This window comes from Amblyomma americanum, chromosome 5 (genome assembly GCF_052857255.1).
Source record: "Amblyomma americanum isolate KBUSLIRL-KWMA chromosome 5, ASM5285725v1, whole genome shotgun sequence".
Taxonomy (NCBI): domain Eukaryota; kingdom Metazoa; phylum Arthropoda; class Arachnida; order Ixodida; family Ixodidae; genus Amblyomma; species Amblyomma americanum.
The window spans coordinates 9,673,222-9,817,400 of record NC_135501.1 but is presented as its reverse complement, the minus strand read 5'-3'; the positions used below and the strand labels follow the sequence as shown (position 1 = coordinate 9,817,400).

At 47.4% G+C, this 144,179-nt stretch overlaps 3 protein-coding genes, 1 long non-coding RNA gene and 1 pseudogene across 6 annotated transcripts; all 5 read right to left on the bottom strand.

Moving 5' to 3' along the window:
* Positions 1-1,977: 1,977 nt before the first annotated feature.
* On the bottom strand, positions 1,978-3,181 carry LOC144133700 (uncharacterized). The gene is made up of 3 exons (XM_077666845.1): positions 2,993-3,181; positions 2,718-2,909; positions 1,978-2,089 (listed from the first exon to the last, which is right to left on the bottom strand). The coding sequence occupies exons 1-3, from the start codon at positions 3,179-3,181 to the stop codon at positions 2,048-2,050; spliced, it is 423 nt and encodes a 140-aa protein (XP_077522971.1). The 3' UTR covers positions 1,978-2,047.
* Positions 3,182-7,390: 4,209 nt separating this feature from the next.
* Positions 7,391-7,984, bottom strand: LOC144133699 (uncharacterized). The gene has a single exon (XM_077666844.1). It carries the CDS (start codon positions 7,982-7,984, stop codon positions 7,391-7,393), a length of 594 nt encoding a protein of 197 aa, XP_077522970.1.
* Positions 7,985-31,694: 23,710 nt separating this feature from the next.
* LOC144132284 (uncharacterized) lies at positions 31,695-47,486 on the bottom strand. Of its 2 annotated transcripts, XR_013314754.1 has the most exons (3): positions 34,323-47,486; positions 33,574-33,665; positions 31,695-33,090 (listed from the first exon to the last, which is right to left on the bottom strand). It is a non-coding gene; the product is annotated as an uncharacterized LOC144132284 (long non-coding RNA). The 2 variants fall into 2 exon arrangements; XR_013314753.1 differs by lacking the exon at positions 34,323-47,486 and having other exon boundaries at positions 33,574-34,308.
* Positions 47,487-49,057: 1,571 nt separating this feature from the next.
* On the bottom strand, positions 49,058-139,647 carry Enoph (enolase-phosphatase E1). 2 transcript variants are annotated; one of them, XM_077664597.1, is made up of 7 exons: positions 139,416-139,647; positions 139,060-139,161; positions 86,958-87,151; positions 84,921-85,056; positions 81,932-82,058; positions 58,834-58,892; positions 50,085-50,556 (listed from the first exon to the last, which is right to left on the bottom strand). In XM_077664597.1, the coding sequence occupies exons 1-7, from the start codon at positions 139,479-139,481 to the stop codon at positions 50,377-50,379; spliced, it is 864 nt and encodes a 287-aa protein (XP_077520723.1). In that variant the 5' UTR covers positions 139,482-139,647; the 3' UTR covers positions 50,085-50,376. The 2 variants fall into 2 exon arrangements, with proteins under 2 accessions (XP_077520724.1, XP_077520723.1); XM_077664598.1 differs by lacking the exon at positions 58,834-58,892 and having other exon boundaries at positions 49,058-50,556; positions 139,416-139,643.
* LOC144133415 (uncharacterized) lies at positions 59,989-67,338 on the bottom strand (annotated as a pseudogene).
* Positions 139,648-144,179: the final 4,532 nt, after the last annotated feature.

Below are 144,179 nucleotides of genomic sequence, written 5' to 3'. Positions count from 1 at the left end.
TGTGGTGTTGCCCAAACAGAGTTACGGAACCGAAAAGAGCATGATAAATTTGAATTTTCACGTGAGTGGGAAGGAGCCATCGACATCGTGTTAGAACACCTGCTACTGAAGAGAGCTTTCTGTAAATATTTTCCACATGTCGATCCCACCTGAGATGCGACGAGAAAGTAACTTCAAGGATTTTGTGGCTGTCTACAATTTGAATTTCTTGACCTGCGTATTTAGGAGCGCGTTGTAGTTCGACTGGCTTGTTCCTTGCACGGAAAATCATTACCTTTGTCTTTGTAGGGTTTATTTGTAGGCAATTAGAAGAGGACCAGTTCTCTAGTTTCGTAAGGATTACGTTGCACTCTTCAATTAACTTGTTTATGTCGTAACCAGAGAAGAGTAAACTGCTATCATCGGCGTATATAATAGATTTCGCTTTGTCATAAATGTGACCAATGTCATTTATATAGATGTTAAAAAGCATCGGGCCCAGAATGCTGCTTTGAGGCACACCATTTCGTACCGCCAAAAAAGAAGACTGATGGGTGTGGATACAGACAGATTGTTTTCGATTTTGCAGGTATGATTTCATGAGGTCTAAAGGTGTTCCACGAACTCCGTTTTGAGAAAGTTTATGAGTTAAAATTTGATGGTTTAGGGAATGGAAAGCCTTACTAAAATCAATGAAGAGTCCGACAGTGAGAATACCTGCTTCAGTGTTTTGCAGGATACATTCCTTAAGTGATAACAAAGCCGTTTCCGTCGACTTTCCCCTTCGGAAGCCAAATTGAGCATCAGACAGGATTTGTTTTGCATTAAAAAAGCTCACTACACGGGAAAAGATTACTTTTTCCAAGCCCTTTGAAAAGACTGCAATCACAGATATTGGTCTATAATTGGACACTACATCTTTACCTCCCCCTTTAAATACAACTGTCGCTCTTGCTTTCTTCATTTATTCCGGGTAAACTCCCGTTTCAATTAACAAATTGAATATGTATGCAAGCACAGGTGCAATATATGATAGCACATATTTGACTGGTTTTATCTGAATATTGTCAACATCTAAGGCTTTGCTATTAATCAAATTCATATAGGTCTCATTGGTGGGCTCAAGGAAAAGGCTTTCGAATGGGCTACAAGATGAAGGAACTTCAGGTAGATGCATCATAGGTAAATGGGTGGTTAAAAAATTGCTGTTTAAATGGCCAGCAAGAGCCTGACCGGATAATTCAGAGCCCTTATAGATTATTCGTTGAGCTGGCGCATTTTTCGTATTGCGACGTAACAAGTTATCTACAACTTTCCACACAGTGTCTGAATTTTTCATTCTAACATCAGAGAACAGTTTTTGATGATACACAGTCTTAGCACGCTTAAGCTCAGCATTTAGATTATTTCTTGTTTTTTTTAATAAGAAATTCAAGAGAGCTATTATTTAAAAAGGCATGGTACTTGTTTTTGCTCTTTATCATTCTTCTGAGCTCTGGCGTGATCCATGGTTCTCTTATTCGTTTAGACTGCTTAATGTTCTTTATATATTTCTACAAAAACCTTGATAAACGCTGAATATGCATTATTTGAGTCCTATATAGAATAACTAGGACTCCCGCCCAAAACCATTTCAGCCTATCTGGGTACCTCCAAACTTTTTTATTTGCGTGTAACTCCAGCTCCTCTTCATCTTTGTTATTGTAGCCGCTATTGTTTCTCAAGTACCATCTTGATATTAGCAGTTCCTAATTCAAGCCTTCTGCAGGGTTTGAAGGACCTATTTAATTGGAAATGAGAACACGTGCACAGGGTGGAAAGCGTGTGATCTGCCAGGAAACACTGAGGCGGCCCCGAGAAGGGCCTTTATTAAGGTTGACCGCCGTTTTGTGCCTCTTCACTTGGCAGCGACGACACAGCGTGTGCGGACCCCATGGTTTTGCAGCAGCTGTCGAAGCAATCCTCGGGCACGACCTTCGACATCTGATATTTTTATTTAAAAAACACATGGACCAAAGTCGTGCTGTATGCAGTGCGATCTCCATGTGGTTCCACTGACGGCGAACAATCATCCACCTACCCCGGCTCTTTGGACAGATTCAGGAAACGACTGAAAAGAACAAAAGTAACGAGCAAACAAGTTAGAACGCAAAGAAACGAAGGCGCTCTGCGCTAATGCTGTAGCGAGGTCTAATATGTAAAATTTCACGGCTGGCGTCGATTTCTACAAAGCGCGGGTAGTCGCTACGGAAATAAACAAAGGCGCACTGGAGCTGGGTAAGTCTGCAGCTACAAGCACGAGTTTTCTTTGTCTCTACCGCCGATTTCCACACCGCGCGATCGTCATAACTTTTCTTGGACTAGCTGTTGAAGCTGACAGCGATCATAAAAATTAAGGCCGCCGACTGTAGTGACAGAGGCTTGCCATTGAAAGGAACAAAGCCGTGCACTTTGTCAACCAGGCAACGAGGCCTAGCGCGAGTTTCAGAGCCGACTTGGACAAAGCGCGAGACGGCGCGCGCTTCTAACGCTTGCCGACGCAAAGAAACAAAGGCGCGCTGCGCTGGGATAATGCTGTAGCGAGGTCTAATATGTAAATTTTCACGGCTGCCGTCATTTTCGACAAAGCGCGAGAAGTCTCTAAGGAATTAAACAAAGCTGCACTGCACTGGGTGAATGCTGGAAACTTAGGCCAGGCGCGATTTCCACAATGCGCGAGTCGGAACTTCTGGACTTACCGTTACAGCTGATAGCGATCCTAAAGGGCAGATTGTAGTGGCAGAATTATCGTGGCCACTTTTACCCTGGACTTGCCACTGCAAAGGAACAAAGGCGCACTGGGGTCGATGCCCATGGCGTCTCGCCACGTGGTATCGGTCCGCGGCAAATAAGGACAGCATCGGCTCGCCAGAAGCATCTAGGAAACGATGCTGCAAAAAAACTTACGTTACAAGCGCCGCAATTTGGCGAGTTCTGCACGAGAAAACTTGCGAAAACGTTGTTCAACCCTTACCTCGTGATTGAGAACGTGCACGCCCGACAAGCGCTTCATCGTGGCTGTCAGACGGCGGTTCAGATGGCGACGCCGGCGGTCCTCAAACCGCACCTTATGTGGGTCGTCGTAATGGAGTTGCAAAATTTTGAACATCAGCACGACGTGCTCCTGCAGCAGGAAAACGAGGTCCTGGAATGCGCAAGGCATGTAGGTAAGCGGTACAGCACTTCATGAAGCGAAATTTGACATAAAATGCGTACATTTATGTCGCTGGCGATTTCTCGTGGGTCAGCGCCTTTTGGGGGTCGTCGCAATGTCGTGGAAGCAAGAACTGTACAGAAATTTCAGCTGGCTGCGCCGACGAGCGCACCACGCAAAAAAAAAAAAGCCATACCTGGACAGCTCCCGAAACGCGCGCGTCACCCCCTACGCTCACGAAGAGAATGCCCGCAGACCACGCACGCCCAGCGGCCGGCCGGCCGGCCCTAGCGATTCCCTAGGCACTCTAGGGACAGGCCGAGAGAGGCGCGGCGACCCCACATCCGGTTGAGAACGAGGGCGAAGCGAAATAACGTCACGAAGACACGCATCCCACCGACCAATCGGCGTTTCCAGCCCACCGACCCGCAAACGCTTCTAGCGTGGCGGCTCAGCCACAGGGTTGCGGCGCCGCCACGCTGAAGGCTCGAAATGCTACCGTAATGTAGCTATCCCTAAGTATACTCAGGTTAAGAGCTTCACTCAAGGTGATTTTTTACAGACTGCAACATCTCCGGTTCCTGAATAAAATACAGAAAAGTTGTCTATAGTCCGCTGTCACAATGATTCAATCACATGGGTTATTCCATGCGAAACGTCTCAGGCCCCAAAAGCGACCATCACCGATTTTCTTGAAAAAAATTCAATTGTAGATCACGTGAATACCGTTTTTCTAAAGTATTTTCGAGGGAAAAAATTTTCTCATGTAAGTGGCTTTCTAAGTTTTCACGAACACGCGAAAGTTTCTTGCAGGTAAATATATTCAAATCAGGTGCGAAAGCACATAAAATAACAAATTATATTGTATATTATCGCGTATGAATCGTTCTTTGATGCAACTTCATTAGTTCACTCATATAAGACTTTGCTGCTTTTTCTCGGTACAATAAAGAAGCAAAAAATGTTGGGTGAGGAAGTGGTTGGTGTGCATGCATATTAAATTTTCTGGCACGTCTTCTATGGACTCTTTTCAAAACTTTGGAGGTCAGCTTCTTGGCATACCAAAATTCCTTCACCCTTGCCGCCAAACCAGCGTTGGGGTAAAAAAAAAAGGTGCAGTGCTGCAGACACACTGGGGGTTTACATGAGTCCGACAAAAGTCGGGTTAAGTCGGCTGTCGGGCAGAAAACCGGTTGTCGGGCTCATGTATATGCTAGAGGGTCGAGCTAAGTGATCGTCGAGTCGAGCTGGGGCAGCCCGGCTGCAGGGGGTGGGTTGACTCGTCCCGACGTTAGCCCGACCCGGTTGAAAGGACCATGTATACGCTGCCTCATCGGCTTAGCGCCTCCTCTCCTGCCTCCTCTCTGGTCTGGCGGCGCTGCGCAAGCCTGGGCGCTCCTGCTTCTCTTCGAGCATCCGCGCGTGGTTTGCTTGCTCGACGCTAGGGGTAGCGGCGATCTCTGCCCGACAGAAAATGGGTTCATATAAACGCTGTCGCGTCGGGTGGTCAGCCCGACATCTGGCGCGGCCCTACTCGACCCGCCGCTGTCGGTCTCATGTAAACAGGGCTATAGCCTGAACAATGCCGCGTTCCTTTCCTTTACACGACACGCTGTCGGAACAAAAGGATTAGCACCAGCTTTGCCTAGGCCACTCCTTTTGTTGAAGGGGGTGAAAAACAGCTACATGTGACGTTTAGGATGGGCCGCCATGGTGAAGGGTCCTTTGCAATGCAGAAAAGCTTAGTTTCAGAGTTTTGCAAAAGGACAACTATTTTAAATATGTAATGTGCTATTTCCGCTTATTTATCTGCTTCCACAACTTGCTAAAGAGCGAACGTCACCAAGGGACCGAAGTGTGCATGTGCCTGTATTACTCAGTGATGACGCTGCCGCACAAGGTTCTTGACCACAAGTGAGAAACGTCCTTCCTTTAAACACGCAAGAATATCTTCCAGCAGATTCATCATCTGATGGAGTGATAAATGAGACATTGGTGGGTACAGCAAGCAGCAATTCTAGTAACCAACTTACTTCGGCCGCCACGGATGTACGGCCTCAAGAGACTGCAGTGGTTCGTGCGACCCAAAGCAGAGCTAAGGAAGAAGATAGTAGATCTCATAGCAGCCAATAATAAGCTAAAACAACACCACAAAGAATCTAAGAACAGTGTCAAAAAACTACAGAAGCAGAATCGCAAGCTGCAGTAAGAGGCAGCTAATTTCTCACGAAATACGAAGTTTTTAAATTAAGACCAAGTTCGCGCCCTTTCTCGGAACAACAATCGTGGCAATTCATGGTCAGCTCAAACAGTAAAGCAAGACCTAAAAATTAAATTTGCTTGTGGAACCACTGGGTGTGAAACGCTCAGAAAGATTGCCTACCCTCTCCCATCAAGCAGAGCTTTAGCAAGAAGAATTCAGAGCCTGAAGTTTATGCCAGGTATCCTGCATGAAGTGATCGACGTAATGAGGTTGAAAACAGATTGAATGGAGGACGCGGAAAAAGACTGTGTTCTCTTTCTAGATGAAATGGAGATAGCACCCAGATTTGAACTCGACCGTGGAGAAGACGTGCTTTTCGGAGGAACGACCTCGCCATCGAAGCCTGAAGAGGCACCCAACCATGCTTTGGTGTTTATGCTAGGTGGGGTAAACCAAAGATGGAAGCAAGTGATAGCCTATGAATTTACTGGTAGGCACGTGGACGGCTCTGTACTCAAGACATATATCATGGAAATAGTCCAGATATGCAGCCGGATTTCTCAAACGAGTACGGGTAGTCACCTGTGACATGGGTGCAGCAAATCGCGCTATGTGGAGAGAATTTGGCTTTTCGAGTCACCGCTATTCGACAACTTCGGGCTCAATACCCCAACCAACCTTAGACGGGAAGGAACTTTTTTTAGATCTCTGACCAAGCACATATCCTTAAGAACCTGAAAGGACAGCTTTTAACTCATTTCAACAGAAAAAAAAGACAGACGCCGACCAAAGGTTTTTGTCCAAAGAGACGTTTCGGCTTCCATACGGAAGCCACGGAAGCCTTGTTAACTAAATTTTTATTGTAGAAGCGCGACGCTTAAATAGGCTTCAATAATCGTCCCAGGCATCTTGCATAGGTTGGCGGGAGATTGCCGATGTTACGATTAAGTCTTTTTTCGGTGGTCTGAATCACCAAGGACTCGAGATACTGGCGTGAAAGCCAGTTCTTTTCTTTGGCGATGATAGAAGCCATTTCCCGGCAGATATCATGACCTACCGATACGGCATTCTCCACAAGTGCGTTGGAAGTGACTTTCTTGTTCTTCACGTCCGACATGTGTTATTTCAGACGCCTTTCAAAATTCCCACTCTCACCGATGTAAACATAGTCGCACTTGGCGCAGGGGATTCTGTACAAAACACCCGGAAATTTTCTTTCTTTAGTTTGTCCTTGACATTCACGAGCTCGAGCCGTAACTTGCGGGCGGGAACGTGGGAAACGTGCACGTCGTATGTGCGCAGGACACGTCCCAGTGATCCACTTATGCCCGGTACATAAGGTATGGCGACACGTGCTTTGCAATGGCTGCCGACGGGTTCCGCTGACCGCACCGAGCGACGTTCAACGGAGTCCAAAAAATTCCTAGGGTAGCCGCAGTTCATCAACTCACGACGCATTTGTATCAAGTCCGAGGCACTATCTTTAGGTCTTGAGTAGAGTTTTCGGGATCGTTGAATTAGCGAAGCCGGAACTGCACGTTTGTGGCATGCCGGGTTAACAGAGTTAAAATGCAGGTATCTGCCCGTGTGGGTGGGCTTCCTGAAGACTTGAAACAAAAGGCGGCGGCCATCTCTCTCTATTGACACGTCCAAAAAAGGCAGGTGGTTGGCAACCTCCTCCTCAACAGTAAACGTAATGACCTCAGCGATGCTGTTGATGTGCTCTGTGAAGGCGGTGAGTGCATCCTTTTTTATGGTGCAAAAGCAATCATCAATATATCGCAGGAATATCTTAGGCCGAGGTTGGAAAGGCGCCAGCGCTTGGTTTTCTATAGCTTCCAAGGTCAGGTTAGCAGCCGTGACCGAAATGGCCGCGCCCATTGCTGTTCCATGCACCTGTTTGGAGAAGGTGCCTCGGAAGACGAAATACGTGTTTTTTAGGCAAAATTTCAAGAGCCTCAACAGGTCCGGTGCCTCCTGTGTTGTCGGGTCCTGTGTTATTCTGCGCAAAGTTTTTAATTATGTTTCTCGTCTGAGTGAAGGGCAGCGCCGCATACATCCACCGCTAGACCCACAGGGACGCTTGTGAACAGAGACTTGACGTCGAAGGACACCATTAAGTCATCGTCATCCACGAAAATGTCACGCACCTTTTCGATGAACTCGTACGAGTTCCGTATAAACGTCGATCCTTTCCCGGCTAGCGGCGCGAAGACGCGGTGAAGGTAGCCTGAGAGCTCGTACAAGGGGGAACGGGTGAAGTCCACTATCGGTCGCATAGGGACGCCCTCCTTGTGGATATTTGGCAAGCCATACAACGCAGGCGCGGACCCATTGTGGCAGAGGAGCCTGAAGTATAGTGACTTATGGTGAGGCGGTACGAAGTAGAACACGTCGACAAATAGTTTCTGCAGCTCTCGTTCTAATTTAGATGTAGGGTCTTTCTTGAGAGCGACGTAAGTGCTCCTGTCCTGCAGAGGATCCAGCATCTTTTTGTCGTAGTCTGTCCTGTTTATCATGACAGTGGCACTACCCTTGTCGGCGGGGAGGACAACAATATCCTGGTTCCTCCGCAGGCTGTTGACAGCACTGCGTTCCTCAGCACGCATGTGAATGGGCTATCGGCTTGGAAGTTTAGCAAGAATGCTCACTGCCCCTGTTCGTGCCTCATCACGGCGACTGTGGTCCACTTTGCCAATTGCACGTTCGACAGCACATATTTTTCTTTTGTCCAGTGCAGGTACCGCGTTGAAGTTTAGTCCAAGCTCAAGCACGGCTAGCTGGGGTTGAGTTGGCTTGTAGGTAAAAAGATTGTATACGGTCGAACGGGTGCCGCCAGGGAAATTGGCACGGTTGACTTCCTTGTGGCGAGGCATCAGTCTGATGAGCTTGTTTCTGTGGGCCACCTCTCGTTGGCGGGACTGTAGGCTGGCTTTGTAGTTGGCATGCAGTTGAATGCTCGCGAACTCATTCGGGCATATGTACTCAAGGCTTCGATGAGCAAAGAAGAGTTGATTTTGAAGGTACCTGGTTGTGTGTTTGCAGTCTAAAATCCTGGCTTGTAGAAGTTGCCGTTCTGCTCTTGCTATGATACTGCGTCCAAATGCGGAGTCGACGGGTCGCAGCAAGCGGAGCGATCTGGGAATCAAATTCTTTGCTTTGTAGGCGAGGTTGAAAGCCAAATGATCCTTGAACGAAGATAACCGGAAGACCATGGAAACGTACTGGCGGAACAAGGTGATGGTTCGGGCTAGTGGGTATGCGTTATGATGGCGGATTTGAGTTATAACTGATTGGCCATACGACCGACGTAACTGAATGAAATCTAAGGTCTGACGAAATCTTGTCTGGTCGGGTAGTAAGTAACTCATTTCAACATAAAAAAGGCAGACGCCGACCAAAGGTTTTTGTCAAAACAGACGTTTCGGCTTCCATACGGAAGCCTTGTTCACTAAATTTTTATTGTAGAACCGCGACGCTTAAATAGGCTTCAACAATCGTCCCAGGCATCTTGCAGAGGTTGGCGGGAGATTGCCGATATTACGATTGTCTTTTTTCGGTGGTCTGAATCACCAAAGACTCGAGATACTGGCGTGAAAGCCAGTTCTTTTCTTTGGCGATGATAAAAGCCATTTCCCAGCAGATATCATGACCTGCCAATACGGCATGCTCCGCAAGTGCGTTGGAAGTGACTTTCTTGTTCTTCACGTCCGACATGTGTTATTTCAGACGCCTTTCAAAATTCCCACTCTCGCCGATGTAAACATAGTCGCACTTGGCGCAGGGGATTCTGTACAAAACACCCGGAAATTTTCTTTCTTTAGTTTGTCCTTGACATACACGAGCTCGTGCCGTAACTTGAGGGCGGGAACGTGGGAAACGTGCACGTCGTATGTGCGCAGGACATGTCCCAGTGCTTCACTTATGCCCGGTACATAAGGTTTGGCGACACGTGCTTTGCAATGGCTGCCGACTTGCGAGCTTTTAAGCTCTAAAGTTTTCACACTCGGTAATGATACAGTAAGCAAGTACGGACTGACTTCTTCGAAGGTTAAACTAGAGCATGCACAGGCCGTCTTAGACTATGACGCTGCCAATGAACTTAAGGCAGCACCAAATTTATCAGAAATCCTGATTAGTGGTGGACAATTCACCAAGATGAAAGTCGGAGTCGCTGTCCAGCTCTTTCGCGGAGCCCCGCCATCTATTCGGTTCCTAATAAAAGAAGTTATTGAACCAGAGGCCGAAACAACAGCGTGGTTTATGGACCTCGTTTTTAGGTGGTACGCCCTTATGTCATCGCGTCATTCCACCAAGGCGCTAAGCCTCAGAAACATGACTAAATATTGCCGCGAATATTTGCAGTGATTGTTCGTTTTTCAAATCTGTCGCCACACCACTTATCGCTTTCTTTGCGACGCAAGACGCGACTAGATTTATCTCGATTGATCGCAGCCAGGCAGAGCTGATTCTACGTTGTTCCGGAATGTTCTAGTAACTTTGCACGCTTTATTTCGAAAGTTCGCTATCAGCTTTAAATTAAGCACGGCCGAAAGCGGCGGGCATTCTGTTCGACGACCGCCGAGCACGCTTGTCGCTGCGCCGCCGCCGAGTGATTCAGTCCATTTTGGGTGAAAGTCAGCCCAATAAACAGTTTTCTTTTAGAAGACCCTTCAGTTCGTCTTCATCGCTGCCTCGACTGCCGTCACCACTACGTGACAATATCATACCGCCTTGGACACACTGCGCATGGCAATAGACACGATCAGAGAACTGAAAATGGGCAGTGGATCGCAGTGGAAGCCATCGCAAGCAGGGGTCCTAATTGCAACAACGGCTGTCCTTCGCCTTCAAGAAGCGCTTCTTGGCAGTGAAAGGTATGAATTCTTTCTGACGAGCAGGCTGTTTGCAAGAATGCCTATAAAACCTTTTTTCTGTGGTGCGGCTCATGAAGCCAGTGCCCACTGCGTACGACTTGAAGTCTGCACTTCGATTTATCAGCGTCAGCCACTTTCTTCATATTCCCAGGTCGACAAGTTACGAACTTGCTGACCGTGAATACCTTGTCGATCTGCTTGCACACGCCAAGAAGGTATGTAGGTAGGTAGGAAAAACTTTATTGAAAATGCCGGCAACCGACGGTTTGACGCGTCGTGACGTTGGCCAAGCGTCGACCCGGGGTTATGCCCTCCTCTGCACTACCCCCGTTCGGCCCGTTTGTGGTGTGTCGTGAGGCTTGTGCTTTTCGAGCGCACCCCGGGCCTGCTGGACAGCCCATAGTTGAATGTCCTTGTCTGCAGACTGCACTGCACTTTGAAGTTCGGGCGGGTATATCCTGGAGGTAGCCTCGGTCGGGAACCTGGCACAGTCCCACATGATGTGCCATTGGTCCGCCGGACCAGCTGCACAAACATTGCACACATCGCTCGGATAGAGTTCTGGGTGAAGTACGTGTAGCACTGCCGGGGCAATGAGTGACCCGGTCTGTATCTGTCTTAGGATGACGGCCTCGTCCCGACTGAGTTCCGGGTGGGGAGGCGGCATTGTCCGTCGAGCTAGGCGGTAACACATAACTTCGCCATAACTGGTTACGCGGTCCTTGGTTTCGAACCACCACACGGAACGGTCACTCTCGGGGGCGCGGAGGGTAAGCGCTCGCGCCGCCGAATGGGCCGTCTCGTTGTGGTTCGGCGAGGATGCACACTCGCCCGCGTGCGCCGGGAACCACTTGATACGGATGGTGCTGCGGCGGTCTTGGGGCTGGAGCTTGCCGATGATGGCGGCCGCCGGCGCGCTCACTCGCCCCTTGGCAAAGTTGCGCACGGCGTTCCTCGAGTCACTGAGCACGGTGTGACACTCGGCCTCGGAGATCGCCAGAGCGATGGCAACCTCCTCGGCGTCTGTGGCGTCCGTGCACCGCACGCTCGCTGCCGTTGTCGTGGTGCCGGTAGCCGCCGCAACGACCACTGCCGCGGAGCCTTCTCGTTTGTATTCCGCTGCGTCCACGTACCGGGCGTGCGGGTCTTGGGCGTGTTTCTCGATGAGGGCCTGGGCCCGTGCCTGCCGCCGTTCTTGGTTGTATTCGGGGTGCATGTTCTTCGGGATGGGGTCCACATGGATGTGAGCCCGCGCCTCCTCGCTGATCTCGCATGGTTGCCGGCTGGGGGTTCGGGGGTTGTAACCCAGGGATGTCAGTATACTGCGCCCCGTCTTGGTGGTAGAGAGGCGCTCCATTTGCGCAGTGAGCTGCGCCTCGGCTATTTCTTCTAGGGTGTTATGGACGCCGAGCTGCAGGAGCCGAGCCGTACTCGTGGTCTCCGTTAAGCCCAGCGCCGTCTTGTAAGCCCGTCTGATCAGCGTGTTGATCTTGTTCCTGTCAGTGACCTGCCAGTTGAGGTAGGCCGCAACGTAGGCGATGTGACTGATCACGAACGACTGGACGAGGCGCACGAGACTGTCTTCACGCATGCCCGCCCGTCGTGTCGAGACTCGGTGTATGAGCCGGATGGCGTCCATTGCCTTGGTGGTAAGTTTGTTGATGGTCTCGTCGTTGCGGCCGCTCTTGTTTAGCAGCAGGCCCAGGACTCTGATCTTGGGAACTTCGGGGATGCGTTGCCCCGATGCGGTCATGATCTTGATGTGATCGCACTCCCGAGGGGGAGCGCGTTTCCGTCCCGGTCGTAATGGTGTGAGGACGAACAGCTCGGATTTGGCGGGCGAGCACACTAGGCCGGTGCCGTCAAGGTGCTGCTCGATGGCGGTAACCGCGGCTTGTAGCTGTTGCTCGATGCTGGCGTCAGTGCCGCCGGCCGCCCACAGGGTAATGTCGTCGGCGTAGATCGTATGCCGGACGCCGGTCCCCGCTACTGCCCTCGCTACCCCGATCATAACGAGGTTGAAGAGCAACGGCGAGATGACCGAACCCTGCGGGGTACCCGTGCTACCGAGCTTGCGTTCGGGGAGTCTGAGGTCTCCGGCGTGCAGTTCCACCGTGCGGTTGGTCAAGAAGTCTTGGATGTAATTGTAGCTCGTTACCCCCATGTTGAGTCGTGATACTTGTGCTAATATGGCTGAGTGTTTGACTTTGTCGAATGCGCTTTGTAGATCGAGCCCCAGAATTACTTTGCTGTCTTGTGTCTTGCTGTCGATGATTTCTTGTTTTAGTTGTAGCATGGCGTCTTGTGTGCTGAGTCTGTGTCGCAAGCCGATCATCGTGTCCGGATAGAGGCCTTCCTTCTCCAGGTATTCCTGCCACCGGTTGGCCACCACGTGCTCCAGCACCTTGCCCACGCAGGATGTAAGCGAGATGGGACGCAGGTTGCCGATGTCCGGTGGTTTGCCCGGTTTCGGGATCAGGATTGTTCTTGCCGTTTTCCACTGTCCGGGGAGCTTGCCCGAACGCCAGCATTCGTTGAAGTAACGGGTTAGTGCCTCGATCGATGCATTGTCGAGGTTTCGTAGCATCTTGTTGGTAACGAGATCGGGGCCGGCTGCTGAGCGGGTGTTGAGCTCGTGCAGCGCTACTCGTACCTCTGACACGGTAATGTCTCGGTCGAGCCACGCGTTGGGCAGCCCCCCGTACGGCGGGTGGATTTCCGTTGGCGTGTCCGGCAGATACTTGGCTTCCAGGCTCTTGATAACGGCGTCTTTTCCTTGTTGTGTGGTGGTGTGCAGGAGGCGGGCGAGGCGGTCGCGCTGGTGTGACTTGGTCTTGGTTTCGTTTAGGAGGTGCCGAAATAGATTCCAGGTGCAACCGCGATGCAGTTGCCTGTCAGCTCGGTTGCAGATTTCGTTCCATTGCTGACGGCACAGGACCTTGCAGTGGTGTTCAATGGCCCTGTTTAAGTCGGCTACCTTCTTTCTCAATTTGCGATTCCACCGTTGGCGCTTCCAGCGCGCCTGTATCGAACGTTTGGCCTCGAACAGATGGGCCAGGCGGCTATCCATGGCGATGACGTCCTCGTCCGTTTCGATGGTTTTGGTGGCCGAGTGCACAGCATCGCAAAGCTCTTCCGTCCAGGTTTCGATGTCTGTGATGTCTTGTGCTGTGGTGGGACGTCCCTTACGGAAGCCGTCCCAGTCCGTCCACTTGTGCATAATGGTGTTGCCCCGGAATTGGTTCGGTATCGTAATTTCGAGGATGTAGTGGTCGCTGCCCAGGTCGACGCCGGTGTTGTGCCACGTTACTTTGCCCGTGTGGTCGTTCTTGATGAACGTAAGGTCTGGTGTGGTGTCTCGTGCTACGGAGTTGCCGATGCGGGTGGGATGAGCGGGGTCCGTGATCAGGGCACAGTTGTGGTCCAGGATATCTTGTAATAGGTCCCGTCCCTTGGCCGTATCCCTCACGTAACCCCACGCTCGATGGGCGGCGTTGAAGTCCCCTCCGATCAGCAACGTGTTGTCTTTGGCTTGGGTGCTGGCTGTGTGTAGTAGGGTCTTGAATTTCTGTGTTTGGTGCTTGGGGTTACTGTAGATGTTGGCGATGAACAGGCTGCCTTTCCGTTGTTTGTTTGGGATGATTTCGGTGAAGGTATATTCCACCCTGCTGCGGCCGTGTTTGAGTTGGTGCTCGATGAACGTGAGCCCTTTGCGGACGAACGTGCAGACGCCCCGTCCCTCCGCCGGGCTAACATGAGCGCGATACCCAGGGAGGGTGGGGGTCACCGTCGCCGTTTCTTGCAGCAGGATGATGTCGGGTTTCTTGGTTACTGTGGTGATGTGTTGTTGCAGCACTGCTCTCTTGCTGTTGTAACTGTTGCAGTTCCACTGCCAGACCGTAAGGCCCGGTAGCGATCCTATTGTGGCTTGGGGCTGGGACATGATTGTGTCGGAGTTGGGGCTTGCGTCTCTTCTTGAAGGTATGGGTGGTTGGAGAATTGCGCCACAAAGGTGGGGCTGCGTACTATGGGCTTAAGGGTCTGTTCAATGAAGGCGAAACGCTCTTGTATGGTGCAGAAGGACGTGGTGATCAGCTCCTCCAGCCGCGCCAGGCGTTGGTCGGTGACGGCAGCCGTGCTGGCGTAGGTGTTGGCGAACGCTTCGATTTTTGCTTCGAGCTGAGTTTCCAATTGGGTCAGGTCCTTGTACTGTCGTGGTGAGGTGCGTGCTCGTTTCTTGGGGGTTGGGTCAGTGGCCTGCTCCGGCTGGGGCTCGTCTTGGGTTGTATCCATTGATTGTGTTGCCTTGGTGTGATGGCGTGTCGGTTTTCTGCTCGGTGATAACGGCGGGTGTACATGTCTCGCATGACTGAGCTGGGACAGTGGCTGGCTGGGCTCGCTGTGCTTGGAGTTCTTTCTTGGCCTCGGCTAGTTCTTGGGCGAGCCGGCGCGTGGTTTCTACCAGCGTCGCGTTGGTTGCGCGGAGTTGTTCGAGTTCCTTGTAGTAGGGGCTGGTAATCCACGCCTGCCAGCTGCTCGGCGTGGTTCGGCCACTAGTGGCGCTGCTGGAGCTAGCGCTGCTGCTTTTAACTCCGCCCTTTGCGGCGTCGGCCCAGCTGACTCTGTCACGGGAGCGCGATCGCTGAACGCCGAAGCTGTTCCCGTCAGATGAGTCACGGCCGCGGGATGCGCTGCGCGAGGCATGACGGGAAGCGTGGCGTGAGGCATGGCGCGACGCGCTGCGGGATCCACTACGGGACGCACTGCGCGAGCGGGAGCGTCCGAGGCGTGGAAACGAGCTTGATTCGAGTGCTTGCTTTTGCTCTTCTTCGGCGTTACGGCGTTCCCATTGCCGTCGCCGTACGACGTATGGAACCTTGTATTTGGCTCTGCAGAGGCGGTCCCCGGTGGGGTGTTCTTCGCCGCAGAGCTTGCACTTGGGGACACACTTGTGGCCCTCTCTTGGATTAGAAACACCGCAGGCAGGGCAAACGCGAACGTCCGGTGTGGGACACACGTCGCGCCTGTGGCCGACCTTGCCGCATACCTTGCAAACTTCTATTTGCTTCCTGTAGAGACTGCACGGGTAGAGCGTGGATCCGTAACGCACATACTTGGGAACCTTGATACCGTTGAACACTACGATTACTGTCGTCGTGTTTCCGATACGCTTCGCCCCCGCGGCGAGGGGGTTGTACTTGGTAACAATCTGCTGCATTATTTCGGCTTCGCTGTCCTCGAGTGCTATGCCCCTGATCACGTCCTTGACTGTGTCGTGGGCGGTCGTTCCGTACGCGCGCACCTCGTATATTTTGCCTCGGACGTTGATAGCTTGAATTCGAGCATACTTCTCCGCTCGTTCCTCGCTCGGAGTGCTGAGTACCATAATGTTCTGCTGGGTATTGGGACACGCCATATCCTCAGCTCGGTCTGCCGTCTCAATTCCCGCTGCCGCCATGATGGCATTAGCCACGCATGCAGCTCCTGCCTTGAAAATATCGAGCCCATCGCGGGGCCGCACGACGATCTTAATTTCTTCTACAGGCATGGCGGGCATGCGAGCCGCCCGAATAACTGCGCTCCTAACGTTCTTGTTGAATTCAGGCTTCTGTCGAGAGCTCGGAGTATCGGCACGAGAAGTCGACTCACCCTGCGTTCCTTGCAGGCGTGTTCGGCTCATGTGCCCGCCGATGCGCAGCCATCCGGGCGAGCATCGGAATTCCTCGGGCGTAATTTCTTCTCCTTCTACTTGCACGCACATTTGAGAAACCTGGGAACCGTGCGTCAAAGCGGCGGCGGAACCCTCCATGTTGTGGCAGAAGAACAGCTGGCTAGGCCTAGCGAGCCCTGGGTTCGCTTCGGCCTAGCGTCTCCTCTTGGCGGTGAACCAGTAAAAGTCCGATGAATCGATGAAAAACGCACCTTGGATGGAAAGTCGGGTATCGGATGATAGCGGATACCTTCACGAACACAGTGGTAATAAAATCTGCGTAATCCAAACTAAGCAGCACTGCCAAAGCGGGCGTTAACGACGGAGCCGATATGAGCACGTCTGCTCACCACGGCGAACGCAGCGCCACCTCCCACGCCAAGAAGGAAGGTACAGGAAACGAAGTCGATGAACTCAATGATTCGGAAATCCTGTTCATTTAAGAGCTCACGTCAACCGAGTGCCGTATCTTGTTTTACCTTGCGGTTTTATTTTGAAAGGAATTTTAAAATTCACAACTTGTGCACAGTGCAAGGCTGCTCTCGTTGGCAACCCTGACGATGATTATGCTTCCCTCTCTGCACTCAATGAATACGTCAGGTATGGACAAAACCTTATATATCCCAGCAGGGATGTAATGAAAAGACTGAAAAACTATGAAGAGCATTTTACAGCCATCAATTCATGGTGTACCGGCACATTTTTCACCATGACGTGAAAAAGGTTCTTTGGTCGCATATCTTGAAGAGATAGACAAGCTCTCTGTGAAGACTTGCCTGGCTCACAAAGAACGAATAAGAAAAAAGTTGACTGCTGCGTATGCCAGAGTGAGGCTCCGAATTCATCTTCGCCAAATTGCGAGCCCTCATTCTCGTGGCCACGGAAGCAAAACTTGTGTTGGAGTCAGCCTTGTGTAACCGAGCCAGAATATGAAGTTCCGCGAAAGTTTAGCTTCGAAGCCTGAATTCTGCATCTATGTATATATGCAGGCACAACTGTTTTGTCAATTACAGTCATCTATTTAACACAGATGTCTACTTTGAAAAAGGCCAATAATGTTCACGTTCCCATTAACAGAAATATTGGTAACTTTATTGTGCTTTCATAACCACTGAATAAATGATTTCATGTTTGCTTGGGTAACAGCTTGTGTTCATCTAAGTATACCGATATGAACAGGCAAGTGCTTATATTTTATTACCGTTGCTGATAATCGCTATTTCTTCAAAACGTGCGAAACCAAGACGCTGTGTCATTAACCGCGTCGGCTCAGTTTCATACCCATCCATTGCACTCGCTTGTATCAGGACATTTATAGCTACAATTTTAAAAAAGAACGCCAAACAACCTTGGACAGAAATCACCTGTTGCGTTTCAGCAATCTATTAAACTTGTTAGTTTGAAATTAACTACGAAAGAAGTAAGCAGAATTAAGTAATTTCAATTGAGGGAAGTGTGCTCTAAAATAAATTTGCAAACTGCCCCCTCCAGCAGTGGTTTGTGTCATTTTTCGAGCGTTCTGTTCGCCCGGAGATAAAATATGCGTAGAAAGGACAGCACCAATGGGTCTCCCAATATCCGCGGCGGTATGCAGAATATGCCTTGGCATAACCGTCATCGATATTTAACTCATCTTAAAAGCGACTCAAAACTTTTTATTGCATGCTCCCCTGCTTAGTAACGGTCCCCTTAATCCTAATCTATCGCAAAACTCGGTAAATAAATGCTTTAAGGAATTTTTTTCCTCTCCTTCTCTAGGAGGATGTCACGGAACTCCCCGAAGAACACTTGGACCGAAAGAATGGGCTAGGCGACAGGTGTACCCACACAAACGCACACTTAATACACCCTACGTGACACACACCCTAGAACACAAAGCTAACAAAACTAACACGAAACACAAAGACTATAAATACACACGACCCGGGCACACTGCTACCAGCGTCTACTACTAGCGTTCTAATATTAGTGGTCGCCGTTCGTGCTCGCGGTTGGTGCGATGCGGCTGCGGCGTTGTATGGATCTAGTAGCCGGCGTCGAGGTGGTGTTCGACGTGCTTGGGCTGGCGTCGCTGGCTGTGTCGTATAAGCTCCCAGTCCAAGCGCCCGGGATGTGATGCCGGTGTTGTTGGCGTTGGGGGCACCACCCTGATGGGTGGCAACAGCGCTGGAGACACCCCTGGCCGTAGCAGGTGGTAGCGTCCTCCACTGACTCCCCGGAACGGGCTCAGGCACGGCAGGAAGTCCACGATGCGAAGTCGTAGGCGCCTCGCATCGATCGCACGCCCGCTCAGGGTGAGAACATCTGCGTCGTCTGCTACGGCGGCCGCCATTCTCGCTCCCTCGGCATGCAGGTTTCGCTCTCGTTGGGGGAGGGCTGCTCGCTTCTCGCTCGCCGCGGGCGCTTAAAATAAGAAAAATAAGGAGTCTTGCGGTGCGCTCCTGTTTTACATGAGAATAGAATACTAAATTTTGTTGGAGAGCCTTCTGCTTTTAAAAACGGTACAAGCAGCCAACATCAAGGCGTCGACGGTAACAAGGAAAGCGGCCGGGTATGCAAGATATGCGCTAATTATGTCAGTGAAGCTTCGCTCGAATCTATCGCTATAGTTCAAAACCTATCTCTCTAATTATGCACTGACCCCGTTGGTGCGTCTAAACAGCACTCAACCCCAACATAAATTTGCGTCGTGAGCTAGCTTACTCGCGTCAAGCTACCATCCTGCGAGAGGAGAGGAAAAAATTCCTGAAAACGTTTATTTACCGAGTTTTGTGATAGATTAGGATGAAGGAAACCGTTACTAAGCAGAGGAGCAGGCAATAAAATATTTTGAGCCGCTTTTAAGATGAGTTAAATCTCGATTACGGTTATGTCAAGGCATATTCTGCATACCACCGCGGGTATTGGCAGACCCATTGGTGCTCTCCTTCCTACGCATGTTTAATCTCCGGGCGAATAGAACACTGGAAAAATGACACAAACCACTGCGTGGAGGGGGGAGTTTGAAAATTTATTTTAGAGCACACCTCCCTCAATTGAAATTACTTAATTCTGCTAACTTATTTCGTTGTTAATTTCTGTCATATATTAAGGAGCCTCAATTAAATTTTAAAGGAAAGAGGTGTGAAGACGACGTGGATTAACCGAAGAATAAAGAAGAGGAAGAAGCATTTGGCGAGGAGGAGAGAGATGATTGGTGGAGAAGAGAAGACGACGACAAGGCTTACGTGGACTAACACCGAGGCTATAAAAGGGCGAGGGAGAGCGAGGCACGGGGGAACAGCGGAGAAGCGGTGGCTCCGGCGGGTCAGGGACACATCGACTGGAAGAGAGCGACGCCGGCTACTGCTCCGGTGAGCTCGCGTTCTACGGCTTCGCATCGTGGACTTCCTGCCGTGCCTGAGCCCGTTCCGGGGAGTCAACGGAGGACGCTACCACCTGCTACGGCCAGGGGTGTCTCCAGCGCTGTTGCCACCCATCCGGGTGGTGCCCCCAACGCCAACAACACCGGCATCCCATTCACGGGCGCTTGGACCGGGAGCTTATACGACGCAGCCAGCGACGCCAGCCCAAGCACGTCGAACGCCGCCTCGACGTCGGCTACTGGATCCATACAACGCCGCAGCCGCATCGAACCAACCGTGAGCACGAACGCCGACCACTAATAGTAGAACGCTAGTAATAGACGCTGGTAACAGTGTGCCCGGGTCGTGTGTATTTATAGTCTTTGTGTTAGTTTTGTGTTCTAGGGTGTGTCACGTAGGGTGCATTAAATGTGCTTTTGTGTGGGTACACCTTTCGCCTAGTCCATTCTTTCAGTCCGAGTGTTCTCCGGGGAGTTCCGTGACAAAGATAAGTGGCGAGCCTGTGCCAGGATTCATTTCCTTTTTCATTTTGCTTTGTCCCGGATGTTTCCGATTTCTCTACGGCAGAAAAGATGGATTTGGCAAAAACATTAAAACTGGCGCTCAAACTGGGGTTAAGCAAGGAAGAGGCGATGCGTCCCTATGAGGAGGAGGGAAAGAGACAGAGGAAAGGGCGCAAGCACGCACAGACGCTCGCGAGGCAGAAGAGCGAGAAGAGAAAAGAGCTCGTGAAGCAGAAGAGCGCGAGGCGAAAAGAGCTCGCGAGGCAGAAGAGCGAGAAGAGAAAAGAGCTCGCGAGGAAGAGGAGCGAGAAGCTAGAAGAGCTCGCGAGGCAGAAGAGCGAGAAGTTAGAAGAGCTCGCGAGGCAGAAAAGCGAGAAGCTAGGAGAGCTCGCGAGGCAGAACAGGAGAAAAGGATAGAACGGGAGAAGTTTATTTTGTGGAAACAGGCGCATGTCGCGGGAGGATATGAGATCACGGGCAATGATCAGCGTTCCTTAGCGGGTACAGAATCTCATAGACCGGCCAGAGTTTGCCCAAGAAAGCTGATGGCTCCTTTCGATGACAAAAGAGATGATCTGGACGCATAACTGCAACGATTCGAGCGGATAGCTTTGGGGCAAGGCTGGGAGCACAGTGAATGGGTCACGGCATTGAGCATGTGTTTAGTCGGAGAGGCGCTGAATGTGTTTGGAAGGGTGTCTGCTGCTGATTCCATGGACTACGAGAAAGTCAAAAAGGCATCTCCTCCAAAGATTCAGGCTTACGGCAGAGCGTTTTCGTGAGAGATTTCGCACCGCGAAACCTGAGGATTCGGAAACCGCTAAGCAGTTTTCCTGTAGGCTGACCAACTATTTTGATAAGTGGCTTGATATGTCAAACACAGAAAAGAGTTTTGAAGGGGTGCGTGACAAGCTGGTCACAGAACAATTTTTAACATGTTGCAGCTCAAAGCTAGCGCTATTCCTGAAATAAGGTTGTGTTCATTGGAAGAGTTCGCCGACACTGCAGACCAATTCCTCGAGGCTCAAGGGCTAAGAAATTTGAGTAAGGCAAAGGAGGAAACCCAAAAGATCCTAGAGACAGATGCGGCAAAACAAAGAGCATATGGCGGGGCATCTAAGGCGCCAGTAAGGTGTTTTCTCTGCGGCAAGGTGGGACACCGTGCAGTTGACTGTCGGACTAGTAGCGCTGCCCAAAAAACACAGGTTGTGTGTCAAGGTTGTAAGAGGAGGGGTCATACTCTGGATGAGTGCCGATACAGAACGCAGGACCGAGCTGCATGCGTTGTCGACTCTAGGGTAGAACTTGTCACGCCACCCGAAGTTCCACAGCTGAAAGGAGAGCAAACGCCGCTGGAAAATGACGCAGTGAGTGGAACACCCAAGCCGAAAGCAGCAATGCCAGTGATGGTTGGGCAAATAGGGGACCGTCCTATATTGGTGCTTAGAGACAGCGGAGCCAACAGTCTTGGTTCGGAGAAGCCTTGTGAAGGACGAGTATCTTACAAGGGAAGCATCGGGCGTCACTCTCGTAGACAGCACAGTAAGGTACCTTCCTGAAGCCAGGATTCTATTGTCCACGCCATATTATACTGGGCAGTTAGTGGCAAAATGCCTAGACCAACCCATCTACGATCTCATCTTGGGAAACATTGCGGGTGGAAGAAGTGTCGAAGACCCCGATCCCGAGTGGAGGATGCTCGACGTTGAAGAACATCCAAAGGAGGAAAGGCCCGCGACAGCTAAGACGGGTGCAGTCAGTTTCTCGTCGGCAGTGGAGACAAGAGCTCAAGCGAGTCCGAGCAACGCAGCGTTCACTCTCTACTCCTGTTGCGATGTGCTTGAGCGTAACACCGGGCGAAATTGCAATTAGGCAAAAAGAAGACCCGAGCTTGTAAGCGTGCTTCGAAATAGTCGGGGAAAAGGTGAAGTCGTACGTCCTTCGAATATCAATTGGTAAATGGTCTTCTGCACAGAGAATGCATATTTAGTTCAGGAAGGCGGGTCCAACAGCTGGTGTTACCGAGAGATATGCGAGACCGTGCTGCGCTTAGGACATGACGCCATTATGGCCGGACAGCAGGGTGTTCAAAAAACGGTGTCTAGGATCACCGAGGAGTTTTTTGCCGGGTGTTCAGAGTGACGTTAAGCGCTTTGTTCGCTCATGTGACGTGTGCCAGCGCAGAGTTCCGAAGGAAAGAGTTGGTCCCGTACCTCTGGGCAAGATGCCAGCCATCGACCTACCGTTTCAGCGAGTGGCGATTGACATTGTGGGGCCTGTATCGTCCTCGAGCGGGACGACAGGAATGAACAGCCAGGGTGTCCGGAGAACAAAGAACGTACTTGTTTATTCAGTGCTGATATTTATCGCCGAAGGTGGAAGGGTTTAGTGCAAACGGAAGGCGAGGGATAAGCACGTGTAAGGAGTGTACAGAGATAGCTTGTGTGCTTTCATCTGATATAATACATCATCTTCCACAACAGCTGTTCACCGCCAAGCTCAACACCGCTGGCTTGTCTGCTGAAAGCGTTGGTCGTAACCCAGACGCTCTGGTGGTCGCATCTGTCGTGTTGTCCTTCGCAGTGGCTGAAGCGCTGACTGCTGAGCTGTCGTCGGTGGAGCCACAGGGGCAGTTGACGCCACACCTTGTGACGATGCCCTGTTGTCGCCGAAATCTTCGTCGTCTGAGGAGTCAACATCCCATTGTTCCTTCGTTGCCAAGAGGTGTCGGCGGTTGCGCCGAAGAACGGTATTGTCCTCTGTGCGCACGTGAAAGGCCCGCGGACCGGCCGAACCAACCACCTTGGCTCTTCGTGACCATGACTTGCCGTTCACACGTACCACGTCGTTGTTGCTCAGGCGTGGTAGAGCTCGCTTGTCACGGCTTATCTCTCGGTGTTCTTTTTACCCGTAGAGCAGGCAGGGGATTGAAGTCCGGCACTGGTGTGCGCAGCGCCTTCCTTGGGGCAACTCGCCTGGAGACCGGCCATCTTCAGTAGGACTTGCCCTGTAATTCAACATGCCCAGCCAAAAACACGCCAGCAGCTTTCGTTTTCATTAGAACACGCTTCACGATTTGTACACCCTTTTCCGCGAGCCCGTTAGACTGAGGATATTCCGGGTTTGATGTCAAATGTTTGAAATCATAAAGCTGCGCAAAAAGAGCGAACTCGTGGCTGCTAAACTGCGGGCCGTTATCTGTGCAAACCTCGGCAGGGATGCCGTACCATGGAAATACTGCACCTATAGCTTATCGATGACCGAACTGGCTGTCGTGTCGGGCAGCAGCTCCACCTCTGGGAAATTGGACATCGAGTCGTAGGCGCACAGATAATGTCTTCCGGTGTGTTGAAAAAGATCGACCCCGACACGGTGCCGTGGTTGAGTAGGCGTTGCCCGAAGAATCAAAGGCTCTGATGGAATTGCTTATAAGCATATGTCTTGCACGTTGGACAACTTTCGGTCAGAGACTGAATGTCAGAGTTTATGCTCGGCCAATAGACCATCTGCCTAGCCCTAGCTTTGCACTTCTCCTGACCAAGATGACCTGCGTGAATCCGCTTTAGTTTATCTTTGCGCGTGCTTGTCGGAATTACTACTTTCAATCCTTTCAGGAGTATACCGTTTATCACGGAAAGTTCGGCAGCCACCGGTTTCAGTGGACCGTCCACAGTCTCTCCCCTCGCTAGCTTCCGCAGCACTACGCCAAGGTGCGGATCGTTATAGCGGTCTCTCGTGCAAGTTCCGCGGCTGTCTGTTCACTCACGAGTGCTGACACAATCGTCACCGTGTGAACTTCGACGTCCTGACCACATCAGCCAGGGCCATCTGTTTGCCGGGAACAAAGGTGAGGGTGTAATCGTATTTGAGCAATCGAAGAAAAAACCGTTGCACTCTGGGCGGCATGTCGGCTATTCCTTTCTTCGATGTTTATCAGCGGACTGTGGTCACTCTCGGATGATTGGGCGGCCATAAACAAAATGGTTGAACTTTTCGCAACCGAACACCAAAACCAAGGCCTCTTTTTCTATCTGTGAATATCTTTGTTCCGATTCGGTCAGAGATCTTGACGAGCACGCCACCGGTTTCCAGCAATCTCCTTGACGTTGTAGGAGCGCCGAGCCAACGCCACTTTAAGAAGCATCTGCAGTCACTTTTGTCTGCAAGCATGGGTCAAATATGGCAAGCACTGGTGCTTCGCTCAACTCTTGACATATAGCTTGCCACTCGTTTTCGTGATTCGGTGTCCAATCGAAAATGGAGTCTTGTTTGAGTAGAGAACGAAGCGTCGACGTGCGCTGTGAAAGTGACGTCAGATACTTGCTGAAGTAGTTAACGACCCCGAGTAATCTCTGGGCCGCCAATTTGTCTTGAGGCTTTGGCATTTTCAGAAGCCCATCTACGAGATCGGGATTGGGCCTAATGCCCTTGTGGCTAATCATGTCTCCCAAGAACAGAACTCCTTGCACGCCGAACCTGCACTTGGATACATTAAACGTTAGGCCCGCTTCTTCAGCTGCTTTAAGTGCACTCCGCAGCCTCTGGTCGTGTTCCGCCGTTGTCGCACCACCGATCAGCCCATCATCCACGTACACGCCTGGGAGGCCATCGAAAACCTCGTTGAGGGCCTTCTGAAACACCTCGCTAGCTGATGCCACGCCAAATGGAAGTCGAAGAAACCGATATCGACCGAAGGGGGTAGCAAATGTGCAGATCTTCGACGATTGCTCGTCTAGTGGGATTTGGTGAAATCCAGCATTTGCGTCGAGATGCGAGAAAAACTTCGCGCCTGCCAAGTCCGCTTCAATGTCCTCTCGGCGAGGCATTTGGTAGTGTTCTCTCTTCAAGCTTTCGTTTATGCCTCTCGGGTACGTCCATGCAAACTCTCAACTTGCCGTCTTTTTTTAGTACAATGACTAGCGGGCTTACCCAGTCTGTCGCACTGCTGACGTTATGGATGATGCCTTAATTCATTTTCCATCCGGTCCAGTTCCGCACGGAGAGGTTCTCGCAGTGACAGGGGAACCCTTCGAGCTGGCTGGACTTCCTTGCGCAGCACGATCTTGTATTCACGTGGGGCTCGTCCTATCCCGTGGGAATTCCTTCACGACCGGTTCAACTTGGCTCGTCGTCACGTTTTCTACAGCGCGCTGGACGATCCTTAGCTTCTCGCTGGTTGCCAAGCCCAAGATAGCACTGTGGTCTTTCTTTACAACAAAAAATTCAGCGCACACCTTATGGACGCCAACCATCACGGGTGTTGAAAACTTGCCGATGTTTGATAACGTTACCCCCGTAGGATCTCAGAACGGCGCCGCTTGGCATCAGGGTAATGGCCTTAAGCTTGCATGCGGAACATAGAGCGGCAAAACGTTCGCCTGCGACCCTGTATCAACCTTGAACCTCACGTTTTGGCCTTCAATGCATGCGTCCACTTGCCAGCCACGTTCTCTGTTAGCGCTGCCGACAGCGACGTCCAGCACCTCGAAGTCGTCGTTTTCATGCAGTACTTCGTAAACGTCGTCTTGTTTGCTGCAACAAGACGCGAAAGTGGTTTCGCCCATTACACGAGTAACAGGTTTTTCCATAGGCTGGGCAGCGTCTCAAAGCATGTCTTCGGTTGCACCGCCTACAATTTGGGTCGCGCATGGACCCTGTCGGAGCACTCTTCCTGGCCGTAACAACGCTCATATCCAGTTCTTCGTTTGCCTTACGCCAGACTTCGTTTTGACGAGCTGAAGTCTCTGCCACCTTGCATAAGGTGACAGCTTTTCCCAAGGTCAGGTTTTTGTCCCTGAGCAGGTTCTCTCGAAGCTTTTTCGAATTCGTTCCAAACACAACTGGGGCGCGCACCATATCGTGTCATTGCCCCGAAATTGCCGTGCTGGGTTTGTCCCTTTAGGGCGCGTACAAACTCTTCGAAAGGTTCCGCCTCACCCTGAAGACGTGAACGGAAGACGTACCTTTCGTGGATTTCGTTTTGTTGCTCCACGCAGTATTCTTCGAATTTGGCAATCACGGTGGCGTAGTCTTCCTTGCTTTTTTTCGTCGGTGAACCCAAAGTTGTTGAAAACGTCCAAAGCGTCCTCTCCCGCCACGCTGAGCAGCAGGGCCGTCTTCGCCGCCTCCGATCTCGGCTTGTCGGCGCATGCCGTGGCTTGAAGAAAAAAAGTTGAACTTCTGACGAAACAGCTTCCAGTTCCTTCCTCCATCAGCGGTCAAACGCAGCGGTTCGGGCGGCCTTAGGTGCTCCATGGCGTCAATCCTGACGTTCAGCTAGCCCCGGAAACTTTCGTTTTAACTGGTCGACTTCATCGATCCACTTCTGACACCATGTATCGTCCTCGAGCGGGACGACAGGAATGAACAGCCAGGGTGTCCGGAGAACAAAGAACGTACTTGTTTATTCAGTGCTGATATTTATAGCCGAAGGTGGAAAGGGGTTAGTGCAAACGGAGGGCGAGGCATAAGCACGTGGTAAGGGAGCGTACAGAGATAGCTTGCGTGCTTTCATCTGATATGATACAGGGCCAATCTCTCCAGTATCCGCCAAAGGCAATAGATATATGTGCTTACTCTGGTTGACGTGGCCACTCGTTATCCCGCGACGCTATTCCACTGAGAACTATTGAGAGTATCCAAGTGACGGAGGGTCTTGTGGAAATGTTTTCGCGTTATGGGTTCTCGAGGGAAGTTTTGAGTGACCGGGACTCGAACTTCACATCGGAACTAATGAAGGAGGTTAACCGCCTTTTGTCAGCAAGGCAGTTACTTACGCCTTACCATCCCATGTGTAACGGGCTTGTAGAGCGGTTCAACGGCACTCTAAAAAATATAAAAAATGTGCCAGGAGAGACCTACTGATTGGAATAGATATCTCCCAGCTCTTTTGTTCGCTTACCGCGAAGTACCACAAACGAGTCTTCGTTTCTCACCTTTCGAGATGTTATATGGGAGAACCGTTAGAAGTCCACTTGCAATACTCAAGGAGCTGTGGACTAATAAAGAGATTGCGTCAGATCTCAAGACAACATACACGCACATTCTTGAGTTGCGGGACAGGTTGAAGGAAACATGCAGGCTTGCACACCAAGGCCTGGAAAAGGCGCATCAACGCCATAAGGGATACTATGAAAAGAGAGCCATTCACAGGAATCTGAATCCGGGCGACAGGGTTCTCGTCCTGCTACCCACGGACCATAATAAGTTACTGATGCAATGAAAGGGCCCTACCTTGTGACGCAGAAGAAAAATGACATGGATTATGAGTTATTGATAAATAACACCGAGAAGGTTTTCCATGCAAACATGTTCAAAAGTACGAAGAGTTCCCATACAGTGCGCCCCCAAAGTAGTATGCTCGGTAGTAGCCGAGGAGACAAATGATCTTGTTGACATGCCCACATGCAGTGGGAAGAAAACTAGGTTGGGATAAGGTGCTAATAAACCCCAATTTGAATGAAGCCCGAAGCTCACAGATAAAGGCCCTACTCCAAAGCAAAGAGGATGTTTTCAGATGTGCCGGGCAAAACGGATGTCATATGTTGCAGACTAGATTTCTCTACAGATAGACCAGTCAGCGTGAAGTAATACCCACTACCTTTAGCAGTTCAAGAATCAATAGAAAAGGAGGCGCGAGATATGTTGGAGCTTAGTGTGATTGAGAGGTCGTGGTCAGCATACAATGTGCCTCTCGTGGTTGTCAAAAAATCCGATGGTACTAACCAACTGTGTGTAGATTTTTGTCGGCTAAATGACATCATAGTACCCGATGCAGAACCCACACCAAGAGCGGACGTGGTGTTCGCTAAGGTGGCTCACAAAAGGTTTTTTCTAAATTTGACTTAGCTAAAGGGTATTGGCAAATACCAATGGAAGATGAGACTGCCTTTTCGTGCTCGGCGGGTTTATTCCAGTTTAAATTCATGCCTTTTGCTTTGAAGACAGCGTCTGCAGTATTCACGAAGCTGATGAGGAAGGTTTTAGATGGGCTCCAAAATGTAGAACACTATATTTATGACATCCTTGTGGCAAGAGATACGTGGGAAGAGCATGTAATTACGCTGGAAAAACTATTTGATAGAATTCAGCAAGCCAGGTATGCCATAAAACCGGCAAAATGTGAGGTGGGCTTTGAAGCCATTTCTTTTCTCGGACACAAGCTGGGGATGGGCCGTATCGCAACGAAAGACGACATCTTGGACAAAATACAGCAGGCCCAGACACCAACGACCAAGAAAGAGGTACAGTCGTTCCTGGGTCTAACGGGATACTACAGGGACTTTATTCCCGATTATGCCCACATAGCCGACCCGCTTGTCGAACTAAGAAGAAAACAAGCAATAAGCTGAATTGGACTGCTGAACATGAAAATGCATTCGGGATGTTAAAAGGGCATATGGCAAGACCGCCCGTTCTGCTTGCTCCGAATATGGATAAAGAGTTTGTGCTTCGCACTGATGCATCAGGCCGAGCTTTAGGAGCCATACTCATGCAAGAAGAGAATCGCGTGCTACATCCGGTATTTTTTGCAAGCAAGAGATTATCGGCTAGTGAACGCAACTACGCCACTGTTGAAAAGGAATGTTTGGCGGTGGTGTGGGCGGTAAAGAAATTCCACATTTATCTTTATGGGAGACATTTCAGGATTCAAACAGATCATCAGCCGCTTGAATACTTAACCAAGGCCAAAATGAACAATAGTAAAGTTATGAGATGGAGTTTGGCCTTGCAAGAATACTCACTTCAGGTGTAATATTTTAAAGGCAGAGATAACGTTGGAGCGGACTTCATGAGTAGAGTCAACTGAACAGCTCTAGGTATCTCTGGGATGTATCTTGTTGTTGCTGTGTTAATGTATCTGGGATTTATCGTTGTTGTTGTTGCTGCTGCTGTTGTTGGTGTTATGTGATCATACAAGGCAGTGTGTTGTGGACACGAACATGTTTATTAAGGACTCTGTACGGACAGCGGCAGCGGTGTGTTAGTGTTCTGAAAACGCAATTTGGTGTGCTGTGTTAGTGGTGTGTGCTGGACATCTGCGGTGTGGTGTGTGCTGGGTCCAGAATCGCCACAGAAGATAGTCGGTTGGCTGGATGGCTTGGAGATGAGGATGACGTGAGCAGTTTTTCATGGAAAAACTCTTGAGAGGGGGCCCTTGTCACATATATTAAGGAGCCCAAATTAAATTTTATAGGAAAGAGGTGTGAAGAAGACAACGTGGATTAACCGAAGAATAAAGAAGAGGAAGAAGAAGCATTCGGGGAGGTGGCGACATTCGGTGAAGTGGAGAGAGATGATTGGTGAAGAGAAGACGACAACAAGGCTTACGTGGACTAACACCGAGGCTATAAAAGGGCAAGGGAGAGAGAGGCACAGGGGGGAACAGCAGAAAAGCGGAGGCTCCGGCGGGTCAAGGACACATAGGCTGGAAGAGAGCGACGCCGGCTACTACTCCGGTGAGCTCGCGTTCTACGGCTTCGCATCGTGGACTTCCTGCCGTGCCTAAGACCGTTCCGGGGAGTCAACGGAGAACGCTACCACCTGCTACGGCCAGGGGTGTTTCCAGCGCTGTTGCCACCCATCAGGGTGGTGCCCCCAACGCCAACAACACCGGCATCACATCCACGGGCGCTTGGACTGGGAGCTTATACGACACAGCCAGCGACGCCTGCCCAAGCACGTCGAACACCGCCTCGATGCCGGCTACTGGATCCATACAACGCCGCAGCCACATTGCACCAACCGTGAGCACGAACGCCGACCACTAATATTAGAGCACTAGTAGTAGACGCTGGTAGCAGTGTGCCCAGGTCGTGTGTATTTATAGTCTTTGTGTTTCGTGTTAGTTTTGTTAGCTTTGTGTTTTAGGGTTTGTGTCACGTAGGGTGTATTAAATGTGCGTTTGTGTGGGTACACCTGTCGCCTAATCCATTCTTTCGGTCAAGTGTTCTCCGGGGAGTTCCGTGACATCCTCCTAGAGAAGGAGAGGAAAAAAATTCCTGAAAACATTTATTTACCGAGTTTTGTGATAGATTAGGATGAAGGAAACCGTAACTAAGCAGAGGAGCATGCAAGAAAAGTTTTCAGCCGCTTTTAAGATGAGTTAAATCTCGATGACGGTTATGTCAAGACATATTCTGCATACCACCGCGGGTATTGGCAGACCCATTGGTGCTCTCCTTCCTACGCATGTTTAATCTCCAGGCGAACAGAACGCTCGAAAAATGGCACAAACCACTGCGTGGAGGGGGGAGTTTGAAAATTTATTTTAGAGCACATTTGCCTCAATTGAAATTACTTAATTCTGCTAACTTCTTTCGTAGTTAATTTCATTACTTAATTCTGCTAACTTCTTTCGTAGTTAATTTCAAACTAACAAGTTTAATAGATTGCTGAAAGGCAACGGGTGATTTCTGTCCAAGCTTGTTTGGCATTCCTTTTTAAAATTTTAGCTATAAATATCCCAATACAAGTGAGTGCAATGGGCAGGTAAGAAACTGAGCAGATGCGGTCAATGACACAGCGTCTTGGTATCGCATGTTTTGAAGAAACAACGGTTATCAGCAACAGTAATAAAACAAACACTTGCCTGCTCATCTCGGTATACCTAGATGAACACAAACTGTTACCCAAGCAAACATAAAATCATTTCCTCAGTGGTTATGAAAACATAATAAAGTTACGGATATTTCTGTCAATGGGAACGTGAACATTATTGGCCTTTTTAGAATAGACATCTGTGTTAAATAGATGACTGTAATTGACAAAACAGTTGTGCCTGCATATATACATAGATGCAGAATTCAGGCTTCGAAGCTAAACTTTTGCGGAACTGCATATTCTGGCTCGGTTACACAAGGCTGACTCCGGCACAAGTTTTGCTTCCGTGGCCACTAGAATGAGGGCTCAAAAATTGGCGAAGATGAATTCGGAGCTTCACTGTGGCATACGCAGCAGTCACCATTTTTCTTATTCACTCTTTGTGAGCCATGCAAGTCTTCACAGAGGGCTTGTCTATCTCTTCAAGATATGCGACCAAAGAACGAAGTGGCGACTTCATGGTGAAAAATGTGCCGGTACAAAATGAATTGACGGCTGTAAAATGCTCTTCATAGTTTTTCAGTCTTTTCATTACATCCCTGCTGGGATATATGAGGTTTTGTCCATACCTGACGTATTCCTTGAGTGCAGAGAGGGAAGCATACTCATCGTCAGGGTTGCCAAGGAGAGCAACCTTGCACTGCGCACAAGTTATGAATTTTAGAATTCCTTTCAAAATAAAACCGCCAAGGTAAAACAAGATACGGCACTCAGTTGACATCAGCTCTTCAATGAACAGGATTTCCGAATCACTGATTTCATCAACTTCATTTTCTTTACCTTCCTTCTTGGCGTGTGCAAGCAGGTTGACAAGGTATTCACGGTCAGCGAGTTCGTAACTTGTCGACCTGGGAGTATAAAGAAAGTGGCTGACGCTATTGAGTCGAAGTGCACGCTTCAAGTCATATGCACTGGGCACTGACTTCATGAGCCGCACCACAGAAAAAAAGGTTTTCTAGGCAGTCTTGCAACAGCCTGCTCGTCAGAAGGAATTCATACCTTTCACTGCCAAGAAGCAGTTCTTGAAGGCGAAGGACAGCCGTTGTTGCAATTAGGACCCCTGCTTGCGATGGCTTCCACTGAGATCCAGTGCCCATTTTCAGTTCTCTGATCGTGTCTATTGCCATACGCAGTGTGTCTAAGGCAGCATCACATTTAGTCATGTTTCTGAGGCTTAGCGCCATGGTGGAATGACGCGATGACATAAGGGCGTACCACCTAGAAATGACGTCCATAAACCACGCTGTTGTTTCGGACTCTAGTTCAATCACTCCTTCTTTTATTAAGAACCGAATAGCTGGCGGGGCTTCGTGGAAGAGCAGGACAGCGACTCCAGCTTTCATCTTGGTGAAGTGTCCAACACTATTGTGGATTTCTGATAAATTTGGTGCTACCTTAAGTTCATTGGCAGCGTCATAGTCCAAGACGGGCTGTACATGCTCTAGTTTCACCTTTAAGGAATGCAATCAGTTCTTGCTTACTGTATAATCACTGAGCGTCAAAACTTTAGAGCTTAGAAGGTGTCCTTTCAGCTTCTTAAAGACATGTGCTGGGTCAGAGATGAAAAAAAGTTCCTTCCCGTCTAAGGTTGGGTGGGGTATTGAGCCCGAAGTTGTCAAATAGCGGTGACTCGAAAAGCCAAATTCTCTCCACATAGCGCGATTTGCTGCACCCATATCACAGGTGACTACCCGTACTCGTTAGAGAAATCCGGCTGCATATCTGGACTATTTCCATGACATATGTCTTGAGTACAGAGCCGTCCACGTGCCTACCAGTAAATTCATAGGCTATCACTTGCTTCCATCTTTGGTTTACCCCACCTAGCATAAACACCAAAGCATGGTTGGCTGCCTCTTCAGGCTTTGATGGCAAGGTCGTTCCTCCCAAAAGCACGTCTTCACCACGGTCGAGTTCAAATCTGGGTGCTATCTCCATTTCATCTAGAAAGAGAAGTCTTTTTCCGCGTCCTCCATTCCCTCTGCTTTCGACCTCATTACATCGATCATTTCATGCAGGATACCTGGTAGAGACTTCAGGCTCTGAATTCTTGCCAATGTTCTACTTGATGGGAGAGGGTAGCCAATCTTTCTGAGTGTTCATACCCAGTGGTTCCACAAGCGAATTTAATTTTTAGGCCTTGCTTTACTGTTCGCGCTGACCATGAATTGCCACGATTGTTGTTCCGAGAAAGGGCACGAATTTGGTCTTGATTTAGAAACTTCGTATTTCGTGAGAAAATAGCTGCCTCTTTCTGCAGCTTGCGATTCTGCTTCTGTAGTTTTTTGACACTGTTCTTAGATTCTTTGTGGTGTTGTTTCAGCTTATTATTGGCTGCTGTGAGATCTACTATCTTCTTCCTTAGCTCTGCTACCTCAGAGTCAATGGGTTGGGTCGCACGAAGCACTGCAGTTTCTTGAGGCCGTAAATCGGTGGTGGTCGAAGTAAGTTGCTCACTAGAATTGCTGCTTGCTGTACCCACCAATGTCCCATATGTAACTCCGTCGGACGATGAATCTGCTGGAAGATATTCTTGCGTGTTTAAGGGAAGGACGTTTCTCACTTCTGGTGAAGAACCTTGTGCGGCAGCGTCATCACTGAGTAATGCAGGCACATGAACACTTCGCTCCCTTGGTGACCTTCGCTCTTTAGCAAGTTCTGGAAGCAGATAAATAAGCAAAAATAGCACATTACATATTTAAAACAGTTGTCCTTTTGCAAAACTGCAAAAGTAAGCTTTTCTGCATTGCAAAGGACCCTAAACCATGGCGGGCCATCCTAAACGTCACGTGCAGCTGTTTTTCACCCTCTTCAACAAAAGAAGTGGCTAGGCAAAGCTGGTGCTAATACCTTTATTCCGACAGCATGTCGTGTAAAGGAAAAAACGCGGCATTGTTCAGGCTATATATGTCTGCAGCATTGCACCTTTTTTTCCCCCAAAGCTGGTTTGGCGGCCAGGGTGAAGGAATTTTGTTGTGCCAAGAAGCTGACCTCCAAAGTTTTGAAAAGGGTCCATAAAAGACGAGCCAAAAAATTTAATATGCATGCACACCAACCGCTTCCTCACTAAACATTTTAAAAAGTAGACAACGAGGCGATAAGCAACATGGCAACAAACACCAAAGTTAACAGGTATCTGACCTCTAAATGGGAACACCGTTGGGACAGCATTGGGCTTGAGCTTCTTCCATCCATCCGCGCGGTTTTGTTCGAAGCTCTTGTCTGAAATGAGCCTGCAGATGAATATTTTTTTAGAATTAGCCCCACATTTCTTGCTCAAGAATGAAAACAATGAACAAAGCATGCAAGAAAACAAAGTAGTCCAAATACATAAGTCAAATTACTCTAATGAGCGCCTCAATCTGCACATAACATATTCTTTCAATCTCATTTACTGACCTAATCCGGCGTTGTTGGACGAAGCATCGGGCTAACAGTCAGCGCACGCTACCCAACGCAGCATACGTGTCAAAAACTAAAAAAAATCTTAAGTAAATTAATCCGTATTGGCTCCTAGGCGACCCAGGTGCACAGTAATTGCAACAGCGTATGTGCCCTCGCTTGTTGTCCTTCGTGCCTTGATTCATGCCGGCCGCGGTTCGCTGACAGCGCCTCGTAAAGGCAATTATTTTATAATGAACAGATGCGGCGAAAGTACGTTTGGTACGCCATCACGAGCGAAAACATTGTGACATGCAATTTCGGATGCAAATAGGCAAGCAACAGGCAATGGCAGGTTCGGCACTGAAGCGTCCCTTTTTTTTACGCCGAGCAAAACGAATAGTGCGGAAATGACATCTGACTAATAAAAATGTGCTACACTTAGCTGGCTAAACGCAAAAGCGGTAAATCGCAACAAAAACAGCACTGAACCAACATGCGGCACTTACACTACAGACACATGAGGAGTTCGTCAGTTGCCACTTGTCACGCTTGATCCGGACCAGCCACAGAAGCCTCCTTTTCGGGTCTCTTGGAAAGTGGAACATCCTCCAACCATTTCTCGAATGGTTGGAGCACTGAGGAACACAACATCCAAGCATTGCACGGCGATGGAAGGCGCGCGAACACAGGCGCGCAGCAGTGACGCCCGCACGACAGTAGAGCGGCGAGGTCGACGTGGGGAACGCAATGGTGGAGGGAGCGCGTGAAAACCGGTTTAGGCGGCGTCGAGCGGTTCAAAGGGTGACTTCACCCTAAGCGGGGGCGCGCGCAATCGAGGCACCCTAATGGTGGTTGATAGGGATATGTGGTACAGAGGGAGATAGATTAGGCTTCAAGTTTAGTAAGGAAAAATCTGCAGTCACGATATTTAATGATGAGGGCGGGGAGCATAGAATACAGGATTTCACGCTAGAAGTAGCGGATGAGTACAAGTATCTTGGGGTGGGGGTAAATAACAGTGCTCAGTATCTGACAGAGCACGAAAAATATGTAATGAATAAAGCTAGTAGGAACGCAGCTGTCATGAAAAATAGGGCACTGTGGAATTACAATAAGTATGAAGTGGAAAGAGGGATCTGGAAAGGGACGATGGTTCCTACCCTGACTTTCGGTAATGCGGTCCTGTGCATGAGATCAGATGTTCAAGCAAGGTTAGAAATCAAATAATGCGGCGTAGGGAGGCTAGCTTTGGGAGCACATGGCAATACACCAAATCAGGGGGTACAGGGTGATATGGGATGGGCGTCGTTCGAGAGCAGAGAAGCTAGCAGTAAGATAGCATTTGAGGAGCGGTTGAGAAGAATGGGGGAAAAGCAGTGGGCTAGGAAAGTTTTCAGATACCTGTACATAAAGAATGTTGGCACGAAATGGAGAAAGCGAACTAGAAAATTGACAAGCAAATATCTGGACAGCAGTAGGGGGCAAATCAGCAATTATCAGTTAAGGAAAAGGTTAAAGAAACAGAGAGAGCTCAGTGGAAAACAGGGATGCTGATGAAATCGGCACTGGGAACATAGAGGATCTTTAAGCAGGAAATTGCCAAAGAAAATGTCTGTGATATTTGTAGGGGAAGCTCTTTGTTGTTTGAGGCCAGAACGGAAGTTTTGCGGACTTAAGACATATAGAGTCAGGTACCATAAGATAGACACGTGCGTTGCGTGCGGAGAGGAGGAGGAAACGGCTGAGCACTGGATACTTTTCTGTAAAGGGTTCACCCTACAGTGGAAAGCAGCGGGGCTGATTTATCCAAGGCATTGCGGTTTAGGGACGGCGAGGAGAAAGTACATTTTAGGCGGGTAGAAATAACCAAGCGAAGGTTATCTGATTGGTGGCTAAGATCAAGACCAGAGTAAAATTCACGGTTAGGTGGCTTGAGCCACCGCCCAATTTACAGGGATCAGCCTTATCCATCCATCCATGAGCAGTTGCTGCCACAGATGGCGCTGTGATCTAAGGGTGGGAACCAGTGTATAGAAGGAATATCCAAGATCAAAGGGACGATGGAACCATAGGAGAAGAAATAGACACAAACGCCAGGGCCAAGTTAATTCAGATATATGTTTCATTAACATGCAAGGTGGCAGGAATAGACTGAAATGGGAGGAAGTAGAAGAACAGTTAAGGCAAGAGGAAATATTCGTATATGATTTAGTGGAAATGCATCTTAGAGACATGGAGCAATCACCCTGTAACCCAGACTACGCATGGAAATATTGCAATAGAACAGAGGACAGCAGAAAGGGAGGTGGAATTGGGGCATTCATTCATAAAAGTAAGAATTTTCAAAGGGTTAAACTGGGATGCAAGGAACATTTATGGCTAAAAGGAAAAGTGGCAGGGGAGCAAACACTCCTTGGCTTTGTATACCAGTGGACAAAAGCTAATGCCAAAGAGGAAAACAGGAAAATGTTGGAATGTATTGCAAGCGACATTGATGAGCTAGGAAGACAGGGCGAGATAATTATATTAGGCGACATGAACGCACATATAGAAAACCTGGATGGGTACACAGATTCGACAGGAAGCATGCTGCAGGACATGTGACAGGCATGATTTAGTTGTATGGAGCAGTACCGAGAAGTGTGAAGGGCTCGTAACATGAGAGGCAGGGAGCCTGCACTCGAAGATAGATGATGCACTAATGTCACAGAGGATGTATAATAGATTAGGGGTAATGAGCATAGATGAACATGGTTCCAGAAGTCTAGGTAGTGACCACAAGTGTATCAAGTTGAGTTTCAGAAGAGAAATCAATGTAGGACTGAAGCGAGATGAACAATCAGAGGGGAATTTTTACTCAGAAAAACAATTGGAAGCAGCAGCCAAACAAATTGAGAAAGTAATTTTTGAGGATAGTGAAACAGAATGGACTTATACCAATTTAACTCGATTACTGGAGCTAGAGGTAGCTAAGGTGCGAGTAAAGCTAAAAGGGAAAAGACGCAAACCCAATAGTTGGTGGGATGAGGAGGCCAAGAGGGCGATAGAGAAACATCAGGAAGCGTCCAGGGAACACAGATATTCCAAGAAGAGGGGGGAACCAGAAGTTGAAGTAGACAGAAAATGGGACACCTTCATAAAGTGTACAAGGGAAGCATCCTATTTTATTAATGAGAAAATTAGAAGAAATGGTGCCCAATGGATGTCAAAAGTAAATAAAAAGGATAGAAAAGCAGCTCAAAAATTCTGGAAGCATCTAAATGCAATGAGTAATAAGACTAGGCTAGAACAAAGGTTTATTGTTACAGATCAAGGTATTCAATTAAAAGGGGATGAAGCGATAAAAGACATATGAACAAGGACGACAAAAAAATTTAAAGAAATGTTCCACATAATTTATCGGAGGAGAATAGACCGGTTACTGCAATAGCTTCACTTGAGCAAAGAGAGTGGGAAAAGGCAGAGAAGAAGGTTCCTAGTGGCATATCAACAGGACCAGATGGTATTCCAATTATGTTAATAAAAAAGCTAGGACCAAAATCCAAGCAAACATTAATACAGGTAGTGAATAAAATGATAGTGGATGGGAAAGTCCCCGATTAATGGCGATTAAGTAGAATGAGCATCATATAAAAGGGAAAGGGGGACAAAGCTGACAAGTAACTATCGTCCCATAACAGTGACATATGTGGTTTACAGGGTGGTGATGCAGATTATAAAGGACAGATTGCAGGCTTGGGTGGAGAACGAGGGGGTGCTAGGGGAGCTACAAAATGGGTTCCGGAAACAAAGGAGGTTGGAGGACAATCTATTCACATTGACGCAATGTATAGAGATTGGTGAAAAGGAACACAGGCCCCTATGGCTAGCATTTCTGGATATTAAGGGAGTCTACGACAACGTTATTCAAGAGTATCTGTGGGACATACTGGGCACATTGGATGTGGAAGATAGACTAATTAATCTTTTAAAAGATATAAAGGTAACAGAGTGCTTATAAAATGGGAAAAAATGGATCGGGGCCTGTAGAGATATAGCGCGGGCTTAGGCAAGGATGTCTTCTGTCTCCTTTGTTGTTCATATTGTACCTGCAATAGTTGGAGGCCAAGCAAGAGAGGAGCGGACTAGGCTTCAACCTTTCTTTTTTCAAGCAAGGAGAATTGATTAAACAGTCATTACCGGGACTAATTTATGCAGATGATATAGTGCTAATGGCTGACAAGGAAGATTTACAGAAGTTGATAGACATATGTGGTATAGAGGGAGATAGATTAGGTTTCAAGTTTAGTAAGGAAAAATCTACAGTCATGATATTTAATGATGAGGGTGGCGAGCACAGAATACAGGAGTTCACGCTAGAAGTAGTGGATGAGTACAAGTATCTTGGAGTGTGGATAAATAACGGTGCTGAGTATCTGACAGAGCATGAAAAATATATAATGAATAAAGCTAGTAGGAATGCAGCTGTCATGAAAAATAGGGCACTGTGGAATTACAATAGGTATGAAGTGGTAAGAGGGATCTGGAAAGGGGTGATGGTCCCTAGCCTGACTTTTTCGGTAAAGCGGTCCTGTGCATGAGACCAGACGTTCAAGCAAGGTTAGAAAAACAACGTGGCGTAGGGAGGCTAGCTTTGGGAGCACATGGCAATACGCCAAATCAGGGGGTACAGGGTGATATGGGATGGGCGTCGTTCGAGAGCTGAGAAGCTGGCAGTAAGATTGCATTTGAGGAGCGATTGAGAAAAATGGGGGAAAACCAGTGGGCTAGGAAAGATTCGAAATGACCAGCGTGGAAACAGACGGGGACACTCAAAAAAAAAACACTGACGACAGGACAGGCGGTGACTAACACCTCTTTATTGTCGAGGAAAACCCAGCACAATATATGCCAAAAACCACGTGACAGCCAGGGGGCCAAAGATTACAACCTAATCCACAGTCATCAAGGGGCGGCCAACACATGTATGAACCAGAAGGAAAAAAATCCACCAAAAATGAAAAAAGAAGTGAAACTTTATGAAGTGAACATATCAAAAAGCACTCTAACCAGCAAAAACCAAGGAAAACACACGTGCCAAACAACATCGTGGCCAAAGGGCAGCGTCAAGAACACTTTAACAGCAACGAGCGAGCATAAAAGGGCCAAAGCAAAGCAAAAGCAGTTACAAATCTAAAAATCAGGTAAAACGTCATACAACCCTACGGATGCCACAAACAACTAAAAACAAACGAATACAACCTAAAATGGAGCAAAAACTTGTCAACGCCAAGAAGGTAAGAGGAAAAAACAGTCTACATGTAAAACACAATTTGGACGATTACCACTCATGAGCCGCACCAAAAACCTGAAGAGAAGAATGCGCATTCTCCTCCTCCTTCGCATTGAAGTCGCCCATTAGTACAGTGTACTGTGATTTTACTGTGTTCATTGCCGATTCCACGTCTTCATAGAAGCTTTCAACGATCTGGTCATCATGGCTGGATGTAGGCGTGTAGTCCTGCACCACCTTCAGCTTGTACCTCTTATTAAGCCTAATTACAATAGCTACCACCCTCTCGTTAATACTACAGAATTCATCTATGTTGCCAGCTATATCCTGATTGATGAGGAACCCCACGCCTAGTTCTTGTCTGTCCGCTAATCCACGATAGCACAGTATGTGCCCACCCTTTAGTACTGTATGCGCCTCACCTGTCCTCCTAACCTCACTAAGCCCTATGACATCCCATTTAATGCCCGCTAGTAATACTTGTTGAGGGGCTAGTTGGTGCATGTTTCCAGAACTGGGTTGTAGCACCGAAAAAGACAACACACAGCAAGTGAGATGACACAGGCGCCTGTCTCGTCTCACTTGCTGCGTGTTGTATTTTTCGGCGCTACAACCCATTTCTGTAATACCCGCTAGTTCCTCGAACAACACTGCCAGGCTAGTTCCACTGGATAAGGTTCTAGTGTTAAAGGGCAACAGAAAGGGGTGTTTGACCTTGGCTTTAAAATGCTTTCACTATGTAGAGTACAGGCCACCGAGCGTGCATGCCGCGTACGACACCTCAAAAGCAAGCGGGAAATTTGCAATACATTTTTAAAAATTCCTGCTTTCACACCTTACGGCGATGCACGGTGCCGGGCTTTCACGCAAAAACCTGGCTCGGTTCATTCTTCATAACTGCAATCGGACTGCCAGTATCTCTACCATGAAACAAACCTTAAGTCTACTGTCACTTGTCTCGCACTGCTATAGTTCTCGCCTTTGCCTTTTTCACAAAATATACTTTCATAACACCCACCTGTGCAATGAACTAATCTCTAATTCGTCCTATCGTTCTGCCCGCACTGACCACTCTCGCAAAGTTGGTATTATTTCTTGCCGCACCGATTCCTGCTACCACAGTTTTATTCCACGCACATCATAGGATTGGAACCGCCTTCCCGGACCGCCGCCATTGAAGAATATCATCATTTTAAAAATGCCCTAACATTGTATAGTTAGGAGCCCAACAACTTGTCTTTTTGATTTTGTTGCATTGCTTGCTTTTGTTTAATGTATTATCCATATAATCACTCCGCTCTGTATGCCAAATGGCCCTGAGGGTATTAATTAATGAAATGAAAGAAGCAGGACGGAGACCAGGCAATAAGCGCCATAGGTTCAACGAATAGCAGGACAGAGTTACTAGTAGAGTTCATGCATAGAAATAATGTACGGATCATGAATACCTTCTTCCGGAAGCGAAAGAACAGGAAGTGGACTATGTGCTCCCCCTGGCATCGTGCATGATGTGGAGGTCCTCGGAAAGGTACATTGTAGCAACCACAGAACGGTAAGGTCTTGAACGCCTAGATTTGAAGAGGAAGCGGAAGAAACTAGTGAAGCGGAAGCCCATTAGAGATTGCGGTAAGAGGGAAAGTAGAGGAATTCAGGATATCACTGCAGAACAGATAATCGGCTCTAAGTGAGGAAGACAATCTTAATGTTCAAACAACAAACAATAATCTCATAGCTATCACTACGGAGTGAGCAGTGGAAGTAGGCGGGAGGGTGGTTCAACAGGATACAGGCAAGCTATCTCAGGAGACGAAAGATCTGATTAAGAAACGCCAAAGCATAAAAGTGTCTAACCCTACAGGCAGAATAGAACTAGCAGAGCTATCGAAATTAAAAAATAAGCACAAGGTGGCCGACACAAGGAAGCTTAATATGGAGAGAATCGAGCATGCTCTAAAGAACGGAGGTAGCCTAAAAGCGGTGAAGAGGAAATTAAGCATAGGCAAAAGCCAGATGTATGCATTAAGACTAAAGGGCAATGTCATTAGCAATATGGATAAAATAATTAAAGTAGCTGAACAGTTCTGTACAAATCTATACAGTGGCCAATGTTAAAGTTAATCAGGAAGTTAATGTGAGATGCAGTACAGTGGAGAGAGAGCTGGGCGAGTCTGTACATGATTGCAGAAAGAAAACCAGTGCAAAGGACGGAGACACGGAACAGGAACACAGGACGACGCTTGACTATTCACTTTTTATTTCAGTAACGGTCACATTTTTACCCTTTAATTTCAAACCACACTTTTGCGCACACAACAAATTTACATGAAGAGGTAGATTGCAGCATTATAGACAACCATCAGGACTGCAATCATTGTGCAACACGTTTACATTAAGGAGTTCAAAAATCTAATTTCTTTATCGAATAGGGTCACCGTCGTGTCACTTACACATAGATATGCTTGTTTAACGATATGGTATGCTTCTAGAATTTTGCCTTGGCTCTGAATTTTACCGCGTCCAAAAATTGTAGTCTTCTTGAAGAGTGGAGTGCACTTGTGCTTCTTGCAATGTTTAGGTAAATTCGCCCCGTCATCTGTGGAAAGCGACCTTTCATGTTCTCTAAGCCAGGTGTTAAGACAGCGGCCAGTCTGCCCGATGTACGTATTCCCGCAGGATAAAGGTATGCAGTACACTATCTGGGTGGCACAGGTGATGTATTTGAACTCATGATTGATCGTGCACTGTGGAATTTTACTCTTCCTATCGTCAATTTTTCTGCACAAACTGGACAGCTTTTGCAGGGCTAAGAAGACTAATGTGACCATTACTGAAATAAAAACAGTCGATAGTACAGCGTCGTCCCGTGTTCCTGTTCTGTCTCCATCCTTTGCGCTGGTTTTCTTTCTGCAGAGATGCAGTAGCACACAGCAATGCAACATCCCTCCAGTAATGAAATAGGAAGTAAAGAAAGCCTTACGAGCAATGCAAAGAGGGGAGCGGCTGGGGAGGATCAGGTAACAGCAGATCTGTCGAAGGACGGAGGGGAGATTGTGCTAGAAAAAGTAGCCACCCTGTATACGCAATGCCATATGACCTCGACCATACCAGAAGTTTGGAAGAACGCTAACATTATCTTAATTCATAAGAAAGGAGACGCCAAGGAATTGAATACAGACCGATCAGCTTATTTTCTGTTGCCTACAAGGTACAAGGTATTGCCTACAAGGTCACTGCCAATAGAACCCGGACAACCTTAAACTTCAATCAACCAAATGATCAGGCAGGCTTTCGTAGAGGATATTCGACAATAGACCATATTCACGCTATCAATCAGGTGATAGAGAAATGCACAGAATATAACCAACCCATATATATATAGCTTTCATTGATTACGAGAAAGTAGGGCGACCAACAGTCCCGCGACTTGTGGGACTGTCCCGCATTGAGGGTTATTGTCCCGCATCAAGCAAGAGATGAGAAAATATTCAGAAATTTCACACTTTATTCACATTTCACACATTTCACACTTTGTTACCATTGTTTGGCAGCGCCTTAATTTCAGCTGCATCTGGCCGCCGTTTGAGTATGTGCTAGCTGCAAGCACTCCAAGCTTCCTAAAGAGTCAGCTAGCCCCACAATCCAGGGCGGCGACGAATGCTTCAGCGCCAGCTGCGCTTGCCATTGTGCCGTTTCTTCCGATTCCGGCCAACGGTTGAATATGCGCATGCTCTGTCACATCTTACCACCGGATGCAGCAGGATGCGCGCCTGGGATTAACACTTAGGAGATGACCCGTTCCCCTGCCGCATCACACGCTGGCTGCGCTCACCGTCAGAAGAGAGAAAGTGTGAGTGAACGACGCAACAGCAAGTAATCAGGGGACCACAACGCTAGCGAGATGGACCAATGGACGGACGCGCTGAGGAGAGGCTCGAAAAGCGCAGCAGCTCGATTTGCTCGGGCAGTCGGCAGTCCACGAGCGCTGTGTGGCGAAGACACCAAACGCAATCGAGGCGAAGGTCCATGTTGCACGCTTCACCACTAATGCGAGCAGTCCCGTCGCTACAGGAAGCCAGCGAGTCTGCGATCCACGAAACACACAGCTTCACTAGAGGCATGACGTCCCTGCACGATACGACCCTCAGATGGAGTCAAGACCCAAGAAAAGGCTATGCACTTACAACAAGAAATGGGAAGCAGCCTACGACTGGATCATGGCCGCCCCAGACGACAGCCGCCAGGCAAAGTGCAAAGTGTGGCGAAGAATCTTAAATTTCTCATGGGGGAGAATCGGACATTAAAAGGCATTCAACGTGAGAAAATCACTTCAAGAACGTTTGAGAAAACAAGATGACTGGAGTATTAACGTCTTTTCTTTTGTTAATAACGCCGACACTAGCAATGCCGACAAGGCTGCAGCCGCTGGGGCAACGTCTGTGTACTACACCGTTAAGCATGGACATTCCTACCGATCAACAGACTGTGGAGCAAAGATGAATCCTGTATTATTCCCGGACTCCGCGATTGCCAGGAAGACTTGCCTTGGAAGAGCCAAGCGCCAGACTATTGCGACGAATGTCGTGGCTCCCGCATCTGTTACTCGATGCATCAGCACGCTTCAAGCACCCGTCATGCCCCATGGGTCACTAGTTACGAGACCTTACTTCTCCGTAGCAACAGATGCTGCGAACCACAGGAGTATCAAGCTCTATCGTCTTGCTGTCAGGTTCTTTACTCCTGAACGTGGGATCGAGAACAAAGTGCTTGATTTTTATGAGGACCACAATGAGACGGCTGCAGCAATTTTTCGGCAACTAAAGACGAGTATACAAGAAGCTGGTCTCGACACTAAGAAGGTATCTGCCTACTGTGCATACAACACAAGCATCAGTTAAGGGAAGCACAACTCTGTGTACACCGTGATCAAGAAAGAAGTCCTCGGGCTGACCAAGGCGACCTGTGTTGCTCACGCACTTCACAACTGTGGTCGGCATGCAGCTGACAAACTCAAGACTGACGTTGAGAGTGTTGTCACTAAGATTTACAACCACTTTTCATCGCCTTCAGAATGGCTGCACAACCTCCGGTTGATGTTTGACTTTGTCTCTACAGAATACTTGACTCTCTTAAGATACGTGCGAACTCGATAGTTGTCTTTTTTCCCAGCTGTGAAGAGGTTGAATGTCTGCTGGCCAGCTGTCACCGGCTATTTTCTCACACTGGGGGAGGATAACTGTCCTTGTATGCTGTGGAAGCATTTCGCTGGCCAGGAACATGGTGTGGAAGTGGAACGAGATGAACAAGCCGAAAACACATCTGAGCTCCACATCTACCTGAAATTTCTGGAGAACGTGATGCAGATTTTATTTTATTTGCGAATGCTGCAGGCCCTTCTCGGGCCCATGCAGGAGTGAATACAAGGCACAAAAAAAATTACAATGGCGGATCGAACAAGGGAGACAGGTATATGCACAAATAAATACACAATACAATTTCATCATTACAGAAGCATCACGGTGAGAATGTTGGATCAAGGTGATTAACATGTAAGAAAGATTCGACTGTGCTGCAGTTCACAACAGTGGATGGTAGTTTATTCCAGTAATGGATAGCTGAACGGAACAAGGAATCTTTGTGAACATTAATGTGGCTTATGGGTTGATGAAGTGCTTTCGTATTGTTAGTCCTTGAGGAGTGGTAGAATGGTTCCTGAAGGTATGTTTCTTTGTTTATGTTGAAGTGTCCGTGATAAAGTAGGACAAGAACTTCAGTCTTGATACTACTCTACGCTGAGCTAGCGCTGTGTAGATCTGCTTTCTTTAGTAGGTTAGAGATGTTGGAGTGCCTGGAATAGTTCGAGTATACAAAGCGTACCGCAACGTTCTGAATTCGTTCTAATCTGCCTATTAAATATTTCTGGTGGGAACTCCAAATAATATCAGCGTACTCTAAGGACAGTCTCACGAGGGCTTTGTATGCATTAAGTTTTACAGCAGGAGGAGCATTGCGTAATCTTCTGAGGAAATACAACTTTCCCTGGGCCTTCTTGCATATGCTACTTACATAAGAACAGAAAGTTGGGCTAGTTGGTGTGGATTCATACTTGACAGCGCAAAAAACGAGGACAAAAGCGAACGAGGAGACACAACACAAGCGCAGACTATCAACTGAACTTTTATTGCGCTTGTGTTGTGTCTCCTCGTTCGCTTTTGTCCTCGTTTTTTGCGCTGTCAAGTATGGATGCTACTTAAATGTTGTTCCCAGCTCAGATTGCTTGATAGCGTCACCCCTGGGTATTTTACAGAATTGGTTTTTACGACTGGGACATTATTTAAAGTGTATGAAAAATCTAGTGGCGTTTTTTTTGTTGGTAAAAACTATGCTATTTGTTTTGACGGCATTAAGTTTCATTCCCCAATTAATGCACCAAGTCTGAATGGATGATAAAGAATCGTTTAGTTTACTCTGATCTTTTACAGAATCTATTACATTATACACTACGCAGTCATCCGCGAAGAGTGGATTTGTACCCCCGGCTCAATGCATGAATGGATATCATTGATATATATTAAGAATAACAAGGGTGCAAGCACTGAACCCTGAGGTACTCCTGAATAAACATCCAAGTTGCCAGATACGGAATTTTTCAGTTTGACAAATTGTTTACGGTTTTTCAGAAAGCAGTCAATCCATGAAATTACTTCATTTTCAATACCTATAGCCTGGAGTTTTGTAAATAAGTCTTGATGAGGAAATAAGTCAAATGCGTTAGAAAAGTCTAAGAAGATGGCACCTAACTGACTCCTTACAATGAAAGCATTTGCGATATTGTAAGTTATCTCTGCCAACTGTGTGGTTGTTGATAATTGGGATCGAAAGCCATGTTGCCGACTGTAGAGTAGATGATTAATTTCTAGGTGATTAATGAGTGCTTTGTAAATAATATGTTCTATCAATTTACAACTAGAGCTTGTTAGCGAGACCGGCCTGTAGTTATTTATTTCGTTTTTGGGACCACCCTTATGAATTAGAACTATTTCAGCACAGCGCCAGTCATCCGGAATTGTTATGGTTTGCATTGACAGAGTGAATATTCTAAATAAATATTTTGAAACCCATGATGCGTACCTACTTGAAAAACTATCTGAGATATCATCCAGCCATGTAGATTTCTTTGTGTCTAGTTTTTGCAGTAAGCAGAAATGCCATCCTCGCTTATGCTTATTTCAGGCATAGGGTGAGTGATGGAGTATGCTTGTAGGCAAGTTCCCGAAGCCTTACGTGAGAAGACAGACTGAAAGAAGGAGTTGAAATTGTAGCAATGGTGTCAGGGTCAGTAATGATACCCCCTGGAGTTTTTATTTTTGAAACTGTGGATTGCTCGCTTGCAAGATAGCGCCAAAACTTGTGTGGGTCATGCTTCATAAAGGACAGCAGCGTCTCAGAGAAGAATTGTGTTTTAGCACGCTGTGCTTTTGGTAGAGGGTGATGAAGTGACTGCCTCGATACCATGAGCGCCGTCAGAACGAAGCTACAACAGCACCGACGACAAATTTTTTGGATTCGAAGCTGGTCAAGCCCTTGCGAACCTCTACGGGCCACAAGCGACAGTGGCAAAGCAAGACTTCCTTGGATTTTTGCAAAATGCGTTAGTGTATTTGGAGCAAATGTTTGACTACAGCGAATCAAGTCCAACGAAGCAACTTCAGTGCTTGGACTTGCAGCGCGAACTAACATTCAATGACCTTGGGAAAATTGTTTCAGCGTTCCAGTTAACGTCGGCCATCAACATGGATGAGCTGTATGGTGAATTGTGCTGTCTGCAGCCAGCAATAAGGCATCTTGTGGCAGTGAAACCAAAAGAATTTTTAGGGAACAAGTGGAGCAGCTTGCTCAAAAGTGGTGCTTTTCCAAATCTGACTGTAGTGCTCTCAGTTATGCTGAGCATTCCAGTGACTAATGCTTTCGCAGAGCGCCTTTTTTCACTCATGATGGGAGCTTGGAGCAGTGAACAAAGCCTATGCAGCGCGGACCTTATCAAGGCCTATATATTAGTAAAGGAAAACTATGAGCAAACCTGCCAGGAGTTCTACCAATTCGAGCTATGAGACAGAGCTATTTTAGAGGCAGTTTGATCTGAGAAGAAATATGACTTCAAGAAAGTAAAACAAACGGCATCGAGTACTTCAGCAATAAAATTTCAATAAAAAAGGATGTCAGGCAGGCAGAAACAATCTCGCCAATGCTATTCACCGCCTGTTTAGAGGAAGTCTAGAGTCTGACGGAAGCACGTCTGGTCGGGATGGTACATGACGAAAGAAGAAGGCGCCGACCAAAAGAAAAGATGGGATGACGTTTCGGCTCCCCCACGGGAGCCTTGTTCAGATTGTGAACAAGGCTCCCGTGGGGGAGCCGAAACGTCATCCCATCTTTTCTTTTGGTCGGCGCCTTCTTCTTTCGTCCTGTTTAAAGGAGGTGTTCCGAGGCCTGGATTGGGAACAGTTGGGGATAACAGTTAATGGAGAATACCTAAATAATCTGCAACTCGCTGATGACACTGCCTTGCTGAGTCACTTAGGAGGAGAGCTACAAAGCATGATCAATGAGTTGGACAAGCAGAGCAGAAGGGTAGGTTTTAGAATTAAAATGCAAAAAACCAAAGTAACGTTTAACAGTCTCGCAAGGGAACAGCAGTTTACAATTGGAAGCAAAGTACTTGAAGTGGTAGGAGAATACGTCTACCTATGGCAGGTAGTGGCCGTGGATCCGGATCATGAGAGGGAAATAACTGTAAGAATAAGAATGGGGTGGAGTGCATATGGCCGGTTCTCCCAGTTCATGAATGGCAGTTCACCAATATCCCTCTAGAGAAAAGTGCACAACAGCTGTATCTTACCGGTACTCATCTACGGGGCAGAAACATGGAGGCTAATGAGCAGGGTTCATCTTAAGTTCAGGACAACGCAGCGAGCTATTGAAAGAAAAATGATAGGTGTAACGTTAAGAGACCGGAAGCGGGCAGAGTGGGTGAGAGAACAAACGCGGGTTAAAGGCATCCTAGTCGAGATCAAGAGGAAGGAATAGGCTTGGGCAGGGCATGTAATGTGAAGGCAAGGTAACTGCTGTTCTATAAGCTTAACGAAGTGAATTCCAAGAGAACGCAAGAGTAGCAGGGGCCGGCAGAAAGTTAGGTGGGCAGATGAGATTAAGAACTTTATGTGTATACGGTGGCCGCAGCTGGCAAAGGACAAGGTTAATTGGAGAAACGTGGCAGAGGCCTTTGTCCTGCAGTGGGCATAGTCAGGCTGATGATAATGAATTATGCAATCAAGCAAAATACAAAAATAGTGTGACCTGCTCCATACAATAGCCGGCCACATGCATTTGGTCGCATCATCTTAGAATGTCTTGGCATATTTTTAAACCTTGGCTAAAGTTAGCTGGGACTCCCTATCTGGTTGTGATGACATCACAAAATCATGACCTAAGTGGCAGGTGCGCCACCTGCTTTGTAAAGCTCACCTTTTACAAAGACACACCAGGACAAACACCTTGATGTAGCAATGTTTAAGCATACAAAAAATTATGAAACACACGCTGCTAGCCCACATATTCACATTTGGACTAAACCTCCTGACATTTGTTTTCCCAGTGGTACAACCTAAGTCGTGAAAATGTGATGTTTCGTCAGGCAGAATTTCGTCACTTGCAAAAGACATGGCTGAATGCTCTGAGTTCACTGCATTTACTGTAATACTGTAACGAGTAGGCTGTTAAGGAAAGCAGTTTACTGACCAAGCTACTATGTCACGTTTGTGATAAAAGGCACAAGGATTTTTTTAAAAAGTGAATGAGGAAAATTTCACTGGCTTGCAGTGTATGCAACCTCTCAAAGGACACCAGAGGTAAAGTACCGAACATGAAGCATGGGTGTCCGGCTCTTGCTTTTCTCCAAGTGAGGCAGTCTCAACACATGCACAAAGCACCTTTATTTCTGTTTCGGGCTGGGGACACCGAGGGCAACTGAATCCAATCAGCCCTATGGCTCTTTCTGGTAAATACAAGGGGGGTGGTACTGCGCACAAAAAGACAAGGACAAGAAGATAACACAACAGGCGCAGACTCGCGACTAACTTTATTGACAACACGACACTCCTTTAATAGTTTCAAACTGTCACATCACACACATGTGGAAACCAAAAACTTGTCTTCATTCTGATACAGTTTGATAGAAGGGTCACTTACGCAATCTTTATCCTTCTGTTTGATACAAAACGCCTCCGCTAACTCACGCGCTACCTGGTCACGGCTCCTCCTCAAAACTTTTGTATCTGTCAGCAAAGGCAGGCAAGGGTTATTGCGCGTAGCATCCGGGCATGCGCCACAATGCAGGGGTAAATTCGACCCTGTCCCTGATTTCATGGAACGCTGGTGTTCCCTTAAGCGCTCATTCAGACATCGGCCTGTCTGACCGATGTATACCCTGCCACAGGTGAGGGGAATCTGGTATACGACACCCATCTGGCACCTGACAAAACGAGTGGCATGACGCTTCTCGCAGTTCGCCACTCGTTTTGTCAGGTGCCAGACGGGTGTCGTATACCAGATTCCCCTCACCTGTGGCAGGGTATACATCGGTCAGACAGGCCAATGTCTGAATGAGCGCTTAAGGGAACACCAGCGTTCCATGAAATCAGGGACTGGGTCGAATTTACCCCTGCATTGTGGCGCATGCCCGGATGCTACGCGCGATAACCCTTGCCTGCCTTTGCTGACAGATACAAAAGTTTTGAGGAGGAGCCGTGACCAGGTGGCGCGTGAGTTAGCGGAGGCGTTTTGTATCAAACAGAAGGATAAAGATTGCGTAACTGACCCTTCTATCAAACTGTATCAGAATGAAGACAAGTTTTTGGTTTCCACATGTGTGTGATGTGACAGTTTGAAACTATTAAAGGAGTGTCGTGTTGTCAATAAAGTTAGTCGCGAGTCTGCGCCTGTTGTGTTATCTTCTTGTCCTTGTCTTTTTGTGTGCAGTACCAGCCCCCTTGTATTTACCATGATTCACCGACTAGCCCAACAACGTACGCTCTTTCTGGGTCTGCTGATATTTGGCGAGCATTAAAAAAGCATGATCAGTGCTGAGAAAATGACATTTAAAAGCAGAAACATTGGATGATGCCGAGAGACCTTTTGGAAGTGAATGGTGCAGTAGTCTAGCCTCTACCCCAGACCTGATTCACTGCACTTAATTCATTTTTAGACCCGCTTCAGTGTGCCCCATCTCCTCTTCACTCATCTTGAGCAACAAAAGTGTTTGAGGCAGAGAGTAGCTTATCCATGTCACTGCTGGATCTGGTCCAAGGAAGTGACGTGCTGGAAGGCTGTCTTCTGGTCATCCGTGAGAGGTGCATTGCCCGGACGCACCACAAGACGCACCTGCAAGCCTGCCTCGCGTGCAGCCTGGGCCTCTGCAAACAAGAAGAAGTGGTCCCAAAGCACTGACACACGAGTACACCCTCATCCTGCGACCTTGTGATGAACACCACAGCCACTGCAGCAGTGCAAATGGACGGTCTCCTCCATTTGACTGCACTTTCTGCATTAGTACAGACAATGCACTCGATTTGACTTTGTGCACGAGCCACCGAGCGAGTTTTCTTATGCAAGGTGCTTGGCGCAGATGGCTCCACTTGTGTCAGTAAAGGGCACTGAGATGGCCCATACTAGATGCAGCACCTTGCACACAGCTGAAATGGCTGCGTGACCAAATGGCTGGCAAGCATGTGGGTTCTCACCTTTCCACACAATGGAACGTTCGTATCAGAGAGAAGGTGAGTGCTGTTGGTTTTTACTACAGGGGTGATCACAACACTGGTGAGGGCTGACTGCAACCGTGCTTACAGTACAGCGTAATCCACTTATAACAATACCAGATATAATGACATATTGCTCATAACGATAAAATTCCTCAAATTTATCAATTCTCCCATTGCCCCTAAGTAAAAATAAACCATATATAATGCTAAAATTATCGGCGAAATAATGGCTACAACGATAGGATTCTGACTGTGCAGAAGGTGTTTACCACCAAAACGTGTCTGAAAGTTTGATAAAAAAAAAATACTTTGAAGCAAATGACATAAAAACTCTGCAAACAGACCAGCGTGGCGAAATCCGCGAGGGGCATTGTCGGGCATGTCTGCTGGCTCGCCCCGGACGTGAGTGAAACAAGCGGTGGTTTTTGTGGAGGTTCGCGCAGCTCGGACGACGGATGGGAGACACCCCAGAGCGGCGTGAAGGGGGGTGAAAGCCGGCGCCTGGCGGACGGCGAAGGCCCGACGATGAACGGCGGCCACAAGGACGCCGCAGTTACGTGCGTGTACGCGCGGGTGATCCGGCACACCCAAGTAACGGCCGCGTGCACTGACCGAGGTGGCGGCAGTTGGCGCCGGGTGCGCGGTTGACTGCCGAGTCGAGATGCTGGCCCCTGCGAAATACGCCGGAGAAGGGTGTTGCCCGATAAGACCAAGGTCTGCATGCCACAAGCCGACCGAAGGGAGCAGTGGGGAAGCAAGGACGAGAGAGGGCAAGCTAGAAAGGAGGACCGGGAAGAGAGACGGGACCGACGGGTTGTGGATGCCGAGATGAGAGGCCGCATCCCGACGGCAGAAAAGGGCCCAAACGTGTAAATAATGTAAATAAATTCTCCCGTATTGTTCATTCCGTGGTGGTCCGGCTTCGTCGGGAAAAGCGGAAGAGTTAGGAAGAACCTGTCTGACTGGCGCAGTCGACACAACCCTGACGTGAAGCGGACCCGGACTTGATGCTGGAAGAGACGACGTGGGCCCAGAGTTGAACGAACACCTCGAGCGTCAGCCGAGTAACCAAGCCTTCCCCTGCTGCGCGGGGCCAGACAGGTGGGTGCCTGGTTGATACTTGTTTCGTAGGCGCCATGGCAACTGCGGGGTATAACTTGCGTAGTCGCGAGGGCGAAGGAGGGGGATACGCAGATGGAGCTGGCGGGGACTGCCGAGGTAGAAAGCATCAGCGAAGGGTCAGCAGTGTCCGTCGCTGACCAGATGGCGTTGTTGCAGATGAAGCTCAAAATTTCTGAAAACGAATTGAAGACGGAAAGATTATGCAGCAACCGCAATGCCGATGACATTCGTGCGGAGGAGGACAGGAGACTCAAGTACACAAACATGCTGAAGGGAGTGCTGTTAGACATGCCAGCAGAGGAGGCTCTCGTCCCGGGCTGGTTCGACGATGTCGAAGCGACCCTGGACGCGTATAGCGTTCCAGGAGAATGGAGAGCGGGCCTCTTATTGCCTCGACTGAATGAGAAGGCCAGGAGAGTGTTGGTTCGGCTCTCGGCAGAGAAGCGCAAAGATTATGCAGCCCTCAAGGAAGAAGTTTTGAAGGGGCTCAGGTTGTCTTCGGCTGAATATAGGCGACTATTTAAACACTCGAAAAAGGAGTCGAAGGAATCATGGGCTCAGTTCGGTACGCGACTTCAAAATTATTTTGTCTATTATTCCAAAAGCTACAACATAACTTCCCTAGAGCAACCGCGAGAACTCGGTGTAGCAGATAAATTAACAGAGGTGTTAAGCCCAGAAGCCAGGGCATTCATTATCCAAAACGAGACTACTGGGAAGGCGTTGCATCCAGAAGAAGTGGCCAGCCTCGTGGAACAATTAGAAGAAAGCCAGATCGCAAAAGGCATTAACAGTGGCGTGGGAGTTTCAAGAGGTGGCACTGTGATCCTGGTCAGAAAGGAGAGGGCAGCCATCGACTCGGCTAGGGCGCGCTGTGATGATGCCAGCCGATCAAGTTCAAATGCTAGAGCGCGCAGACAGTGCTACGTGTGCAACTACCCTGATCACTTATTCCGCGAGTGCCCGCAACGGAGATCGGCGCACGCGAATCTGGTGCAAATGACAACAGATGACGGATATTCGGTAGCGCGGGTTACGGGAGCCAGCTTTGATGAAGAAAACGCTGCTGATGTAAAGCGTCCCTTCCGCGACCTTAAAACGATCGCCCTCGGTTGTGGCCAGAACGAGTTCGTGGGGCACTTGGATTCTGGAGCGGAAATCAGTGTTATCTGACTATCCATTTTGAGAGACCATGAGCCGCTTACTGGTTCGAAAATCAAGTTAACCGGTGCCTTTGGAGAACAAAGTGCTTGCAGAGTTGGTGTATGTGCCTTTAAAAGTATTGGGGATGTCCGAATACGTTGGCACTGAAGTTCTCTGTGCCGTGACAGATCGATTAGCCCCGGGCATAGACGCACTCATCACGCCGGACATGCACGCACAGTTGCTCGAAGAGACACCCATGGTGCCAGCGGCTGGGAGCATATTGACTGGTGACGGTGAAGTTTGCGAAGATGCGGCGATGGCCGCGGCCATCACCTCGACTGGTCAATCGAGTAGCGCCAATGATGGCGGGGGAGAGTATTCACACGCAGATGCCACCGAACGGGAATTCTTCCGGCGCGCGCAGTTGAATGACTCTACATTGAGAGACGCATGGGATCAGGCTAAGGTGTGTAGCCACGGCATGATCGAGAAGGAAGAGTTACTCTATCACAAAGACGAAGTCTCGGGCCGGTCTTGTTTGCAGCTCGTACTGCCGGAGTCACGCCGCGCGGAAGTGCTCGGGCTTGCTTATGACTCTGTGTGGGCTGGCCATCTAGGTGAGGAAAAGACTCTCCAGAGGGTTAAGGGCGCTTTCTATTGGCCGGGGGGCGCTGCGAGCAGCCAAGGAGAGCGGACGCACTTCACATGCGCTCCGCAGTTTTTGGGCTTCTTGACCCATCCAAGTTGACGGGACCACTGAAATTTTGGTTGGAATCGACGCCGACAGCGAAGCGGACCACGCGGAAACCACTTTCAAGCCAGTGGGTCCAGTATTTTTGGATTTTTTCGGACTTGAAGTTTTCCCACGTGGCCGACCAGAGCTAGGCCTATTAGGCCTAACACGACAGCGGGGTTCTGCGGCCCTCCCGGCCTTGGCCAATGGCAAAGGAGCCTGGAGCGACGGCCCGAGTACTCAACCCCAGCTTCGGACAAACACCGCTACGAGGTCCGACGAATCTCATGGCCAAAAACCACGAAATCATGGACGAAGACTACCAAGACGTGGCCGGGGAGACCCGTGACCACGGACCAGCGGCAGCCACTCAAGGCCTGAAAAGCAGCACCCCAGCGACCACAACGTCACAAGTAAGTCAAAATCTCGACGCAGACACGGAATGGAAGATAGCCATTTCCAAGCGGCAAAAGAAACGCCAACGCGGCAGCCAAGCAGAATTTTTGGCGGGGACAGGGCTAGGGAACGGAAATTCCCTAGGCTCGGCGAAGGGCACATGTGGCACGCCAGCTGCACCGAAACAAGGAGAGGGGGAAGGAGCGCCGAGGAGGAGACTGCCTCCGCTACCCAAAGACGACTTAAAAATAGTCCTGAGGCCAAAGGGACTAGCAGTGAAGAACCTGCAGACGCACCATGTGGCTCGGGCGGTGGTTTCAGCCACCGGACATGGATGCAAGGCAGAAGACCTTATTATCCGACTGCGCACAGGTTCCAACATCATTATTATAAGCACCGACAACGAAAGCGCTGCTCAACAAATTAGACACATTACGCAGCTGAAGTTTGGAGAGCACAGCTACGGCATCAACGCACACGTGGCAGCGCCGGAGGGAACGCTGCGCGGGGTAATCCACGGGGTGGACCCGGGAACCCCTGCCAAAGAACTCGAGGCAAACCTACGAACCCGAACGCAGGGTGTGAAGATTTCGGCGGCAAGAATGCTAGGCCGGTCGAGCACTGCCGTCATCACCTTCGATGGCCCCATCCTCCCCAAGCAAGTTCTGTACTATGGGGGAGAAATGTGGTGCTATCCCTACAGACCAACGAGACAGATCTGCTACATCTGCTGTCAGCAGGGACACCGGTCCGACGTCTGCCTGACTCCCGGGATCAAGACCTGCAGGCAGTGTGGCCAAAAGGATCCAGAGGAACACCATCAATGCACACCCAAGTGCCTGCTGTGTGGGGAGCCCCACACAGCCGGCACAAAGGACTGCAACCAACGTTTAAAGACAACGAGCGAACTACGATGGGGACCCCAGGGTCAGTAACGACGCGGCCACAGCCGAAGCAGAGGCGGAGCGCGGCGCCCACGCTGGTTCCGGAACGAAGACCAGGAGAAGCGAGGCGACTACCGGAGCAAGTCGAGGAGCCACAGCCGGGGCCGCAGTGGCAGCCGAGGCCAGGGCCGGAGCCGGGAGCGGGACGAGTCCTACCCACCCCTGGGCAGTCAGCAGGCCTGGGCGAAGCCGAAGCAACTACAGCAGAAGAGCGGCGGAGTTAAGGTGAGCTGGGGAGCCGGCCCTCCCAAGACGCTTTTTGCTCCGCACAACAGTAACAACACAAACACACAAACAGAAAACGAAAAAAGGCTTACTGCCGAAATTAATAATCTTAAGAGGGAACAGGAGCAGACCCGTGAAGAAAACAGGCAGCTCAAAAAACAAATAAGTGAACTAATAGCAGAAATACAAGAGACGCGAAAGGCAGGTTTTTCGCCTGTCAGGGCACCCTCACCCCCGCAGCAGAGCGTAGGAACCTTACAGACTAACGAAGGAGGAACCTCCCCAATAGACGATTTGAAAACAATGATACAGCAAATGCAACAGCAAATGCAGCAGCTAAATCAAAAGATAGCCATGCAGAATCAGAGCTTTCGAAATTATGTAAAGAATCAAAACACACAGAGAACTGTAAATGACGCCAGAGACCGGCTCTACAATGAGCGCAGGTTTGGATCAGAATCCCAGGGAACGAACGCAAACTCTAATACATCAACATGGCAGGACAAAACCAACTAGAGATATGGCAATGGAACTGCAGGAGCTACAAGCACAAACAAGGGCTCCTACAGCAGTTCATTAGCACTAGAGGAACCCCACCAGATCTAATACTTTTACAAGAGACAAACTGCATTCCAGCCCTGAGAGGATATACTTGCCAGGAGAACAGACGAACAGCTACTCTAATTAGCAACAAAATCACCACCATTGCACACAAAGAATTCGAGGATGGACAGCTCGAACACACAGTAACTGAGATAATCCCCAAGAGGAAGCGGAAAGCTAAATGTACCTGCATAGTTAATCTATACAGCCCACCTAAAAATAGGGGAGACTTCATTAAACTCTTTACAGAAGCAAAAAAGCTAACGGGACAAAACACCCTGATAATAGCCGGGGATTTTAACGCAAAAAGCCCGCAATGGGGCAGCAGAATTGAAGACAAAAAGGGACGCAGCATCTGTACAGCAGCAGAAAACATAGGCTGCGAACTACTCACAGATGAGGGCCAACCTACTAGACAGGGGAATAGCGTCAGTGTGGACACATGTCCCGACCTAACTTTTGTCAGGGGCGCCAAGCAAGTGGAATGGGAAAACTTGCAAGAAAATCTGGGAAGCGATCACTACATCATTAGGATCAGCACGGAAGCAGAAAGCATCAAGAGGAAAATTGGTAAGGCAACCCTAACAGACTGGGACGCCTTCCGAATCCACTGCAAACAGCTAAAAGGGGATATAGCTTCAGTAGAAGAATGGAGCCAACAAATCAAGCAAATCAGGGACCTCTACACCAAAGAGGTAGATCGAACAGAACAAGCGCCGGAAGTGGACAAGCGACTCCTCAGACTATGGGAGGCACGACGGGGCCTAACCAAGCGCTGGAAGCGCCAAAAACTAAATCGGAAACTAAAGAAGAAAATTGCTGAAATCACACAGCAAGCTGAGGAATATGCAACGCAGCTAGCGAGACAGGGGTGGCAACAGTTTAGTACCTCACTGAATGGCACCCTCAGCACAGCTAGAACGTGGCAGATCCTCAGAACACTAATGGACCCAAGCAAAAGCAAAACAGAAAGCAGCAAATCTGTTCAGAGACTAATTCACCAATATGAAGGGACCGAAGACGGACCGAAGACCGAAGAAGGTATGCACAGGATTCACCTGACAGCGAGCGATGAGTCGAAGCAGGTTCACGCGTACCGGGTCCCTTTGACGTTTCGAGATGAGGTCGACAGACAGGTCAGGGAACTAACGGAGTGGGGTCTGATCTATCCCACAGAGAGCGGGTTCGCACATCCAGTCGTGTGCGTCGCAAAAAAAGACGGTGGCGTGCGTCTATGCGTCGACTACCGCCGGCTAAACGCAGTGACTGAGCAGGATGCGTTACCCATGGAAAAAGCGACCGAGCTGTTATATCAGGTGGCTGGATCAAACTACATCACAGTGATCGATATGCTGAGGGGTTACTGGCAGATACCCCTCGACCCGGCCGCCCAGGAGTACACGGCGTTCATGACTCACCGGGGGCAGTACGCCTGGAGTCATGCCACACAGCCTGAGGAATTCGGGAGCCACTTTTCAAAGAGTCATGAACCAGATCCTGACGCCACATCAAGAGTACGCGTGTGCGTACATTGATGATGTGGCGGTGCATTCAAAAACATGGGAAGAGCACTTACAGCACCTGTCGAGGGTGTTGTCGGCTATATCGGCAGCAGGGCTCACAGCCAATGCGGGAAAATGCAAGTTTGCGCAGCATGACGTGAAGTACTTGGGGCACATTGTAGGCTCTGGCAGGCACACCCATGATCCCGAGCGAGTAGCAGCAGTCCGGGAATGCCCCAGACCAAGCACTAAGAGAGAGTTGCGCAGTTTCTTGGGGTTGGCCAATTACTACCGAGATTACGTACCGAACTACTCCTCGATAGTTTTGCCCCTCACCAATATGACAAATCGCCCGGTGCCCAGTTCAATACCTTGGACTGAAGCGGCGGATGGAACATTTGAACAGGTGAAAGAGTGCCTTGCGAAGGCACCTGTATTATTCGCTCCGGATTCCAGCAAAGCATACATGCTCGCTACAGATGCTTCGGAGTTCGCCGTGGGCGCTTGTCAGTCGCAAACCGATGCCGAGAGTCGGGAGCGCCCTGTGGCATTCCTGAGCAAAAAGTTAAGCCCAACTCAGCGTCGCTGGGCAACTATCGAACGCGAGGCCTACGCGATCATCTGGGCTCTCAAGCGCCTGGAAACATGGTTGTTCGGGGCCACAGTCAAGGTGGTCACTGACCACAACCCGCTGAAGTTCCCGACTCTGACTTTGCCTCAGAGCATTGGCATTGCAGAGATTAAATTTGATGATTGTTCATAAGGCGGGGTCTCTCAACGCCAACGCTGACGCACTATCGCGGTGCGTAGCGCCAGCTCCATAGCTCCTGGCGATCAGTACGGTGGTAGAGGGCTCTTTTCTTTTGTTTTGTGTGTTCACTTGTTGTGGTTTGCCATGGTGCCTCGGATACGGGGTCGCTAGGCATCGACCCTAGCTGAGTACCGTGGGAAAGAGTGCTGAACTATGTAAAGTGTGCTGCATTCCAAGATGTCACGCATCACAGTGGTGGTGGAGATGTCAGACATGTCTGCTGGCTTGCCCCGGATGCGAGTGAAACAAGCGGTGGTTTTTGTGGAGGTTCGTGCGGCTCCGACGACGGATGGGAGACACCCCAGAGCGGCGTGAAGAGGGGCCAGAAGCCGGCACCTGGCGGACGACGAAGGCCCGACGATGAACGGCGGCCACAAGGACGCCGCGGTTATGTGCGTGTATGCGTGGGTGATCCGGCGCGCCCAAGAAACGGCCGCGTGCACTGACCGAGGTGGCAGCAGTTGGCGCCGGGTACGGGGTTGACAGCCGGGGCGAGATGCTGGTCCCTGCGAAATACGCCGGAGAAGGGTGTTGCCCGGTAAGACCAAGGTCTGCGCGCCGCCTCCATAACGACCATCAGATTAAGGGAACCAGCGAAAGATGCCTTCACAGGGAGCCTACCAAAGGGAGCAGCGGGGAAGCAAGGACGAGAGAGGGAAGCTGCAAAGGAGGACCGGGAAGAGAGGAGAGACGACCAAGGACGGGACAGACGGGTTGTGGATGCCGAGACGGGAGGCCGCATTACGACGGCAGAAAAGGGCCCAAATGTGTAAATAATGTAAATAAATTCTCCCATATTGTTCATTCCGTTGTGGTCTAGCTTCGTTGGGAGGAGCATGGAAGAGTTAGGAAGAACCTCTCTGACTGGCGTTGTGTACGGCCTTGAGCACCAAGAGCTATCATTATCGCAACCACTGGAGGGAGGAGGGAAGAGCTTGCAATGCTTTCTCACGCAAACGCAGCGTCTTCCATTTCCGCCCGTTTGGCGTTCGTGAACTCTGTAAAAATGGCGGCGACTAAACGCAAGGAGATCTCTGAACCCCTCAACTTTTGTCACTGAGAATCTACTTTTTTTTAAGTGTTACCTTTTCTTAGCGCATTCCTCAGTTCCGCGCTGTTCGCAGTGCAGACCTTGGCAGCGTGCCAAGATGCTGCGCACCAATAACATCACGGCGTGTTTATTTTGGGGCAAGAGCTCCTCTACACCATGTTTCACCAAAGTCATCGGGTGTTGCAGTTTGACCTTCAGCAGGAGAAGCGCTGGAGGTGTGGCAGTGACGTCAGACCACGTGACACGCTGCGCCGATGCTCCGACTGCGCTTCTCAAGATGTGATTATGCACGTGACTCGGCGGTTCACTTAAGGAGGTGTGATATTTTCGAAGGTGAAAACGGAAGTCAGACTCCAGCCGTCCCGATGCATAAAAAACCCATTTATTCAAATATACAATCATATATATATAACGAAGAATAGAAGCGCCCCCTGGAGATTAAAGAATTCAAATGGAAACCGAAACTGAACACAACATACTCCTCCCCTCATTTTTAGTGATTAGTTGTTAGTATTAGTAAGGAAACTCCAAGGCATGCACACTGTACTCATTTATACAGATTTGCAAACTATGTACACAACGTCAGACACCCAACTAATTGGTCTGATAGTCTCGGAGCCAGGCCGGTGGTCGGCGCTTTCGCTTTGAGCATCGTACTGTCGACGATGGCGCGGGCTCGTAGACTGCTGCTGCAGTATGCCAGGAGACCGAGCCTGCGTCCTGGGGGAAGGAGGCTGTAGCACGGCAGGCTGCAGCACATCAGGAGATTGAGGCTGCGGTGTGGCAGGCTGCAGCACATCAGGAGATCGAGGCTGCGGCGCGGCAGGCTGCAGCACATCAGGAGATCGAGGTTGCGGTGTGGATGGCTGCAGCACAACAGGAGATCGAGGCTGCGGTGTGGCAGGCTGCAGCACATCAGGAGATTGAGGCTGCTGCGTGGCAGGCTGCAGCACATCAGGAGATCGAGGCTGCGGCGTGGCAGGCTGCAGCACATCAGGAGATCGAGGCTGCGGCGTGGCAGGCTGCAGCACATCAGGAGATCGAGGCTGCAGCGTGACAGGCTGCAGCACATTAGGAGACCACGGCTGCGGCGTGGCACTAAATTGACCTGGTCTACAGGTGCCCCTCTCTGGAACCCTGGAAAGCTTTGAGGCATTCCACGTACAGCCGTCTCCAAGTCGGAAAGAGGCTGGTCCCCTCCTCTCAATCACTTTAGTTAGTGAAGAAAAGGCGCAGTCTCCCTTGAAACGACGGACGGTTTCTTTATACGGACAAAGTCTCCTATGGCTATCTTCGTCTTCTTGGCAGCTCTCGTTTTGTCCGTGTAGTGCTTGCTGCTCTGCTGTTGACGCCGGACCCTTTGACGGAGGCATGCCAGCTCCTTTGCTGGGTCTTCCAGATATGCTGGTGCTGAGAAACCCACGACATCCAGCCTGGTTCGGGGCATTCTACCATGCAGCAGAACTGCTGGGGCAACCCCTGTGGTGGCCTGCGGAGTACATCGGTAAATCGCAAGGTATTCTGTGACTGCTTACCGGGGTGGTCATCTTTTGAGGAGTGCGATTTGAATAAGTTTTTCAATGTGCGAATGATCCGCTCTATTTGCCCATTCGCTTGGGGATAGCATACCGAAGAATGTGAAAGACGAATGCCTCTGTTTTACAGGAAGGTGATAAATTCACGCGAAGTGAACTGAGGTCCATTGTCACAAACGATCTCTTCCGGATATCCTTCACGGGCAAAAGCACTTGTTAGAAAGTCTTTCACGGTGCTCGTAGACACTTCGCTGCAAAAATTTACCTCCGGCCATTTAAAATGGTAGTCAACAAGCGTTACAGCAAATCTGCTGTTGTAAGCTGCATGCGGCTAAGGACCAACAATGACTTGGCCAAGCTTCTGTCGTGGTCGCTCAGGCCATTCAACAGGTTGCAACGGTGCTGGTGATGTTTTGGCGAACTTATCTGCCTCCAGGCAGATGTGGCAGTTTTTTATTGCATTTCCACTTGCTTATCCATTCGTTGCCACCAGAACCGCTCCCGCAGTTGCGCCTTCATGCGCGTGATACCCGGATGTGTCTCGTGCGCGATGCCGATGATCTGAGCTGTGAGGGACGGAACGAGGCGCTCTGCATGCAGTAGCAGGTTATCAACAACAGAAAGTTCTACCCAAACAGGGTAGAATGGTTTCGCTTCTTCTGGTATGGACTTCTTTGGCGGCCAGGAACTCAGCTCGAATGACTTGACGGTTTCCAGGCAACCATCGTCGAGGGCGGCCTGCCTGAACTTCTCCTTTGTAACGCAGGCTGGCTCAGTGAACGAGACAATTTCTTCCTCCTTAGCAATCTCTGCCTCTGAGGTCGGTGCTGGCAGCCAAGAAAGTGCATCTGCTACAGTGTTTGTGGACCCCTTGCGGTATTCAACAGTAAAATTGCAGCAAAGCAGTCGTGCACTCTAGCGTGCGATTCGGAGTGGGTGTCTTCCATGTCCTTGTAACGACAGCAAGGACACCAGCGCCTGGTGGTCTGTCTGAATTGTGAAATGGCAACCCAAAAGTGCGTGTGTCATCGTTCACATGCCCAAATACATTGCTTCTCATTCACCAAACGAATATTTCCTCTCCGCAGGCAACAGTGTACGAGATGCGAAAGCGACTGTGCGGAGCTTGTGACCACTTTGTTGCTGCAGGACTGCTCCCAGCCCACAGTCGGACACGTTGGTCGACACAATGACTGGAAGTGATGGATCAAACATCTGGAGGATTTAATAGGGTAGAACGTTGGGCCAGTTGGTGTAGCGACATATTTAAAAAACTTTGTGCAGGATAACACAGTACGGGAGGGAAACACACACACACACACACGAGCGCAAACTTACAACTGTATTTTCAGAAACGATAAGAAGCAGAAAGAGGCAGAAAGAAGCAGAAAGGACGCAAGCATACAAATTCCAGAGGATCACGTGTGGGAAAAAAAGAGCACGCACATAGGTACAGTAAAAATTGCATCAAAGATAGGCATAAGCAGTATCATATCAGAACTTATTGGAATAGAGCAACAAAAGCGGGCTATCTATTACGGAGAAAAGCAAGTTCTTTTTTGAGAAGGGCCACCGATGCCTTAATCACGCAGCCTTCCGTAGTACTAATTTTTAGGGCCTTTACAATTTCCCGGGCCAGCCTATCGGAAGCTCGCCCGATAACAACTGAAGAGCGGAGGAGAGGACGGCACTGCTGTTTCTTCTCCTTATTCCTGTTAGTATATAGTGCTCGCATTTGAGGGAATGCAAAGACAGGTTCAAGCCGCCACTTGCGCCCAGGGAATTGGCATGCTCTCTGAGCCTGTAATTTAGACAGCGGCCTGTCTGGCCTATGTATACAGGCCCACAGCTGAGTGTAATCTTATACACCACACCAACAGTGCAAGGCACAAACTGAGTTTGGTGTTTGGTAACATGTTTGTTCTTCTTTGCCCTTTTGCCTTGGCACCTGCTGGTCATGGCACACAAGCAGGACAATTTCAAGAAGGCTGTAAAAACGAAGCTCAAGAGCACATACCTTTGGGCTAATTGGTGCATTGCAGACATGTACAAGCGCAGAACAAACAGGGACAAAGAAGGATGGGACACCACGAGCGCTTACTTCCAACTAAAGATTTACTGACAAACAAGCACATTACATACAACCTTGCTGCATGACGTCAAACTGACAGCCTGCCGACATCAAGTGGCCGCACCCAAAAACATTTTTTTTTTTTTAGTGAGCGATACAGATGGTGCGCTGACGCAGGATGGACCCGCTTTTCTAATCAATTCTGCTTCTATTATCTCTCTAACATCCTGGCACCTATGCTTGGTCACTATCTTGCATGCGCTGAAGAAAGGTTTGCATGGTTTCTTATTCTTTTCCGCGTAGTCATGACAATGTTCAGAAAGATGACCATCCCTATAATTGCCTACCTTCCTCCTGTGCTCCATCAATCTTTCATTCAGACATCGGCCAGTTTGACCGATGTACCTAGAACCACACGGTAGAGGAATTTCATATACTACTTCACAAGCACATGCTACAAAAGGATCTCGGTGCTTGATGAAAAGAACCATGCGCTATCAAGCCCCGAGATCCTTTTGTAGCGGGAATCCGGCTCGCTCCAAACGTTCAACCTGGTGGTCAAAACTGCATTTGACCCTATGCGTGCACGAGTTTGAAAGGGCTGATCTAAGACAAGAAGACGCAATGCCTTGTTTTACGAGCTTAGAATGAGACGAGTCATATGGTAACAATGCTTTCTTCGAATGCGGCATATAAGCCCAACAAAGGTGCTTGTCATTAATGAAAAACAATTTTAGATCTAAAAATTGTAGAACGTTGGCCTGTGGTAGTTCAAGGGTAAAATTCGGAGTCTTGGAACAAGCAAAAAAACTTCCCCAAGACTGAGTCAGCAACCGTAGAAAAGTCATAGTTCAAATCTAGTTGTAGAAGGACTAGAAAATCGTCAGCATATCTAAAAATACCAACAATGCTTTGGTTGTCAAGATCAGCCTTCAAGTCTCAGTCAAATTTAGCTAAAAATATCTCACATAAAACTGGCGCGACCCCCCCCCTTATTTAATGTCCCTGACGGGACCCTTAAGGGTTAATAAATGATGATGATGATGATATCCCGCGTTTTTGAACATAGCACCCATTTTCAAACCTGACTACCATCGAATTCAAGTACAGGCTCAATAACACTAAAAAGCCAGCCAATGAAACACCACATGAGTTTTGAAAAGCCACTGCGCCAGCTTCTTCTATGCACTCACGGACGGCCAAGAAAAGTTCCTCGTGCGGCGCCAAATAAAACAATTCCTCAATGTCCACCGAAAACCCACAGTTATATCTTCCAGCGTCCTCTCGAAGTTGTTTTACCAGGGTATCGGAACTGTCAAGCTTAAAAGGATCATCAACCACAAGCTCAGAGTTTATGTCGTTTTTACAGCCCCCTTGTAATTGTTCCGCCTGAGCGCCATGACCAGCAGGTGCCAAGGCAAAAGGGCAAAGAAGAACGAAGATGTTACCAAACATCAAACTCAGTTTGTGCCTTGCACTGTTGGTGTGGTGTATAAGATTACACTCAGCTGTGGGCCTGTATACATAGGCCAGACAGGCCGCTGTCTAAATTACAGGCTCAGAGAGCATGCCAATTCCCTGGGCGCAAGTGGCGGCTTGAACCTGTCTTTGCATTGCCTCAAATGCGAACACTATATTGACAGGAATAAGGAGAAGAAACAGCAGTGCCATCCTCTCCTCCATTCTACAGTTGTTATCGGGGGAGCTCCCGATAGGCTAGCCCGGGTAATTGTAGTGGCCCTTAAAATTAGTACTACGGAAGGCTGCGTGAGTAAGGCATAGGTGGCCCTTCTCAAAAAAGAACTTGCTTTTCTCCGCAATAGATAGCCCACTTTTGTTGTTTTATTCCAATAAGTTCTGATATGATTCTGCTTGTGCCTATCCTTGATGCAATTTGTACTGTACCTATGTGCATGCTCTTTTCTTCCCACACGTGATGCTCTGGAATTTGTACGCTTGTGCCCTTTTTGCTTCTTAAGGCGGTGTATCGTTTCTGAAAATACAGTTGCAAATTTGCGCTCGTGTGTGTGTGCATGTTTCTCCCTCCCATCCTGTGTTATTCTGCACAAAGTTTTTTTAAATGTGTCTGTAGTTGGCACTAGCGTGTTAACTATGGAGTCTACTTCCTCTGGAAGTGGCGAGATACCACGTGCAGTGACCTTATGTCCTAGAAACGCAAGTTCTAGAATGTCGAAGAGGCATTTGTTGTTCAGTTTCAGGCCTGCGTTCCTGATCTTTCGCAGCGCGGTCTTCAAGTTTGAAAGGTGTTCTTCTGCGGTCTTGCCAAAAATGATCAAATTATCAATGTAGAACAACACGCCAGGGAAGCGGTCGAGGATTGTCGCCATCTTCTAAAATGCCACTGGGGCAGAAGCCAACCCAAAACAAACTCATTTAAAACGGAAAAACCCATTATCAGTGATGAAAGCTGTCAGATCCCTGCTGTCAGGGTGCAAGAGAACCTGATGGTAAGCGTAAGTCAAGTCAAGTTTTGAGAAGTGTGCACCGCCTACCAAAGCGTGAAGCAGCTCCTCTGTATGGGGCAAGGGGAAACTGCCTGTAACAATAGCTTTGTTCGGCTCTCGAAGGTCTACACATATCCTGATGCTACCATCTTTCTTGTCAACAACAACAATGGGAGACACCCATTCAGAAACATTGATGCGCTCGATGATGTCAAGGCTCAGCAACCTCTGAAGCTCATTTGATACTGGTGACCGGAGAGTATATGGCAGGCGGCGAAGCTGGGAAGCTACAGGCTGCAAGCCTTGCCGCGTCTTGATGCGATGCGTGAACCCCTTAGCAAGACCCAACATGGGACTGAAAAGCGAACTAAACTCACGTGCTAAGGCTGGCGGAAGAACTTTGGTACGGGGCTGCGCACTTGACTGTGTGGAAGTGGAACGGGATAGCGGGTCAATGACAGTCAGCAGTGGAGCAACGGACGTGTATAAGCATTTAAGAGCAGAACCTTCAATGCGAAGATTCAAGGCTTTGATGCCATCAGGACCGATCAGACAAATTCCTCGGTGAACATAAAAACGTAGTGATACTGTGCGGCCTTAAAACCGAACGTCTGCCTGGAAATCGGCCACTGAGAGTAGTCAAACAGAGTGACATGCGGAGCCGGCAGGATCGAAACACTTTGAAAATATCGACTGAATTCTTGCTCTGACAGGATTGAAACAGATGGCCCTGAATCGACAAGGAATGTCAAAGTGACATTCACGACTTGCATTTGAATATGAATTCCGCTACGCGCGGAACGTTGCACAGTCAAGGCTTGCTCAGCACTGCTAGATGACGAAACATCTTCATGAAATTCAACTTCACGGACTCGGCCTTGCATTTGAGTTCGTTTGCTGTTGCATTCCTTTTGAAAGTGACCCTTGTGACCACAAAACGAACAATTCTTGCCATGCGCTGGGCAGTGCGGTGCTGATGCAAAGTGGTCCCGCGAGATGCATCGGAAACAATGTGGTGAACCAGAGCGGCTACTCCATTCTCTGTTCCGCTCAGGGGGCGGTTCCACTGCGGCGCACGTGAGCCACCCGCGCTCCTCGTTAAATTCTGCTGAAAGGGTGCTGCCGGCTGTGCATTTCTTTTTTGCGAAGAATGCGAGGATGGTTTACATCGCTGCTGCAATGAAACTGCCTCGACCGAAGCAGAAAGCTCCTTTAGCTCTTCAGCCGCCTGCTCAAATTGAAGTGCAATTCGAACTGAATCCTGGAATGACAGTGTAGAAACCTCGAGCAGTAACCGCTCATGTACGCGATTGGAAGTTAAGCCGGCAACAAATTGATCCCACAGAGCATCATCTTACGAAGCAAACAAACAATGTGACGCTAGCTCCCGAAGAGTGGCAACAAAGTCGTGAACGGACTCGCCTGTGTTTTGGCTGCGGCAGTGAAAGCAATGACGCTCGACAATAACTTTGCGCGACGTTGAAAACTGGTGCCATAATGCGGCGAGTGCAGAGTCGTATTCGCCAGGAGGGTTCATGACAGACTTGTCATCGGCAAGTGCTGCGGCACTTGGCACTGCCGGTGCTGCGGCGCTGGTCCCTACATGTAACGTCTGATAATCACGCTGGCCCTCCGCCCCCAAACAATGCAAAAGAATAGCCTTGCGTTGCTCCGGCTTGAATGCGGCGGCTCCGGATGCCAGCAAGTACATGTTAAACAGGCACTGACGGACGGCCGGGCATCCGGAGGAAGCCCGGTGAAGCTCATGGTGGGCAGATCCGGGTGGTGCAGCGGGGCTGGGGGTGCGTTCACAGCATCCTCGTCGCCAATGCGATATTTTCGAAGGTGAAGACGGAAGTCAAGACTCCAGCTGTCCCGATGCATAAAAAACCCATTTATTCAAACATACAATCATAAACATACAATCAGAAGCGCCCCCTGGGGAATAAACAATTCGAATGGAAACCGAAACTGAATACAACAGGAGGCAACGCCACTCTCGCATGCAGTTTCGCCATGGATGAGAGCGCGGCTGACAGTGTGCCTGAAACGCATGCGAGGCGTTTCAAGCGTCTAACCAAGCATGGCCAAGTGTCTAACTAGGTTTAGAAAAGTTAAACCACTGCCAGTTTTTTTCGATAGGTACTCAGGCGGGGCTGGCTCGCTCGGCAAACTTCGCAGAGCGCCAAGACACTGTGCACTCTTGACAGGAGCACCGGAAGGGTGACTACATGCATGTGGGAATACGTGGGTGTGTTATTTTTGCTTTTCTTTCTTTTGTTTTGCCAGTCCAGATATCCAAATCCTTTTGTTCAGCATTTTTTCCACAATCAGCCAGGAAAAAAAAGCTGGGACCGGAACAAAAAGCTACTATCCTAATTATCTTGACGGGGTTCATGCCCCTGTCTTGGCATGGGTAGCAGGCAACAGGCACTTATATACAAAAACTCAAATAACCAAAATCATACACGCGCTCGAACACAACATCGCATAAGTAATTTACAAGTCATAGGAACCAGATTAACAACAATAAAACAGCAAACATAAAAAGTACAGAACATTGAAACGCACATTTTATGTGAAGTAGTACAGCATTTGTTTTCCACTCCGGAATCATAAAAAATAGCAGAGTTACATGCTTTGTAATATGAGGTATTCTTTCCGTTTTTTCTTTGAGATGTTATATATGTCAATATTATTTTCTTCCTATAGATTAAGGTACTTCGGCATGTGGTACTGTAGTCTGTGTGGGCCATGATTTGTGTGTGAAAAGGGAACTCACCAGAATTCTCTTTTTCTGATGAAATAGGGTGCTTCTAGAGTTTTTCTAAGATTACAGAGGTTTATAAAAGTGTTACTGTTATTTTTTATGGCTTCTTTGTATTTCATAATGAGGTTGAATTGGTGGACATGCTGTAAAGGAAGCTCATTAACTACAGGAAGCCGCCACCTGCGTAGAAGACTACGTGAAGGAGAGGGGCCTGAAATGCTCGACCGAAAAATCGGAGCTCATCAGAATAGGGAGACACCCTACCCAAGCCCCGCTGGACGTCGTCCTCGAGGGACAACCGATCCCGGAGAAAAACATAATCCGCATTCTGGGCATGTGGCTACAGAGTAGCCGCAAATGCAGCCACACCATCACCCTGCTCAGGAAAGCCACGGAACAAGTAGGAAGAATGATCAGCCGAGTATCCCAAAGAAGATACGGAATGAAGGAAGACGACACCCTAAGACTCGTAAACAGCCTAATCGTCAGCAGGGTCACATACTCGCTGCCCTACCACGCAACAACAAAAGCGGAAAGAGAGCAAGCCGACTGTATACTAAGGAAGGCCTACAAGATCGCTCTGCACCTACCCAGGAACACGTCAAATGAAAAATTACTCCAGCTCGGAGTCAGCAACACCTTTGACGAGCTAGCAGAGGCTCAAATGGGTGCGCAATTGACGAGGCTCAGGGGCTCCCCCACAGGAAGGGCGCTCCTAAAAAGGCTAGGTCGGAACGCAAGTGGTCTGGCTGACAGATACACAGAAGTTCCAGACGACCTCAGAAGAACTTTCAACGTGGGACCCTTACCTAAAAATATGGATCCCAACCTACACGAAGAAAGGCGGAGAGCCAGGGCCGAACAGATAAACAGAAGGCTAGGCCAATCCAAAAGCACACTATACACAGACGCTTCTATGTACGCAAGAGCAGAGAAACGCACAGCCGCGGTAGCGGTGGTCAACGGTACAGGGGAAACTATCACCTGCGCTTCAGTAGGGGTGTCAGGGATAGCAGAGGCCGAAGAAATTGCCGTCGCGCTAGCGATAGCCGAAGGCTACAGAAAAGGTCGCTCCCTAAATATCCTAACGGACTCGAAAGAAACATGCAGAAACTATACGAAGGGCAATATCAGCGGCACTGCCCTCAGAATAATCAGCGAGGCGGCAGCCTCAGCTGAAAGAATACCCATACAACATATAATCTGGGTGCCAGCCCACGCAGGCGTAGCAGGAAACGAAAGGGCGGACAGTCTAGCTCGAGGGCTCACTTACCGAGCAGGCTTATCGATCGTCTCGGAGTCACGGCTACTCATATGCGAGGGGGGCTACACAGAGACCCTACAACTATATAGGGGAATCAGAAAGAGATATCCATCACCACACAAAGCACTAAATAGGGAAGAGGCTGTAGGATGGCGTAGGCTACAGACGAACACCTTCCCTAACCTACACACATACAACAAGATATCACCAACGCAATTCAGACCAGACTGCCCCTGGTGCGGCAGTACGCCCACACTCTATCACATCACCTGGGAATGCAAGAGAAACATAGCATTCCACAATCAACAAACACCGAGTGCGGAGAAATGGGAGAGCTGTCTCTTCAGCAGCGAGCTTGAGGTCCAGAGGGCCTTGGTAAAGCACGCAACTGAAGCGGCACAACTCAGTGGAGCCCTGGACTGAGGGCCCACTCTTGCTTGAAGACTCAAGTCGCCAGCACCCAAGCAAGACGACCAGGAAGTCTTCATCCCCGCGAACCTCTTGGAAAGAAATAAAAGTTTTCTCTCTCTCTCTCTCTCATTAAAAGAGGAAAATAGTTCTTTTGTATGGGCATCATAGGGGGCATTTTCTACGTGGCAAATGGCTTTCTTCTGCAGTAGACGCAATTTGTTTATGTTGACTTGGCTTGTGTCAGTCCAGATAAGGCTACAATAATTGATATGGGGGAGAAATAAGAATTGTAAAGCATAAGTTTCATTTTCACTGGAGGCATGTGCCGGAACCGAGAAAGCAAACCCATAGTTTTCGCTAGCTTTCCTACCACATGGTCCACGTGCTTATTCCAACTTCAGTGTTGATTAAAGATTACCCCTAAACTTTTAGCTTCCTTTGCTAGTTTTGTCTCCTCTGATCCAAGCTGCACATTGAAATCCCAAGTAATATTTTTTTGCACAGGTGAAAAAAGCAGAGCTTTTGTTTTGCTAGCATTGATTTCTAAACCGTTTGCTCTAGTCCCCTGAAGCAATTTCATTAGTGTTGTATTCGCCGATTAACGTCATTCCACTGGAAGAAAAGACTCTGTGTCATCTGCTTAGATAATGTAATATGCATGGAACATGCATGCCTGGTAAGGGAAGAAAAATGAAATGAAAATTGGTTTTATGGAAAGGAAATGACGCCTGTCTCCCTAGGCACCCAAAAGGGAAGAAAAGTGAAATAAAGTTGGTTTTAAGGAAAGGAAATTAGCCTGTCTCACAGGACACCCTGCAAGGAAATTGAAAATTGCCTGTCTCACATTGCACCACTTCCTTTCTCCAAAAAACTAATTTCTTTTTCAATTTGGCTTTATGAAATTATCTGCAGGGTTTGTGCATAGTTTGGAACTGGATTTGGTTCCATATCTCCGCATACAACGAGCAATAATACAGTTGTAAATATCACCGAAGTTACATTAAATATATACTGTCTTGTGTGAGCGCCTTTAATGTCATGTTGAAGGAAGCAAGATGTTTAACAAATAAAGAAAATGCCTACTACTGCGTTTGTGTCACTATGGCTATCTATGGAAACCGCCAGTTGCTCGACCATAAGCATAAACGTAGCAAGAGAGATGCAGCTTTTCGCTTTTGACAAGGGTTAGCCAAAGCTAAACCACCAGCAATTCTTGCGTTTCGCCTCCATAAAAATGCGGTCACCATGGCTGGGTTTGAAACCGAGAACGGCGGCTCAGTAGCCGAGCGCCCTAACCACTGACCCACTGTAGCGGGTAATCGATGGAGTCAAATTCTTCATTGCTTTCAGAAGTGACAAGTTTTATGGTCGCTACAATGGGACGAGCCGCTTCAAGCAAATGCAAATTGTTCAATATAACTAGCACAATCCCAGGCACATGTCAAACCATTGTGACAAACACCAACATGTGGCTGCAGCAGCTGAATGTTCCCGGACTTATGCGCTCGATTTGGCCGCTGCACCAAGAGTACTAGGCTCGGGCTACACTCTTGCCGCAAGAGCTGGCACTACAAAGGCACAGTACTTCTGTGAACTAGTGCAAAAAGTGCAGCCAAGTTGAGGAGACCTGGAGTGATGCTACAATGAGTTGCCAACACTAATGGTGTTGCACTTGGAAGTCGAGCATACCAAGTTGTTAGCTGATTGAAGATCTGCAGACTATCTTGTCACTAGTGGAAGCAGCGAAACTGACGTCACTACTGGTGGCCGACAACAGGGATCATGGAGAGAGTGGGCGCATTTCAATGAAGGCAAGGCACAATACACATGCCGTATGTAATGCAGGAATTGCACCACATATGCCTATGAACATTTTAATTTAGCCAATGAAAGGTTGATCCGTCAGTGTCGAATGTGTTAAACCACCTCCTGTAAACAATAAAATGCGAACAGCAAAGTGCATCACATGGCTGATGAAGCCGCAGCTGGCATATGGGCTGCTGTTGCCATCCCTTTGCATTCAGAGTTAGCTGGTTCTCTCCCTCCGTAACCTACAGCACATACTGTTGCAATGTTGTACATAAATTAGCGTATATACTCTTATAATGAACCTACTTTTTTTCCACACAAGTTGACATCAATTTTGGGAGAGGGTTCATTACTTGGGAAGAAATGTTAACTGCTGTTATTGGGAGTGGCGAAATTTCGTATCAAATATCCGCCTGCCTGTCTGTCTGCCCATAACCAATAAAAATGCGGTCATACGCGTTCGTGTTGCCATTGTTTAGCATTGTGAAAGCTTTTTGCTGCATCACGGCATGATCCGACAATTTTGAGATAGCCGGCAGCACCCGGTGAGTCGTGGCAGGATGAAGTGGGCATGCTGAACACCAGCCCTGAAGGTTAGATGCACCTTTTTTACTTGAGGTTAAAAAACTCGCAGGACGGTTATGAGTGTGTAATGGGAATGTTTAAGCATTAGCTGTGGTGAGGAGTTCGGCATGTTTGCTCCCGATCTCGAGCTTGCCAAATAGCTTGGGGGGTCTGGAGGTCCTGCTTCCTTCATAGCATTTCAGGGTAGAAGATGTTTCATAGCATTCTGGTTTAAACTGCTATGCTCCTTTCCGATGCTGAAGCACTTGCCAGCTTCCTAAACATCAGCTGGGTTCGCAGCAGTGCGCCGAGCAAGCCACCACCACTGGCACACATCTTGGCACTCCGCCATGTTTGCTGAGTGCCCCCTCTCCTCCACCCACAGGAACTGCCGTCAAAAGATAAACATGCCTTAATGTTATTAACACACTGTGGACGGCACAAAAACTCGGGAACGCACTGCAAAGAGCTAACACTTGAAAAAAAAAAAAAAAGTTAATTCTTAAAAGCAAAGCTGGTGGTTGGTTCATTATATGAGTATATCTGTGCACAGACCCAGCACAAACAGGACTGCAACTGATTCCTGGTGTCTATGTCTACTAGTTGCAATAAATACAGCCTCACTACGAGTGCTCACTATAGCTCACTAGCTGCTTAAACTCCCTCACTCTGACTGCCCACACAGCACTTGTGGTGTCTGTTCTTGCTTCTGCGCTGTTTTTTTTCCAAGATGCTGTGCCAACTACTTCCAGTATTTCTCCAATTGCCGTGTCCTCACTTCAGAAAGCGAATGGAGCCTCTGGGATGCCGAAGAATAATTTTTACCAGTCAAAAAAAGACGAGGGACAAGAGGAGAACCTACACAGGTACTTCAGTGCTGCTTCAGTGATGCTTCAGTACTTTTCTTCTACTGTGGGCTCTTTCCTTTTACGCCAGCCTCTGAGTAATCATGCCAACGCGTGCATCACTGCCATAGCTTTGACAACCTGCCATACGCGGTACCTGACGTACTGCATCAAAAACAATGTCCCTCCACCTGACGTGATTGGACTCTTTGGTTTACTGGAGCCATCGACGTCCACTGGAGACGAATATGACGAATCCTCAAGTCGGAATGCTGGAGACCGGTAAGGATTCATGTTCATAGTATTCCAGCGCAATGGCACATAGCCAAAGAAAAGAAGACGGAAAAGAAGAAGAACGAACACAGCGCTGACTGACAACTGTTTAATCAGAGACGAACACACAGCTTAAATACTCTTAGACCAGCGTAAGCGCACACCGTGAAAGAACCAAAAAGGAAAAAATAGGGAAACAGAATCTCATCACATCTTTATCGCAAAAACTTTGAAAGGAACGCCTTTTCTGCATTATACAAAAATACTGAGGTATTGCTGACACATCCTGACCCAGCTTTTTTAATATAGTAGGCCTCTATCGTTTCACGGGTTGTTTTTAATTTGCTTCTGCTCAGAATCCTTACTCCCGAAAACATCGGTGTGCACTCCTTGTAAGTTGCGCAGTGCTCGACAAGGTGCGCAGTGCTCGACAAGGTGCATTGATCGCCATTTGAGCGGTCATTTTTAAGCAATCTAAGACTGACAGTGTTCGAAAAGTGTTTCGTTATGTAGATGACTTTTTAATTGTTTTAGACAAACATTGTGGCATTCCCAATGAGGGTACACTTATGAGTGTACTTCATCTTTTCAAAAAGCATGGAAGGGGGCTCACTTTCACGTATGAGCTCCCGGTTGAAGACAAAAAATATGGTGGGGCAGCCAAAAAAACAGAATGTAAACCAATAGGTGTAAACCAATGTAAACCAAACTTGGTAGTGGCGACGATGACTGGAATCAACCCCTGAACACCGGTCTGCTTTTTCCGCAGATTACCTCATACAGCGATACTGAATCCTGAATTGCCAGCCATCTGCACGTGCCTGCACCGGTGACGTGTCAACGTGCCGTACACCAGCACAAGCAACCCATCTAGATCGTTTCAACACCAGGTGGCACGGTCATCAACGCTTGGGACTTATAAGGAGCCACACTTGGCGCACCGAGATCACTTGGTAGCGGCGACAACGAGTGGAATCAACCCCTGAACACCGGTCTGCTTTTTCCGCAGGTCAGTGTCTTGTGTGCACTTGTTTCCTTAGCTATAGTCCTGTCGTTGCTGCTGCCAAGTTTGACGTGTGAGTGTGTACTTGCTGAGTATGGACAAGAATCTGGTAAAATTTAAAGAGGAAATAAAAGCCGATTTTCCTGAAGATTAAAGACGAGGTCCGGCAAGAGCTCAAGTTGCTACGTGAGGCGTCCGAGCGAGACCTTCGCACTGAACTGCGCGAGATACGAAATGAACAAAGAAATATAGTCCAAAGCATAGAATTTTCAGATTCCACAACTGAAGAACTGAAAATGAAGTTAGAGGCTGAAGTTGCAAAAAACACTGCCCTGCAAAACGAAAACCAAGCACTTCGTGCAAAGTGCGATCATCTTGAAAGTAAGGCAGAGAAATATGAGAAGAGAATTGTAAGCCTAGAGCAATACTCGAGAAACTTAAACATCGAAATCCAAGGTATCGAAAGAAAAGAAGACGAAAATGTTCTAGACATCGTATCCAGAATAGGCACTGCCATCGAATTCCCAGTCACGCCTGATGATACTGAAGTCTGCCACCGAGTGCGAACTCGCAACCCAGACAAGTCAAACATAATAGTGCAATTTAAATCACGCGCAAAACGTGATGTGGTACTCAGGAAAGCAAAGGATAGGCTTACCAACACAGACTTAGGTTCCAATGGCAATGACCCCGACAATGGCTCAGCACCTGTATATGTCAATGAACATCTTTGTCCTGCGCTTAAACGGCTGCTTGGTCTGGCCAGCAAGAGGAAAACAGAACATAAATGGAAATCAGTGTGGTCGTTCAATGGCAAAATATTTGCGAAGCAGACAGAAACCTCTTAAGATAATACAGATTGCTGGAGAATGCGACCTTCCAAAAATAAACTAACTATCAAAAAGCGCATTTGCCGTTCAGTATGGAATATCAAGCATATGCACTACCAGAATCCGTTTTCCCTCCCTCTTTGTCGAGCACATCTGTCCTACATTTGAACACCCGTTCGGCAATAAACAAAGATGATGCTATCAATAGCCTTTTAAACCAGTTTAGCTTTAAATTTAATACAATTATGTTGACTGAAACATGGTACTACAACGGCTGCAATACCCTTAACCTATATGGGTACAGAGGATTCTTTCATAACCGTACAGACCGAAGAGGTGGTGGTATTGCAATATATACTGATGTGACTAAAAATTTTGATATCTTGCCTGAATATACCAAAATGACTGTTGACTATGAAATGTTGGTATTACAAAGCAAGGATGAAATCCTATCTGCTGTTTACCGCCCTCCCAGTGGCAACCTGTTGTGCTTTCTAGAGTTTTTGGAAGAGTTTTTGGAATATGTCTCCGAAACCAAAATGCAACTAACGTGTTCTGGAGATTTTAACGTTGATATTTTAGAAGACACCAACGCAGCTTTCGATTTCACTACTAGATTAACCTCAACTGGTTTTACCAACATAATTTCTACAGGCACTCGCGTCACGTTGTCAAGTACATCAGCGCTAGATCTAATTATCACCAACATTGAAACAACCATCCACCGTGCCGGCACAATTGCAAGTGATGTAAGCGACCACTGCCCTGTATTTATGTTCTATTCGAAGTACGCAAACGGCAGTAATGTGAAAGTTCGCGATTCTTTCTCTTTTCAGTGTATTACACCTGACGCAATGGAATCGTTTAAAAATGAAATAAGTACTTGTGACTGGTCTTTTATTTTTGAGAAAACATGCGCGGTTGAGGCATATTCTGCTTTTATTGAAACATTTGTGCGCTTATACGGACAACATTTCCCTTTTAGAACAGGCACACGCTCAAAAAAAATAAAAAAGCCCTGGATAACGCGATGCCACATGAGAATGATAACGCATAAAAACCACTTGTACCATTCCTTCCTGCACACGCGTGAGCCAGAGGCTTTTCAGGAATTCAAAAAGATGCGAAATAAACTAACCGCCGAGATCAAACGAGCAAAGCATGCGTATTATCATCACCTGTTTGCAGATATATCAAGAAATCAGCATAACTTAGCTTGGAAAGTAGTGAACAAAGTATTGGGCTGCAGCAGCTTAAACACAGCCCCAGATAGGATTCATGTTGACGACAAAGAACTCACTGGCAAGTCGCTTGCAGATTACTTCAATAAGCACTTTGTCTCCATAGGCGCAACAGCACACCTCGTGACACAGGGTGAAAATATAATTTGCAGCCCCATAAGCAGTCTTTTTATGGAACCCACTGACGAAACAGAAGTGTCCAGAACTTTCAAAAGCCTAAATAACAGCGTTGCTTTAGACTGTGATAATCTACAAATCAAGCCAGTAAAACATGTACTGGAATTGCTTCTTCCAGTATTGGTGCACATATTTAACTTAATTTTTGAATCTGGCGTCTATCCCAACGAAATGAAACGGTCTAGAGTTTCGGTCATTTTTAAAGGTAGTGATAAGAACATCGTGGGCAATTACAGTCCAATAAGCATCCTTCCCGTCTTTTCTAAAGGGCTGGAAAAGCTTATGTTCACCCGTCTCATGAAATATTTTACACTAAAAAATGTTTTCAGCGATGACTTACATGGTTTCAGAGCAGGGAAATCAACCGAAACTGCTCTCCTAACACTGAAAGAGACTGTCTTGGATAACATTGACAGAAACTTCTTTACTCTTGGCCTTTTCGTAGACTTCACGAAAGCTTTTGACTCCTTAAGCCACAGCATCCTAATAACAAAACTCTCTTGGCACGGTGTCCGTGGAACACCCCTGGAATTAATTAAGTCCTATTTAAGCGACAGAACACAGGTGGTAAGCCTGGGCAACCATCGATCAAGCTTTCTACCAGTTACTAACGGTGTTCCGCAAGGAAGCCTACTTGGACCGCTGTTGTTTAATGTGTTTGTCAATGATATTGTAAACATTGACAAATCAATTAAATTCATCATATACGCTGACGACTGTTCAGTACTTATGCCCAGTCCAGATGAAAATGTGTTGAGAGAACAGTGCCAAAACTTCCTTATAAAGTTGTCCTCATGGTCAAAGTTAAACGGACTGAAAGTCAACCCAACAAAGACGAAGGTAATGATTTTAAGAGCGAAAAATAAAGTATATCAATTAAACCGTCCAATCACCTATGAAGGCCTGAATATTGAAATAGTGGAGTCACACAAAATACTAGGAGTTATATTCAACAGTAATCTAAACTGGGATTTGCATGTTGTAGACATATGCAAGAAAATCTCCAAGGCAGTTGGCACTGTCTCACGTTGCCGGACAATCCTTCCAATACAAATTAAGCTTCAACTATATCATGCATTATTTGCCTCACAAATCTACTACTGCCATCTTGTCTGGGGAACCACAACAACCACTAATATGCACAAAATCTTCGTCCTGCAAAAAAAGACTCATCCGTTGCATTGCAAACCACGAATACCTCTCTCACACCAGTCCCACGTTCGCGGCCTATAATATCATCTCCGTGTCGCGTCTGTATGAATTCCGTATTTTACGCTCATTTTATCTTTCGCGAGGTTTCTTTCATAACTTCTTAATTGCCACCGCGTTATTAAAACGTCACGAAAGTACCGTTTCAACAAGAAACTCTGAAATTTGGTTCGTCTCGCGCTTCCGCACTAATTATAAAAACCAGTCACTAAAACATAATCTCCCATCACTACTAAACAGGTACACTTATGATACTAAGCCCACACTAAACCAGTTGAGGAAACAATTTCTTAAGATCTCAGAATAAAAATCGCATGAATCAATCAGTGCTCTGATTACTAGACTTACCAATATCTGTTGAATAAGTTGTGTTTTTCACATGACCTAGTGCACCTGTTTTGTTGTACTTTGCTGCCATTTTTTTTTAGTTGACATATGTGCTGTGGTGTTTTAATTAATGTTAACTGGCGAATGTCTACCATTTCGAGCAGTTTTCCGGCTGTTATGTATGAGAAATATGATACGTCTCAGAACTTAATGCCTTGATTACAATGTTTTATTACATGATCTATTTATTTGAGCAAGAATGTTTTATGTACTATATATCTTGATCTCTGAGCACTTCTATAGCGCACGTGTGAACACGTCAGTTTTCGTTGTTTCTGCGCTGTTTATCTCAAGGTGTCTACATTGTAGTGTTTTCACGTTTCACCACGCCCTATCTTGTAATGCTCACCTGGGCCTCGTCAAGCTGCCTCGAGCAGCTTTTAGCCCAGGTGCTCCAACCAGTGAATATCTGGTGAATAAAAACGATTTGATTTGATTTGATTTTATTTGACAAAAAGTATGGTGGGGCAGCCAAAAAAAAGAATGTAAACCAATAGGCCCCTGCCTGTGCCACTACGTATAACAGGCTTATATGAGGACAGCCTGCAGTCCTTGGATGTAAGAATTAGGTTCATGAATAAGCACGTGTGTTGGTCTTACTTGCCCAGAGAACAAAAAGAGCTATTGCCTTATAATTCATCCCACTCAAAAATTGTGAAGAAAGGGATCGCAAAACTCTGCTTAGAGTCTGCACTCCGAAAATCTTGTGTGCATGATATGCAAGATAGTTTTGAGAATCAATTGGCTAGGCTTCAGGCAGCCAGTTTCCCTGACTCGGTTGTTGTCACTATTGCAGAAGCGCTATTCAAGAAGTTGAAGCCCGGAACTCGGAAGGAGGCAATAACCCTTCCGCAGGCTAAAGTAAAGCCTGAAAAGATGCCCTACGTGCACAAATTATCCCATGGCCTCAAAAATGTGGCAAACCGGCACAATGTGCCATTGGTCTTTTCAGCCCCTCGGAAGCTTGGCCAGTTGGCCCGACGCATCATAGGTGAAAACCAAAAACCTGGGTGTAATAAGAGGCACGGGAACCGCTTTGCGGAATGCGCCACAGGCGTTGTGTACGAAATCCCCTTGACGTGTGGCAAGTCGTACATAGGGCAAACTGGGCGCTGCGTCACCGACCGCCTTAGAGAACACGCAAGAGACCTAAGGAATAGGGAAGGTGCTAACCTTGTCGAGCACTGCGCAACTTGCAAGGAGTGCACACCGATGTTTCGCGAGTAAGGATTCTGAGCAGAAGCAAATTAAAAACAACCCGTGAAACGATAGAGGCCTACTATATTAAAAAAGCTGGGTCAGGATGTGTCAGCGATACCTGTCTTTTCGTATAATGCAGAAAGGCGTTCCTTTCAAAGTTTTTGCGATAAAGATGTGATGAGATTCTGTTTTCCTATTTTTCCTTTTTGGTTCTTTTATGGTGTGCACTTGCGCTGGTCTAAGAGTATTTAAGCTGTGTGTGCGTCTCTGATTAAACAGTTGTCAGTCACCGCTGTGTTCGTCCTTCTTCTTTGCCGTCTTCCTTTCTTTGGCTATGTGCCGTTGCGCTGGAATGCTAAGAACGTGAATCAAGAATACCAACTAGCCCAAGAACTGACTCTACCGGTTAGAAACCTGCGTGATTGGCTCAGAGTTGTGACGACTTCTGGCGCTGCAGGATGGGTTGACGAGAGACGATACCAGGACTCATGTCGAATAGTAGCACGCCTCACCGAGTGCCACTGGAACCAATGTCATGTGAGGCTACCTAGAAAGAAAAAGAGACCACCAAACCCAACACCTGTGACGTACATTGATTGCGCAGCGTGTCCACAGAATGTCGAAGCGCTGCTGTCCAAGGGTCCCAAGTACAGTTTGGTCCAGCCTTGTCCTCTGTAGGTTGTCCTCTTGTCCCTCGTCTTTTTTCGGCTGGTAAAAATTATTCTTCGACATGTCGTACCAACTGGTCCACCATTCAGCCTGGCTCTGGGATGCGCGCCCAAAATCAGTGTCACACTTTATTTGCAAGAGCGGCCACAGATGTATCTCATTCTAGCTTACAGTCTTGGGTGAGAGAGAAAACTTTATTGTCAGGAATGCGGTGATATTCTTGGGTCACTTCAGCCGCTTTAGGTGGCCGGCAGTTTAAGTCTGTCGGTGACCTACTGCACTCTTGCCGTGGCCAAGGACTGAACGTCCGGGTCCGGGCTGGCCAGAACAGCTTCCCATTTTTCAAGCATGGGAGATGTGACTAGATCTGCCGAAGGCAGATCCTCCGTGTAGTCCCAGATTATGTGGTCTAAGGTGGCAGGCTCACCGCACAGCTGACAATACGGATTTACCAAATCAGGAAAAATATTGAATACGTCCACGGGTTTGGCTGCGACCGCATTTGCAGCTGCTTCCACGTGGCAGCCTGTTTGCGGCTGAGCGAAACGTGCGGAGGAGGCAGGCTCGTTCTAAGCTCCCTGTCTCCGAGTCTGAGACCCGCTCACCGGCTCGGCTGACAAAACCTCGAGCATACTGGTGAGTGGCCTCGTTCCTTGGAACACCCGTGTGGGCCAGGACCCACACTGGATCCACTTCCTTCCTATCTTTTGGCATCGTACAAATAATTTTGTATGCAGTGGCAGAGATATGTCCCCTCGCAAAGTTCTGAGGGCCGTTTTGGAATCACTGAGAACTGTACTCGTGCCTTCCTGAACGATTGCAGCCTCTTCCACTCGGTCCGCGACCACCTGCGGGAGATGCTCACAGCGAAAGCATGTTGTTTCCCTGCGATTAGAATGTGGTGCCCTATGGATACAGGCCAACTTCAATTTGCCCCAGTGCCCCCTTAGATACCACAATCTCCGGGAAATATGGCCAGCTGCAATTCTATGTTGCGGACCAAATTAATCGCATAAACACATGTAAGGGCCGCGCACCGTTTTCCCAAAGGACACGTTATAAAAGAAGAAAAAAGATGTGTGTAAGAGCTGCACATAAACTTTCCATGACCCTTGCGGGAATAGCCTTCGAAATGCACACGCACAGGAGCTTCCAGGTGCCGTCCCATGGATGGCGCCCAAGACCACAGGTCATCATCATCATCATTGCCAACTTTTTCCTCCACCACAAGCTCCTGCTATCCATATCAGCATCAGTATCACACAAGCGTTCACCAAACATGGCAGACATGCAGGCTGGCTACCTCGTCTGCACAGCCAGCTATTTAGTCATAATGGTTGCAAAACTATGCCCTGTGCTCAAGTGTCCAAAATTTAGAGGCCTGCAGAGAGCTGTACCACATCTGGCAGCTAAGCAACTGCCACATGCCAGATAATATCGCACCTCCACTGGCTACCTTCCAGAACGTATCCACCTGGGATAAACAAAAGTTATTTAAAGCTGCATAGCTGCAAGACATTGGTTTTGAGCAAGAAGTAGTAGAAGTGCAAGAGATGCAAGTCCTGGGACAGATTAAACTTTGCCACCCAATTTTTCACTGCAGGAATAGATTGTAAGGCTGGCTTTGTTGGCGTTTGTTTAGCAGCAAAAGACACATTTACTGCTGAGAAAATTGGATTTAGAACTAGCAGATTTAATTTCTCGCCCCGTCGAGGCTGAAAGGGATGGAAAAGGATGGAAATGAATGGCCCATACAGGTCCCTGCACTCACCTGCAACAACATCGGTGAGGAAGAGGATCCTGCTGGGGTCCCGGCCAATGACCCGGGTGATAGCCACATAGCTCTGGGCGTCTGTCTTGGCTCCAGCTGTGGTGATGTCAAAGTAGCCGTCCAGCAGCTGCACAAGAAACACCCCACCAAAAGTGTTTCTCATTTGTTATGTTTTTTTCCCTCATGGTTATTTGGTACGATCCCATGTATGAAATGTTCTTGATGCTATGTAAGTCTTGTACGCCTACTCCTGCCTAAAGCCTGGCTCTCAGGCTGGCAGAATTCGTTTAATAATGCCACACTGAAAATGGCACTCTGGCAGATTCATACGCATGGGCATTTCTGCCTCCATGGAAATGTGGATTCCACAACTGGGATCAGTAGCCTCAGCAACTCATTCGTGCTTGCCAAATGACCACTCCTGATTGGGCTAGTTGGTTAAACATGACTTCAGTGGCAGTGCAGGTAGAAAGAAGGGATGGGATAGGACACACGAGTAAAGAGCGCTGACTTCCAACTGCTATTTCACCAAACGTGCCACTTATATATATAGGTACACCAGCAAGAGTGAAATCCGTGAAAACGGGAAAAGGCAAAGGGGAAACAACACTCATCATGATGCACAGCATAGCAGCAGCAACCTAATTCCAACCATCTAAAAAATCTTCCTTCTGCATCAAAACGCCTGATGGCATGCTTATCCCCCACACGCGCAATCTTCACCGCCTCGATTATTTCCCTAACACCTTGATCCTTATGTTTACTATCAATCGTGCACTGATTAAATGCAGGCACACATGGCTGTTTTCGATGCTGATGTCCACAGTTTTTACTGTAGCTACGACAGTGCAGGCTGAGCTGACCCTGGTTTCCTTCATTTACGTTGTTACTATTGTGTTTTCTCAATATTGTGTAGTGTACATGTTGAGTGGCATATGAACCAAGGCACTCACATGTGGATAATCTAGTCCAGAGAAAATGTTACTTATTTCGCAGGAAACGCAACCATAGAATAGAAAAAGCCAATTCAGCAGCGCGAAGAGGTAATCGATGCATTGTGGGTGTGAAAAATGAAATTCATGCAAGGGGACAGAATGCCGAAAAAAACTCCAGTCCATAATAAGCGCGGCATTCTTTCCGGCTTTCCGCAGCAGCGCCTCACGGAAAGCCAACGACACGCGACCACATGTTCTCTTTCACAGTGGACCATACTATACATATGAGATTACAGCTAAGTTTCTGCAGCTTTTCTTCTCGTGTCCCACTCTTTTCTTCCTTAGGATACCTTCAGCCACAGCGCAAACAAGGGGTTCCGGATAGCCAGTGTCATAAAGCCGCCTAATCTGTAGCATCAGGGCTTCACGGATCATATGTACACAAGACTTAGCTAGCGCACTGGTGGTACAGTATTTCACTATAACTTGCTTTACCAGCTTTGAGTGCACAGATACAACAGGAAGCAGAGCTTTTTTCACTCGAGGTTCATAACCCCAACAGATGTGATCATTTAAAAACTTGAGTTATATGTCTAGAAACCTGATAGAATTCTCATGGGGCATTTCATGCGTCAGAGTTAATGAAGACAAGTTTCGCCTAAAAACATCAAGTACATTTTCAGCATTATCGGTAAAGTTCACCTCTGCATTGTCAATGATGATTAAAAAGTCGTCCACGAATCTAAAAACTTTTGAAACGCTGCTTCCTTCAAGACACTCAGCAAGATTTCTATCATGCATGGCAAGCAAGAAAAAGATCACTTAGTACTGGAGCAATACAAGATCCAACGCAAATTCCGCTCTTTTGCAGGTAGGCACCCTTGTCCCAAGTCGCGAAAGTTGATTTCAAGTATACATTAAGCAATTCTAAAGATCTGTCTGCAGTTACTCCAGAGCTATTATGAAAAGAAATGGCGGCAAACATGTTAATGGCTTGTTCTACACACAGTCTTGTGTCTTGTGGTATAGAGTAAAACAAATCTTTTATGTCATTTGAGACGGCTGACCACATTTCTATTCTCGCTACTATGTAACCATTCGATAACCTCTGTAGAATTCTTAACTAAAAATAGGTCATTAACTTTAAGCATCGCCAGCTTTTCCTGCAAAAAAAGCAGTAAATATTTCTGCCAAGAACCTTTTTCTGAGATAATCACACGAAGTGGACAGGCTTCTTTATGCGTTTTGGCAGAAAAGAACACATCTAGGCTAAGTTTTTTCCTATCCTTGATCTGCTTAACAAGATTATCTAGTCTTAACCGCTTGCATAACCTTTCTGCCTCTGCCTTAGCTTTTTTAAGGCATCTTTGGTCCTTTTTGTCAAGGTGACTGCTAATAGCTTTTCGAGCCTTCCTTTGAAGCACATCATGAGGCAACACAGCAAAGCCACCCTCTTTGACTGCTTGGAGAACACTAAGTTGGTTGTTGCACCAATAGTCTTTTCAGCGGCACAGTCCTCGATTGCACTGCCTTGAGAGACACAGCCGTCCTTTTCTTCCTCCGGTGCTAGTCCTGCTAACCATCGGACCATCAGCTCAGGGGCACACTTCTTAGGTTCAACAGCACAGCCAAGCTGGAAAGTGCGAAGAATGTCCGCCGGAAGATTCACGTCGCCTTCAATGTGAACATGATTACAGGGCCTCACCTTTTTCTTAAATGCTGAAGTGCTCGAAGTATGGGTAGAAAACATTGCCAGAGACCTTCCGTTGATTGGTCAAGGTGTCGCCGGTACTTCTGCCAGAGGCGCGGTGCTGCAGAATGAGGTGCTGTTGCGTTCACTTGCACAAACAGACACTCCCTGCAGAGGCAAGCCTGTCTTCTCCATTCGGACCGCAGTATCTTGAGGACCCTTGTCGCATGCCCAACAGACGGATTGATGGCACCCCTTTCTTTCTTTTCTAAACGTAGTGCATGCACGAACTGAACTGAGACCACCGTGGATGGGATTGAATGCCCAGAGGGAAAAAAGTTGAGAAGCAGTGCAGCAGACTAACCCCGGTGATGTTGCCCTCGGTGGTGTGGCCAAAGAGCAGCTGCTGGGCCTGCACACTGCCCGAGGAGTAGATGAACAGGGGCAGGCCACGGTGGCACTTCCAGGCTGTCAGCGCAGGCACCACGTCTGGGTACAGCCTGCACGAGAGAGTAAGCCCTGCCCTTGGCCGAGTGAGTCGTGCAACAGCACATGAAGCACTGGGCAAGCCCTTGTAGTGGACTCGATGCTTTGCAATTTATAACATAACAGCCAGTCCTGTCATTTGGTTTGGCTTTCAAAAGCCCAGCATTTGTATCCACAGAATTCCAACTGGTTAGCAATGTCACGACCAGAATGGAAAAATACTTTGCAGCTAAGGATTAAGATGCTGCAGGAAGGCTCAAAAGAGAGAAGCATAGCACCCCGCTGGAAAACAAAATGGAACTTCATGTGCATACACTCCAGGAAGGAGGTGAAAAGGGCCTTCCTCCCTCATGACACATATATTTAGTGCAAGGACAAGATTTAGTGGCATCAGGCTGAGAAGCATCTACAAAAACTCACCGACAGTAGCTTGTCTTCGAAATACAGACACCAAGCAATAACCTCGCGAGTGTTGTGTAGGAACAGTAGAACTGAGAATCAATGTGATTGTGAGCATTTCTCACAACCACTAGCATGGCAGTTTCAGCTATCAAGGAACGCTGGCAACACGAGGCCAATGACCCAGGCATGCCCTAAAATCCTGCAATTGATTTTATGCTCTACATATTGACCTTTCTAATTATCAGTAAAAATATACGAAGAATATTCCTGTTCTTTATAAGCTCTGGCACTTATTACCAATTAACATGCTATTAATGTTACACCATTCCTTCATACACGCACGCATCCCCTTCACAGTCACAGTTCAAGCAGCTGAAAACACTGCACTATGCGCAAGTTTTTAAAGAGACAGTCCAGTCACATTTGCATATGCACTGCTGAACATTAAGTCTCTATCTTCATTCGTCAAATAATGCGTGCTACTCTCACCTTCCAGACAGTTTCACCGTATTGTGATCTGGCCCTCTATCATGCTCACAAATCGTGCAGGAACACATGCACTCCAATCTACCGCCTATTCAGACAAATTATGAATAAATGCCCCTTTTGTTTTATAGCTGCACACCTGTGGAATACACTGTGCCAGCTTTTCATGGCAATGAAGAGAAGGCTACAGGGGCGGGTGTCCGTAACTGCGTCATTCGACTTTTATTCCTACCACACTATGGTACGCCTGGTCATCTAGCGCGCATGACAGAAGTATTTTCGTTTATACATTTTTCACACAGTATTTCATTTAACCTATACTTATAAAAAAAAGCTGTTGGCCGGGGTACTATGCATGTCCCAAGAACAGATCACATTCATAGTTTAACGACGGCCTCGAGTCTGGCAGTCTTGATGCCACACGTAGCATAACAGGGTTCTCGCTCAACTTCCGCCCCAACCAATCAATCACATTCCTACATGGCACTTGCGGTAATACAGTATGTACTATGCCCGCCGCTATAGACGAGGGAGGCGCTGGTGAACCCTCTCAAGGTATGGTTGCACTACACATAAATACCCCAGAAAGCAGAAGGCTGACAGATGTCGCCGCAGCTCAGTTGGTAGAGCACTAGACACGAAATTCGGAGGTCATGGGTTTAGATCCCACCAACGGCATGTGGTTGTTTTTTCTTCTGCTTTTATAATCTCCCACTGATGAAAATCACAAGTTAAAAAAGACATCCCCTATGCTCCTTGGCTTCCGTCCTGTAGGTCACATTCATGTAAGACTATCAATTATTCAATAGCAGTTCAAACCGGGGTAGTTGCAGTCTTGCACTTTGTGCAGGGGCAAAACAACACAGGACTGTCTTGTGTTGACATCTCTTGAACTGTGCAAAGAGGCAAGACCACTCAAAGTATGCCATAGCCTCCATTGCTGCTACACATACTGGCCTCAATGCTTCCCTTTTGGGGTGAACGACAGGGTGCGAGCAATTCATGACTGGAAGCAGGTGCAACCCACAGAGCCCGCAGCTGGCCGCTGGCATATCCCTCCTTCCAGACAAGGCCCTGAAGTGCTTTGAGGGGCGCTGCCTTGCGGTCGGCATCCATCTGCCACAGCACGTTGGCCTCAAGTTGGGAGCGAAGGGCTTCCGCGGATGTCTCCTCGGGATTCCCCACGGGGGGCACCGGGCCGTCCTCAGCATCCCGGCATGCCTGTATCACATGGGAAGATACTACAATACAGCAGCACAATGGCTCATGACTGGAATAATGTTTCTGCACTATAAGACATAGAAAACCCACGAAAATCCCATGTCCTGTTTTTTTTGTAACCTTCTAGTCAAGGCAAAAACTGGCTGCAGATGCATGCCATTCTCCTGCAACCCACACTTTTGTTATAATCTTTTGTCAGTGGTACTCAATGGTACCCATAAAAGATTCCTCGTGCAGGCTGGCAGGTGGCAGTAAAATTAATAACTGGTCGCGCGAGGTTGCTCGGGAAGAGAAACCTGGATTGCACAAACCCCGCAGGGCCATTGCAGTGTAGTAGTGCATCGTTTAACAGCTGCAAAACTGCGCCAGGAGTGGTATCAGGACTCCCTAGGATCTATGAATGTACAGTTGAGGATGAACTCATGCAGAGGGTTGCTGCATCCGAATGCAACCTGAAACCTGATGTGGTGGCAACTGGTGGGAGAGGGGGCAGTGCTAGGGAAGTTAGAGAGTAGATCAGGAGGGTGGCTAGGTAAAGCCATGAAGAGGTAGAATTGCCAGCTGCGTGGTATCGGGTCACACTGTGCTGACTGCGCTGACATGTAAAGCAGTCTGAAGTGTCTCTTTTTGTGTGTTACATGTAGTACAAAACTCATGCAAGGGCAAGGGTGGGCAGACATAAAATGGCTTCATTACCTTGCTTCTCTTCTGTCTGTTTATTTGCACATTGTAAGTAGTATTGACCCCCCTGCCGTGAGGGCCTTTAGGGGTAATGTGGACAAACAAACGAATAACACTGTGGACAACTGCCGAGCACTCAAACCTTGAAGGTATGCACGAAATAAAATAACAAGCTGGAAATGAACAGATGATGCAATACATCCACCGAGTGCGCAAGTGGTATCTCTTTCTTGTTAGTGTCCTTGTTGCGCCACCGTTCATTTCATCAATACAGCCAGTTCATAAAAGGTGTTGCTTTACTTCTCAAAACTGCACGCGGGCTGTGAAGGATGACTTAGTGGAGGGCTCCTGATTAATTTCGACTACCTGGACCTCTCTAATACCCAGATTACGCTAGCTGATGTACCCACAATCTGTTCAGACAATGCAGCTACAAAGGAGGCAGCAGACACTCGGTGCAGAAAAAGGAAAAGCATTTGACAAGGATGTGCTAGAAAAAAATGCACAGAAGGGAACAATGACTTGCTTTCTCAAAATCCAACATGAAAAATTTGTTAGCACTGCTGAAATGTGAAAAACCGGCATGTTGCCAATTCGCAACAATTAGCATTTGGTCCGTCTTGTGCAGCTGGTTTGAGCAATGTGAAAAACAAGCCTGATGGCCTGAAATGAACAGTGGGTAATTTTTTTATCCAATGTTTATGTTTGGCATCCCCACAGTGATGCCAGACATGGCCAGCAGGAACATGTGGACGTCAAGTGTTGTACGCCAGCTCTGTGCAGTAATGAGCAAACAGTAGGTCACCAATGCATGACACCAGCCCTTAACAGGGCACTGGCATCACACTTGGCCTCCACAGAAATGTGGCTACTGCGGCCAGCATTCGATCCTGGAGATTTTGGCCCAGTAACCGAATGTCTAGACCAGTTAAACAATAAATCTAATTATAAACTAGAGCAGAAAGTTGCACAGCTAAGCAGAAGGGACTTTCTGCAGCCAAACCCAGCACTGAAAGTATAGCCCGCCATATGGCCACATTAGATGCTGTGCGGTGCACCACTATGCAGTTTATGTATTTATTTTATTTATTTACATAATACAGCAGAACGAATCGGTCCAAGCAGGAAGGAGTACATTCATTTTTTAATAAGCACTGTGCCTAAGAATCAGCAAAAATATTGCGCTTACAAATAAGGTTACACAAGAAACTATACATTGAGAGAAATAAACAAAGTTACAAAACAAAGTATGGTGTGGAATTACATGCTGCAGACACTGCTGAATAAACAAAGAAGCACATTATGGCTCTGCTAATAAACAGTATTTTCTAATCACAGAGCCAGGTATATAAGCTCTCACGACATTGGAAAAAGGAGATCTTTAGACAAGGAATCCCGATCAGATATTGTTTTCAGGAAGAATGAAAATATACTTCAAGGCCGGTATTGAACCACTTGCTCCAATCGAACAGCATATGAATTCGATAAAGCAGTCATTTTCCAAGCGACATCAAAAGCTCACTGACCTGGAGGATCGCAGTCGTCGCTAGAATTTGATTATACATGGCATAATGGAAGATACCTCTGAAACTGAAGAGGAACTTAAAAATAAGGTGACTTCTGAGGTCTTTGAAAAACACCTTGGTGTCTCAACATCATCCATTGCCCGTATACATAGAATAGGAAAAGCAAATAACAACTCAAACCGTCCTGTAATCGCATTCTTCCAAGATTTTAATGAAAAAAAGGCCCTGTATGCAAATGTTAGTAAACTTAAAGGTTCGGCTTTTTCCATACAAAATGATTATTCTAAGGAGACACTAAGAAAACGAAAATTGCTGTGGGAATCTTGCAAAACCGAAAGGAGGATGGAAAGAAGGCTTATCTCATTCATGACAAGTTCAAAATTGGCAACAGCATGTGCGCTTGGAACGATTCAACTGAACAACGGATTAGCTTCTCCTCTCTCTTCTAGTAACTCTGATTGACAGACCACCTTAGATAACCCAGCTCTTCGTGACCTTGTTATCTTAAACATAAATGCCCAAAGCATAGTGAACAAGGCAACTGCCCTTGAGATCGCTCTGTTTACTCACAGCCCTGATATAGTTGTTATAACCGAGACTTGGCTTCACTGTGATATCACTAATGATTGCATCTTTCCTCCACCATACACTTTATTTAGGCGTGATAGGGGGTCACGAGGAGGTGGCGTAGCCATTTTATTAAAACCGAATGTTTCTGCTATAGTTCTAAATTCACCAGAAAACCATGAAAGCCTCGCTCTGAAAATCATGTATCTTGGCTACACTTTCATCTTATGTGCACTGTATAGGCCCCCTAATTCAGACCTGGACTATCTGCATAAGCTGCAGGATTTTTTGTTCAAATACAGAAATAAAAATTTGATACTTGCAGGGGATTTCAATCTGCCAACCATAAACTGGTCTAACGAAAACCTTGGATGTTCTGAAAATGCTGACGCTATCTATGATATAATGTTGTCCTACAACCTTTAGCAAATAGTCACCGAACCAACTAGAATACATGGTTCTACTGAGTCAATCTTAGATTTAGTACTCATAAAACGCTCTTATTGTGATTACACAGTATCTGTTCATGACGGGATATCTGATCACAAGTTAGTAGTCGTATCTTTACCTGTAGTCCATGGACGTATAGAAAAAGCAAAGCATAAGAACGTAAAAGATTATTCAAAAGCACTGGATGAATCTACCCTTGATTACTTGGAATTGGCTTATGAAAGCTTTGAGGGAACCAGTGTCACACAGTTATGGAACACGTTCAAGGAACACTGTAAATATTATATCAATAGCTTCATACCCGATAAGAAGAGGCGCTTAAAGAAAGCAAATCCCTGGATAAATTGGCACATTATTCACCTAAAACGAAGGCTTAAACGGCTGAAAAAAGCTAAGAACGCCAGTTCTAGTCAGTTAGCTATTTTACCAGAAGAGCTTTCTTCTAGCATTAAATCAGCAAAAAAACATTACTTTACAGAGAGTCTTCCACAATTTATACGAAATGATCCCCATAAATTTTGGGATCACCTTCGAACTTCCCACAAGCAAATAACTCAAATGAATGTGCATAACAACGTGATTACGTGTCCTCAATCAATTGCTACGCATTTCAATGCCTACTTTCATTCTGTATTTTCTGAAGAAAGTGCCAATGAACAAGTGTTTGAACTTCCACCTGAAGAATCAATCACTGTATCCTACAAAGGCGTTGTTGAATCCCTACTCCGGTTAGATACCAAAAGTTCGCATGGTCCAGATGACATACCAAACGCCTTCTTACGCCGTTATGCTGAATCATTAGCTCAGTTCTTAACAAAAATTTTCTGTTTATCCTTATCGTCTTTTTCATTGCCCCCCGACTGGCTAACAGCCAGTTTTGTGCCTGTGCATAAAAAGGGGGACCGCGCGTGTTTAAGCAATTACCGTCCGATTTCTTTGACGAGTACCTGCTGCAAACTAATCGAACACATTACCGCTAACCACATACTTGAAATATTAAACTCTAAAGGATGCTTGTCTCCATTTCAACACGGCTTCAGGAAAGGTTTTTCAACTGTCACGCAGTTGGTTACTGCTATCCATAACTTTAGATCCGTATTAGATAAATCAGGACAACTGGACATAATTTTTTTACTTCAGCAAAGCGTTTGATAAAGTTCCCCATAATAAACTTCTTGAAAAACTGAAATTAATAGGCATGCCCTTGACCTTAGTAAACTGAGTTGCTTCCTACCTACAAAATCGAACACAGTTTGTGGATATTGGTGGCATCTCTTCCACGTTACTTCCAGTGACATCTGGCGTGCCCCAAGGAAGTGTACTAGGTCCACTGTTATTTTTGGTTTATGTAAACGACATTGTGTGTTCCATTGATAGAAATGTTAAAATTGGTTTATTTGCCGATAACTGCATGCTGTACACCCCAATAAGTTCTGTGGCTGACCAAATATTGCTGAATGATGCTTTCTGTGAAATTGTGGCCTGGTGTGACAGATCAGGAATGGTCTTCAATTCTGATAAGACTGTGCTTTTGCGCATGACAAGAAAGAAACATCCTATCCACTTTAGTAACTCTGCTTGCAGCACCACTATCTCGGAAGTGGAAAAATACAAATATTTAGGCATTTTAATAAATTCACACCTTAACTGGAGCGACCATGTTGATTACATCTGTTCGTCCGCATTAAAAAAACTTGGATTTTTGAAACACAAGCTCAAAGGAGCACCCAGTCACGTTAAGCTATTAGCCTATAACTCTCTTATTCGGCCCAAACTTGAGTATGCGGCTATAGTGTGGGACCCGTACACCAAAAAAGATATAGCAAAAATAGAAAACGTGCAAAGGCGGGCTGTGCGCTTCATTTACAATAAATTCAAGAGAACTGATTCCCCATCTGCTTTAATGGCCTCCAACGAAATTAAACCTCTTCATATAAGACGGAAAATTGCTCAATTAACGTTTCTTCATTCACTCATCCAGGGAAAGTTTGAAATTTCTTCACCTTATGTTACACCTTCAACTACACGAAAAACCCGTCATGAACATACCCATGCCCTAACACTATATTTTGCGAAAACAAACTTGTTGAAATACGCACAGTAAACAATTGGAATGCACTGCCTGAACAAATTGTCTAGAGTGTCAGTTTTGAAAGAAATCTTAGCAGTGAATTTTGATGTGCAGATTGATGTGCAATGTATTCCATTTGACTTGTTTCGTTCATTTGTGTCATGTTTCAAACATTTTGTCTATGTAATAACTTTATGGCATTTGTAAATATGCCTTGTTATCTGCCCTTCCTGCTTGGACCACATGAGGTCTGCAGTATTATGTAAATAAAAAACAAAATGTGCAAACTTATACGGACAAATAATAGCATCATATTACAATCATGTTTATGTCGGGAAGGCCTAGTTTTCGAAACTACAGAGAGCGCAGCCTTTCTTCTTTCAGCTAATGATTGCTTGTATCCTCATCTCTGGATCTTTTCTCATTTTTTTTATGTGGGTACCATAATATGCTAGCGCATTCAAGAGAGGGTCGAGTTGGTGTGACATGTTCGAGACCGACAGCCAACAAACACTCAGAAAGGTACACACACACACGAGGCTCACTAAAAACTGAGATTTCATTCTAGCAAACAAGCACATATACAGTGAAATGAGGAGGGGCTAACAGAGGGGAAGGTATGCTACGCAATGGCGGGAAAGCAGAAGTAGTTACATCAATAGGGTAAAAACCATGAAGAAGTGAAAATTAAACAACAAAAATAAAAGGGGGGTGTACAGGGCCACACCGGAAGTAAGGTGAAAAGTTAAAAGCGGTGGTCCTTAAAAACGACAATATTGACTAAGATAACTGAAGTCTTTATCGGTCAGTGTGAAGGACAGAGTGCTAATGCAGGAATCCTTGTGATTCACAATCGCCACTGCTTCCAAAATTTATCTTGTTAGTTGTTCATTTCTTCTTGCCAGGAAAACAGTCTTATGAAGAGAGGGAGCGCATCCACTCAGCTCACAGTTTTTACAACGCTGCGGCAGGTTTCTCCCAGAAGTGCACTTGACAGATCTTGCATATTCCATAGCCCGTTCACTGTAGCACCTACCAGTCTGGCTGATATACACATTCCCAAACGGCACAGAAAACATAAACCATGCCGACTTCGCATGACATGTACGGGCTTTGATGTCTCATGTCATACTTGCGTTCCGCTCTATCATTGTTTACCTTTACATACATCAACGTGGCTTTCCTTGGTGCCGAAAAGATAGCACCGAGACGCCACATCTTGCGGCAATCTTTTCAACATTTTACACAAGTGCATGAGTATACAGGATGACGACCTTTCCCATCGATGGAGGAGCTGAAGGTATGGCCTTTGGAAATACCTTTGTAGCACCTGAGTAAGTTTCACACACTACAGATGAGACATTCACGGGAAAACCAGCTTCTTTCAGTCTGGCTGCTGTCTGTGTGACGAAGCTAGGGCCCATCTGCTGTTCCCAAGAGCGCTCCAGCGGCTAGCGCAGATGAAAGTACCCCTGTCACTACCCCTCACTTGACTATCTTTGAGTGACATGAGTCGTATGGCAGAATAAAGTTCTTGCTTATGGCTTCAGTTGCTTTTGCCCCGTAGGCTCCAGCATCAATGACCACAAAACCCCCTTCCTTGTCCGAAAGGCAAAACTTAAAACCCTTCTCTTTCAACTCGCTCACGGTAGGCGCAAAGCCAAGGCATTGGGGGTGTGGGCTCCGTTGACGAACAATCCAATCCCTACCCTCTTCTATAACACAGTTTGAGGCGATCTGGCCGGCCATGTTGACAATCTTTCTAAGGAGGCCAACTTTGTATGCGGTATCCAGCCCAAGGCGAGTGTGTTGCTTCTGGGTTCTCCTCGATATCCAGGATATGTTTTATTCCATCCCCCACTCCAGCCTTCTCCCAGAGGCCCGGTCAGAGGTGGAAGAACAGGGTGTTATACCGTTTCAGAACTCTACAGGGATGTTGTTGGACGCATTTCTAGAGTTTCCCAGCAATTACTTGACAACAACAGTCGTCTGTTTCGAGAGAAAGAGCTTCACCCAGAAAAGTGGGATATGCATCGGTTCTCGGGTGGCACCGCAACTGTGTGAACTGTTTTTAGCTGCCTTAGGAAGAAAGGTGCAGGAGGCGCTCTGTGACAGGCGAGTGCGGGCAGTCTTTCAATATGTCGATGATTTTCTTATCCTCTGTGATGAAGATGTGACACTGGACATGTGTCATATCAAGAACATGGTGTTGGAGACCTTTCACCCATGCTGTCCTGACCTAGCATTCACGGCAGAACTTCTGGAGAGTCTGAGCATCTGCTTCTTGTCCTAATGCTCATTTTCAATCCTAACCATGCCTGTTGGAAGTATGAGCCTGGGGCCAAGAAAGATTTCCTGCCATACAACTCACGTCACTCGAAGATAGTCAAGTGAGGGGTGGCGACGGCGGCATTTTCATTTGCGCTGGAGCGTTCTTGTGAACACCAGATGGGCCCTAGCTTCGCCACACTGACAGCCAGCCCTTCCACGGATGGGAAAGGTCGTCATCCCTTATACTCAAGCACTTGCGCACAATGTTAAAAGGGTTTCCGCAAGATGCAGCCTCTTAGTGCTCTTTTCAGCACCTAGAAAAGCCTTGTCGATGTGTGCAAAGGTTAACAATGATACAGCGGAACGTAAGTGTAGTAAGGTGTGGGTGCAGGCTAGTTGGTAATGCATTGTAAGATGAAAAAGCACGAGAAAAACACACGGACACAAGAAAGACAAAGGACACGAGCTACTTCCTACGGATGTTTATTAGAAACATCGAAAGATCACAATATGTAGGCACATGAAAGAGGGGGAGACAAAAACTAACAATAACAGCAGCATACAAAAAGCCATGTCACTCAATTTCCGCTCAGATACATCATCTACTTTTTTAAAAGACCGATTGATGGCATGCTTACGCAGCCACTGCCTGTCCTATCAATCTCTAGCGCCTCCATCTCCCTTGTGATTTGCGAAGAATGCCGGACGACAATTACTGATTGTGGGAAATCCGGAGCACAATGGCCACCAGCCTCATAGTCACAGTCGCGGCAGTGAATTGCCAAAGTTTCCCACATTTGTTTCACACTGTTGGCATGTTCGCGAAAACGCTCGTTCACGCATCGCCCACTCTGACCGACGTAAAAACGGCCGCATGTCAGTGGTATGTGATAAATGGTGCCTTCAGTACAATCAACATACCTGTTGACATGTCATATCCTGCAGCCTGAATCTTGTCCTCCCAAAGGGTTCATCAGCCTACAGAGCCTGCTTAGTTTATGGGGTGCTGAAAGCGCCACGTTGATATTCATTCTCCGAGCAATCTTCTTGAGATTGTGGGATAAAGTGTGAGTATACGGCAAGGCAACGACACTCTTTTTATCTAGTTTTTCTTTTGCAACTTTGCCACTGTCATCCTTCTTGCTTTTTGAAGAAGCCCTCAGCCACAGCACAAAGTAGATGGGAGGGATAGCCGCTCGCCCTTAGGCGATCAATCTGTTTCCAACTAAGTGGGTGCAGGACTTTTGTAGGGCAATGGACAGCAGGTTTTCACAATGCCTCTTTTTACAAGCTTCGTGTGCGCCGAAGCAAAAGGTAGCAACGCTTCCTTACCTCGTGGCTCGTATACCCAGCACACATGCGAATCTGAACAAACAAGCCTGAGGTCCAAGAACCTAAGGGACGACCCATCGGGAACCTCAAGGGTTAAAACAAGCGGCTTAAGGCCAGCCTCAAAAATGCCTAAAATGCGCGCTACTTCCTCTTCAAAGCCGACATCGTCCACATTTAAAATTACTAAATGTCATCTACGTACCGAAAGGTTAAGACTTTCAAGTCTGCAAGGGAGTCGGCCAATGCCCTGTCAAGTTGTACTAAATATATATCACTCAAGATAGGAGCGATGTTCGACCGTATGCAACTTCCTTCTTTTTGTATGAAGACGTCATCGCACCATGTTGCAGCCGTGGACAGAAGATACATCGAAAGCATTTCTAAGAACCCGCCTACACTCACACCAGCTGAGTTGCAATCTGACAGGCCCAAACAAAACAATGCACTCCTCGATAGACTGCAGTAGGCCTTCGTGCGGTAGAGAATAAACAGGTCTTTTATGCGAATAGAAAAACTTTGCAGCACATCCCACTCTGTCTGACTTTTTGTATGCTGTATGACTTTTGTATGACTTTTTGTATGCTGCTGTTATTGTTAGTTTTTGTTTCCCCCCCCCCCCTCTTTCATGTGCCTACATATTGTGATCTTTCGATGTTTCTAATAAACGTCAGTTGGAAGTAGCGCGTGTCCTTCGTCTTTCTTGCGTCCGTGTGTTTTTCTCGCGCTTTTTCGTTTTATAACGTAAGTTTTATATCAAAGCCCGTACATGTCTTGCGAAGTCAGCGTGGTTTATAAGTTTCCTGTGTAGTGTGGGAAAGTGTATATCAGCCAGACTGGTAGGTGCTACAATGAACGGGCTATGGAACATGCAAGATCTGTCAAGTGCACTTCTGGGAGGAACCTGCCGCAGCGTTGTAAAAACTGTGAACCGAGAGGATGCACTCCCTCTCTTCATGAGACTTTTCCTGGCAAGAAAAATTGAACAACTAACAAGAGAAGCTGCATTAGCACTCCTTCCCTCGCACTAACCGATAAAGAGTTCAGTTATCTTAGCCAATTTTATCGTTTTTAAGGACCACTGCATTTAACCTTTTACCTTACTTCTGGTGCGGCCCTGTACACTCCCTTGTTCTTTTTGTTGAGTTTAATTTTCACTTTTTTATGGCTTTTACCCTACTGATGTGACAACTTCTGTTTTCCCGACATTGCGTGGCATACCTTCCCCTCTGTTAGCCCCTCCCCTCATCATCATCATCATCAGCCTGACTACACCCACTGCAGTGCAAAGGCCTCTCCCATGTCTCTCCAATTAACCCTGTCCTTTGTCCGCTACACCCACTCTATGCCTGCGAACTTCTCAATCTCATCCGCCCACCTAACCTTCTGCCGCCCTATGCTACGCTTGCCTTCTCTTGGAATCCACTCTGTTACCCTTAAGGACCAGCAGTTGTCTTGCCTTCACATCACATACCCCGCCCAAGCCCATTTATTCCTCTTGGTTTCGACTAGCATGTCATTAACCCGCATTTGTTCTCTCACCCACTCGGCCCACTTACAGACTCTTAACGTTACACCTATCATTTTTCTTTTCATGGCTCGCTGCGTTGTCCTTAACTTAAGCTGAACCCTTTTCGTTAGCCTCCACATTTCTGCCCCGTAGCTGAGTACCGGTATGATACAGCTGTCGTACACTTTTCTCTTCAGGGGTATTGGTAAATGCCATTCATGATCTGAGAGAACCTGCCATATGCGCTCCACCCCAGTCTTATCCGCGCGCTCACTGAAAGACCTAAGTGGTGCGCATCTTCCTCAGCACTGCACTGAGTGTTCTGACTGTCAACCACGGTTTCATGAGATAAAGATTTTGGGCAAAAGCAAAGATACTAGGGCAAGGGAACTACTGGAGGCATTTCATATAAGGAAGAGAGGCGTATATTGTGTTAGCGATACGTCTGTGAATTTATACAAATCGGAGATGGCATATCTTGAACGGTTCTGTTGATAGTGGTGTATGTGATCTGGTGTCTGCACGTGATCGGGTTTTTTTTTCCCTTATATTTGCTGCACTACCGGTGAATAAAGTTGGATGAAGTTTAGCGCTAGTCCTGTGTGCCTCTATTCTTGTGTTCGTCTTGGTCGCGCTACAGTTCTTTTGTTACTTATCCTTCTAGTCCCCCTCATTTCACTATATATGTGCTCGTTTGCTCGAATAAAAGCTCTGTGTTAGTCAGCCTCGTGTGTGTGTGTGTGTGTTCCTTCCTTAGTGCGTCCGTTTGTTGGCTGTTGGTCTCTAATTGTCATGTCCTACTTTTTGCACCAATCTGCTAGTTGGTAGAATACAGAATGAATAGTTTTAAAAGTAATGCAGTTACTGGCCGACCTGATGAGTTCCAAAACACTTGACAGATCGTTGATGTAAACATTAAATAAAACAGATCCCAAGATACAGCCTTGTGGAACACCTGACACCTGAATAAACATCTAGAAAGCAACAGCAGTGCCCTTCAATACCCACATGTTGTTTTCGATTTCTTCAATACGACATGACCCAAGCGATGATTCGTGAAGGGATGCTTATTATTGCTTTCATTTTAGTTAGCTTAATGTGAGGAACGCTATCACATGCTTTGGAGAAGTACATAAAGATAATATCAACCTGACCGCCACTGACGAGGGTTTTCGTTAAGCTTGTTTACGGTGTCAGTTGCGTAGTAGTGGGAAAATGCTGCTAGGTGTTTTGTTGTGTTCGGTTTTATGGCACATAGGCAACTGAGGCCATCATGAGCCAAGAACAAGGTATAGGAAAAGTCTTTTGTTGAATATTATATAAATGTAAGAATCGTCCCTGGTGTAGAGGCCCTCAAACGTTAATACTACCCAGTGAACAGATACATAAATTTTAGAAATGGCTACTAGTAAAAGCTTTAAAGAAGGCTGGGTAACCTCAGTAGCTTTCCTTAGCTGCGCAAGGATATCGAGGCTTCCAACCAATCAAAATAAAAGCCTCAGCCCTCTTTTCAGGCATGAGAAAGTGGCTGAGGTGTACTAAAATTCAAACAAACCTGTGGGTAAAAAATTTAGATTCTCTTGAGAAATCCCGTTTCGTTAAGAAAGCTAAAAACACATGATATATCAACAATTGCATCATCTCCTAAAAGCAGTACGGGATGGAAAGGAATGTATTCGTTATAAAACTGAGTAAAGTGCTTTTTCCTTAGTTTTTCCAGTTTCGCACAAGAAATTAAAATCTGGTTAATCGTAACTTCATGTCCGCATTTGTCGCAAACAGGTTGATCTTGTTTTGTCAGCAGGAAATTGTGTGTGAGGTGCGTGTGTCCTATACGAAGACGGCAGATAATCACTTCCTTAAAACGTTCCTGGTGGGTGCAGGACTTCCATTCACTTATAACTGGTTTTATATTGTGTACTTTGTTTTTTACTTTGATGTCTCACGCGGACTGCCATTTCTGTCTTATGCTACGATGTATTAAGTTAATGCAACCTTTTAATGGAATATTTACTTTTTTGATTTGCTATTCACGTGCTTGAGCAGCGCAGAAGTCTGCTCTCTCATTGCCTCCAATTCTGATATGACTCTGTACCCAGCAGAGTTTTAGGTTTTGTCCTTTAGCTGCGGCTATTACTATGTTGTATATGTATTAAACACTACATGTATTAAACCGAACGAGGGGTAATCTTCCCGAGATCTACGCATGCTCATTACGTCACCTGCACCGTACATAAGTAACCACCTTCGCCCATCCGCTGCCATTGTGAACAAGGGACACGTACGGGCCCCGAAACGTCTTTGTTTTTCCTTTTTTCTTTTTTGGTGAGTGCTCCTCTTTTTCTGCTATGATATCACCAAGTATAGGAATGACTGCATTTCTAGAGTGGAGAGCTGTAAATAAACTTAGGGAGTCTGTGTAAATAATACTGTTTGCGAAGTTCTCTTTTACTATTTGTTCAATGGCTACAGACACGGCGTAACGTTCGGCAGTGAAGATTGATGCACACTGTGGTAGCCTCACTATATGATTGCAATTCCCTTGTACGACTGCACTTCCAACGTAAAAATCTGTTTTTGAGCCATCTGTATAAAAAGCTGTGCAAGTACTGTATTTTTCCCGGAGTGCAAAAAATTCTTGCATTATATGCTGTGGTGGAGTTTGTTTTTTGATGAAATGTGCAAGAGTGAGATCACAGATTGCCAGGCAATGTGTCCAGTACGCCGAGATTTTGGAACATATCTTCACTTCAAAACGCAATAGCAGTGGCCTGGTACTTTGCGTGTTGTAAAATAGGAAGCGCAAAATACCGGACGACGGACAGAGTAAGGGACACAAACATGCATCACCAACTAGCCAGGCAGCTTGCTCTCCTGGTACTTTGCGGTTTGTTGTCAAACAGTATTCTGGATGGGCACTTTGTGACTATTTGGTGACAGATGTGTTTAAGTAGTGAATAATTTTTAGAATGTAGGAACACGTGAGCATCATTCTTTTGTCTGTAAGTGATGGTTCGTTTGTTTCTACATACAGACTGTCTATGGGTGATGTCCTGTATGCACCAGTGGAAAGACACAAGCCTAAATAATGTACTGAATCTAGCCGTTTAAGGTACGATGGCCTCGCTGACCCATACACTATACATCTATAATCCAGGGTGGAGCGTACTACAGAGCGGTAAATTTGTAAGAGACATGTCCTATCGGCTCCCCAGTGTTTTCTCGACAGCACTTTGAATATGTTTAGAGATCATGAAGCTTTCTTTTTCAACGCATTTATGTGAGGTAGGAAAGCGAGCTTTCTGTCAGACGTTACACCAAGAAGTTTATACTCATTTTTCACTGGTAACTCTATTTCGTTCAGGTGTAGGGTGGGATCTGTATGTAGGCCTCGTCTGAGTGAGAATAGAATTGCCACTGATTTCTGTGGGCAAAACCGGAAACCATTTCTGTCTGCCGATGTTGCCAGTTTATTTATTGTTATTTGTATTTTTCTTTCACATGTTGATGCATTGGAGGATGTACAAGCTATTTGAATGTCATCCCCAAAGGCTGAGTACATAACAGACCTTGGGATTATTTTACTAAGAGAGTTCATTTTTACAAGAGAGTAGTGCTTAAAATACATTCTTGAGGTACTCCATTTTCTTGAATAAAATTCCTCGAAAGGGTTGAGCCTAGGCAGACATTAAATGAACGGTTAGGAAAAGTCTTTCAGAGAGTTAAGCATTCTGCCACGGATGCCGAGCTCAGCTAAGTCCTGAAGAATACCGAACCTCCAGGTTGTATCGTATGCTTTTTCTAAATCGAAAAAGACGGCAAGACAGTGCTTGTGGATAAAAGCTTCTATGACAGTATTTTCTAGACGAACTAAGTGATCTGTAGTGGAGCATCCCTTTTTAAAACCACACTGATATCAAGAAGGTCACAAGATTGAAGGACAAAACTTAATCTGATGTTCAGGACACTTTCAAAGGATTTTGCGAGGCAACTAGTCGGGGATATGGGTCTATAACTGCTAGGAGAGGTTGGGGGTTTTTTAAGTTTAAGGAACGGTACAATAATAGCCTTTTTCCAGGCTTCAGGTATTTTCCTCGAAAACCATACTTTGTTAAAGAATCTCAAAAGTGCCTCTACAGCAGGCTTGGAAAGATCAGCAAGCATTTCATAGTGTATTTGGTCGGGTCCTGGAGCACTTTTCTTACCGGCAGACAGTACAGTGTTGATTTCTTGTAGTGTAAAAAGACCATTATATTTTTCATTAGCACCTCCACTTGTTGGGAGCCTTTGTTTTTCGGCTATATTTCTGTATTTTAGAAATGACTGCGTATAGTGTGATGAACCGGAAACTACAGCGCAGTGCTCCCCCAATATGTCTGCCTGTTTCCTTAAACTCGTTTGTGTACCAGGTGTTGTGAAAAGAGGAATTGTGAAAGATGAGTAGCGGCCATTTAATTTTCGAATTTGCTCTCACATTCTTTTTTATGTGGTTGAGCTGTTTACAGAAGAGACATAAGTTTGCCATGATGTTTTCTTGGCTGAAAATGTTGCTGGAAGCCAGGCTGCCAGTTGCTAATAATTTAATTCATATCTAAAAACTGTTTAGATATTTCAGTACACTATGCTCAATTAATTTACCAGGAATGAAAGTCAGTGCTATTGGGAGGTAATTATTAATTTCCGATGGGCTTCCCTTCCTTTTTAATACAGGTACAACGCGTGCAACATGCCAGTCATGAGGCATAACGCCAGATTTGTGAAAGATAATGACGAGAAATCTAGCCAAAATTTCTGCATAACTTTTTAAAAATGCTATGGGGATATTATCAGGGCCAGATGTTTTTTTCTTGATCCAGTCACAATAGTAGTTCGATAACACTCTTCCAATAATTGTCAAGTTTAAGTTATCCAAAGCCAAAAAGGCTATTCTTTCAAACGGACGTAAATTGAAAGAAATGGAATTCAGCATTGGCGAAGACTTTTCCTTCAACGTCAGAAAAGCTCGCAAAGAATTGGTTTACCTTTGCTAAAGAAAATTCTGTGGTGTACGCTATGTGCTAAAAAACTTTGCATATCGGTAATAAGCGATATTTCGATGAATCTTTGCAAAGAGTAAACGACATCTCAGCCGGTGCTTCCCAGTCAGATTAGCAACCACCTTGCCCCGAACCATCAAAAAACCGTGCCAAAGATGCTCCTCTATCTAACTTTTCTTACTCCGCTATATACAATATACAAGCCAGGCTTGTAGTCAAGCGTTGTCCTGTGTTCTTCTTTTCCTGTGTCTCATACTTTCACTGGTGAAATTATATATACAATAACATTCAGTTTTCGCTCTAAGCGGGAACTTGTTTCTAATCTTGTTTCGTCGTCCTGCAGCAGCCTACTCATCTTAACCAAGACTTGGCTGAACAGTGACACCACAGATCACAAAGTACGAGCCAACTTGCCCCAATTCCAGTTTTCTCGAAATGACCACAAAGACGCATGAGGAGGCAGTGTACTTGTTGCAGACAGCAAGGACTTACCATGCCCTCTGTAGTAGGATGCAACTTAAAAACAGCAATTTCTAACACTGGGCCACAGTACGTGGCGTACTGTATTACTCTGATGGCCAATCACATTAGTAACTGAAATCAACTTTTTAATGTCTGACTATATTAAACAAACCAGGTATCAAAATTCTAGAGCTTATAATATTTTTTTTTGTGATCAGCTTCTTGTTTAAGTAACAGGACAAGTTTTAACAGCAGACTACTTTTTTGTTGCGGAGGATTCTGTGCAGCGGTCCTGAATGTGGGCAGAGCTTCATTGCAGACTTAAGTTGTATCTGACTATAGTTAACAATTCACCTCAAAATACTGGCTTAACTTTCAGGCTGCACCACACATGGTTTTACTGGGTGTCTGTTACAGGCCACCACATCAAAATCATGATTTTTATTGTCAGCTCAATAACGCAATAAGTCAACTAATTACAAAGCACCATAATTCACATATATTTCTTTTTGGTGCCTTTAATTTTCTGAATATCGATTGGCATAACCAGACTGAACCAACAGCTAACAGTAGAGAAGGAAGGAAATTTGTATATTTTTGCCATAATTTAAACCTCACCCAGGTAGTACTAAAACTGACTCGTGCAACACAAATTGCGCAAACGTTTTAGACCTCTAGCCAAGAAATCAACCAGATAGCATTCAGCCAATTACATACTTTCCCGAGATTAGCGACCATGAAGTCATTCATGCTAACTTTGAGCTCGCACACAACCATCACCGAAAATACAACAAAAATATCATTCTTTACAGTAAAGGCAATTATGTGATGATATATATAATGACCTTAACGCATTTTATGAAATTTTTGCTCCTAGATTTTTACTCTCGAAGCATTCATGAAAATTGTTCATTGTTCAAAGGTAAGGTAGACAGTCTTGTCAATAAATTCATTCCCCAATTCAGTTTTTGCGTTACTTCAGACGCCATGGTCTAGTAAAACACTCAAACATTTGGAAAACAGAAATGTCTTTACCACTCAGCCAAGTGTCAGAGAGCAAGTGACGCAAGGGCAAAACACCACGAGGCTGAAAAATCATCTCCAGCTGGAATACATGACATCAAGCGCACTTTTTTTCATTCATACCTACCTGATATGCTTATCAGCAACCTGAAAAAATTATGGCAAATCATTAACCTGCACCATATTTCTGAGATAACTCTGATAGATGAATCTGGTGCAGCTGTCACTGACGCTGAGTGCGCTACCATGTTCAATGCGGCTTTTTCATCTGTCTTTACGAACAAAACAAACATTTCCTGCGCCACTTTCAAGAATCGATCATGCAATGATCCCACTCTCATTCACTTCATCGGGTACTTCGTCCCTAATTGATAAGAAATACCCGCCGCGGTGGCTCAGTGGTTGGGGCACTCGGCTACTGATCCGGAGTTCCCAGTTTCGAACCCGACTGTGGCGGCTGCATTTTTATGGAGGCAAAACACTAAAAGGCGCCGTGTGCTGTGCGATGTCAGTGCACATTAAAGATCCCCAGGTGGTCGAAATTATTCCCGAGCCCTCCACTACGCCACCTCTTTCTTCCTTTCTTCTTTCACTCCCTCCTTTATCCATTCCCTTACAGCCCCCTTCAGGTGTCCAACGATACATGAGACAGATACTGCACCATTTCATTTCCCCAAAAAACCATATATTATTATTATTATTATTAATTGATAACCAGAAAATTTAATCTGCCTCTGGTGTTGACAATATTAGCCCGAAAGTTCTGAAGAGTACCAGCGATATTTGTGCCGAATTTCTGTGCCTAATTTTCTCACAGTCACTTTCATCAGGTCAACTGCCAGACGACTGGAAAAGCGGAAAGGTCATTCCTGTCTACAAATCAGGTAACAAAGATTCACCACTTCACTACCATCCCATCTCTCTCACTACCATGCTCTGCAAACTCAAGGAACACGCCATCTAAACGCACAGTATGAGCCTTCTTGATTCGAACAACTTTTTCCATTCTCCACAGCACAGTTTTCACAAAGGTTTCTCTTGTCAAATGCAGCTGGCCATCTTTGTTCATGATCTGCATACTAATCTTGACCTTAACCAGCAGACCGATGCCATTTTCTTAGATTTTACGAAAGCGTTCAACATGATTCCACATAAACGTTTACTATTAAAACTTTCCTATTTGAATATGCCATCCGATATCTTAAAATGGATTAAAGAATTTCTGTCTAATCTTTCGAAGTTTGTTGTGGTTGACAACTGTACTTCCAATACCCTACCAGTAACTTCACGCATGCCCCAAGGGTTGGTACTAGGTCCACTTCTATTTTTAATTTACATTAATGACTGACGCACCAATGCGTCTTCTAATATTCGCATGGTTGCTGACGACTGCGCTATTTACCGCACTGTTACTAACATCTCCGACCGAGCAACACATCAGACGATGTGAACTGCATTTAGGAATGGTGTGACGACCGGTTATGCAACTTAACCCTCTAAAATGTAAATGCCTGTCCTTTTGCCGCCGCTGTGACTTCCTTGATTTTCCCAACGTAATAGCTAATGTCCCATTGCAGTCCGTTTTATCATACGAGTATTTAGGTGTCACCCTGTGTAGCGACTTGTCCTGGGCAGGGTGTGTTCCTAGGCAGGTTGGTTTGGCATTCTAAACACTGTAGCGCTGGCACACAAAGGACGAAGAAAGGACGAGACACACAGTGCACTGAACTGAATGGATCAATCTCTCTTGTGTCTTTTTGCCTCTGTGCAGTGTGGGTTAAAAATGTGCTTGCGCACTTCCCGTTTTTTCTGGTTTGGTCAAATGTTTAGGGGAAACCCCCCAAGGTGAAGAAGTTGGCGGTGAACAATGAGGACAAGCGAGACAAAGACGAGCGCTCGTCTTTGTTTGTCTCGCTTGTCCTCGTTGTTCCGCGTCAACTTCTTCAGTATGCATATCAACTAGCCCAACTTTCTGCTCCCCCAAGGGGAAGCAGATTTGGAATAAGGGAGTAATTACTCTGTGGCATCCACCCAAGCGCAGCCATTGGGATACAAAGGATTGCTATACAGCTCTCTCAGAATCCTTGTAGTTAAAGAAAAATTCGTCCTGGTCCGGGGTTCGAACCTGGGACCACCGCTAAGGGAGTAATTACCCCCTTATTTTTTCTGGTTTGTTTGCTTTGATTTCCGCATGCACCATACAAGCACTGGCTAATCTTGTCATGGGTAACTGTATAAAAATGTGCAGATCGCCCTCCTTCGACAATAAATTTGTTAGCTCATTGCACTGCGTGTCTCTTTTCTTTGTCCATCGTCTGTCAGCACTACAATGTTCAGAACTTGTCCTGAACCTCTCACATTACTAATATCATTGCGTCTACTAATAAAACACTTAGATTTTTACGCCGTCATCTCCGCCATGTCCCTCAACATGTAAAATTATTAGCTTATAAAACTCTTGTAAGATTAAAGTTAGAATATGCATCGCCCACTTGGAACCCGCATCATGCCTACCTCATAAATGCACTTGAAGCACTTCAAAACAGAGCAGCCAGATTTATTCACTCTTCATACTTATACAATGTCAGCGTGTCATAACTGAAAGCAGAGTCTCTGTCGCCGTATTGCCAGCCTTTGCTTATTTGACAGGTTTTTCCATAGTTCACTTAGCAGCGCACTCCACCAGCCCGCACATATCTCACCGCACGTTATCCACTTCAAGTTTCCCGTCCATGTGCCCGTACTGTCACCTTTGCCGCTTCATTTTTTTTCCCGTGCTGCTGCAGACTGGAACGACCTATCCAACAGCATCGCTGCCATCACATCCTCATCTGCATTCGCCAGAAATGTTGCAACTCACCTTTCATTGTATCAACACTTGGGTGATCCTAATGTAACAGCCGTCATTGGGTCTTTAACGAAATACAATGAAATGAAATGTTAATGCTGTTTGCATCACCGGTGACCTGCGCTTTATTGAAAATTCCATCAGGATGAGAAAATACACTTCGGGAAATGAAGATTGAACCTGTCTGCAAATTTCCTCCTTATTTCCCGAGACAACGTCCCTGTCAGCAACTATTTGTTCAAGCATGTTATGTTAGTTCATCAGTAGCTCTCTTTCAGAGTCACTCTGATTCAGGCAACACTGCTCTCAATGTTGGCACAGAGAACAGTGAAGCAAAGCTGGTCCTCAGAAAATGGCAGCACTCATCTATGCATCCAAAGACCATCATATCCCCGTAAAATAGAGTGCACCAGTCTGTTACATACTGCGGCAATGTATTAACCATGTTTACTCTTAAAGGCCTAGCGATTGTAGTGGCTCAGTCGTTATGGTGCTTGGTTGCTGACCTGACAGACACGGGTTCGATCCTGGGTTCGATTTCGATGAAGGTGAAATTCCAGAGGTCCGTGTAGTGTGCGATGTCAGTGCATGTTAAAGAACCCCAGGTGGTCGATATTTCCACAGTCCTTTACTATGGCGTCTCTCATAGCTTGAGTCATTTTGGGATGTTAAACCCCCATAAACCAAACCAAACCTTAAAGGTCTGCTAATCTCTGCCAGCACACAGCATTGTAATTTTCACATTTAATATGATTACAGCCTTCTAATGCCGGATGTAAACTCGACAGAATGTCCCGAAGCAACACACGAGCTGAAAGGGACGCTGTAGTGCAGGGCGTTGCGATAATTTCGACCAATGTGCACTGACATCACATCGCACATGGACGTTTTTGCATGCCCCCCCCCCCCTTCCCTTCCCTTCCCCCCCCCCCCATATAGGCTCAGAATTGTTGCGTGCAGCTGCTGCATGTCTTCTGTCACATGTGCTGCACATCTGAGAGGCGCAACACCTTCCTCCTTTCTCCAGGAACCAAGAGCCACCAGGCAACCATCAATTGAAGGGTTACGACAGCGTCTTAAAATTATCATCAAAACTTGTATCAACGGGTACATTCCAACTAGACTTAAGAAAACAAAGCAGCACAACCCATGGATCACCAGATATCATTCACGCAAAACGCAAGTTGAAAAGATTGCATAGAAGGAAAGCTGACTCAAACGACATACATGACATAAGCACATTACGTCAAAAAATAAAAATGTTGCTACTGGCTGCAAAAGAAAGATTTTTCAATCCCACTCTTAGTGGTTTTCTGAAAAATTCTCCAGAAAAATTTTGCCGCTATCTTGATAAAAGAAAGGAAACAGTAAAGCAGATAAATCGGATATAACAGACCACTTCAATAAATATTTCCAATCGGTTGCAAGAAACAGGAGCCAAATCAACACACACGTCAAAGCCCATTCTCATGAAACTTTTATCGATACTATCAGCTTTACGCAGAGCAGCGTGTCTCAGCAGCTGATACAATTAGACAAAAAGAAAGCTATCGGTCTGGATGGAATACCGACATGCTTCCTGAAAAGGTAGGCTGAATGGATTTAATTCTACTTAGTAATTATATTCCGAAAATCACTCGTAACTGCTGCAAGACTTGCACTCTGCCATTGTTATACCCGTATTAAAAAGTGGGAATTGCACGCTCATGAACAACTATTAGCCTGTGTCACTTCAATCTGCTGTAAAGTTACGGAACATGTTATTGCAAAACATCAATTTTTCGGAAACAAACGGACTACTTTCTGAATGTCAGCATGGGTTCCGTCGAGCATTTTCAACAGTGACACAGTTAACTGAGACAATACACGACCTTTCTAGAGCTATATATGACCGCAGGCGGTTGATGTTATTTGTGTAGATTTTGAAAAAGCCTTTGACAAGGTTCCTCATGGTAATTTACTCCTGAAACTGCAAAGGGGTGGCATTAAGAGAGATGTCCTGAAATGGATTGAAGCGTACTTGGCTAATCGCACACAGGCGGCACGTGTTGACTGGTGTATAGCTTGGTTTATGGGGGTTTAACGTTTCAAAGCGACTCAGGCTATGAGGGATGCCGTAGTGAAGGGCTCCGGAAATTTCGATCACCTGGGGTTCTTTAGCGTCCACTGACATCGCACAGTACACGGGCCTCTAGACTTTCACCTCCATCGAAATTCCACCACTGTGGCCGGGATCAAACCTGCGTCTTTCGGGTCAGCAGCCAAGCGCCATAACCACTGAGCCACTGTGGCGGCCAGTACTTGTTCACAATCGTGAATCTGGCTTTTTGGATGTATGTTCTGGTGTACCACAGGGTTCTGTGCTGGGGCCACTGCTGTTTCAAGTTTAAATAAATGATGTAGTAGCTGTTGGAAATTCTGTTAAATTAAAACTATTTGCGGATGATTGCCTCATTTATGCATTATCACATGTGAAGGAGATCAGACTAGCATTAACCAAAACCTGCAGGATTTTGCACTTTGGTGTGAGAAATGGGAAATAAAAATTATCTTAAGTAAGACCATATTTACACATATAACTAACAAACAAAATATAATTTCTTTTCAGTATAATATTGCAGGTCACAATTTGGTTAATCTACGTTCGAGTATCTTGGGGTGTCAATTTCTCATAAGTTGGCGCAATCAAGTTGAAAACGTGTGTGCGGTGGCACTTAGAAAACTGCGTTTCCTAAGAGGAAAATTGGGGAGAGCAACGAAAGACGTCAAACTTTTAGCATACAAATCTCTCATACAGCATTCCCTAGAATATGCGTCTGTAGCATAGGCTTCTTACCAGAAGATTCTTTCAACCGAAATAGAAAGGGTTCAAAAGCGTGCGGCAAGATTTATTTGTTCAAAATATAGAAAAACAGATTCGGTAAGGGAGATGTTCATTCATGCAGTCTGGAGATATTAGAAAGAAGACGTAAAGAGCAGAGATTAAAAATACTGTACCAGATCATTCACGGTGAAATTCACATTAATAAAGAAAGATATCTGCAGCCTCCCGGTAGATTGAGCTCCTGCCTTAATCATCACAAAGCGATTCGGCCATATTTGACCAGCGCTAACGTCTTTCTCTGCTCATTCTTTTCGGATGCTATTGAGCCCTGGAATACACTGCCCGCTCATGTTGCCGAGTCTGCAGGTGTAGCAGCATTCGTGAATGCAGTTGGTGACTCTGTCTAGGCGTGGGGTTAACTGTCAAATATTTCTTTTTGTATAGCAGGTGGCTGTACGGTGGTGCAAACAGTGTTGCGTTTTAATGCACTCTCGTATTTTATGCTCAAAGAGGCTTGTTCATTCTTGTATATATATGCATTTTTTTCTTCATTTTCTCGCCCTGTAATGACCCTCAAATGAGGGTTGACAGTATTCATCAATAAAAGCTGTCACAGTTGTTGGGCACCACTTTTTCACCCTAGGCACCATACGGCTGGGAGCTAGTTGGTTATCGACAAAATACGTTGTAAAATGCAAGGGATGATGTGAAGAACAGTGCATCCTTGCATCTTTCTTGTGCTGTAGAGAGTTTGCCATCATTCTTCATGACTGGTGCTTCTGAAACTTGCAAGCTGAATGTTGGAAATGTGACAGTGAAGAATAATGCTCGCCGAATTTTGACGAAACAACAGTTCTGACTAAATGCCACAGTAAGCTGACATGCGAAATAGCGGAAGCCACCAAGATTGAATGCTCAAGGGCGAATGCGTCAGCAAGCTCCGTTTCTCTCTTGGGCAAAGAGATTACATTCCTCTCTGGTTTTATTTAATTTTAACCTTGCTTTTATTGGATTGTTTTAATGCCCCTAATTTCCTTTTGTTTTTAGCCTTTCTAGACTTCACACTTCCCTCATCATTCTCTTTCAGTTGTGTTGCCATGTAAATTGTTCGTTCTCACTTTTAAATAATGCTCATGTGCATTGTTTTTTCTATTTGATCATACACAACACTTTCTCAAGCCATGCCTGTCTTTTCTTTAAAGATGTCATGTGTTCATTGCATTTAAATTTTGTGCTTCCACTTGTTGCTTCTGTTCATTTCCTTTAAAAAGAAAAGAAGATAGGAAGTGAGATTCCAGCCGTGTTAGCTACTTGCCTGTTGTACAGCCATGTTTTTTTCCACTTCTCATTCCTTTTTGTTATTGATTGTGCCTTGGCTTGCTGACCACACCGGTGTATGATCTTGGCAGTATCATATGTACTACTTCTTGATTTTACTTTTGCCTTTGACCTTTTGCCACGTGCTTAAATTCCCTTTTTTTGTAACCCTAGTAGACAATGTTTTCTGCGGGTATATAGGTGTGCAGTGGTTTTGTGCTTTCCCTAATTAAAGTTGAAGATCAGTGCTTGTTTACCTTTACGTTCAACACGATGGCAAGACGGGCGAGTTGGTGATACATACTTAAGCGAAAATAGCGCAAAAGACTAGGACAAGAAAAGAAAACAACTGGACCAGCGCTAGTCCTGTTGTTTTCTTTCCTCCTTGTCCTCGTCTTTTGCGCTATTTTCGCTTAAGTATCTTTACGTACTTCTGTGCTCTGTCCTTGTGCTCCCACGCGCTGCTGAACACGATGGTGCTTTCTGTCATGGATAGTTTCTCCCTGATGATATGGCAAAGCAAGAGCCCAAATGTTCTGCTGAACACCATTCCAGTATCTATTAACGATGAGCAGAGATTTAAGGAACCAAGTTCTTCACTTGAAAGTCAATTGTGGCAAACCGAGCCTCATACATCACTCTGCTTGAAACAGTGCAAAAGAACGAGGACAACGCAGAAACAGAGTCACTAAGGTGTTAAACATTTCCTGAATGCATTGACCGATCAGGCTCCGAAGCTACACAATCACCCTTATCATCAGCCTATCCACTGCAGAACAAACCAATATTGCTCCAATTAATGCTGTCAGCAGTGGCCACCGTATCCCCGCCAACTTCTTAATGTAATCCACCCACCTAACCTTCTGCCCTAACCTTCTACGTGCTCGCGCGTAGGCCACATCTCCCGCCACTGCCGCAGCCGTTGGTCCGCACCTCCCCGACCTTTGCCCTACGTCGACCGCCGTTATGACTATGGACCCCGTCGCTTCACGCCTCGGAATGACCCACCCAGCGCCGAGTCCACACCGCCTCCTCGTAGAACCAGCCGCTCTCCCTCCCAGACAGCCCACCGTTCCTGCTCACCTCTTCCGCACCGCAGTTACTCACCGTCCTCTGCAGGCCGCTTCGCGGGAAACTAGCCAGTGCAGCTCCCGGAGGTGATGCTGCATTGGTGCCCCGACCTGAAAATCCTCTACTGACCCAGCCTTCGCCCTGTAATCTGCTCGACGTTTTTGTTGACGGTGTTCCTGTTTCTGCCCTCATTGACACTGGTGCCCAAGTCTCGGTTCTTAGCTCATCCTTTTGCCGTCGCCTCAAAGAAGTTCAGACCCCTGCCGCTTCGCCCACCGTTCGCGTTGCCGATGGCAGCACTGCTGCCGTCACTGGCCTGTGCACTGCCCGCGTCACTCTTGCCGATCGTCACATCCCAGTTTTGGTCACCGTCCTCGAACACTGCCCTCACAATGTGATCCTTGGTCTATACTTTCTAACCGCTCACTCTGCCCTTATCGACTGCTCCAGCGGCCTTCTACGATTGGACCTGCCTCTCAGCTCAGCCGGCACACCCTCAAGCTCCACGCCCCGCCTTCGCTCCACCGAGTACGCTCGCCTGCCCCCCTACTCTGCCGTTTATCTGCCTATGTCCCCATTTCCTGCGGTTCCTGATGGGGATTATCTTGCCTGTCCACTCGCCGATGTCGTTCTCTCCCGCAATGTTGTTCTTCCGCACCTCATCGTGACCGTCACCAAGAATAGCACCTCCCTTCCTGTCCTCAACTTCAGCTTGTCACCACAAGTTCTTCCTGCAGGCATATCGCTTGCTACTTTGTCTTCTCTCACCGACTGTACCGTCACTGCTCTCTCACCTGGACCGCCTTCTACTGTCTCTCAAGCGGCCGACATCCCGGCCAACGTTCCGCAATCCATTTCTGCGATGATTGCTTCTGACCTGAGCCCCGAGCATGCACAGGATCTTCACAACCTTTTGGTGTCCTACTCCGACATTTTTGACTTCGCTTCTGCTCCTCTGGGTCGAACATCGGCAGTGACTCACCGCATTGACACCGGCGATGCCAGACCTATACACCGGAGGCCTTATCGTGTGTCGCTACCAGAGCGCCAGATCATCCAGCGGGAAGTGGACAAGATGTTGGCCAACGATATCATCGAGCCTTCAAACAGCCCTTGGGCATCTCCTGTCGTGCTCGTGAAAAAGAAAGACCAAACTTGGCGGTTTTGCGTCGACTATCGTCATCTCAACAAGGTCACGAAGAAAGACGTCTATCCCCTTCCGCGCATAGATGATGCCCTGGACTGTTTACATGGCGCCCGCTACTTTTCTTCCATCGACCTTCGTAGCGGGTATTGGCAAATCTCTGTTGACGCAAGAGACCGCGAGAAAACAGCTTTCGTCACCCCTGATGGCCTTTACCATTTCAAGGTCATGCCCTTCGGCCTTTGTAACGCCCCTGCCACATTTGAACGGATGATGGACTCGTTACTCCGGGGCTTCAAGTGGACGACCTGCCTTTGTTACTTAGATGATGTAATTGTTTTCTCACCCTCTTTTGAAACCCACCTGCTTCGCCTTTCGTCCATCTTGGCACTTTTCCGCCGCGCAGGTCTTCAACTCAACTAAAAAAAATGTACTTTCGGCCGCCGCGAACTCAAAGTCCTCGGCCATTTGGTGAATGCGAGTGGCATACAACCTGACCCTGATAAAGTTCGTGCCGTCAGTGCTTTTCCCTGTCCCCGCTCGCCCAGTGATGTCCGCAGCTTCATCGGTCTCTGTTCCTACTTTCGCCGGTTCGTCCCGAACTTCGCAGCCGTCGCTCGCCCTCTCACCAATCTGTTGCAGAAAGGCGTTCCTTTTTCCTGGGGCCCAGAGCAGGCTACTGCATTCTCCAGCCTTATCGCCGTCCTCACCAACCCTCCTGTATTGGCCCATTTCAACACGTCTGCCCCAAATGAACTTCGCACCGATGCCAGTGGTCACGGAATTGGTGCCATCCTTGCTCAGCGACAACGCGGCCAGCACTGCGTGATTGCGTACGCCAGCCGTCTTCTTTCTTCCGCCGAGAAGAATTACTCCATCACAGAACGCGAGTGCCTGGCTCTTGTTTGGGCCATTGGAAAATTCTGCACATACTTGTTCGGCCGCCCATTCACTGTTATAACCGACCACCACGCCCTGTGTTGGCTCTCATCTCTCAAGGACCCTACTGGCCGTCTTGGACGGTGGGCATTGCTATTGCAAGAATACACCTTTTCCGTGGTTCACAAGTCCGGTCTCCTCCATCAAGATGCAGACTGCCTGTCCCGCTATCCCGTCGATCCTCCTTCTACAGACTGTGAGTCGGATGCCTGTGTCCTCTCCATATCCGACCTCTCCCACATTGCCGACGAACAGCGCTTGGATCCCACCCTCACCTCTCTCATCGACCGCCTCAGCACCGACCGCCGCGACACTTCTCTGGCCCGGTTTTTGCTGGACGGGAACACGCTGTACCGCCGCAACATGCGACCTGATGGCGCTGAGCACTTGCTCGTTGTTCCCCGCCACCTACGGTCCACTATCCTCGAACAACTGCATGACGCACCTACGGCTGGTCATCTTGGTGTCTCCCGTACGTACGACCGCGTGCGCCGGCGTTTCTTCTGGCCTGGTCTGTACCGCTCCGTCCAACGCTACGTCGCCGCTTGCGACGTCTGTCAGCGCCGAAAGAAGCCCGCTGTCCTGCCGTCTGGACACCTGCAGCCGATCCCCATCCCGACCGACCCGTTTTCTCGTGCTGGGCTAGATTTACTTGGGCCCTTCCCGGAGTCCTCCACGGGGAACAAGTGGATTGCCGTCGCCACCGATTATGCCACGCGGTACGTGATCACTCGCGCCATTCCAACCAGCTGCGCCACTGACGTCGCTGACTTCCTTCTGCACGACATCATATTACACCATGGCGCTCCCCGTCAACTCCTTACCGACCGTGGCCGCTGCTTCCTTTCCCGAGTTGTTGACGAAATCCTTCGTTCGTGCTCCGTTCGTCACAAGTTCACCACTGCTTATCATTCTCAGACGAACGGCCTTACGGAGTGTCTCAACCGCACGCTGACAGACATGCTCGCCATGTACGTATCCGACGACCACCGGGACTGGGACATAAGCTTGCCTTTTGTCACCTTCGCCTACAACTCTTCGCGCCATGATACCGCTGGTTACTCGCCCTTCTATCTTCTCTTTGGACGAGACCCCTTACTGCCCTTCGACACTCTGCTGCCCACAGCTGGCCCTGTCACTACATATGCGCGTGACGCTATCGCCCGAGCAGACGCCGCCCGCCAGGTTGCTCGACATAAGCTCTCCGCCTCCCAAGAGGCTCAAAGACACCGCTACGATGGCCTGCACCGTGATGTGCGATACCCTGCCGGATCTCTCGTCTTGCTGTGGCTCCCATCCCGTCGTGTGGGGTTATGTGAAAAACTTCTGCCGCGCTACACAGGTCCTTATCGTGTATTACGGGCAGTGACCGACGTAACGTATGAAATCACACCGCTGCACCCAAAGTCGACGTCCGCTCCACTGAAGTCCGAAGTCGTTCATGTAGCTCGCCTCAAGCCCTATCACCCACTATCGACATCGCACGCCTAACACGCACCGGGACGTTGCCTTCAGCCGAGGGGGGGATAGTGTTACAAGTGGACGAATCATGAACGAAGAAGTGGCGGTGCGCTGAACGACGACGACGTTGACAGTTGGTAGCTGGGCGCTCGGTTCTGAGCTGAGTGCTGGCCATCTCAGAGCAGCCGCCAATATAGACTTACCGCCGTAACATCCCCGTAACAATATTATATAGACTCTTGGGGATGGACTTACATGATGTATCTTCAAACACTAAGGCAGCAACAAAAAATAATGTTCTGAATACTGACAAACTCCAGCTATACCACCCAAGCAAGGTATTGTTTCATAAATTACAGGCATTGCCCTTTGATAAACTACGCAAAGTAATTATGTCATTACTGTGAATACTGTCCTCAGAAACAACTATCCTTTCCATGGATCATTATTCTACTCCTCTTTTACCAGAAATGCGCTGGCAGGCAACTTTAATTTCTCCCCAACAAACAATGCCTATAGGGATCACTAAGGTGGCAGTCTGGGCATGTTGGCGATTCATGATGGAAATGTACAGTGCAAAGAAAGAGGAGGACACAAAGAAGACACATGGGACGCAGACTATTTTAAACCTCGGGCCAGTATATGGAGCTAAAAAAGAGCCAACACCCCACATGCACTATCGTTCTCATCTACACTGTTTTTCTTAAATTTTCTGCAGTGTGCATCCAGAAATCCTCCTCACAGTTCACACATTATTGCAATGTTCTTGGATGTGGTCGTTCAAAAACCTACCGCTTTGTCTCACATTTCAAAGGGATGCTGTAGACAATAGATTGCATAAATTCTATTCACTTCGTTAGGTGCTTCTTCCTGCAGTTCTTCCTGCTTCTCAAAAAACTCGTTTTGCGAGAAGCAGCAGAAGGGGCAGCGGCCGACGAGGAATCAGTAAACGCAAAGAACTCCAGTTCAGCTTAAGCACAATCGATGACAGCATGATGGCGCGACTGAAAGTCCCAACCCAAGATTATGTCACAAGAACACGTTGACAACATGATGAATTCAATTGCGTGAATGTCCTATATAACGCCTCGAGTAGTGCACATCGCTTACGGCTCAATAGGCTACGAGCTTGCCTTGCGCAGTGAGGATCCAGAAAGTGATGTCACTTTTCGCAAGGAACGGCAAAAGGTTGCGACCATCGCAGACACTGCAGCATCAGTATCGACGAGCACCAGAATAGAAACACCTTCTACAAAAACTTGTCGGCAAAAAAAGATTGTCGGCAGAGAAGTGAGGCCTTTGACATTTTGCTGGAGGCGCAGTTCTCGCCTCAGGAATTGCAGCATCTAGCTTTCCTCTAGTGGAGGAGTGGGGCACCGGCACATGGGAGAGAGGGGGTGGCAACATGGTGAAGGCGAGCGCTAGTTGGAGAAAGCAGAGCGGTCAGGTGAAAGAGGACAACCCTGGGCCGGCTCGGCTGTTGCTGAGTACTGAGTTTGAGAAGGCCAGCAGCCGGCAACTCGGGGAGGCAGCAGGGACACTGGCACATGACGATAACAAAGCCGGGCCACATGAGTAGGCAATCCGCAAGAATAACAGATGGGGCGATTGTCACCTGTACGCCAGAGATTTCCGTTGGTGGTAGCGGCCGGAAAAAAGGCCTCGTCGCTTGAGGTGTAACGTAGCTCAAGCAGTAGTTAGGTGACGTGGACCAGAGTAGGTCAATGGGGCAGTGACAGGGGCAGGCTAAGGTGCTAGGGCAGCTGGCTGGACCGGTGGAAGGGCGTCAGCCACAAGTTCGGTAATGACATGGCAAAGGTCCGACACCATGTATGGAGACGACCCAGAATGGGACGGCAGAAGGGAGAGTTGAACAACTTCCTCACGTATGAAGTCTATGAGCTGTTGCCATAGCACCGAGTGGTCAGGTGCAGTGGAGAGGCCGGCAAGCGACTCGACAGGTGCGACGGGCTGGCAAGTGAGGAGCCTTTGATTGCGCAGCTCGTTGTACCTCTGGCAGAGACTGACAACTTCTGAAATGGTGTGGGGATCTCAGAAGAGCAGCATTTGAAATGCGTCCTCCTCGATACCCTTCAGAATATGCTTTATTCTGTCAGCCTCAGACATCTGGGCATTGGCACGCAAGCACAGGTTGACCACATCTTCGATGCAGCTCGTAAAGGTCTCACCAGAATGCTGCAAATGTTCACGCAAGCGTCGCGCTCGGCACGCATTTGGACAGCAGGACGAATGAGCACTTCGGAGAGATTCTTCTTGAAGGTAACCCATGTGGAGACGTTCCCCTTCGTGGTTGCATTAACAAAGGTTCCCAACCCCGGTCCAATAGATAATGACATTATCGAATTTGGTACCATCGCCCCACTTGTACGTGCTCACTTGCTCATAGGATGTACGCCAGTCTTCTGCATCGTGGTCGTCAGTCCCGCTGAAGAGGGCAGGGTCCCGCTGGCAGAGGGAACTGGAACACAGGACTGCCGGACCAACCGGCATGGCTTGATGGATGGCATCTGCAGGCATACCAGGGGTTGGTAGCGTGCGGCTGCGGAGTTCCAGGGCGTACGGGGACGCAAACCGAACCTCCACCAAATGTAAAAGAGTAGTTTGTTTGGTGACGCTGAGGACGACGGAAGCAGTGGTGAAGCAGTGATGGTCCGTCGTCGGTCAGGCTGAGCAGGGTCTTGCTCGGAGCAATGGCAACACGGCTGGGCTAATGCCCATCTTCTTCACACCTTATATTTGAGCAATGCCTGTTTAATTGCACGTCTGACTTGGACCCATTTACTAGCCTTAGGCTACGGGTCCAAACAGTTCTTTTGACCTTTCTGTATCGTATGAAAAACTAAATAAAATTTGAATTTGAATTTCGAGCTTATCAGCTCGTTTGGCAGCTTCTAGAAGAAATAGGCTTGGGCAGGGCATGTGATGCGAGGGGAGATAACCGCTGGTCCTTAAGGGTAACGGAGTGGATTCCAAGAAAAGGCAAGCATAGCAGGGGGCGGCAGAAGGTTAGGTGGGCGGATGAGATTAAGAAGTTTGCAGGCGAAGGGTGTATGCAGCTGGCAAAGGACAGGGTTAATTGGAGAGACATGGGAGAGGCCTTTGCCCTGCAGTGGGTGCTATCAGGCTGATGATGATGATGATGGTTTCACGCACAGCCTGGTTGCGAAATAAAACAGAATTGGGCACGAGCAGGATTCGAACCCGTGGTGGTGCAAACAGATTAGCTTCCCTGGCTGCTGCATTACACCATTACACAAGCCGGTTTTTCTCCCGCGGACAGCCTGCTCTGCCGTCCCGCGGAGCGATGGGTTCGGTACCTATTTTTCCCGTGCCGGTGACCAGAACAGCCAATGGGCGCCGACCGTGAACCGTGACGTCGGTCCCAGTTCAGTGACCCTGTCGGCGGAGGCGGAGGCTGCGCGCGTCCGGCCGGCCGGCCGGCCGGCCGGGCACTCGGCGGCTGCTTTGCCAGGGCGACGGGAGGGGAGCTAGCAGGGTGCGCTTTCCAGTCTTCTCTAGTGTCACGTGACTATCCCCTTCTCTTTCTGCTCGTTCGGGTCCTCCCTCAGCGCCTCCTCTCTCCGCATTCCAAGACAACCGCAGCGAGAAAACGCGCGCAGTGTGAGCGTCATTCTGAGGAGCTGCGAGGCAGCGTCGACGTTGACGCTGTGCCGGCGCGGGAAGCTTCCCGCTAGTGTGAGCGCGCCTTTAAACTTCCAGTCTCTCAGGCTGTGCTTTGGATGTCGTCACCATCAAATCAGACCTAAAGACCACGCCGAAAAGTCCAAAAGCCGTGATTTAAACTCAAGGCCACTTTATTAATAACAAAAAGGCATTTTAGAAGCGCCATCTCACAAGAGTGCCGCAAATTACATGAAATGATGGGGGATTTGGACCGACAAATTATCACTGGTGTGCATTTTATACTATCGCATTCAGTGGAGGGCAGGGACTCTCAAATTTTATTCGGATCCCATTCGCGCATATCGAGTTCTGCTGAGTGTCAGCAAGCTAGGGCTGCAAGAGGTGGAGAGGCTCCTCTCCACAACTTGCAGCCTTAGCCTGCCGAGGAAAATGACTGCAGTATGCTCCTTGGCATGCAGTTCTTCGTGGGCTTATGCCTGCTCATCTTTCTCTCCTGCACAGCCAAAAACTTCGCTCCGAGTGTTTGACATCATGGCACACACACGGGTTAGGACGTTGCAAAGCAATGCTAACATGAGCAATGACTGCGACTGCAAGGGCAACTGTTCGGGGCTGATGGAGAAGATAAAACAGTGCACCTTCCAACACTTACGTGTTCAGATGTTGCCAATAGTCAAGCCAGTGAGCGACATCGCCACCAATAGTCTTGTGGTTGTTGTGCCTATAGTTTCAAACTCTGGCACGACGCAAGCTCCTTAACTGTGAAAGTTTTCTTGGGGCCACCTATCACTCTTTCGGAAAAATGACTTCCAGTGTTAATGCATCGCATAGGTAGCTATGGCACAAATTTCGAAATATCAGTGGTATAACATATTGCATCACTAGGATCAGTGGCCCAGAGCGTCCACTGTGCCCACTCCAATGAAATGAGGTCGTTGCAGCCAGCATCATTCTATCCCGCAACGTTGGGCTCACCTGCCGAATGTCAAAGCTGTTAAATTAGTGTACAGAATTATGCACGCAAGGGCCTGCTACTGCCTGTGCCTAGGCCAAAACAGCCTTTGGCCTCGCAAATATAGTGCAAATAGGTTGGTTTCAGACACTTCCCCTTTTCCCAATTGTATATGTTCCTTTCTAATCCCTGGCTTGGCTCACATTACCTTGAAAATGGGTGCTAAAATATATTATCAAAACCTAAAAGTTCGTACAGCAGCCTTCTTTTAAAGGTGTTAAGAATCAATAAACAAGGTCTTGTGTGCAACTAGATATGGCTTCATGGTCACTCTGGTTATAACAGACTTACCTACGTCGACCTTACCTAACAGACTTACTACGTCGACAGACAGCTCGTGTGGCAACATAGCGTCAAGCATCGTGGTGACTTGTCTGCCATGCACCAGTTAGAAAGGGGACATACCTGTCATCTCCTGGACAGCGGTATTATACGCGAATGCAACATAGGGCAGTACCTCGTCCCAACTGCGATGGGCGACATCCACATACATGGGGATCACGTCAGCCATCGTCTTGTTCAGCCTCTCCGTCAGCCCATTGGTTTGCGGGTGGTACGCCGTAGTTCGGCGGTGGCTGGTGCAGCTGAGACGGAGGATCTCCTGTGTGAGCTATGCCAGAAACGCAGCGCCCCGGTCAGTGATCAAAACAGCAGGGGCACCATGACGGAGCACAATACACAAAAAACTGAGCTGCCTCAGCAGCCGTCGCTGAAGGAAGTGCTCGGGACTCGGCGTATCTGGTTAGGTAGTCAGTGGCTATGATAATGTACCTGTCACCCAACTTCGACATTGGAAATGGGCCGAGAAAATCCATTCTGATTGTGTGGAACGGAGCATGCGGTGGGTCGAGCGGCTGGAGAAGTCCAGCTGGTCGTGTAGAAGGTCTCTTCCGCCTTTGGCACTCTCAAGAAGTTTTTACGTAGTGACGGATGTACTTAGAAAGTTGCGGCCAATAATACTTTTTTCGAATACGTGCAAGTGTTCGGCTGTAGCCAAGGTGACCAGCTGTAGGATCATCGTGACATGCTTCGGCCACCTCGGCGCACAAGTATTTTGGCACAACAAGGAGCCATGACTTCGGGCTGCTGTCAAAGTTCTGCTTGTACAATGCGCCGTGCAGAATCCGGAACATCTGCAGAATACGCAGAAAAACACGAGGCACCACGTCTTCGTGGCCTTCCAGGTGTGCCATCAGCTGATGAATCTGAGGATCATTGCGCTGCCGAGTAGCCATATCTGCCGTGTCCAATGCCTCAAGGAAGCTGTCCTCGTCGTCATTATCGCCCCCTGGCGCCGGATTCACGGGGGCTCGAGACAAACAGTCAGCATCATTATGTTTGCGGCCGGATTTGTAGATGATGGTGACGTCGTACTCCTGTAGCCGCAGGCTCCACCAAGCAAAGCGGCCTGCGGGATCCTTGAGATTGGCGAGCCAGCACAGCGAATGGTGGTCAATAACGACGCGAAAAGGGCGACCGTACAGATAGGGCCGGAATTTGGTGATCACCCAGATGACAGCGAGACACTCTTTTTCAGTTGTTGAGTAATTGCCCTCCGCCTTCGAAAGAGCTCGGCTGGCGCAGGCAATAACCCGCTCGGCGCCGTCCCGGAATTGCACAAGCACTGCCCCTAGTCCTTGGTTGCTGGCGTCCGTGTGGAGTTCAGTGTCGTCATCTTGATCGAAATGGCCTAGTACGGAAGGCACTGCAAGGGCGTGCTTTAATTGGCGGAATGCTGATTGCTGCTCCTCGGTCCACTTAAAGGCGACGCTATCCTTCGTAAGGCGGTAAAGTGGTGCTGCAATCTGGGCGAAGTTGCGAACGAAACGTCTAAAGTACGCGCAGAGGCCCAGAAAGCTGCGGAAAGTCTTCTTATCGGATGGTGGAGGGAAGGACTCTACGGCAGCCGTTTTCTCTGGATCTGGCTTCACACCAATTTGGCTGACGACATGGCCTAGTAACTTCATCTCACTGTATGAAAAGCGGCACTTCGAAGGCTTGAGCATGATTCCGGCGGTCAGAAGAGCTTGAAGAACCGCTTCAAGGCACACAAGATGGTCAGCGAAAGTGCTGGAGAAGATGACGTCATCCAGATACACGAGACACGTCTGCCACTTCAGTCCGGCGAGCACAGTATCCATGACTCGTTGAAATGTCGCGGGCGCCGTACACGGGCCAAACGGCATGACCTTAAACTCGTAGAGTCCATCCGGTATTATAAATGCGGTCTTCTCGCGGTCGCGCTCATCCACTTCAACCTGCCAGTATCCACTCTTCAAGTCGATGGACGAAAAATAGCGGGCATGACGGAGACGGTCGAGAGTGTCGTCGATGCGAGGTAGTGGATACACGTCCTTCTTGGTCACCTTATTGAGTCGCCTGCAGTCGACGCAAGATCGAAGGGTCCCGTCTTTTTTTCTTGACCAGTACTACAGGGGCGGCCCACGGACTGTTGGATGGCTGGATGACGTCGTCGTTAATCATTTCGCGCACTTGCTCCTGTATGGCTTCCCTCTCCTTCAAGGAAACGTGGTACGGTGTTTGGCAAATCGGAGGCGTCACGGTATCAACAATAATTCTATGCTTGGCGACGGGCGTCTGGCGAACTCGGGATGTCGTCGCGAAACAGTTGTGGTACCGATGCAAAAGAGAGAGCAGTTCGCGTTTGTGGGCAGGCTCAAGCTTGGGATCAATGTCCAGGGGCAATGTTGTAGGGTTACATGACCCGAGCGGGGCCTCCTCCTCAGGCAGCGCATCAGCTTCATGAACGTCACTAAGTTCTTCCAGTTGGGCTATAACTACCCCTTTCGTCAGGGGCTGCGGCTCATTCCTGAAGTTGGTCACTAAAATATTGGCACGCCCACGTTCGACATTGGCGATCCCCCGCGCTACACCAATGCCCCGTGTAAGTAGCACCTGGACACTTCCTTCGAGAACGCCTTCGCCAGATGCGGTTGCATCGGCTCGGACTAGAAGAAAAACTGTCGCTAATGGCGGCAAGTGAACATGGTCGGCATCAACTTTCATCGCAGCGCGAGGGGCCCGAGAAGGTATTGGCGATGAAGAATGTGCGCGGAGGGTCAACTTGTTCCTCCCTACGTCGATTACAGCGCCATACTCACGGAGCAAGTCCATGCCAAGAATAACATCCTTGGAGCAATTCTCCAAGATCACGAATGTGGCTGGGCACCTCACCGTGAACCTCAACGCGGGCAGTGCACTTGCCAACAGGGTTTACTAGGTGACCTCCCGCGGTACGTATGGGCGGGCTGTCCCACTGGGTGATAACCTTGCGAAGACGCCGAGAGAAGTTGCCGCTGGAGAGAGTAATCGGCACCGGTGTCGACAAACGCCCTTACGTCACGACCGTCAATTAAAATGCGTACATTGCTAGAGGCCACAGAACAGTCTTCACTTCCAAGGGTGCCATCAGTCGAGCGGGGACATTCCATCGTAGGCGGAGGTTCTTTACTGCGTGCAACACCGGCAACGCCACCTCCAGGCGTCACCGTACTTAGTTTTCCCGAAGTGGCGAAAGGCTCTCATGGCGAGATCCGCGAGAAGGGGGTGATGATCGGCGAGGCGGCGGCGACCGGGAGGTGCCAGATGGAGCTGACACTGGCGATGGAGAGCGTCGAAGGTAGCCCTGTATCTCGCAGGGCTGTTCACCATGGCAGGGGCGCAGATCTGCCCAGTTGAAACCTCAAAGGCCGAGTTCGCAGTACGGACAGTAGCGGTACATGCGGTCAGGCTCACCGCAGTGGAAACACAGTGGCCTCCGGTCTGCAGTCCTCCAGATGTCGGTTTTCCGGCAGCCCAGCGGTTCCAGGCGTGCATCAGATGGGGGCACGAACTCGTGGCGTCAAGAGCCAGAATCGGCAGCGGTCTAGTACTGATGATGTACGGGAGGTGGATGACGAACGGCAGCGGCGCAGCTCAGAGATGGTTGGTCGGCTGCAGCTATAATGGGTACGTCTTCGGACGGCAGCGCGTGTCGCAGTTCGTCACGAACAGCCACCGCGATGGAGACAGATGCAGAATGTTCAGGGGCTGGGAACAGCCTTTTCAGCTCCTCTCGGACAACGCCGCGGATAACTTCGCGAACAACGGCGAGGCCAACACCGCTCAGGCCAGACGAAGCAAGACTTGAGACGACAGGAAGGGAGCTCAGTCGCTAGAAGTGACTGGTTCTTGTCGCCAATACGTGCTCGATGTTGGTAGGTTCAGCGACGAATTCGGCCACTGTGGTAGGAGGGTTGTGGATGAGGCCTCCAAAGATGTCATTCCGGACACCCCTCATCAAGGCCCCCCACCTTCTTCTCTTCAGTAGCCCGACGGTCAGCGCGGGCACTCAGACGCAGTACGTCTTCGATGAAACTTCTGTTGCTCTCGGTGGGATCCTGGATACGAGTGTGGAGCAGATCTTCAGCATGCTGTCGCTGGTGCTGGTTTGCGAATGTGCATACCAGTTCGCTCTTGCATGTCTCCCATGATGCCAGCGAAGCCTCGTGGTTCTCGAACCAGTATTTCGCTGTGGCATCTAAGGAGAAGTACAGGCTTTGCAGACATTGGTCGGGTGTCCACCCATTATGTCGAGCTGCCCGTTCATAGTGCTAGACCCAGTCTTCAACATCATCAAGTCTATCGCCACGGAACGGGGCGACAGATCTTGGGGTGACAGGCACGTAGACGATCCTCGGCGCAATCGGGGGGGGTCGGCCTGTTGTGACAGGGACGGCATGGTGGCGTTGGTTTTAGATGTCCTCGATCCCTGGGGAAAGAATCCGAATTCCGGCGCTTGGCCTCGCTGACGTCGGCTAGCGCGAGCCTCTGTTTCTCCCGAGGGCTCCAGGAAAACCCGACGGCCAGGACTTAGTACCGGGCTCGAATTGCGAGACGGGGTGCGTTGCATGAGATGCGTTACCCAGCACCTGCACCAAATGTCATGGCTTGCTTGACGTAGAGGCCGGCGGCGAGCACAGGTGGTGATAGCAGGAACACAAGAACACAGGAACAGGCAGGTCCGCCAGCAGCAGCGTCATCGTCGGCACGCGGCAATCGCGCTTCAACTTTCTCGTCGCAACAATACGGAGGGTGCATTAAAAAGAAAGCTGCTACACTTGCACACACTACGGAGCAAGTTCAAGGGAAACCATGCAAACAATATGAACCATTGACTAACTTTGAGATGGTTTTCACGAATACGCCAGACCGTAACCAAGATGCAATAGTGCAACAAGACAAGAGAGCTGGAAACACATATGCAGCAGCAGCAAAAAAGAAATGCGGCAAGCCCGCCGGCTCACTGCCTCCTTCAACGCTGTCGAAGCATTCAACACAAGCCCTGACAAACGGCCACTCTTACTCTTAGCCTAAAGCGCCGCAACCCGACAGGACGATCACCGAAAAGCAGGAAAACAGAAGTAATGAACAAGATATTATATGCCTATTGATTACGATGCAGTTTGCAGCCAAAGCTTTTGTCCGCCCAGTCCCTCGTCGCAAGGTCTCCCAGAAGTAGAAGCTGTATTTGCAATAGAGCCGTTGGTGTCGGCCTCTTACACTCCGCAGGGGCGTAATACCAGATAGCAATACTTATGGCTTCAGCAGCGACAGCTTCACCGCAGCTGACCATCCACAACATCTTTCACACGTGCACCATTTTTCAGTGGAACACTCGCGGTTTATGCTCGAGACTCTCTGATTTCTGGCAGCTCGTGTGAGCGCACCACTTCATCTTCAAATTCATCTCTGAGTCGTGCGTCGAAGAAATTTTAGACTGCACGGATACTATTTTGACCATTCAAAATATCAGACGATGTCAGCAGATTACTAATAGGCTTTCGCAAGGATGTCCCGGCCTCCTTGGTTGATGTGCCGTCTCACAGCGATAACGAATACATAATTGGCAGACAAGTGTACACTCATTGGAGTATATCTTGAGCCAGGCAAGCCATTTGACGCTCCGAGGCTTGAAAACTTGATAGGAAGGACGCTCTCTCTGCATATTATTTGCAGAGACTTCAATGCGCACAATGAAATTTGGGGCAGCTCACATACATGTGCCCGAGGAGCCAAGCTAGCAGAACTTCTCTCAATGCATTCAATTGAACCGCTAAATGATGGCAGCATAAACTACCTCCGAAGCCTGATGACTGCCAGCAGCATCGACGTGACCTTTGTAACAAGTTCATTTGCTCACAACTTTGCCTGGTGCACCAATTTGGAAACATGTGGAAGTGACCATTACCCGGTCCTCATATCTGCTGTCCGCATGCAGACAGCGCCAAAGAAATTCCTTATAAAATCTACAGACTGGGAAGCCTACAAGGACGCTGCAAGTATAGGAATTACTGCTACAACCCGGAATGAGGAATTGGTATCGACAATGGCTCATTGCCTGAGAGAAAGTAAAAGAATTACAGCCAAAAATGATAGGCAACCTTCAAATGATGAGGTATTTCAAAAGCTGTGTGCTATTCGCAAGCGAGCTGAAAGGAAAGCTTTGCGCACCAAGAGCATTGAGGACGTTCGTGCCTGCCGACGAGCACAACGTCACATATGGCGCAATCTGGATAAACTCAGTCGGCAAAGATGGTGTGACTTTTGTTCTATGCTAGATAAGCGCCAACCAGTAACCAAAATTTGGCAGATTGGTAGAGGTATGCGTACGCCACTCCAATAGCCTCACCCATTCACTGCACTCTCTCTGCATGAACAAAAGTCCGTAAAACAAGTCTCAGAAGAATACTGTCAGCGGGGTCAGTGCCTTTGACACTCTCCGCAGATGGTCAATCAGGCATCCCACATGCGGCAGTGCCAGCATTGGACCTACCTTTCACAATTGAAGAGCTATCCACAGCTATCGCAGAATCAAACAGACGCACGTCACCTAGACACGATCAGACGACCTAAGACGCAATCGCAAAGCTACCCCAAAACTCCAGTCTTCGACTCCTGGAATATTACAATTCTTCCTGGCTGACTGGTGAGGTTCTCACAGAATGGAAGCTGGCAAAAATTGTGCCAGTTTTGAAACTTTGTAAGCAGCCAACAAGCTACGCATCCTCCGGCCCATCGCCCTACTGAGCTGCGTAGGTAAGCTGATGGAGCGAATGATCTGCAAACGCCTCACTTGGTTCCTCGAAAGCCGAAATGAGTATCCCCAAGAAATGAACAGGTTCCGTCCAAATAGGTCTGCGACTAATAATGTCATCGCCCTCGCCTCATCACTTGAAGAGCTCCTTCATGCTGGGTACATCCCGATAGCTGTTTTCCTTGACATCAAGGCCGCTTTTGACTGCTTTTCACCTTGCGATTCTCGCGGCCATGGCTAGTCTTGGCCTCGGAGAAAAGCTGTACAAATGAATTGGACGCTATTTAAAAGAACGGCAAATTTTTATGACCACTCCAGATGACCCTACACTCTTTCACGCAGTGGAGAAGGGCGTGGCTCAGGTAGCAGTGCTCAGCCATCTTCTGTTCAATATTACCCTTATACACCTAACAAGAAATCTTCTTCGAGGAGTGTGCATAACAATTCATGCAGGTGGCATCTGCATCTGGAATGCGCCACGTTCACGCCATATTACCCAGCAATGTCTTCAGAGAGCGTTACTGCACATCTCGATGTACATGGCCCCATGAGGTCTTCGTGTCTCAACAAAAAAAAATGTTGATGTGGCTTTTACAAGAAAAAAAATGACTCGATATCCGCTACTCCTAGGTGGATGGTCACTACCTTATGTACAATCACAGCGATTCCTAGGTGTGCTGATAGACAGTAATCTCTGGTGGTCACCTCAGATCAAAAAACTTCGCGAGAGGATCAGTGCAGCATCACAAGTTTTCATGTTTACGGCGGGATCACGGTGAGGCAGCAAAATGCCATTCAGTGGTTCTGCGCGAAAAAGTGCATGTTGAAGGAACCTTGCGCTATTGTCTACCGGTGCTTCAAAGATTATCTCCAACAAGCAAGAAGATTCTCGAGGCCGCGCGGAACAACTGCTTGCGGGTATGCCTTGGCCTCCCAAAGGGTTCCTCTGCATCGGGAACAGTGGCAGAAGCAGGCTGTCTCCCACTCGATGTGATTGCCGCCCAGGAAACTATGCACACCTACCTCCTCCATGTCATCCAAGGGAAGATGACACTTCCTACACTGTGTCCACCTAACTCACTGCAACTCGGGCTTTGGCCAAGCTGTGCAGCTGCTGCCCCTCCCCACTATTAATCAGCCACAGAGACTACTACCTCTATCCTTTCCCTTTTGGACACTCTCGTCTCTAAAGGTGAAGAAGTTTATTTCAGGTGTGAGTGCAAAGAGCCGCATGCCACAGGCAGCACTTCTGCAAGCTACTCTAGCCTACTTAGCCGAGGAATATACGCAGCATACCCGCATCTTCACAGACGGTTCAACTACTCAAGAAACCTCTTCCTGTGGCCTTTATGTGCCCTCAACAAGCCACGTCCTTTCTTACCGGCTGCAGCTGAAGACATTCTCTACGACAGCTAAGATTCACGGCATTAAAGAAGCTGTTTCCTATATCCTGGGCCGAACCCCCAGCCGATGGGTTATCTTTACCGACTCAAAAGCATCCCTACAGATCCTGTACAACCTGCTGAAGAACACCAATCATCAGCCCATTTCCCTTGACATCGGGTATCTACATCATCTGGCTATTGTCGCAGGCCACTGCATAACATTTCTGTGGATACCAGCACACTGTGGCATTCTGGCCAATGAAAAAGCAGATGAAGCGGCCCATAAAGGCCATCAACATCGGCGATATTTCGAACCTTTTTTTCACGAAGTCTGATGCGTCCCAAATGGCTAAAAAGATCTGCTTCTGAAGAAACGTATCGGCTCTGGAGCTTGCCGACACATCACTACCTATTTCTGTACTCAGTCGAACCTCACCTCAGATCAAGACTCCAACCCAGAATTCCTCGCCACCTGGAAACCCTTTATCACCGACTTCACCTGAACGCATTTACATACGGCTTCTGATACCGTTTCGGTCAAATGAACAGTCCGCACATGCTGACGAGCGTGCGTACTAAGAACAGTGCATGAATAAGCTCTCCCAGTGCCTCTAACAATGGACAGTGTTTTAGATCCCTTAGCCTGCCCTAGGCAACAGAGACATACAATGAACTTTTTGTTTGCAGATTTAAAGGACATTGGACACCTTGCGTCAGGCAAGGAGACACGATCTCGCCAATGCTGTTCACCGCATGTTTGCAGGAGGTATTTCGAGGCCTGAATTGGGAACAGTTGGGAATAAGAATAAATGGAGAATACCTAAATAATCTGAGATTTGCTGATGACATTGCCTTGCTGAGTCACTCAGGAGGTGAACTGCAAATCATGATCAACGAGTTAGACAGGCAGAGCAGATCGATGGGTCTAAAAATTAACATGCAGAAAACCAAGGTAATGTTCAACAGCCTAGCAAGGGAACAAGAGTTCACAATTGGCAGCGAGAGCCTAGAAATTGTGCCGGAATACGTCTACTTAGGGCAGGTAGTGACAGCTGATCCGGATCATGAGAGGGAGATAACTAGAAGGATAAGAATGGGGTGGAGCGCATATGGCAAATTCTCGCAGATCATGAGTGGCAGTTTACCAATTTCCCTCAAGAGGAAAGTGTACAACAGCATAATCTTACCGGTACTCACCTATGGGGCAGAAACGTGGAGGCTAACGAAAAGAGTTCAGCTTAAGTTAAGGACAACGCAGCGTGCCATGGAAAGAAAAATGATAGGTGTAACGTTAAGAGATCGGAAGCGGGCAGAGTGGGTGAGGGAACAAACACGGGTTAATGACATCCTAGTCGAAATCAAGAGAAAGAAATGGGCTTGGGCAGGACATGTAATGCGAAGGCAAGATAACCGCTGGTCTTTAAGGGTAACGGAGTGGGTTCCAAGAGAAAGTAAGCGTAGCAGGGGGCGGCAGAAGGTTAGATGGGCGGATGAGATTAAGAAGTTTGCAGGCAATGGGTGGATGCAGCTGGCAAAGGATAGGGTTAATTGGAGAGACATGGGAGAGGCCTTTGCCCTGCAGTGGGTGTAGTAGGGCTGATGATGATGGACACCTTGACAAGCTCTAATTTCACCCTGCACGTTGCCCTCATGCACTCTTTTCGCAGTGAACTTTGTTAGCCCATTTAACAGACTATGCATTTCATCATTTCATATGTAGCATCATTATTCACCGAGGCATCTTAGTACGCATTTAATGGCTGAATTGTATCTTCTCACCTTTTAATTTATTTTTATTTTACTTTTTCTGCACCGCTCTCCTTCCACCTTCGTCTCCCAATTCCCTTCCCTGCACAGGGTAGCATGCCAGCGTTTAAACACCAGCTAAATTCTCTGTTTTTTCATTAAAGAGCTTCTCTCTCTCTCTACTCTTTCTTAATCGGTATGGCTGATAGCCCTGCATGTGCCATCTATGAATGTGACGAGACTATAGCCCACATTCTTTGTGAATACCCTGCCTACAGCGCCGAAAGACAGTCTCTCTGCCGTGCGCTGGAGCACCTAGATCCACGCCCACTGACGGAAATGAAGATTGTCGACCACTGGCCGCGGCGATCGTCGGTAGTGAAGGACTCCAAGGCTCTGCTCCACTTCTCGAGAACTTCTGGCCTGCACGAAAGGCTGTGACTTTGCCGAACGCTTGCTGTCTTTGCGTAGCGATTCAATTTCCTGCTACTCTCTTTTCTCCTTCATCTTTTTATCCCCCCACCCCTTTCCCCACGTGCAGGGTAGCAAACAGGTTAGTTTTCCGGTTAACCTCCCTGCCTTTCCTCTTCCTCCTCCTCCTTTTTAGCCAAGGGGCCTTTCAATAATATGAAGGCGGCTTCATGTGACAGGTGATGCTGCATGATGTGAATGGAGTGCAAAAAGAAGCAGTGCTTTGTGTGCATTCATGTCTCTGGTCTGTGACGTTTTTGTATACTTCATTTTCATCATGCACTAATCCAGTGATTAGTTAACACTTCAAAACTCATTATGATGGGTATGGTGACAGCCAATAATGACAGGCCATATTACTCCATGGCTCGAGTGCGCAGATGCCATATGCGCAAAAAAAAGGGGGAGTGATGGAATGCATAAAAATATATGAAAATTTCGCCGCAGGTTTTAGCTGCATGTAGTACCACAGATCTGGACACTATGTCTGAAAAACAATGGAAAGAATTTTTAATGACACAACAGTCTCTGTATATAAAATGTGTAACCTGTAAACCATTTTTTTTTTTTGCAGCACAGCAGTGTTGTATCAAATATTTGAGTTTAGAATTATTGTGTTTGCCTGTACATGCCTGTACATGCTGTGTATGCCTAGACCAGAATTCCGACTTTTTTTCTTTGATTCTGCTCCGATTTTAAATACAGCCTATATCATCATCATCATCCAAACTATGCCCACTGCAGGCAAAAGGCCTCTCCCATGTCTCTCCAATTAACCCTGTCCTTTGCCATATACAGCCACTGTATCCCCGCAAACTTCTCAATCTCACCCACCCACCTAACTTTCTGGTGCACTCTGCTACGCTTGCCTTCTCTTTGAGAAAGCAGGCGTAGAGTACCTAAGTAATCTGCAATTCACTGATGACATTGTTTTACTAAGTCACTCAGGGCATGAACTGCAAATCATGATCAATGAGTTAGGCAGAGCAGAACGGTGGGTCTAAAAATTAACATGCAGAAAAACCAAAGTAATGTTTAACATTCTAGCAAAGGAACAGCAGCTCGCAATTGGTAGCGAGGTTCTGGAAGTAGTAAAGGAATACGTCTACTTAGGGCAGGTAGTGACCGCTGATCCGGATCATGTGAGAGAAATATCTAGAAGAAAAATCAGAGATAACTGCCGCTACCCACATAGGAAGAATGTGAAAGTGTTGATGCCTCATCGACACTGGTCGCCTTTCAAACTTGGTGCCATGGTTGTTTTCTCATTCACTTGATTGATTGCTTATCAGTTAACTCTGATTATACCCTCATTGCATCCCAGCAACCATTTCGAGTGTTCAAATTTTCCGCCATACTTCGTTCCCACCCACTCACTATATACCCGTCCAGTCTATTTACTCGTCCGTTACCTTTTGCTTCTAATTAATTACCCAACTGCCTCTAATTTATCTTTTTCTTTTCTATCCCCTGTTTTCATATCGATCACTTATCCCTGGTCACGTGATTGCCCATTTCGAGTTTTCAAACTTGTCGCCATACTTTGGCTCCATCCACACTTCCGGTTTTTCAAATTTGGCGCTATACTGTAGCTCCGCCTACTTTTGCGTTTTCAGATTTCACGGCACTTTTGCTCTGGCCCCGCCAACTTTTTGGACATTTTTGGCTCTAATTAATTACCTATTCATCTGATTTCGAAATTTTTTTTTCAGGCTGCATCCTCACATAATCCTCTTTTAATTACAACCACTCATTTGACACTATCTCTTCCGAGTTTCCCACAACTGCTGCTGACACATCTTGCACACACATAGCCGACATAGCCCACCGACATAGCCTAGTAAAGCTTTCGCTTTAATAATAGTATGGAGCGCATATGGCAGGTTCTGTAAGATTATGAATGGCAGTTTACCAATATCCCTCTAGAGAAATGTACACAACAGCTATATCTTACTGGTACTAACCTTTGAGGCAGAAATGTGGAGGATAACGAAAAGGGTTCAGCTTAATTTAAGGACAATGCAGCGAGCTATCGAAAGAAAAGTGATTAGTGTAATGAAAGAGATCAGAAACAGCCAGAGTTCATGAGGAAACAATCGCGTGTTAATGACACCCCAGTCGAAATCAAGAGGAAGAAATGGGCTTGGGATGGGCACGTAATGCGAAGGCAAGATAACCGCCGGTCCTTAAGGGTAACGGAATGGATTCCAAGAGAAGGCAAGTGTACCAGGGGGAGGTGGAAGTTAGGTGGTGGATGAGATTAACAAGTTTGCGGGGATACGGTGGCCGCAGCTGGCAAAGGACAGGATTAACTGGAGAGACATGAGAGCAGTGGGCGCAGTCAGGCTGATGACGTAGATAGATGATGACCCTTAAGGACCAGCTCTTATCTTGCCTTCGCGTTACAAGCGCTGTCCAAGCCCATTTCTTCCTCATGATTTCGACTTGTCATTAACTTGCACTTGTTCCCTGACCCACTCTGGCCGCTTCCGGTCTCTACATATGGGAAAGGATGTTATAGCATGCACACAAGGTTCTCTTGCTCTTCTTTGTTACACTTAAGTGCAAGTGTAAGGAAAATATGCAAGCACTCTGTATTTGGGATGTGCATAAAACTCCGCACTGCCAAACAAAATTATGAAAAAGAGCCAGCAAAATAAAGACACAGCGCTAGAGGAAACACACACACACAGTCGCCGGACTTAGAAGTGATTTATTATAAGCTCAACCACGTAATTAAAACCACCTTCCTAAGCAAGCGCACATAAAAAAAAGTAAGTGAGGTCATATTTCAAACACCCTATAAAAACAGCACTCTTTCTCAGTGTTAACTACTGACAAACACACGAACACTTATGCAAGTCAGCTCATTCTTTAGGATTAGAAATGCCTCGAGAAGCTTGTGTTCCTGTCCAGTCTTTCCCGTGCCAAATATTGGGGGGGAGTGAAACGAAGGGGAACAGGTACTGCATTTTTTTACATGTAAGGCCAGGTTGCTTCCTGTACCTAATCAACAGGAGCTGCCATGCTCTCTCAGCTGTCCGTTCAAACAATGGTCAGTTTGCCCCGATGTAAACTTTTCCACAGGACGTGGGGACAGAATACACAACACTGACAGCATACCTCGTGAATCTCGTGGTGCTTGGTTTTGCAGGCTTGTGGTTTTTCACATCCAGAGATTTGGGCACAAAGGGCAGAAAGCTTGTGGCGGCTGAAAACACCATATTCCCTCCAAATTTTTGCAACACTCTTTTCAGCCCGTGAGAAATTTTATGGAGGTAAGGAATCCCCTCAACATTCCTTGTTTCTACTGGGCTTCTGGCCGACACAGTCTTCATTTTTCTTGCCAAGCTCTCACCAACCGCTACCAGCAGAGAGCGGAAAGCCAGATACTATTAGTCAGTTCACCTGCTCAGAAAGGCTTTCGTGCATAACGTGCAGGCAACTGTTACTAAGTGCATTTGTGAAACAAAGGTTCGCAATGCTGCACTTTACCAAGTTCGAGTGGGCAGATTTGTATGGTAAAAGTGCCTTTTGAGACCTGGAAGCTTACTTTCAGCACACGTGTCCACAACACAAAAACTTCTGTTTTAAATCAAGAAGCCTAATGGTCTTGTCAGATGCCAAATCCTTTTATTAATATTTTGGTGCAGGCTATTTGGTGAATCAACATCGAAAGCGGCAGCACGAAGCAGCAAGGACGAAAAAGAGACACCGGAACACAGGGCAAGCGCTAAACTACGAACTGAATTTTTATTGAAAACAGGCCACATGATGTACAATCCAATGCATCACGTGGCCAGCGACATCAGCAACCATGAATATGCAACCAGTGCCGACGCAACACCCAGCTTTCTCACTGGAGGCCAGATACCGGCAACCTTCTCAAGGGCGTGCCATCAAACGCTGAAGGGAGGACCGAAGTGCAGAAGTCAGAACGCATTTTTAAGTCATAACAAAAACAGAGTCAACATGTCGTAGCAAAAGCAGAGTCAAAATTTGACGTTTTGACTCTGCATGTATTTGATTGTATATAATTCGGCCTGTTTTCAATAAAAAGTCAATCAATAGTCCAGCGCTTGTCCTGTATTCTGGTGTCTCTCTTGTCGCTTCGCGCTGCCGCTTTCCATGATGGCAAATCCTTGGTGAAAACCATCTTCATAGAACAGGTGCTAAAAACCTTTCAAATCTTCTCCACGACAAGGGTGAGCTGGTCAGTTGATGGTAAGTTTAAAAAGATAAAATAATCGTCAAGACAGCTAAAAATTCTGGTGGCACGCGTGTCATGAATTGCGTGCCGAAACACTGCATCAAACTTTGATAAAAAACATGTTACATAAGAAAGGCGCAACACTGCAAAACTAAGCACTAAAAGAGATTCACGAAAGAGATTCTATCACCCCGTCCTGTGAAAAGTTTACATCGCGCAAACTGGGCAATATTTGAACGAACAGCTCAGAGAGCACGGCAGCTTCTGTCGATTAGGTACAGGAAGCAACCTGGCCTTGTGTGTAAAAAAATGCAGTAACTGTTCACCTTTGTTTATCTGCACGACAATAATTGGCAGGGGAAAGACTACACAGGAACACAAGCTTCTCGAGGCTTTTCTAATCAAAAAGAATGAGCTGACTGCATGTGCATTTGCGCAGGAAGGTGGTTTTAAAGGGACCCACAAAGGGGCTCTCAATAAAGTTGCAATATGTCTTGGATGTTAAAAGCGCAGCTTCATAATTGTCCTCCAGCAAGAATTATTTTAATGCATTTTGTAGAAGCTGAGTTATCTACAATCAAAACTTGAACTTTTGCGTCTCCGCGCCTTTCCCTCTCTCGCACGCCATAACGGCGGCGCTCCTCCGCCGGCCCCACCTACTCGGCCCCTTCCCTACCTCCGCAGTGGCCCCGGCCATGGTAATGCGTAACGTCTGAAAGAATTTGGCGCTGTGAACCAATGATAACCCCCACTGCTAACGTCACTTGCAGGACGTGACGTTGTATGCTAGGTTTTCGCACGAAATCCCGGGGCCACGCATCACCGTGAGTTGTGAAAGCAGGAATTTTTAAAAATGTTATTGTAAATTTCCCACTCGCTTTTGAGGTCTCGTACGCGGTATGGACACTCGGTGACCTGTACTCTATGTAGTGCAAGCACTTTAAAGCCAAGCTCTAGCACCCCTTTCAGTGGTCCTTTAAGTATGTGGAAGTGCCAATAATAAATTAGTTGGAAAGTCCGGCGACTGCGTGCGTATGTATGTGTTTCCTCTAGTTCCACGTCTTTTTTTTCGCTGGTTCTTTTTTCTAGTAGACATAACCCAACTGGCCCAGCAATTCACTCTTCTGAACTATTATTCTTGTACTCTGGGCTGCTTTCTATGTATGGTCTCTTCTACGGACATTCTGTCTTATCTGCGTCAGCGCTATTGCCCTCAACACGTGTAGGGCACGCACTGTGTCCCATTGTGTCAAAAGTGGCAATCCGCCTTTGGAAATCTACCAGCTCTTTGGCCTTTTGACACCTTTTACAGGACACTGGAAACGCACCTTCAAGATTTTGAAGTCGGAGTTGTATCGCCGAGTCAGACAACTCCAACACTGCTTATGCCAGCTTTGCCTCCAGTCGGATCATCCCTGGGCGGCTTCAAGCAAGCTACAAGGGCATTGTCGCCTTGCTGCTACTCTGACTGAGGTGTGCTGGTACCAGCTTTGGCACAATCTACCGAAGAAATCCAGGAAAGACGAAGCAAGCACCCTTCCACCAGCCTTTGGCAACATCCTGAGGATGTGTCCAAAGTTCAGCTTAGAGCTTTGGACGCAGAAACAGGAGCATCTGGCAGCTGTGCAAAGAGCAGCCAGGAAGGCGCCTTCAGAAGAAGGGTCCCACTATGTCTCGGAAGGTGTTGACTGCCTAATGAGGACCTGGGGGAGCAGCAACAGGTAAAGTAGGGACCTGAGACCCCTGGGAGCCTACTTCGAACAGAACGACCCCAAGCTTCCTCAGGTGGATAAGGAAGGTGGGTTCGTCGCGCTTCCAGCTTCTACCTTTGGGGCAAAGGCAGCTGAGGCCATTCAGAAGAACTTTAAGCCATCGGATTTAAAACCTTGCAAAGTGAAGGCGCTGGCCCTGCGTCTAATCAACCAGCTGAATTTGGATAGACCGGAGGAAGAGATCCGCAAGTGCGAGCAAAATGTGTTCCGTGTCTTCTTCACTGCGAAGACGCACAAGTCCGGCAGCCCATTTAGGGCCATAGTCACCCCATAGGGCTCATGACAAGGAATTCTGTTCAGCTTTTTGCGCAACGTGCGTTCAAGGGACTTGCGCCACCGGATCCTTTCGTAGTACACAGCTCTTTCTGTCTCTTGTGGAGAGCCTTAGCAACGGCTTTCCAACAGTGAACGTTGTTTTTCAGTTGATATTGAGGGCCTGCTTTTTTATTTAATGCCACAAGATGAGCTCTTAGAAGCAGTGCGCGAATTGATTGAAAATTACGGGCTATTGCCTTCCAGAACAAATGCGGAGTTGCAACTGACTCCTTCCTAGAAGTTCTAAGGGTGAAACTTGGGTCCATCACTGTACAGCATGGCGACTACGTCGTAAAAAACAAGGCATTTGTATTGGTTCGAATGTTGTGCCTTTCTTATGTAACATATTTTTAGCAAACTTTGACTCGATGCTTCAGGACGCACTTCATGACACGCGTGTCACCAGAATTTTTAGATATCGATGATTTTTTTTATCATTTTACACTTGCCATCACCTGACCAGCTCACCTTTTGGCGGACTAGATTTTAAAAGTTTTTAGTACCTGTTCTAAGAACATGCTTTTCACCAAGGATTTGCCATTTGATAAGACCATTAGGTTTCTTGATTTAGAACTGAAGTTTTTGTGTGATGGACACATGTGTTGGAAGTATGCTCCGAGGTCTCAAAAGGCACTTTTACCATACAAATCTGAAAATTTACAGCGTGGAAAACGGGGACTTCAAGGGTAGAAAACACAGGACCCTTGAAGTCCCCCTTTTCCACGCTGTAATTTTTCAAATATGTACCACCAACACGCCCGCCTTGCTATCGTGTTGAATACAAATCTACCCACTCAAAATTCGTAAAGCACAGCATTGCGAACCTTTGTTTCACAAATGCACTTAAAAAGAGTTGCCCGCACATTATGCACAAAAGCCTTTCCAAGCAGGTGAACCGACTAACGGCTTCTGGCTTTCCACTCTCTTTGCTGGCAGTAGTTGGTGAAAGCTTGGCAAGAAAATTGAAGGTGTCGGCCAAAAGCCCAGTAGAAACATGGAATGTCGCGGGGGATTCCTTACCTCCATAAAATTTCTTACGGGCTGAAAAGAGTGTCGCTAAAATTTGGAGGAAATATGTTTTCAGCCCCCACACGCTTTCTGCCCTTTGTGCCCGAATCTCTGGATGTGAAAAACCACAAGCCTGCCAAGCCAAGCACCAAAAAAGATTCACGAGGTGTGCTGTCAGTGTTGTGTATTCTATCCCAACGTCCTATGGAAAAGTTTACATCGAGCAAACGTCTGACTAATGTTTGAACGAACGGCTCAGAGAGCATGGCAGCTCCTGTCGATTAGGTACAAGAAGCAACCTGGCCTTACATGAAAAAAAATGCAGTACGTGTTCCCCTTTGTTTCAGCGCGCCACAATAATTGGCAGGGGAAAGACTAAACCGGTACGGAAGCTTCTCGAGGGATTTCTAATCAAAAAGAAAGAGAATGAGCTGACTTGCATAAGTATTCCGTCCATATTTAATTGTGGTTGTGCCAATAATAAATCAGTTGTAAGTCCAGCGGCTGTTTGTATGTGTTTCTAGTCCTGTGTCTTTTTTTTTTTTTTTCCGCTGGTTCTTTTTCCTAGTAGACATGAACCAACTGGACCAGCCATTCACTCTTCGTCAAGCTGCGCGTAGTATTGTCCTGGCATTTGTTTTGTAATATGAGGAGCAGTGCATGCTCAATAAAGATTGATTGCAACGCAGGGACAAACCTGGGTGTGGAGTTGCGAAACAATGGCCATCAGCTCCGGATCCCCCCAGTGGGTTTCCAGGTAAGCGTGCACATTCCTCCGTGCAAACGGGAACAGCTCGTCCTGTCACAGCGTGGAACAAAAGCCCAATTAGAGCAGCGATTTCCTCCGAACCGAGGGCAGAGATTTTCGACGGCAAGTTTCCACAGTTGTGTGTGAAACAAGTTCACGCAAATGTGCCCAAAAGTTAGGGATCGCAAAACCCTGGCTGGCGTTGTTTACTGCTGCGTGTGCGACGCTTCGTTTCATAACTTCCGCCTATACGCTCCAACGCAGCACGAGAGCTTTTGCGCATGACCGTGCTTGCGCGTGCTCACCTTGACGAAGCTGATAGATACCACGGTGCCCTCGATGTCGAGCACCACGGCTTCAACAACGGTCATATTTCGGCGGCCTCAGTCTTCCCTACCTCTGACCGAAGGCTGCGACCAAGGGGAAAATAAACCCTGACCAAGAGTTACTGCCAAGTCGTATTACAGGTAAAACGTGCTCGATAAACCCGCTTATGGTCTGGGAAACCTGCGAAATCAAGTAGCCATGCCCTCCGCGCGCTTTTTGGATTTTGGATTTGGATGCGTGGCGTGTTTCCAAAGGGCTATTAGTCGGCCGGCTTTAGGCAGTGCTACAACCAAGGATATTAAAACTTCGAAGTTTTAATATATAACCTCCTTGGCTACAACCAGGTCGAAATAACGCAAGCATTATTTCAACCCATGACGTCGCATCTGGTTTGAAGAAAAGACGTCACGTCCGCTAATTTTTTTGCTGTTTGAGCCATGTTTGAGCCGAGCCGAGCATTGCTTTTCCCTAGGCCGGTCGGCGGGACGGGTGTGCGATCGTGTTGCACGTGAGTAATTTGTTCTTTCTATTTTTTGGCATGCACATACTGAGCAATTGCCTGTTATCTGACACTCGGCATTCCGTTGTCAACTTCCTTGCGCCCGAATATTTTGTGTTAGCAGATAACCCAGGACTAGCACGGAGCCCGCTTGCCCGCCAGTGGACCCAAAGGCCCGGAGGGAAAGACTCATCTGTTTTATCGTAAGTTCTGCTCAAAAGCTCTGTGCAGGTCTACGGAAAAGAGCAAGCGCTGAGCGTGTTTTTATATCTTTTGTCAGCCCAGCCCAACGTAACTCATGGTAACGCATAATTGCCAGTTTTTGCGTGCTCCTGAAAAAAGGCGGGAAACTTTTGACAAGTCTAGTTGAACCACTAATAAATCCGGTCGTCAGTTGAACTAACCGTTTGTGCGATGAGTTTTGTACGCGGTCCGATATTTTGTGGCACCGCGGCTGGAAATTCTGTTGACTTAATTGCACTTTACAATTGTGTGCTCTTGTTACAATTCGCTTTCTAAAACAGGTGCAAAAATTGTGGCGAGATAAGCGATTACGCTTTGATGTCTGCAGAGGGAAACATGTTCTTCTTTTAAATTCATATTTATTTCAGACGACAGCACTTGAAAAACTTGCAGGCAGTTTTCTGGTATGCACGGGCCTTCCCGATTCCTGCTTCGAGTCCGGCGTTCACTTGTTGGCACAGAGGCTGAACAAATGGGGCGTTAAAATGCTGAGGCAGCAAAGGCTTTAAGGCGCCACAAGGTGAGCCCTCCACCTTCTGTGATGATTTTAAAATGAGTGCTGTGCCACCTGCGCCGGGCATCGGTTTTACGTGGGAAAGGTGCTTGGACCCAGGTAGCCAACTAGAATGGAGCGCATGAGGCAACTGGAGAAGCAAGCTTAATTTTAAGGCCTCTAAGCTTAAGACATTTTTACAGCTGATGGTGTAAAGAGCCCTTAAAGAGATTAACATTGTGGGCAATGTGCATGATGTCCTTTGACTGTTTGGAAGCTTGTGAAGTGCATAAAGCTCACAAGGCACTGTTGTAGTGTATGACAGGTCATTGTGGTGATATTAGAAAAAGACATAGTACAGCACAATGGGACAGAGAAAAGGAGCACACAGGATAAGTGCTCGTCCTGTGTGCCTTTTCTTTGTCCCGTCTATGTCTTCTGATATGCTATACCAACAAGCCCAAACTACCACTTTGTTAAGATTGTGGTCATGATAGGTTTCTTTGATTTGGCTGCACTCTCTGCACTAGTTCTGTGAAGTTCCACGGTGGTGCTGGTAGCATGCAGTGTCAGTTCAGATGGTTCAAATGCAGCTTGGCACTGTCCGCTTTCAAAACGAATGGTCGAGTGCAGGCCCGATTGATAGCCTTGCTGTTGTCACGAAATTGCAGCCAACTGCATGCTGCCGACGCCAACGACCACCAAAATCCTGAAACACTTGGAAGAATTTTTAAGCAGCAAATCGCAAAGAAGTCTTACCATGAACCTGCTCTAGGAAATCGTTTCACAGAAAAAAAAAAATTGTTGCATGTATACACACAGGCTACTTACGAATTAGCGCTGAAATGCTGCCCATGCAACTGGACTTGACCGCTTAGGTTTTCATTATGATGCCTCAAACAATCACTCAATTCTTCCATGTGTAGGTCGAAGAAGCAGAGAAGGTATGGCACATGTTATTTAATGAAATTATGACAGTTATTTGCTGAAAGGTTATGGTTTATGGAGGTTTAATGTCCTAAAGCAACTCAGGCTATGAGGGACGCTGTAGTGAAGGGCTCCGGAAATTTTGACCACCTGGTGTTCTTTAAGGGAGCTGCTGACCTGAAGGACATGGGTTCGATCCCAGCCGCGGGGGTCGAATTTTGATGGAGGCGAAATTCTAGAGGCCCGTGTACTATGCGATGTCAGTGCAAGTTAAAAAAAACCCCAGGTGGTCGAAATTTCCCGAGCCCTTCACTACAGTATTCCTCATAGCCTGAGTCACTCTGGGACGTTAAACCCCCATAAACCAAACCAATCTTCTTTGTAATGAGGTGTAAGGCATTATTATACACGGATTACACGTGGTATGCTCCTACGGCTGCTAAATAATTTATAACTGAATTTCTTTCTCGTGCTGTTTCAGTTTCAGCAGCTGAACGATGACTGTGACCTTAAAGAAAGGTTGTAGGTCATGTGAGGCGTGAAAAACTACAATATAATTGGTGCTTCTAAATTTGTTGTCATTCCTCCTCTAGAGGAAGGCTGGCTTCAGCAGTGCAGTAAATAAAAACGATAAAGCAGCAATTATATCGCAGTTTTTCTATGCCTCTAATGACCTAAAACCTCTCCTTGTCGTCACAGCTCTCATTCGGCTGTTTAAACCGAAACAGCATGACAGAAAAATTCGATTATGAATTATTTAGCGGTCGTAGGCGAATACCAAATCGTGATTCATGCATTGTAGTGTCTTCATTATAAAGAAGAAAATATGCCACCAATATTAGGTCTCTATGCTCCATTAACATGCACTGACATCGCACAGTACACGGGCCTCTAGAATACCGTGTACTGTGATGTCAGTGCATGATAAAGAACCCCAGGTGGTCGAAATTTTCAGAGCCCTTCACTATGGCATCCCTCATAGCTTGAGTCACTTCGTGACGTTTAAACCCCCATCGACATTTCAACAAAGAACTGTCATCATTTCATTAAATAACTAGTGCCATACCTTCTTCAGTTCTTCAACCTACACGTGGACATTGCCATACTGCTGCACCGCAGCTGCGGTGCAGCAATTCGGCTTTCATTTCATTCATTTCGGCCAGCCTAGAACTCGTGCCGCACTAGTGCAGAAAGTGCAGCCGAATGAAAGAGACCTTATGATTATGTGGCTACTTCCGTTGCATTGGGTGGGCAACAGTTTTTTGTCCTAGCCATTACATAGAAAGAAGAAAAAAAAGGAAACGTGGGAACATTCACTATTAAGACAACAGCTTTCACCTGCAGACCCCAAATGAACAAACCCTGCCTGTACAGTGAACAAAGCAACTAGGCTGTTACGTATCTAGCAAGTTATAATTTTGAAGGTGGGCCTCCTGCTGTGAAACTGGCAACGTTTGTGCCCCTAGAGACAAGCAGTGGCGAGAGGCGAGAAGTCGCAGACGAATGTAGGTAGGACAGGTAGCTGAACGAGGAAGTAGTTCCCGTAATTGAAGAATGCAAAGAAACACAAGGACGAGACATGTTTTATGTTCTTCCCTCTATGTTTGTCATTTTGTTTTCACAAGTTAACAGTAGATGTTCGTTGTAGTTTCACTTTGAGACATGTAGCCCAAAAGACGGAGCACAGGAATGGCTCACACATTAGTGCTTGCGTTTTGTTCCTAGTGTTCTGTGTGCTTGCACCCCTTGCCCCCAAATGAGGCATTGACATGATCTTACGTGGTGCTATGCTGGTAAAGGGTGTCTGCTGCATGCATATGGGTGTGTGGCATTCAGTTTCAAGCACCAACACACGGCTTCTAGTGCAGTAGGAATTATGGGAGCAAAAAAACCTCAAGGATGTGGATGAATAGTTTAGCTCTTCTACACGATAGCAAGGCGGGCGAGTTGGTGATACATATTTAAAAAATTAACAGCGCGGAAAACGGGGACTTCAAGGGTAGAAAACACAAGACAAGCGCTTGTCCTGTGTTTTCTACCCTTGAAGTCCCTGTTTTCCGCGCTGTTATGTTTTTAACTCTCCAGTTTGCCTTTTCTGAAAAAATTCTGTGACAGGAGGTTCTAATACATGTCAGCCCACCCCTCATGTAATACTCCCTTGTGGGCCTTTGAGGTACAAATAAATAAAAAAAGTAGTGCCCTTTCAAACAGTATAATTTGCAACTTTGGTGCAAGATTTCCAGTGGCCCCTTCAGGGAGTGTTTGTCCAGTGCTTGTAGTGATTGCTTAATGTCACTTGGTCCCAAGAACCAGACAGTTAACCAATTGCCCTTGTGCCTCTTGATGAGAAAATCTCAGAGGTAAAAATGACAGTTTACCATAGCTGTGAACAGTAATGAGTTGGATGCATTGCCGAAGAGAATCGAGGTCATCTACTTGACAGTGGTAAGAATTTTGGGTTGGTTAGAGCATAGATGGCTTAACATCATCTTCCGTATCTTAATAGATGTGGCATTGTTGGCGTGTGTAATTAAAAATTTGTTTCGGTGTGTGTGTTTCGATGTGAGCTGTCAACTCGGG

Bases quoted from the DNA above. Each gene is read 5' to 3' on its own strand.
- LOC144133699 (XM_077666844.1), bottom strand. From the start codon at position 7,984: ATGCGTGCTGAGGAACGCAGTGCTGTCAACAGCCTGCGGAGGAACCAG.
- LOC144133700 (XM_077666845.1), bottom strand. From the start codon at position 3,181: ATGCCTTGCGCATTCCAGGACCTCGTTTTCCTGCTGCAGGAGCACGTC. The intron at 2,910-2,992 runs GTAAGGGTTGAA...GTTTTTTTGCAG, and splicing joins TGCACGTTCTCAATCACGAG to CATCGTTTCCTAGATGCTTC. The intron at 2,090-2,717 runs GTAAGTCCAGAA...TGTTCTTTTCAG, and splicing joins GATCGCTATCAGCTGTAACG to TCGTTTCCTGAATCTGTCCA.
- Enoph (XM_077664597.1), bottom strand. From the start codon at position 139,481: ATGACCGTTGTTGAAGCCGTGGTGCTCGACATCGAGGGCACCGTGGTA. The intron at 85,057-86,957 runs GTGGGTTGCACC...TCTCTCGTGCAG, and splicing joins AGCGGCCAGCTGCGGGCTCT to GCTGTACCCAGACGTGGTGC. The intron at 58,893-81,931 runs GTGAGTGCAGGG...CGTATTTCGCAG, and splicing joins CCTCACCGATGTTGTTGCAG to GGACCAGCATCTCGCCCCGG.